This window comes from Antechinus flavipes, chromosome 2 (assembly GCF_016432865.1).
Source record: "Antechinus flavipes isolate AdamAnt ecotype Samford, QLD, Australia chromosome 2, AdamAnt_v2, whole genome shotgun sequence".
In the NCBI taxonomy this organism is placed as follows: domain Eukaryota; kingdom Metazoa; phylum Chordata; class Mammalia; order Dasyuromorphia; family Dasyuridae; genus Antechinus; species Antechinus flavipes.
Window position 1 is genome coordinate 184,612,852 of NC_067399.1, and position 144,179 is coordinate 184,757,030.

The following is a 144,179-nucleotide window of genomic DNA, read 5'->3' on the forward strand; positions in this document are numbered from 1 at the left end:
TCATACATGATAATGGAACTCTTTATTATCATGATGTTGGTAAAGATTAGTAAGGGACCCAGCAACAATTGGATTCTGTCCTTTAATCTGCCACTAAGTAAATTGTGAAACTGAGTAAGTCACTTCTTCTGTCTTTTCTTCAGTTTTCATTTTGAACAAATTAATGGATTTGAATTCAGCTCAAATGTTCTAGGAGAAAGATCATAATATCTTCTTCAAAATTTTCTATAAAGAAAATGGTATCTTAAAGTATTTATTAATAACAAAAAGAAGTATTAGCATAAGTTTTATCACTACAAACTCAAAACCATAAGAACTTTCCAGCTAATTTACATCTGACATCTTTCAAGTGAACTGTTGTCATTTTTTCTTTGTTCTTCATCACAAAACACAATATTACAAAATAGTAAATATTTAATAAGTACTTTATTCATTTATTCAAATAACTATATGCATTCAAACTAATTTTCTTATAATTTTACAAAATAATTACTCAATTACTTTAAATTTTTACTTTTTACATAAAAACCTTCATTAACAATAACAACAAAACAAGAAGAAAAAATACTTGTCAACTATATTATATATGAAATTCTATTTATGAAACATAACTCTAATTATAAGATATAAATAAAATAAGTTTCTGTTAAGAATGGTTTATGCTTTAATGTAACAACTAAGAATCCCAGTGCAATTCAAAACATACAATTAATTATGAGAAACTCTAGAGGCCTGAAAAACAGCTCAAGGGTTTTTACTAAACATTCAAAGGAAAATTCACCTCTAAGCTGAGACCGGTTTGGAATATTTCAACCCCAAAGGACCATTTTTTAACACAAAAAAGCAAATCTGCAATGAAAATGTTGTTGCTACTATAATTATGGAATTAATAGCTACAACTGTGTGTTTGTAAAGATATCTCATGACTATGTTGTGGTTCATTCATTTGCATTTGCAAAAGAACATCAAATTAGGTAAATATGTGAAATTATACTTAAAAGTTGTAAAAGACAATTTCTCTTTTCCATCTTCTATTAGGGAACAAACAGCTTTTCTCTGATCAGTTGATTATTTTGACAATACAGTTGCAATACCTCTGGGAGACAGTTGAATTGTTTGATACCCTGTGAGACAAAATGGCTTTTAAAAATCACTTGTTTTAAAGACTGCTAGGGGATTTTTTTTAACTCTTGCTAATTAGCAACAGAACAGAAGAAAACTCAGGGGCATTTTTGAATGGCATGTCTATTTTGGCATTCCTAGAAAAAGTGTTAGTTTATGTTCATCTAAGGTTGGGGAGTTAAAAATAAAAGTCAAACTTTATTTGGTCTTTAAATTAATACCCAGCAGTTTCATGATTAATGGTTAATATCTCATAATCAATATCACAAATCAAATGTCCTAAAGAAAAATGCCAATCATATGTTTCAATCATTTTCTGACACTATATCAGTAATAAAATGGCACTAGCCATAAATGGCAGCATCTTTATATGGAAGTTGGGTTCCTTTGTTTAAATCTCCTTTGGAACTGTCTTCCTAATGAGAGCCTGCTAATTGACTGCAGACTCAGAAAGAGATAGTTTCTAAATTGTAAACTAACTACATCATAATTTCAAAAAGATATAGATGGAATCTTAATCACATATGCATATAAATATACTGTCACACATTTTTCATATGTTTTATAAATATTAATTCTTAAAAGCAAAATATGATAATCTTTGACAAAGGACTAATAAGTTGGCATATATATTCATAAAACTGAATAGGTTTTTATCATAACTCTTTTGATATATATATATATATATATATATATATATATATATATATATACATACATATACAAATACAAGCCAAAATGAAAGAATGGCTCAGAGTTGCATCATGAGATAAAAAGTCAATAATATTGGTTTTATCCACGTTTAATTTACTTATGCATCTGTGAAAAATAAGGACCATGATTTAATGGGACATGTTTGGCATTGAAGCATTCATGATGAAAATTACATGGTGATCCCAATAAAAATAATTGTAGTTCATAGTCTAACATTTATTATTAAAGTAGAGAACTTCTATGAACAACATCATGCAATTTCTTTTTCCTTTTTTTTTTTACACAACACACTGTTTCAAATTTAACATATATTAATCTAATGTAAAAATGGGATTAAGGAAAGATGGTAAATAACTACTAAAATATGGTTCAAAAAGAAAATGAAAGGCAGAAGGTCTACAATACTACAGAAGAACCTATTTTTCTGTCCATCTTTTGAGAAAAGTAATGGGAAGTACTAAGTATAGTGGCCATCAGGAGAAAAATAAACTTGGTTATATATATTTCTTTTAACAAGCATTTTTTTTCTATTATTATATGTGAAGGTAATTTTTAGCTTTTATTTTTGCAAGATTTGGGGTTTCAATGTTTTCTCCCTCTCCTTCCTTCTTCTGAAAAGTCATAGTTGCAAAAGAAGAAACAGATCATAAAGAAAAAATGAAAATAAAAAAATGTTTTGATCTGCATCAGTTCTTTATTTGGATATGGATAACATTTTCTTTCATGAGTTCCTTTATATTTGTCTTGGATCATTATATTGTTGTGAAGAGGTATTTGATAATCACATAATGTGGCTGATACTTATACATTTTTTTTTGTTTGTTTGTTTTTGCTTTGCTCAGTTCATTTTGTATCACTGTGTATACATCTTTCCAGGTTTTTCTGAAATCTCTGTTCATCATTTCTAGAATTTCTCCAGTGTTTCCCCATTTGTATCTCTGTCTGTACCCTTGTGTTCTGCCATTTGGTTTTAGACAGGTTCCATTTCTGATCAGTGTTGGGTAGGTATGGCCTCTTCATGCTCCTCCCCCTATTCTTCCTTCTTTGTCCCCAGTCTCCATGTGTCTTTGAATTATGTGCCTATCTCCTCCCCACACTGGAACAGCTTATCTATTCACCTTCTTTCTTCCATCCCTTCCCCAAGTCCATAGCCAAATTTGCATTGTGGAAAAATCTTTACTTAAAAGGGAAGGGACCCATATATTCAAAAATGTTTATAGGACTTTTTTTTTTTTTTTTTGTAATGGCAAGGACCTGGAAACTGAATATATATCCATCAGCTGGGGAATGGCTCAATAAGTTATAGAATATTATTGTTGTATAAGAAACAATTAGCAGGATGAATTCAGAAAATTCTGAAGAGAAAATATGAACTAATGTGAGTAGAATCAAGAAAACATATTTAGTGGCAACAAGATAATGTGATGATCAACTCTGGTGGACTTGGCTATTTTCAACAATGAGATGATTCAAGCTGATTCCAATGGACTCATGATTAGCAAGAGCCATATCCATCCAGAAAAAAAGAATGTGGGGACTGAATGTGGATCATAACGTGATATTTCCCCCTTTTTTATTGTTGTTTGCTTTTTTGTTTCTCATTTTTTTCCTTTTGTGATCTGATTTTTCTTGTGCAGCATGATAAATGTGGAAATATTTATAGAAGAATTGCACATTTAACATTTATTGGATTGCTTGCTGTCTAGGGAAAGGATATGTAGGGAAAGTAGGGACAAAAACTTGGAACACAGGATTTTGCAAGCATAAATGCTGAAAAATATCTTTGCATGTGTTTTTTTTTTTTTTTTTTTTTTTTTTTTTTTTTTTTTTTTTTTTTTTTTAGCAAAAAGCTATTATTTAAAAATAATCTTTATTTAGAGGTCTATGGAACAGTCCATTTAAATAAAATGAGAATTTTCTGTTCACCTAAATATAGTTAAATAAAGGGAGCACACACACACACACATACATTCATATAGGGATTAATAATTGTATGGAGATTACACAGAGATATATCTATTGTAATGTCTGGACTAGCTTTCTGGAGGGCCATGGGACCAGCCTTGGTCTCAGCAGAATAATCACTATGAGAACAGTCAGGAATAAAGTCCAAAGCCTTTATTGTCTCCTTCAGGCTCCCAGTCTGAACCACTCTCCCCCATAGTGCAGGAAGAAAGGAGAGCCACCACGAAGCTGATCAAAGATAGGATGTCTGTGACTGACTTTATCCTCAGTTTAATTAACTTATTACAATTAAATCAATTGTAGAACTATTACATCACCATGCTAAGTACTAAGTATATGTAAAATATATACCCACTGCCATGCTGTAATGATGGAATTACAGAAAAGTATATAAGGGCCAACAAGGACTTGGAATGCAGCCAAGAATAAACTACCCAGCTAAGCTGAGTATTTTTTTCCACAGAATAAGATGGACATTTAATGAAATAGAGGAATTCCATCTGTTTCTAAGGAAAAAAACCAGACTTAAACAAAAAATTTGATCTCCAACAACAGGAATCAAGAGAAGTAGAAAAAAGTAAAAGGAACTCTTGAGAACTGTATTTCTGTTGTGGATATACATAAAAACCATATGTATAATTTGATTTTACCAATATAACATAAAAAAGGGAAATAGAAATGGAAAGGGGATAGTGTCAGAAAAAGGGAAGAGGGGAGATAAAAAGAGGGAAACTACATGTGACAGTGAGGCAAAGGAAACCTATCACATATGAGGGAACTTAGAGAGGGGGAGGAACATTGTGTGAATCCTACTCTCATCAGAGTTGGCTCAAAGAGGAAACAATTTACATTTTGTTTTACAGAGATTCTTCTCTCACTTCATTAAAAAGCGGGAGAAGAAAAGGGAGAAGGAAAAAGAGTAATAAGGGAAAAGTACAAGAAAGGGGAAGGGATTCAAAGGGAGGAGGCAGAGATACTAAAGAGGGAGAGCTGCATGACATTAGTGGGACCAATAAGTTTAATACTAGGGAAGAAGGGAAGGAGGGCAAGAAAAAGAAAAGTATAATCTGGGGATATTAGGATGGCAGGAAATACAGAATTGGTTATTTTAACAGTAAATGTGAATGGGATGAACTCTCCCATAAAGAGAAGGTGGATAGCAGACTGGAGCAAAAGTCAGAACCCTACAATCTGTTGTTTACAGGAAACACATTTAAAACAGAGAGATACATACAGAGTAAAGGTAAAAGCCTATAGTAGAATTTATTATGCTTCAGGTGAAGTTAAAAAAGCAGGGGTAGCCATCCTTATCTCAGATCAAGCAAAAGCAAAGATTGAACTAATTAAAAGAAATAAGGAAGGAAACTATATCTTACTTAAGGGTACTATAGACAATGAAGCAATATCAGTATTAAACATATATGCACCAAGTGGTATAGCATCTAACTTCCTTAAAGAGAAGTTAAGAGAGTTGCGAGAAGACATAGACAGCAAAAGTATAATAGTGGGAGATCTCAACCTTGCACTCTCAGATTTAGATAAATCAAATCACAAAACAAATAAGAAATAAATTAGAGAGGTAAATAGAATATTAGAAAAATTAGGTATGATAAATCTCTGGAGAAAACTGAAAGGTGACAGAAAGGAGTATATTTTCGTCTCAGCAGTTCAGGGAACCTACACAAAAACTGAACATATATTAGGACATAAAGACCTCAAAATTAAATGCAGGAAGGCAGAAATAGTAAATGCTTTCTTTTCAGATCACAATGCAATAAAAACTACATTCAACAAAAAGTTAGGTGTAAATAGACCAAAAAGTAATTGGAAACAAAATAATCTCATCTTAAAGAATGATTGGGTGAAACAGCAAATTATAGACACTGTGGTGATCTTTTTCTTCTCAAAAACGCGGCCAGGTGATAAAAGTTCAGATCTTTTATTATCTCCAATATAGCCCGGTTAGCTTAGAGGCCTATCTCTCTGCTTGGTTCCAAGAGCTCTTGCCACTTTGTCCTTTGCTTCTGCCTCTGCTTTCTTCAGCCTCCAGAGCCAGTACCAAGTTGAATCTGTCTTGCCTTGAAGAGAGGGCTTCTGGCGTAATTCTGCTGAAATCCCGACTTGTAGCGTCTTCACTCTGAAGCCCTTCTTCGACTGACCCATTGGCCTATTTATGCTCCTTCCAGAGAGAGGGATTATGGGTTTTCTCCCATAGTGCTCTCTGGCCCAAAGAGCTTGAACACAAGCCTTGTCTTGATTAGTTCTACTTAGTACCTTGTTTCAGGTTCTGGCCAAAACAACTTCTTGTAAGATTAGATCAACTCTAATTACTTAGCAGTTAGTAAGGATTCCAACATCTCCCCCTTTCTTTTGTTTTAAAACATAGGGGGTTTCTGAGGGGGTACACATAAATCCATCAATATGGGCCAGAACTTTGTAACAGATATACATGGTATACATAAATCCATCAATATGGGAGGCATTATACATAATTTACATGAGCACATAGCAATATAACACAGGCTAGTAGTAATGTAACAAATAAAATGAATCATCCTGAAAATTTACACATGTCCATAAGTCCTAGAAACAGTCCAATAGGATTCCATTGTCCATTAGTTCATGTGCCAGGAATCTAATAATTCCTGTAAGCTCTGAAGTACTGCAAAAAGTCTCATCAACAATTTTTCATCTCAGGGAACCCAATGATTCTTGCTGGTTTTTCAGGAACTGAAAGCTGAAGATTTTAAAGTTCTTTTGACAGTCTCATTGTTAGCCTTTTCCACCTGTGGAAATATAAGCAGATCCTCTTCCCCAAGCAATTAACCTAATTCCCTTCTATTTACCAAATTTGGGATTTCTCCTCATCATCTGGTAATTACATTGGAGCCATTTGCACTGGATATTGTCTTGTTGTCTTAAAAGGCCTGTATTCTTCCCAACTGTAATCCTGATTGCTTTTCTGTTGGTTGATGACATCAGAGTTCTGAATTTCTAAAGTCTCTCTGGGTGTAACCTCAGCTGCTATCATGCCCCACCTGTCCTTTGATTGATACTTTAGAGCTGGGCCTTGCCTCTCCTTCTTCTGGGTCAATATACATTTAGAGGCCCAGTGAAAGCCTCGGTTACATTTTGGACATGGGGTTTTAGGTTTTCTCTCACCCTGTCTTCTCACTCTATCTCCATATCTACAATGAGCTCTCAAATGTCCAACTTTTCCGCAATGAAAACATCGACGAGTTTTTCTAGAATTCCTCTGCCAAGAAGGACCTTGTCTTTCCATGTTCATCATAGTCTGGGCATAATAAGCATTTGTGCCCACTGTGGCACAGCGTCTAATGATCTCCTCTAAAGAAGCATTTTTGTCTAGTCCCCATATAATTCTCTTGCAAATCTCATTGGCATTTTACTCAAGATAATGACAACAGTGAGACATCATATCAAAATATGGGATGGAGCCAAAGCAGTAACAAAGGGAAATTTTATATCCTTAGAGGCTTACTTGAATAAAGTAGAAAAAGAAAAGATCGATGAAATAGGTCTGCAACTTAAAAAGTTAGAAAAAGACCAAATTAAAAACTCCCAATCAATTACTAAACTTGAAATTCTAAAATTAAAAGGAGAAATTAATAATATAGAAAGTAAAAATACTATTGAACTAATAAATAAAACTAAGAGTTGGTTTTATGAAAAAACCAATAAAATCGATAAACCTTTGGTAAATCTGCTTAGAAAAAGGAGAGAGGGAAATCAAATTAGCAGTCTTAAAAATGAAAAAGGAGAACTTTCCACTGATGAAGAGGAAATTAAAGAAATAATAAGGGGTTACTTTGCCCAATTTTATGCCAATAAATTTGATAACCTAAGCGAAATGGATGACTACCTCCAAAAATATAGGTTTCCCAGATTAGCAGAGGAGGAAGTAAATTGCTTAAATAGTCCCATTTCAAAAAAAGAAATAGAACAAGCTATTAATCAACTCCCTAAAAAAAAATCCCTGGGACCAGATGGATTTACATGTGAATTCTACCAAACATTCAAAGAACAATTAGCCCCAGTGCTTTATAAACTATTTGAAAAAATAGGGAATGAAGGAGTCTACCAAATTCCTTTTATGACACAGACATGGTACTGATACCTAAACCAGGTAGGTAAACCAAGAATGCAGGGCTGGTTCAACATTAGGAAAACTGTCAGTATAATTGGCCATATTAATAATCAAATTATCAAAAAACATATGATCATCTCAATAGATGCAGAAAAAACATTTGATAAAATCCAACATCCATTCCTATTAAAAACTCTTGAGAATATAGGAAAAAATGGACTTTTCCTTAAAATAATCAGTAGTATCTATTTAAAACCAACAGTAAGCATCATATGTAATGGGGTCAAACTACAACCATTCCCAATAAGATCAGGAGTGAAACAAGGTTGCCCACTATCACAGTTACTATTTAATATTGTATTAGAAATGCTAGCTTTGGCAATAAGAGTTGAGAAAGAGATTAAAGGAATAAGAATAGGCAATGAGGAAACCAAATTATCACTCTTTGCTGATGATATGATGGTATACTTAGAGAACCTCAGAGACTCTACTAAAAAGTTATTAGAAACAATCCACACCTTCAGCAAAGTTACAGTGTGTAAAATAAACCCACATAAGTCATCAGCATTCTTATATATTACTAACAAAACCCAACAGTTAGAGATACAAAAAGAAATTCCATTTAAAGTAACTACTGATTGTATAAAATATTTAGGAATCTATCTGCCAAGGGAAAATCAGAAACTTTATGAGCAAAACTACAAAACACTTTCCACACAAATTAAGTCTGATCTAATCAACTGGAAAAATATTAAGTGCTCTTAGATTGGGCGAGCAAATATAATAAAGATGACAATACTACCTAAATTAATGTACTTATTTAGTGCTATACCAATCAGACTCCCAAAAAACTACTTTGATGAACTAGAAAAAATAACAACAAAGTTCATATGGAAAGAAAAAAGGTCAAGAATTTCAAGGGAATTAATGAAAAAAAAATCAAATGAAGGTGGCCTAGCTGTACCAGATCTAAAATTATATTATAAAGCAGCAGTTATTAAAACCATTTGGTATTGGCTAAGAAATAGACTAGTTGATCAATGGAATAGGTTAGGTTCAAAGGACAAAACAGCCAATAATTTTAATAATCTAGTGTTTGACAAACTCAAAGACCCCAGTTTCTGGGATAAGAATGCACTATTTGACAAAAAATTGTGGGAAAATTGGAAATTAGTATGGCAGAAACTAGGCATTGGCCCACATTTAACACCGTACAGCAAGATAAGGTCAAAATGGGTTCATGACCTAGGAATAAAGAATGAGATTATAAATAAATTGGAAGAGCATAGGATAGTTTACCTCGTAGACCTGTGGAAGAGGGAGGAATTTATGACCAAAGAAGAACTAGAGATCACTATTGACCACAAAATAGAAAATTTTGATTATATCAAATTGAAAAGTTTTTGTACAAACAAAACAAATGCAGACAAGATTAGAAGGGAAATAATAAACTGGCAAAACATTTTTACAATCAAAGGTTCTGATAAAGGCCTCATTTCCAAAATATATAGAGAATTGACTCTAATTTATAAGAAATCAAACCATTCTCCAATTGATAAATGGTCAAAGGAGATGAACAGACAATTCTCAGATGAAGAAATTGAAACTATTTATAGACATATGAAAATATGCTCCAAATCATTATTAATCAGAGAAATGCAAATTAAGATAACTCTAAGATACCACTACACACCTGTTGGATTGGCTAGAATGACAGGGAAAGGTAATGCAGAATGTGGAGGGGATGTGGGAAAAAAGGGACACTGATACATTGTTGGTGGAATTGTGAACACATCCAGCCATTCTGGAGAGCAATTTGGAATTATGCTCAAAAAGTTATCAAACTGTGCATACCCTTTGATCCAGCAGTGCTACTACTGGGCTTATATCCCAAAGAGATACTAAAGAAGACAAAGGGACCTATATGTGCCAAAATGTTTGTGGCAGCCCTGTTTGTAGTGGCTAGAAGCTGGAAAATGAATGGATGCCCATCAATTGGAGAATGGTTGAGTAAATTGTGGTATATGAACGTTATGGAATATTATTGTTCTGTAAGGAATGACCAGCAGCATGAATACAGAGAGGACTGGCGAGACTTACATGAACTGATGCTAAGTAAAATGAGCAGAACCAGGAGATCATTATATACCTCAACAATGACACTGTTTGAGGCTGTATTCTGATGGAAGTGGATCTCTTCAATAAAGAGAGCTAATTCAGTTTCAATTGATCAAAGATGGGCAGAAGCAGCTACACTCAAAGAAAGAACACTGGGAAATGAATATAAACTGCTTGCATTTTTGTTTTTCTTCCTGGATTATTTATACCTTCTGAATTCAATTCTCCCTGTGCAACAAGAAAACTGTTCGGTTCTGCACAGATATGTTGTATCCAGGATATACTGTAACCTATTCAACATATAAAGGATTGCTTGCCATCTGGGGGAGGGGGATGGAGGGAGGGAGGGGAAAAATCGGAACAGAAATGAATGCAAGGGATAATGTTGTAAAAAATTATCCTGGCATGAGTTCTATCAATAAAAAGTTATTAAAAAAGAAAAGAAAAGAAAAGAAAAGGTGTACTTGAATCAGAAAACCAAGTACTTAAGGTTAATTACCTATTTGATATGAGACAATGACTCTATTAACATATGTTTGGATAAATGACTCTTCACATAGTTGATCCTGGCTCAATGTTTGGTGTTAAGATAATCGTAGGCAAGGATTAGAGGTTGGGATGAGACAGGCCAGAGTCACTTGGAGACAGGATGAGTAGGAGAAAGGTGAAGATTCTGGACTCCAGAATTGAGAAGAGATCTTTGGTAAAACTCCTGGATGTTTGTCTGCTTCTTTCACTTCTCCCCCTAAAGACCAAGGACTTTTACTTTTCCTTACTCTGGCTGATCCTGCAGCCTCCAGGGAGCTTGGACTTAGCTCTCTCTCTCTCTCTCTCTCTCTCTCTCTCTCTCTCTCTCTCTCTCTCTCTCCCTCTCTCTGTGTGTGTGTGTGTGTGTGTGTGTGTCTGTGTCTCTCTGTGTCTCTCACCTCTCACACAAACACAGAGTTTCACTTATTTCAATAAAAACACAATCATACACATACAAACCACACTCTCCATGTAGACAGTATCCTTTTTATTCATCCCTAGGGAGGCCAAGAAATGATAAAATACTGAAGTACTCAGAAATGAAGAATGGATTTAATACAAATATTTTTGTAAACAAAATATTATAATCAATTTTTGGCAATAATTTCTGAAAAACAAAGAGTCCATGGATAGTGATGACTTCACCTAGATTTAAGCACCACATGATGTCCAACTTGAAACCAATATCCAGATACTTTGGACATTTCAATTATGTCATTTTACAGAAGGACTATAACTGCGAAACACATACACACACACACACACACACACACACACACACACACACACACACACACACACACACACACACACACATTATATATATATGTGTATATATATATATATATATATATATATATATACATATATATATATATATATGTATATATATATTATATAAATCTCACACTTGAATGTCTCTCCATTGTCTACAGAAGAACCCTGAACTTAAAATAATTCAATTTGGTTTCAAATCTCATTTCTTCTATTTCCTAGCTATTTGGCCGAGAGTAGGATACAGCACATTGAAAAGAACCCTGAATGTAAAGTGATTGAATCTAGGATCAAATCTCACTTTTTTCTACTTAACATATATTTGTCTACTGGAAAACTACTTCCCTTCTTTTCTAGTATTTTCATACAAATAGTTAGCTAAATGGTGTAGTGACTAGCACTTTGGTACTGAAGGAAGAAGGAATTGAGTTCAAATGCAGTTTTTTGTAGTTTCATTTTCACTTTTAACATTCTCCCTACCTAGAATATCCTTCTCTTTCCATGTTCTAAGGCCCATATCTAATGCTTCTTTCTTGATCCGCAAAGTCTATTCTTATCCATACCCCAACTCCTTCCTGAAATGTATTTTTCCTATAAACTCCTGAAATACTGTCTATATAATTACTTTGTCAACTAAAAATGTATTGCTTTTCTATATTATTTATACCATTAGTTCCAACTTTTATATAAGGTAGTGCTAGTTATCTTTCCAACTTTGTGTGCCTATTCTGACAAGATATGTTCCTTTGGGGTACGAGAGGAGTAATATGTCCTACTTTTTTGTATTCTTGACAACAATGAATATTATGTTGTTCACATTTAGCAATTTGGGAAATTTCAGACTCATGGTCCTTCTAGTATTTTTATGTGACAAATAGGCAAGGTAAGTGAGTGAATCATAGAATCATAGACTTTAGAGTTGAAATATTTTAGACTATCTAATTTAACTCCCTTACTTTACATTTAAGAGTGGAGTCACAAGGGTTAGGATGCAACCTACAGTGTTACAGCTCCAATCCAAATTCAGTATCTTTCTTTTGTCTTATACTGTCTATAGTATTCCATAAATATGTGGGACTTCAAAGCATCACAATATTCATTCTTTGATTTACTATTATGCCCACTTATGCATCCTTCCTGAAGGTGTGTGTATATGTGTGTGTGTGTGTGTTTGTGTACGCGTGTGTATATGTGTGTAATATATGCTTAAAATGGCTTAAGTATGGGTGGAAAATAAAGAGTAGTAGAACTCTGTTCATGTTTAGCTCTTCATGCATCAGGAAAGTCTGAAGACAGGATAGTTAATGCACAAATTAGATATGAGAATCTGGAAGATATGGGAGAATCCCAATGTCTTGGGCTTCTACGTTTTATGTGAATGAGGAAAAAAATCTATTAGCCCACACTTTGAGGATTTCACTGTAAATGTAACAGAAAATCTCTAATAAATAGTACTTGCATCATCCATTTCAGTGTATTTAACAATAAAAACAAAAAGGAGACAGGCTGGCCAAAAAAATGCATTTAAAATATATAATATTTCAGACTATGTATCATGTTTCTTAATCTTATTTATTTCTTTTCCAAAGAAATTAAACTTTATATATTACAAAATTTCTACTTAGCATTCTACTTTTTCCTTCTTTCTCTTCTTTTATGACTATACACATTCGATTGGTAAGCAAATAACAAAAAGACTGCCCAGTGAATAAATCAAGTTTTGGAGAGTTCTCATAAGAAACATGATATTTTTCTTTTCCAGCTCATTTTGCTATACAAATTTCTTTTGAAGTTTTCTTTTCCTTGGTACTTCTACTCATGTGCTTTCCAAAAGAAAGCAGATCAATAAAGATAAAATGTCCAATCCAATGAATGGGGAAGTTTTCATTAATAGAAATAAAACACTTTGAAATTATTTCCTTTTATTTAAAAATTACTTAGAGAAATGTAGATTGTAGTATTCTTTTGCACAGAAGAATTTTTTTTCTTTATGACAGAGTTTTAAAGGCTGTCATCTTATTAAATATTAAAAAAACATATAAACAATCCATCTAGCAATAAACTAAATGAGATTAATTTATAGATCCCATAACTAATCACCTGATATGAAACTCATTCTATAGATTCCACAGGGCAAAAAGTATTCAACATTTAGGTGTAGCAAGCTTGCCATCTACTGATCATCAGAACACCATTTTCCTGTGCGAAAGAAAAGTTCCAACCATGTAGGAAATGTTTTATAGATTGTTTTCTTAGTTGCTAGATCAAAAATAGCAGCATGAACATTGTCAAAAACATTCAGCACTTTGCATATGAAATATAGAATCACATAAAATTCCTGCCCCAGTGAGTGGGCATATGCTCTAGTTAAATTAAATGAAAGACAGGAGAAGGGCATGGACATTTTTGGGGGGGTCTAAACTACACATAGCATCAGAAATGAAGTAGGAAAATTTGCCCAGGATGTGGTGGGGCAGGGAGGACAGGAGAGGAGGGCAGTGACAAGTTGTCAGTTAACAAATATTTCAAAGTAGCTTGGGGCTACAAAAGTAACAATAATTGTTTTGTATTTGTACAATCCCTTCTGCATGTGAGTGTGTAATCCCATTCTGTCCTCTAATTTACCTTCTGAGGATGGACAGCAAAGTAATTGGAGGAGATGAAAGAGTAATGGATTAAATGTCACAGGAACTGGTTCCAGTGTAAACTCATCTGCTGATCCACTATGTGACTAGATGTAAGCCACCAAACCTCATAAAGGGAATTGGCTAAATAATTTCTATGGTGCCTTCTAGTACATTTCTCTCAAATTATAGAGAATAATGAAATGTGAAAAATGAATATTAAACAAATTCAAACAGTGTATCAAGAATTATTCTCTTGCCCTCAATCTACTAAATATTCTACTATCATTGGATGGTTATAAACATACACACACAAGGCAGTGAATACATACATACATATGCATGTACATTTATGTGTGTATGTGTATGCATATATACATGCACATACAAACACATATATCCAGATTCACTAAATATTCATTGACTTCTCAGGTGACTGTTCTATGGAAGATCTTAATCACAGATTAAAAGTTATTTCCTTTTTATTAAATAAAGTTTTTTTTTTTCAAAATATATGCATGGATGATTTGACAACATTGATCCTTGCATAGCCTTTTGTTTCAGATTTTCTCCTTGTCACCACCCCTCCCCAGATGGCAAGAAATTCAATATATGTTAAACATGTTAAAATATATGTGAAATCCAATATGTATAAACGTATTTATACTCTTGTTGCACAAGAGAAATCAGATTTTAAAAAAGAAAGTAGATGAGTGAGAAAACAAACTGCTTTGTTGTTTGCAACAAAGAATGAGAACATAATGTTGTAATTCACCTTCAGTTCCTACAGTGTAGCTGAGGTTTGAGTTGATGCACTGAGGTCCCAACCACGTGAAGCTAAATAGCAATTGGACCATACTCTATTAATATATATGACGTTTTTGATGGGTGGAGATAGGGGAGTGGAGAGGGAATGGAAAGAGAGACTGCTGGCTGGTGTCTTGTCACAGCTGCTTGTATTGCTATCGCAACTGCCCTTCACCTCCAACCCTCCTCTGCTAGCTGGCTTCCTGTGGCAGCTGCCCATATTGCTATAACAATCCTTCTTCACCTCTACTAAGAATAAAGATTGAAGATTTTTGCTTAACCTGAATTCCTGACTCTGGTTGATTTTAAATACACATTCATCACATTTGGCACCTAAGCATGGGAACCAAGGACCCTACTTTCACTGAAGAAGTCTCCAGTGACCAGGAACTTAGGTGAGTATTGTAATAGACAAACAGGGAACTTATTTTCTTAAAGACTAAACTAGTAACCTTTTTTGGCTGAAATGGGACAGATGCTAGCTAAAGATTCTCCATCCCTCACCCTCACCCCCCCCCCCATCCCCACCCAAGAGTGGAGCTAGAGAAAGCATGCTTAATCTGATAGAAGATCAAGGGCTACTTATAACTTGGGAACAGACAGCTAGACTTCCTGGTACATTAAAACGCACCTCCTCTTGGTTCTTAGAGGAAGAGCAAATCTCTCCAGATAATTGGGCATTAATTGGGCAACAGCTCTCCGCATGTTACAACAAAAACAGTCCTCATTCAATTTCTATTGAGGCATTTTATTTATACAATATAATACAGTTGGCCTTAAGAAACCCTATGAGTTATAGAAGAAAAGGAAAAAACTCTAGGAATAGCCAAAAGGGGAAGCCTGAGATAAAGGAGGAAGATAATGAACAGATTAATGACCATATCCCCAAAGGGCATGGAGACTTAAATGAGACTCAAGGGTGTGGTGAATCTGAGGCAGCTTCAGCCCCACCTAAGGAGCAGGTAATTGACTCCCCTCCATCAACTCCACCCTCTGGGATAGAGGGAAGAGGAATAGTGGGGGGGGGGAAAGGGGGCAGTGACAGCACCAGCACCTCCCCCCCCAGCATCCAGGTGCTTCTATGACTAGATTGCAAAAGGGACTAATTAAGGCCAAAGCAGAAGGGAGAAATGTATTGGAATTTCAACACCACATTTTTCTTGTAATTCAATAGTTTAATGCTTCAGATCAAGAAAGTAGAAAATACACTTCTTTTTATATAGAAATCCTCAAAGACCTGAAAAAGGCTTGCACTCTTTATGGGACTACATCACCTTATGTTAAGATGTTATTACAGGATTTGGCTTTTGAAATCTTGACCCCTAATGCCTGGAAATCTATAGCAAGGATATGTCTAGATCCTGGACAAAACTACTTGTGACTTTCTGAATATAGTGAGCTCTGTAGGCTACAAGCCCAACAAAATAGTCAAAGTGGAGTTCATGCTGCAATCACCTGTGACCTACTAACAGGTGTAGGTTCCTATGTAGACATCACAGTACAGATTAATTATTCCATAGCAGCATATGAGTAAATTGCTGCTAATGCTATCAAAGTGTGGGCTTCTCTCCACAATAAAGACAACAAGGGTGAAGCCTTCACAATAATAACACAAGGGCAAAATGAACTCTTTGCTGACTTTGTGGGAAGTTTGCAGACAGCTATTGTAATGCCGGAGAAACTGAGGCAGGAGAGAGATTAGAGAGTTTTAATATTTTTATTAATGGGAGAGTAAGATTGACTGGACAGGACTCTTGTCTCAGATTATCCAGTCAGACAGAGATAAGTATACTGGGACCAAGGAATCCATATTGGTCCCAGGGCTGGAGGACCCAAAGAATCCAGTGTCCAGCACACAGCTGCCAGACGCCATTCTCCAGCCCTGAATGGAAGAACCCCAACTTCCTAAATACCTTTTTGGAGACAAAGAAGAGAAAGGGAGGGAAAGTTTTTTTATCAGGGAGGGGAAGCCATAAAACCTAAAAATTCCAGAGACAAAGAAGTAAAGATATCATGGGTTAATCTTGGAATATTCTAAAGGAATATTGTAAATCCATAAAAGAATCAGGAGATCTACTCTTTTATCTTGCTAATTTATAACCCGAGAGCGAATAATCCTTAGTTTTACTGGGTCAGAGACAGAACAGTTAAGGAAACTGAGACAGGGAAACTGAGTCAAGACAGTTAAAGAAAACTGTGGCATAACACTATCACAAGAACAAATGGGGAAAATGCAGTAACAGACATTTTGATAAGGCAACTTGCTAAGGAAAATGCTAAGGAGGTTTGCAGAAGAATTATACTAGGACTGCACAAGGATGCTCCTTTAGAGGAGATCATAAGGTGCTGTGCCACAGTGGGCACAAATGCTTATTATACCCAAATTATGTTGAATATGGAAAGACAGGGTCCTTCTTGGCAAAGGAATTATAGAGAAACTCGTAGATGCTTTCAGTGTGGAAAAGTTGGACATTTGAGAGTTCATTGTAGATATGGAGATAGAATGAGAAGACAGGGTGAGAGAATAAAACCCAAAACCCCATGTCCAAAATGTAACCAAGGCTTTCACTGAGCCTCTGAATGTAGATTGACCCAGAGAAATGAGAGGTATCAATCAAAAGATAGGTGGGGCATGATAGCAACTGAGGTTACACCCAGAGAGTCTTTAGAAATTCAGGACTCTAATGTCATCAACCAACAAAAAAACAATCAGGATTACAGTTGGGGAGGTTACAAGCCTTTTTAACACAACAGGGCAGTGTCCAGTGCAAAACAGCTCCACTGTCTTTAGATAATTGCCAGATGATGTGGAGAGATCCAGAAAGTGGCAAATAGAAGGGAATTAGATAGGTTAACTACTTGGGGAAGAGGATTTGCTTATATTTTTACAGGAAGAGAAGGAAGCAGATGGGTGCCAATGAGCCATATTTGCCTCGCCTATCACAGAGAGACAGAGCAGATCCTTGAAATGAAGGAGAAGACCCAAGAAATATCGGGTAGTTCTGTTACTGATTGTGTTCACCATTGAAAGAATGTGGCAGTTATGGCGTATAACTCTTAGACGTAGAAAATTCTTGGACTTCAAAACCCTCAGGAATCATTGGATTCTCTGAGACATGAGAAGATTGTTGTAAGACTTGAAAACCCTAAACAATCATTGGATTCTCTGAGACATAAAATTGTTGTAGGATTTGAAAACCCTCAGGAATCATTGGATTCTCTGGGACATAAGATTGTTGTAAGACTTGAAAACCCTCAGGAATCATTGGATTCTCTGAGACATAAGATTATTGTAGGACTTAAAAGCCCTCAGGAATCATTGGATTTTCTGAGAAATGATAAGACTATTATAGGACTTCAAAATCTGCTGGAATCATTGGATTCCCTAACACATAAAAAGACTTTTGCAGGATTTCAAAAACTTGGGGGGATCATTGGATTCCCTGATGTGTGAAGCAATGGACAACAGATTGGTTTTAGACTATCTCTTGGCTGCTGAAGAAGGCGTATGTGTGACTGCTATTTACATACCCTCCTTCTAGGACTTCTGGAAATCTTTTATAACATCTTGTTGATTTATATTGTTTGTTATACCATTACTTGCGTGAACAATTCATGTTTGTTATACCACATCAAGCCTGCACTGACTGTGGGGAGAGTCATCACTAATAGCCTCTGTGTTATTGCTATGTGCTTGTGTAATACCTCCCATGCTGATGGGTTTGTGCAGACCTGTTTCTAATAAGAGCCTTCAGCCCAGAAATCCATTAGCAACCCCTACTTCTCTTTGGTGCTTTTCATCTCCCTTCCTGAGATGTCAGGAAGGGCATGATTATCTCCTTTTTAGTGTTTTCACTAGGAATATAGTGGCCAAATGCCAGAACCCTCAGATGAAGGAAAAAATACTGCAAGCGGCTAGAAAAACCCAATTCAAATATAGAGGAGCCACAATAAGGATTAACCAGGATCTAGTAGCATCCACATTAAAAGATCAAAGGGCTGGAATATGGTATTCCGAAAGGCTAAGGAATTTGGTATGCAACCAAAAATAACTTACCCAGCCAGAATGAGCATCTTTTTCCAGGGAAGAAGATGGACATTCAACGAAATAAGTGAATTTCACTTATTTTTGATGAAAAATACAGAATTTAACAAAAAGTTTGATCTACAAATATAGAACTCAAGAGAAACCTAAAAAGGTAAAAAGAAATCTTGGGAACTATATTTATGCTATAAAGATATATAAAGAATACATGTATACCTTGTTCTAGAAACTAGATGTGGAAAGGACATTGTATCAGAAAAAGGGTAAAGTGGGGATATTACATTTCATGAAGAGGCAAAGGAAATCTATTATATCTGAGAGAAAGAATGGAGGGAGATGAATACAAATGGGTATCTTACTGCCATCAGAATTGGCTTTAAGAGAAAAATTTTAGACATATTCAATTTATGGCAAAACTTCTCCCACTTCATCGAAAAGTGAGAAGGTAAAAGTGAAAAGGGAAGGAATAAGCTAAGCAGAGGGGAATACAGAAACTGTGAGGGAAAGGAGTAAGATAGGGAGAGGAACTCTAAGGCGGGGGGGGGGGGAAGGGGGGGGAAGGGAAGGGGAAGAAGAGGGGGGAGGGATACTAAAAAGGGAGGGCTGTGAAAAGCCAGTGGTGCTCACAAGCTTAATCCTGGGAAGGGAAGTAAGGGAGAAAGAAGGGAGAAAAGCATAAACAGGAGTTAACAAGGTGGCAAGTAATACAGAATTGATAATTTTAACCATAAATGTGAACAGGTTAAACTCCCCCCTTAAAGAGGAAGCGGTTAGCAGAATGAATTAAAAGCCAGAATCCTACAATATGTTGTTTACAGGAAACACACCTGAAACAGGGAGATACATGCAGGTTAAAGGTAAAAGGTTGGAGCAAAATCTACTATGCTTCTGGTGAAGTCAAAAAAGCAAAGTAGCCATCCTGATCTCAGATCAAGCTAAAGCAAAAATTGATCTAATAAAAAGAGATAAGGAAGGGCACTATATCTTGCGAAAGAGTAGCATGGATAACAAAGCAATATCAATACTAAGCATATATGCACCAAGTGGTGTAGCATCTAAATTCTTAAAAGAGAAATTAAGAGAGCTGCAAGAAGAAATAGACAGCAAAACTATAATAGAGGGAGATCTCCACCTTGCACTCTCAGAATTAGATAAATCAAACCACAAAATAAATAAGAAGTCAAAGAGGTAAATAGGATACTAGAAAAGTTAGATATGATAGATCTCTGGAGAAAACGAAATGGAGACAGAAAGGTGTATACTTTCTTTTCAGCAGTTCATGGAACCTATACAAAAATTGACCATATATTAGGACATAAAAACCTCAAACTCAAATGCAGTAAGGCAGAAATAGTAAATGCATCCTTTTCAGACCACGATGCAATGAAAATTACATTCAACAAAAAGCCAGGGGAAAGTAGACCAAAAAATAATTGGAAACTAAATAATCTCATACTAAAGAATGATTGGGTGAAACAGCAAATCATAGACATAATTAATAACTTCACCTAAGAAAATGACAGTGATGAGACATCATACCAAAATGTATGGGATGCAGCCAAAGCGGTTATAAAGGGAAATTTCATATCTCTAGAGGCATAAAATAGAGAAAGAGAAGGTCGATGAATTGGGCTTGCAACTAAAAATGCTAGAAAAGGAACAAATTCAAAACCCCCAGTCAAACACTAAACTTGAAATTCTAAAAATAAAAGGAGAGATCAATAAAATTAAAAGTAAAAAAAAAAAAACAAACAAACAAAAAAAAACTATTGAATTAATTAACAAAACTAAGAATTGGTTCTATGAAAAAACCAACAAAATAGACAAACCCTTAGTAAATCTGATTTAAAAAAAGGAAAGAGGAAAATCAAATTGTTAGTCTTAAAAATGAAAAGGGAGAACTCCCCACTAACGAAGAGGAAATTAGAGCAATAACTAGGAGTTACTTTGCCCAACTTTATGCCATTAAATTCAACAACTTAAATGAAATAAAAGAATACTTTCAAAAATATAGCTTGCCCAAACTAACAAAGGAAGAAGTAAATATCCTAAACAGTCCCATCTCAGAAAAATAAATAGAACAAGATATTAACCAACTTCCTAAGAAAAAATGCCCAGGACCAGATGGATTTACATGTGAATTCTTCCAAACATTTAAAGAACAATTAATTCCAATGCTAAATAAACTATTTGAAAAAATAGGGATTGAAGGAATCCTACCAAGCTACTTTTATGACACTGACATGGTACTGATACCTAAACCAGGTAGGTTGAAAACAGAGAAAGAAAATTATAGACCGATCTCCCTAATGAATATTGATGCTAAAATCTTAAATAAAATATTAGCAAAAAGATTACAGAAAACCATCCCCAGGATAATACACTATGAACAAGTAGGATTTATACCAGGAATGCAAGACTGGTTCAATATTAGGAAAATTATTAGGATAATCAATTATATCAATAACCAACCAAACCAAAATCATATGATCATCTCAATAGATGCAGAAAAAGCATTTGATAAAATCCAACAGCCATTCCTAATAAAAACACTTGAGAGCATAGGAATAAAAGGACTTTTCCTTAAAATAGTCAGGAGCATATATTTAAAACCTTCAGTAAGCGTTATATGCAATGGGAAAAAATTGGAACCTTTCCCAGTAAGATCTGGAGTGAAGCAAGTTTGCCCACTATCACCATTATTATTCAATATTATATTAGAAACACTAGCCTCTGCAATAAGAGTCAAGAAAGAGATTAAAGGAATTAGAGTAGGCAATGAGGAAACCAAACTATCACTCTTTGCAAATGATAAGATGGTATACCTAGAGAACCCAAGAGATTCTACTAAAAAGCTATTAGAAATAATTCATAACTTTAGCAAAGTAGCTGGCTACAAAATAAATCCCCATAAATCCTCAGCATTTTTATACATCACCAACAAAATCCAACAGCAAGAGATACAAAGAGAAATTCCATTCAAAATAACTGTCGACAGCATAAAATATTTTTGAATCTGTCTACCAAAGGAAAGTCAGGAATTATATGAGCAAAACTGCAAAAAACTTTCCAGACAAATAAAATCAGACTTAAATAATTGGAAAAATATTAAGTGCTCTTGGATAGACCGAGTGAATATAATATAGATGACAATACTCCCTAAATTAATCTATTTATTTAGTGCTATACCAATCAGACTTCCAAGAAAATATTTTAATGATCTAGAAAAAATAACAACAAAATTCATGTGGAAGAAGAAAAGGTCGAGAATCTCAAGGGAATTAATGAAAAAAAAAATCAAATGAAGGTGGCCTAGCTATACCTGACCTAAAACTATATTATAAAGCAGCAGTCACCAAAATCATTTGGTATTGGCTAAGAAATAGATTAGTTGATCAGTGGAATAGGTTGGGTTCACAAGACAGAATAGTCAACTATAGCAATCTAGTGTTTGACAAATCCAAAGATCTTAACTTTTGGGATAAGAATTCATTATTTGATAAAAACTGCTGGGATAACTGGAAATTAGTAAGGCAGAAATTAGGCATGGACCCACACTTTACACCATATACCAAGATGAGATCAAAATGGGTCCATGATCTAGGCGTAAAGAACGAGATTATAAATAAATTAGAGAAACATAGAATAGTTTATCTCTCAGACTTGTGGAGGAGAAAGAAATTTGTGACCAAAGTTGAACTAGAGACCATTACTGACCACAACATAGAAAATTTTGATTATATCAAATTAAAATGCCTTTGTACAAACAAAACTAATGCAGACAAGATTAGAAGGGAAGCAACAAACTAGGAAAACATTTTCACAGTTTAAGGTTCTGATAAAGGCCTCAATTCCAAAATATATACAGAATTGACTCAAATTTATAAGAAATCAAGCCATTCTCCAATTGATAAATGATCAAAGGATATGAACAGACAATTCTCAGAGGATGAAATTGAAACTATTACCACTCATATGAAAGTGTTCCAAATCACTATTGATCAGAGAAATGCAAATTAAGACAACTCTGAGATACCACTACACACCTGTCAGATTGGCTAAGATGACAGAAAAAAATAATGATGAATGTTGGAGGGGGTGTGGGAAAACTGGTACACTGATACATTGTTAGTGGAGTTGTGAACAGATCCAGCCATTCTGGAGAGCAATCTGGAATTATGCCCAAAATGTTATCAAACTGTGCATACCCTTTGATCCAGAAGTGCTACTACTGGGCTTATACCCCAAAGAGATACTAAAGAAGGCAAAGAAACCTGTATGTGCCAAAATGTTTGTGGCAGCCCTGTTTGTAGTGGCTAGAAACTGGAAATTGAATCAATGCCCATCAATTGGAGAATGGCTGGGTAAATTGTGGTATATGAATGTGGTGGAATATTATTGTTCTATAAGAAATGACAAGCAGGATGAATACAGAGATGCTTGGAGAGACTTTCATGAACTGATGCTAAGTGAAATGAGCAGAGCCAGGAGATCATTATATACTTCAACAATGATACTGTAAAAATGTATTCTGATGGAAGTGGATTTCTTAGACAAAGAGCCCAACTCAGTTTCAATTGATCAATGCTGGACAGAAGCAGCTACACTCAAAGAAAGAACAGTGGGAAATGAATGTAAAGTATTTGCATTTTTGTTTTTCTTCCCAGGTTATTTTCACCTTCTGAATCCAATTCTCCTTCTGAAACAAGAGAACTTTTCAGTTCTGCATACATATATTGTATCTAGGATATACTGCAACATATTTAACATATATAGGACTGCTTGCCATCTAGGGGAGAGGTGGAGAGGGGGAGGGGAAAAATCAGAACAGAAGTGAGTGCAAGGGATAATGTTGTAAAAAATTTACCCTGGCATGGGTCCTGTCAATAAAAAAGTTATTATAAAAAAAAATCTGATTACTTTTTTCGTACTTTTCATGCATAACTTTTCATTTCTTTCTCCAAGTTTTTTTTTCTCTCTCTCTTGATTTTTAAAATTTAAAATTTTAATTAAATTTAATTAAATTAAAATTTTAAATTTTAAATTTTAAAATAAAAAAAAAATTGTGTTCTTCCTGAGTATGGGTTCAGGAGGGTTTTTTGGGCTTAAGACCAATTCATATTTCCCATTGAGGTTTCACATGTAGGCATTTTGACAGTATTGTCTTTTATTGAGTTTATGTTTTGATCTTTCTTTTCTACATTATAGCTTTCTATGGTCAGGGTTCTTTTATATTTCCTACTCATTTTTGCACCTGTTATGTGACTTTTAAAATTGAGCCTCCCTCCTTGGGTATAGCATTAACTGAAACTGTGTCTTTTAAATTGTGTTTTGTAAAAATTTCAGTTTTAATCCATTCTGCTATCTTCTTTCATTTTGTGGAATAGTTTATTCCTTTCTTGCTCTCAGTTATGATTATCAACTGTATATTTCCCTCCATCCTGTTTACCCCATCTATATTTCTTTCTCTTTTTTCATCCTGTCTTTCCTCCCCACAATTTTACTTCTGAACACTATCACCTTCAATCTATGCTCCCTTCTGTCAGTCCCCTCTTTTCTTTTCCCCTTCTCTCCTACTTCTGTCCTCCCTTCTATCAGCCACATATTTTTCTTTTCTTTCTTTTTCTGCTACTGTTTCTTAACAGGGTAAAATAATTTGCTATATTTATATGAGTCCATATGGTATATACAACTCTTATAAGCGAAAGGTTCAATCAATCCTTACTCTTTTTCTTCTTGCCCTCTTCTGTAATAGGTCTTTTTTCTCTTCATGTGCTGTAATTTATAACCTTTTGCCTCCTCATTTCTTTTTATCCCAGTACAATCATTTTCATCCTTTACTTTTTACACCATCACATTAAAGTCATCTTATACCCACACTCTCTACATATACTCTTTCAAACTGCCTTAACAGAAACACAGTTTTCAAGACTCACAAGTGTCATTTTAATATGTAGCAATGTAAACAGTTTACATGTATTAAATAATTTTTTTTCATTTTTTTTACCTTTTCATGCTTCGTTTGAATTTGCCATTTGGAGATCAAATTTTCTGTTTGGTCTTTTCATTAGGATTGTTTGAACATTTGCTATTTTATTGAATGCTCATCTTTTCCTTTGAAAGATTATTTTCAAATTTTCTGAGTTGTTGATTCTTTGTTGTAATCCAAGCTCCTTTGCCTTCCAGAATATTATATTCCCAGCCTACCAATCCATTAATGTGGAAGTTGTTAGCTCCTGAGAAATCCTAATTGTGGTCACTTGATATTTGAATTGTTTTTGTCTGGTTGCTTGAAGTATTTTTCCTTTACTTGATAATTCTAGTATTTGTATACAATCTTCCTTCAAGTTTTCATTTTAGGACCCTCTTTAGGAGGTCCTTTAGGATGGAGTCTTTTAGGGATTATTATACTACCTAATTCTATAATATAAGGACAGTTTTCCCTGATAATTTCTTGAAAGCTGTTTTCCAATTTCTCTCTTTCTCTCTCTGTATATATACATATGTGTATATATATATATATGTATATATATATATACATAAATACAAATATACATATGTATGTATATATACATAAATATTATCATAGCTTTCAGGTAGTCCAATAATTCTTAAATTTTGTTTTGGGGATCTATTTTCCAGATTTCTTGTTTTTTCATTATGGTATTTTACATTTCTCCTAACTTTTCAGTCTTTTGATTTTGGTTGACTGAGTCATTAGCATCTCCTTATCCAATTCAAATTTTTAATAAATTATTTTCTTTAATTAGCTTTTGTAAGTCTTCTTCCATGTGGCCAATTCTTATTTTAATTTTTTTTCCTCAATGGATTCCCCTCACCCCCCAATTCAGTCAAAACTTATTCTATTTTTGATGAGTTGTTTCTTTAGTCAATATTTATACCTTTTTTCCAATTTTTTATTCCTTTTTTCATAATTTTGCTGCATGACTTTTCATTTCTTTTCCCAATTTTTCTTCTCTCTTATTTGATTTTTAAATTTTTTGTGCTCTTCCAAGAGGACTTTTGGGTATTGAGAGCAATACATATTCCCTATTGAGGCTTCACATTTACCCATTTTGGCAATATTATTCTTTACTGAGTTTATGTTTTGATCTTCCCTCACTTCATTATAGCTTTCTACAGTTAGGGTTCTTTTATATTTCCTAATCATTTCTACACCTTCTATATGATTTTTAAAATTGAAGAGAGAGATGCTGGATGGTGCAATGGAGAAATCATCTCCCAAGAGTCACATTCATCACAAGACTTAGTTTCAAATCTAGCCTCATAAACATAATAGGCAACTTAACTGAATTGTTTCAAAAAAAAATGCAAGAAAATAACTTGATTGGGAAGTTGAAGTAGAAGTCTGAAGGAAAACAAAAATGGATGTAATAAGCAGAAGATTTATCCATCAGTTTCTATAGGACTTCATAACAGTCCTGTAAAGGAGGTGCTATTATTATTCTCATCTTAAAGCTGAAAAAATAGTAGGAAATTAATCTTAAAAGACAAGCCCAGGATCAAGCAAGCTCAAAGTGTCTGAATCAGGTTTCAAACTTGGATCTTTTTACTCCAAAACTAGCACTCTATCCATAGCTACCACCTAAAAAGAAGGAATGATTTTTCAATGGAACAAAACAAAACAATAAAACAAGATAAAAACTAGGTATGAACCCTAACTTTCATAAATACCAGCCATGACCAAGGTTTTTTATTTTACTAGGCTTTATTCTGTCACCTATAAAGTGAGAATAATAATTTCAGCACAACCTACTTCATGCAATCATTCTTAGTATCATGCTTTGTAGGAAATCAAGTGTTTTAGAAATGTTAAGTATGTAGCCCTGAAGAGGCTGCAAGTCCACTGTAGTTCATATTTAAATATTTCTAAAAGAAAGAAAATGCAGGATTTTTTTCCTACATCATTTCTATGTGATAGAATGAGAAAACACTTAAGTGTTTTCAATTGTTCATCTAGTAGTTTTTCAGTAGACATATTCTGAGAGATAAAATAACTTAAATGGGTTCTTATACTACTGATATTAAATAGGACTTCTCAGAGAGGAGTCTGAATCTATAGATTGTTAAGGAAAGTTGGTACTCTCATTATCATAAATATCAAACACAAATCTCCTTGCCTTTTCATTTTTTCTTTCTAAAATAGAACAATTACACATTCATTGGTGACTGAAAAAAGCAATAACATGAAAATTAATAAATATAAGAAATTTTTCTTCCTCTCAAAAAAAAATCAACAAATATGAATTTTTTTTTAACATAAGGAATAAGGGAGAAAAACTGGCTTAAGCAAATTTCAGTTAAGTTTTCTCTTCTCTGAACTCCTTCTACCCTTCATGTAGTAACCAAACCATTTAACACCCTAATACGTTCAATTATCTACAGCAAGAATACACAAACTCTGTGTGCTATGATGACAATTATCAATTGCAAATTCTATACATATTCTCTGTATCTTAAAGCAGAATCATAAGATAAATGTAACTGTTTTGTAATTGGAAGTTGATCCTCTAATATATATAATGGGGGTATTTCCTTTGGTAAATCAGATTGAAACTCATTCAAACTTTAATCTTTTGTATTCTTTGTTACATGTTTTAGTGGGTTATCCCTTATGGTATATGGAATAATCCAGGGAATGTCTTTCATTTTTCTGAAACTGCAAATAATGCCCATGAACACACACACAAACACACACATCGTTTATCATTCAATTATGTTATTTAATTAAGGTTTCTTCTTCTTCCTCCTCTTTTCTTCTTCCTTCTTTCTCTTCATTCTTTTACTTTATATATGTATGTTTGCATGTAGTTTACGTGTCTGTGTATATTTGTATAAATATATACATATAAATATGTAACGTGTATCTTTCTATCGATATATCTATTTCTTTGCTGATATCAGTTGACTATTCTAGATTAATTTCTTGTTTGTGATATGTTGCAGCTTATTCATGACAACTGTGTACTTATTCAATTCCCTTTAGGAGATACTCAATGTCAATAATTTGGGTGCATGTCTCATAGTCATAAGTGAAGAATATTGCTACTATATATACCTTTTTGGGAAGCCTCCATTCTTTATGTCACCCTAATTTGCAAGTCTTCTTGTTATTTTAATATTCAGCATTCGAATAAAAAGTGTTAGGCTACATGCAGTTCCGAAAAAGCCCAAACATCATCAGCCTCATGGCCTTCTGCAACCATTTGCCAACGCAGTGAACCTATTTACCAAAGAGCCCCTTCAAAATCCCAGTGCAGCATCTGTGTTGGTAATATGTTATTATATTTCATATTTCAGTGATATATTTCCTTCATAATATGTATTCACTTCTATTTTCATGTGAAAGTCATCCCTGACCACATGATATGCTTGTTTCTATCATTGTTCATCTCCCCATCATCATTTAGGCCATCTGTATATTATTTTTTTTCTAAGATCATGGGATTTTATGACTCATGGCAATGTTTCATTACTGGGAGAATATTGATGTTAAAGATAGAGGCTTTGGCAGCAGGGAGTCCCTTATGATCATTGAAAGTAATATATAATTTCTGAAATGCACTTTAGCCTGATCTTCTTTTCCTATTAAATTCTATTCAGGATAAAGCACTACAAAGATGTTAAATAGCATGAAGATTGAAGTGTTTTGTTTTGTTTTGTTTACCAGAATAAGGTACATAATTTAGCAGTGCATGAAAAAGCTGAGAGATGATAAGTAAAATAAGGCAAACTCTAGTGCATATCTTCATAATATTGTAAATATTTGCATTATTTTATGTTGATATGAGAAAGATATTAGAGGGAAAATTATAGTTTTATAATATATAAGTATAAAACAAGCATTATGACAAGATGAAAATGAGTTTTAGGAAAAAAATAAAGGCGGAACAATGAGAGAATATAGACAAATAACAATAATAATAAGTAAAATAATAAGAAAAGGTTTCTATGAAAACAAAATATGGAGAGTTTCTAAAAAAGGACAAGAGAAATAAGATAAGAAATCAGATAATCTTTTAAATAGATGAATAGGACTTCAGGGGGCAGAGCCAAGATGGTGAAGAAGGCACACACAACTCTCTAAGCTCCTCTCATTCCCCTCATAACCAACTATTTAATTCAGCCTCAAAAATAGCTCTTCACTGCTTAAATTCGTGAAGATTAGAAGCACTACAACTTACCAACATAAGTCAATCTGGAAGATCACCAGGAAAGGTTTGTCCTGAGAGGCCAGAAACAGACTAGCATAGGCAGTGAGAGGCTAGCGTCCTGAGCAGACCAGGGGTGGGGATGATCTCTGTGGCTAACTCTGTGGATGACTCTGCTATAGGCTAACTGCTCTGCCTTGACTACAAAGTAGTAAGCTGGCAGAGAAATTAAAGCCTAAAACAGAGGGTACTCTAAAAAATGCCAGAACCTAACGAGATCTGGCTGTAACCACTCAAAACTGGAAGTGACTCAGGCAGATTTTAATGGAGCCCTGCAGCCATATCCTGCAGTTTGGGGATTTTGCAGGGTCAGTTACAAATCTGCAAGGCAGGGGGGCACAGCCTGGGCAGCCTCTAATCAGTACAGTGGGGGGCTCAGCCTGGGACAATAGAACTTCCCAAGCAGACTGTGCTTCCCGGGCAGATACTTCCAGTCCCTGCAAATCCATTCACTGCTCAACTGCTAATACCCACAGCCCAGGGAGAGCTTTGGCTGGGGTAGTGAAACTCTCACTGCTCAGCATCTAGTCCCAGGGCAGTCGTTATCTCACACGGCAGGGATTCTTTGCAGGGCACTTTCTGAGCTTGGCCCTGCAGGCCTGAGTTACTTCTGAGTGGGGAACTCTTTCCCAGAGCACTCCACTGCCTCACTGCTTTTTGTAGCCAGCTGGCAGGACAGCTACCAATCCATTCACCTTTCACTGCTCTGCAGAGGAAACTGGTAACCTCCTGGCCCTGAAGGCAGACCCTACAGGCTTTAACCAAATGAGTAAAAAAATCAAAAGAACGATTGATAGTTTCTATACAGAAAGAGAACAGCTTTTCAACCCTGAAGAAACTAATAGCAGACAGTCTCCAGAAAATTATTGGTACCCAATACAAAAGGCTCTCCTAGAGGAGACTATTAAAAACCTTAAAAAAGAACTAGAAGAGAAATGGAGAAAGGAAAAAGAAATGATGCAAGAGAGTACAGAAAAGGCATATAACTTACTAAAAGAAAAAATTGATAAAGTGGAAAAAGAACTGAAATGTGAATTGGAAAAGGTAAAAAACTTGCAACAAGTGCAGGGAAACAGAATTTGTGAATTGGAAAAAGAAAATAATTCACTAAAAAAAATTAGTGAAATGGAAAATAATTTCATAGAGCAAAACAACTCAATTGGACATATACAAAAAGAAGTAAAAAAAAGCTAATGAAGAAAATAACTCACTAAAAATCAGAACTGAACAATAGAAATGACTGATTCATTGAGACATCAAGAATCAGTCAACAAACCCAAAAAAATGAAAGCTTGGGGAAAATGTCAAATATTTACTTGGAAAAACAACAGACCTGGAAAATAGATCTAGGAGAGATAACCTGAGGATCATTGGACTACCTGAAAATTGTGATGAAAAAAGAGCCTAGATACTATTTTACAGGAAATCATCAAAGAGAACTGCCCAGAAGTAACAGAACTGGAAGGTAAAATAGGCATTGAAAGAATTCATCGAATACCTTCTGAAAAAGACCCTAAAATAAAGACTCCGAGGAATATTGTGGCCAAACTTCAGAATTTTCAGACTAAAGAAAAAAATTTATAAGCAGCCTGGAAAAAAACAGTTCAAATACCGAGATGCCACAAGAAGGGTCACGCAAGATCTGACTGCCTCAACATTAAAGGGTCAAAGGACCTAGAATCAGATATTCCAAAAGGCAAAAGAGCTTGAAATGCAGCCAAGAATAAACTACCCAGCTAAGCTGAGTATTTTTTTTCCAAGGAAGAAGATGGACATTTAATGAAATAGAGGAATACCATTTGTTTCTAAGGAAAAAACCAGACTTAAACAAAAAAATTTGATCTCCAACCACAGGACTCAAGAGAAGTAGAAAAAGGTAACAGGAACTCTTGAGAACTGTATTTCTGTTGTGTATATACATAAAAACCATGTGTATAATTTGATTTTACCGATATAACATAAAAATGGGAAGGAGAAATGGAAAGGGGATATTATCAGAAAAAAAAGAAAAGAGGAGATAAAAAGAAGGAAACTACATGCGACGATGAGGCAAAGGAAACCTATCATATATGAGGGAACTTAGGGGGAGGAACATTGTGTGAATCTTACTCTCATCAGAGTTGGCTCAAAGAGGAAATAATTGACATATTTGTTTTACAGAGATTCTTCTCTCACTTCATTAAAAAGTGGGAGAGGAAAAGGGAAAAAGGAAAAGAATAATAAGGGAAGGGTACAAGAAAGGGGAAGGAATTCAAAGGGAGGAAGAAGGGATAGTAAAGAGGGAGAGCTGCGTGATGCAAATGGGACCAATAAGTTTAATACTAGGGAAGAAGGGAAGGAGGGCAAGAAAAAGAAAAGTATAATCTGGGGATATTAGTATGGCAGGAAATACAGAATTGGTCATTTTAACAGTAAATGTGAATGGTATGAACTCTCCCATAAAGAGGAGGCAGATAGCAGACTGGGTCAAAAGTCAGAACCCTACTATATGTTGTTTGCAGGAAACACATTTAAAACGGGGAAATATATACAGAGTAAAGGTAAAAGGCTGAAGCAGAATCTATTATGCTTCAGGTGAAGTCAAAAAAGCAGGGGTAGCCATCCTTATCTCAGATCAAGCAAAAGCAAAAATTGAACTAATTAAAAGAGAAAAGGAAGGAAACTATATCTTGCTAAAGGGTACTCTAGACAATGAAGCAATATCAGTATTAAACATATATGCACCAAGTGGTATAGGATCTAACTTCCTAAAGGAGAAGTTAAGAGACTTGCAAGAAGAAATAGACAGCAAAACTATAATAGTGGGAGATCTCAATCTTGCACTCTCAGACTTAGATAAATCAAATCCCAAAACAAATAAGAAAGAAATTAAAGAGGTAAGTACAATATTAGAAAAATTAGGTATGATAGATCTCTGGAGAAAATTGAATGGTGGCAGAAAGGAGTATACTTTCTTCTCAGCAGTTCAGGGAACCTACACAAAAATTGACCATATATTAGGACATAAAGACCTCAAAATTAAATGCAGGAAGGCAGAAATAGTAAATGCTTTCTTTTCAGATCACAATGCAATAAAAACTACATTCAACAAAAAGTTAGATGTAAATAGACCAAAAAGTAATTGGAAACTAAATAATCTCATCTTAAAGAATGATTGGGTGAAACAGCAAATTATAGACACAATTAATAATTTCACTCAAGATAATGACAACGATGAGACATCATATCAAAATTTATGGGATGCAGCCAAAGCAGTAATAAGGGGAAATTTTATATCCTTAGAGGCTTACTTGAATAAAGTAGAGAAAGAAAAGATCAATGAATTGGGCCTACAACTCAGAAAGCTAGAAAAAGATCAAATTAAAAACCCCCAATCAATTACTAAACTTGAAATTCTAAAATTAAAAGGATAAAATAATAATATAGAAAGTAAAAAAAAAAAAAACTATTGAACTAATAAATAAAACTAAGAGTTGGTTTTATGAAAAAACCAATAAAATCGATAAACCTTTCGTAAATCTGATTAGAAAGAGGAGACAGGGAAATCAAATTAGTAGTCTTAAAAATGAAAAGAGAGAACTTTCCACCAATGAAGAGGAAATTAAAGAAATAATAAGGGGTTACTTTACTCAACTTTATGCCAATAAATTTGATAACCTAAGTGAAATGGATGACTACCTCCAAAAATATAGGCTTCCCAGATTATCAGAGGAGGAAGTAAATTGCTTAAATAGTCCCATTTCAGAAAAAGAAATAAAACAAGCTATTAATCAACTCCCTAAAAAAAAATCCCCGGGACCAGATGGATTTACATGTGAATTCTACCAAACATTCAAAGAACAATTAGCCCCAATGCTTTATAAACTATTTGAAAAAATAGGGAATGAAGGAGTTTTACCAAATTCCTTTTATGACACAGACATGGTACTGATACCTAAACCAGGTAGGTTGAAAAGAGAGAAAGAAAATTATAGACCAATCTCCCTAATGAATATTGATGCTAAAATCTTAAATAAGATATTAGCAAAAAGACTACAGAAAATCAACCCCAGGATAATACACCATGATCAAGTAGGATTTATACCAGGAATGCAGGGCTGGTTCAATATTAGGAAAACTATCAGTATAATTGGCCACATTAATAATCAAATTAACAAAAACCATATGATCATCTCAATAGATGCAGAAAAAGCATTTGATAAAATCCAACATCCATTCCTATTAAAAACACTTGAGAGTATAGGAATAAATGGACTTTTCCTTAAAATAATCAGGAGCATCTATTTAAAATCAGCAGTAAGCATCATATGTAATGGAGACAAACTGCAACCATTCCCAATAAGATCAGGAGTGAAACAAGGTTGCCCACTATCACTGTTACTATTTAACATTGTATTAGAAATGCTAGCTTTGGCAACATGACTTGAGAAAGAAATTAAAGGAATAAGAATAGGCAATGAGGAAATCAAATTATCACTCTTTGCTGAAGGTATGATGGTATACTTAAAGAACCCCAGAGATTCTACTAAAAAGTTATTAGAAACAATCCATACCTTTAGCAAAGTTGCATGATACAAATTAAACCCACATAAGTCATCAGCATTCTTATATATCACTAACAAAACCCAGCAGTTAGAGTTACAAAGAAAAATTCCATTTAAAGTAACTACTGATTGTATAAAATATTTAGGAATCTATCTGCCAAGGGAAAATCAGAAACTTTATGAGCAAAACTACAAAACACTTTCCACACAAATTCAGTCTAATCTAACCAACTGGAAAAATATTAAGTGCTCTTAGGTTGGGCGAGCAAATAGAATAAAGATAACAATACTACCTAAACTAATCTATTTATTTAGTGCTATACCAATCAGACTCCCAAAAAACTATTTTGATGACATAGAAAAAATAACAACAAAGTTCATGTAGAAAAACAAAAGGTCAAGGATTTCAAGGGAATTAATGAAAAAAAAAATCAAATGAAGGTGGCCTAGCTGTACCAGATCTAAAATTATATTATAAAGCGCAGTTACTAAAACCATCTGGCATTGGCTAAAAAATAGACTAGTTGATCAATGGAATAGGTTAGGTTCAAAGGACAAACCAGCGGATAACTTTAATAATCTAGTGTTTGACAAACCCAAAGATCCCAGTTTTTGGGATAAGAACGCATTATTTGACAAAAATTGCTGGGAAAATTGGAAATTACTATGGCAGAAACTAGGCATTGACCCACACTTAACACTATACACCAAGATAAGGTCAAAATGGGTTCATGACCTAGGAATAAAGAATGAGATTATAAATAAATTGGAAGAGCATAGGATAGTTTACCTCTCAGATCTGTGCAAGAGGAAGGAATTTATGACCAAAGAAGAACTAGAGATCACTATTGACCACAAAATAGAAAATTTTGATTATATCAAATTGAAAGGTTTTTGTACAAACAAAAAAATGCAGACAAGATTAGAAGGGAAACAATAAACTGGGAAAACATTTTTACAGTCAAAGGTTCTGATAAAGGCCTCGTTTCCAAAATATATAGAGAATTAACTCTAATCTATAAGAAATCAAGCCATTCTCCAATTGATAAATGGTCAAAGGATATGAACAGACAATTCTCATATGAAGAAATTGAAACTATTTATAGACATATAAAAATATGCTCCAAATCATTATTAACCAGAGAAATGCAAATTAAGACAACTCTGAGATACCACTACACACCTGTCAGATTGGCTAGAATGACAGGGAAAAATAATGTGCAATGTTGGAGGGGATGTGGGAAAATAGAGACACTGATACATTGTTAGTGGAATTGTGAACACATCCAGTCATTCTGGAGAGCAATTTGGAACTATGCTTAAAAAGTTATCAAACTGTGTATACCCTTTGATCCAGCAGTGCTACTAGTGGGCTTATATCCCAAAGAGACACTAAAAAAGCGAAAGGGACCTGTATGTGCACTGATGTTTGTGGCAGCCCTCTTTGTAGTGACTAGAAGCTGGAAAATGAATGGATGCCCATCAATTGGAGAATGGTTGTGTAAATTGTGGTATATGAATGTTATAGAATATTATTGTTCTGTAAGAAATGACCAGCAGGATGAATACAGAGAGGACTGGTGAGACTTACATGAACTGATGCTAAGTGAAATGGGCAGAACAAGGAGATCATTATATACCTCAACTACGATACTGTTTGAGGATGTATTCTGATGGAAGTGGATCTCTTCAATAAAGAGAGCTAATTCAGTTTCAATTGACCAAGGATGGACAGAAACAGCTACACTCAAAGAAAGAACACTGGGAAATGAATATAATCTGCTTGCATTTTTGTTTTTCTTCCTGGGTTATTAATACCTTCTGAATCCAATTCTCCCTGTGCAACAAGAGAACTGTTTGGTTCTGCACACATATATTGAATCTAGGATATACTATAATCTATTTAACAGGTAAAGGACTGCTTGCCATCTGGGGGAGGGGGTGGAGGGAGGAAAGGAGGGGGAAAATTGGAACAGAAGTGTGTGCAAGGGATAATGTTGTAAAAAAATTACCCTGTCAATAAAAAGTTATTCAAAATAAATAAATAAATGAATAAATAAATAAATGGATGAATAAAGCAACAGTTTTCCCCCAATTCTTTCATTAGCAAAGATAAAAAAAAAAATCACAAAAAATCATCATTTAAGGAAATCAGAAACAGAAATTAGCATAAAATTGCTAGAGTTTGCTATGCCCAACAAAATAACCCCTGGATAAAAATAGGTGCTAAACACCTATTTCTGCTAAACAGAAATGGGGAATCATAAAGAGATGTGTGGAGAGCAATAATATACTAGAAATACCAATAATGTGTCTCTTGATGAGGCAGCAAAAGGCAACTAAGGGAAATATATCTTTGAAGGGGAAAGAGAGAGTACTCAGCAAGTGGATATTGGAAAAAAAAAAATGATATGGTATAGCAGCAAAACACAAACTTTGTTGACTTGAGGATTTGGATCAGGATTCAAACTACTTACCTTCACCTATTCCCAGAAAATGAAATATATTTTGTTTATAATTATTTTATTTTCTTAATATTGTATTCCAACAATAGTGATTACAACCTAACAGCAAAACTTTATCAATGTTCTATCATCTTCATAGCAACTATCTCCCTTGTTACTTCTTTCCTTCCTTCCTTCCTTCTTTCTTTTTTCCTTCTTTCCTTCCTTCTATCTTCCTTCCTTCCCTCCCTCCATCATTCCCTTCTTTCTTCCTTTCTTCTTCCTTCCTTGAAAATAAACTTAAAATTAATTAACAGAGATATAAGGACATTAGAAAAAATAATGTAATCTGCAAATGAAGTAATGGAAACAGCTTCCAGTACTAAGAAAGTAACAGATGTATTTTCCATACTTGGAGTTCCACTCATCATAATTTAAGATAGATATGGGTAAGCTGGTCGAAAAAGTAGACATACAAAAGAAGGCAACTAGAATGATAAAATGTATCGTGCACACCATATAAATATCGTTTGGAAGATCTAGAACTTAACTGAATTAGAAATAGCTCAGGAGAAACAGAAGACTTCAAGTATTTGAAACACTGTCAGATGAAAAATGGATTCAATTATTTTATTTGCCTCCAGAAGGCTAGGTAGTATAGTGAGTATAATACCTGACCTGGAATCAAGAAGTATCATCTTTCTAGTTATGTACCTCTGGTCAAATCACTTTTTCCTCTCAGTTTTCTGCATCTTTAAAATGAGGTGCATAAGGAAATGAAAAATCAATACTTTTGCCAAGAAAACCACAAATGGCGTCATAAAGATTCAGAAACAATTGAAACAACTGAAGGACAACAAGACTTAAGTGAGGAAAAATAGGTAGAAGTTGAAAAATGCAAATTTATTCTTAATGTGCAATGAAAAACAATTCTGATACTTTTCTATGCAAAAATTAGACAAATGGCACTAGGAAATAATAGGCTTTTCTTCACTGAGGAACTTCCAACAAAATTTGCATGATGAGCTATTATGTGCATTATAGGTGGAATTATTTTTCAACTATGACTTGGATTGGATAGGCTCTGAAGTTCCTTCCATTTTTGAAGAACTGGAATATTCTTAATATATGAATAGTTCATTTATAACATTTGTGATTTAATATTTCAACAAACCTAGAGTCTCACTGATGTGGCTATAACATACAGTTAATTGTACAAATAGTGTATTCTCTACAACTTCTTAAGCAGTGATAGATATTTTTGTCTATTGTCTTTCCACAAAGCCTCTTAAAGGACTTATGGACATCCTGGACATTTTTTTTCAACATTCTACAAACAATAACCAATTAATAATATTATTTCAATTCTTCCAGGACCAATTGATAAAATGACTTTTCAGTTTACAGAGTATTTCCTTATGACTTTTAGTAGAGTGATAAATTTTCTAATTGGATTAGCCAAAATGCAAAGGAAAATCTCACTTGTCTTGGAGGATGTAGACCTGAGTTCAAATCTTCACTTCCACATTTGCTAGCTAATAAATACTGAATAATTTCCTTTCTATTTATCTTATTCATTATCATATTCTTTAAAATAAGGTCCATAATAATTATGTTAATAGTCACCTAATTTTTTTAAAAGTAGTTTTTAAGGGGCAGAGCTCAAGTGGCAGAGAGAAGACTTATCTTTTTTTTTTTTTTTTTCTGAGCTCTCCCCATGACCCTCATACTAACAGTAAATCCAGCCTCTGAACTTTTGGAGTGATAGAACCCACAAATATTGGCAGTATAACAAACTACCAGCAGAAGATAATTTTGAAGATCTCCAGAAAAGATCTGTTTTAATCAGGCATGGAGGGAGGTGGGCCATGTGCAAGCAGGCAGAGCACAGATGCTGAGTGCAGGTAGATCAATCACAGGGAGGCATGGTCTCCACATGCCAGAGAATTTACCAGGGGGAATCTACAGCAGGATAGGCTACTCTGCACTGGTGGCAAAGTAGTTGGTCAGTAGTACTTCCAACACAAATGCAAACGTCAAATAGTGGACCCTCAAAGACCAGAATTTCATGAGACCTGGCCATACTCACCCAGCACCAGAAATCTGTCAGCATTGAGCCAGAGAAGCCACTGCCTCTTGTAAAGAAAGTTTGGACAATTCCCTCCCTTGTCCTAAAAGCAGACCTGAACTTTAAAAAATGAGCAAAAAAGCAAAGAGAACTCTGACTATAGAAAGCTTTTATAACGAAAGAGAAGACAGATTTCAAATACTGAGATCATCTCCAGATGAAGCCCCCAAAAGTAATATAAATTGGTACCCAACTCACAAGGCTCTCTTGGAAGAAATAAAAATAGTATAAAAGTATAAAAAAGAGTTAGAACAAAAATGAGGAAAGAAAATAATAACTTTGCAAGAGGATTTGGAAAAGGAAACAAATTATCTGAAGAAATCTCTTTACAAAATAGATGTAATGAAATGGATAAAGCATATAACTTCTTACAAAATAGATTTGACAAAATGGAAAAAGAAAACCACTCCCTAAATTAGTTTTTTTTTTAATTAACCAATGAAGATGTGTGTCTGTGTGTGTGTAAGTATGATTCAACACCCCCTAAATTTATGTTGCCTAGGCAAATTATTGCCACTTTCTCCTTCATACTCTCAAATCACCTAGTAAAATTAAAAAGTCTATAAATAATAGTCTGTTAAAGATAGAATCATAACAAAAATGATTTGATAATTGCATGTGATATTTCATAAAACATCATGAAGTCCTACTCTAGTAACTCATCTTGGGTTAGAAATTAATCTAAGTTCACAAAATTTATGACAAGAACACATATTTTGACAGATTTTTCTATAGAAAGACTTAAAATAATTATAAAAAACACTGTTTTCTTCCCTCTAATTAGCTTAGCTAACTACAGAGAACCTTAATTACTTGTAGTTTCCTTACCTGATGAGGAATTAGTTAGGTATGACAATGCACAGGAATAGAATAAACAAACAACAGAAAAGCCCAAAGTTATGAAAATGTCATAAGTCCTGTGAAATCTACCTCTGTTTCTTCAGTTATGATGATGACAGACTGACAGAAGAATGATACAAGGGTGCAAGGAATCACATAGTTTTAGAATATAATTTATACTGTTATTAAACAGTTTTAAAATGTAATTTAACCATGAGTTTTCTATATATATCACATTCTTATACCATTAATCATATGGCAGTTCTGATTTTAGAAAAACTAAAGTCAAGCTTAGAATCTTGCTAGATATGTCACCTGGTGAAGTCCAAGTTATTTGACCCCTATCTGCCTCAGTTTAGTCAGTTGTAAAGTGGGGCAAATAATTTCTTCTTGTTCAGTAATATATAATTCTTGAATACATTTGAGATCTCCTTGGCAAAGATACTAAATGGATTTGATATTTCTTTTTCATTTTACAAGTGGAAAAATTGAGAGAAATGGTATATAGTGACTTGCCCACAAGTCAATTTGTAATGTCTGAGGCCAAATTTGAGCCCAGGAAGATAAGTCTTCTTGATTCTACACTCAGTGCTTTAATACTGAGCCAACTTTCTGCCTTTGGGGAAAATAATAGTGCCTATATAAAATGTCTGTTATTAAGATCCAGTGACATAATATTTATAAAGTTCATTATTTTAGTTTTTGCTTTTTATTTTTCAAGTAACAGCTTTATTCTTTGTTTGACTTCATTCAAATCCTAAAGGATATGGGTTCTTTTGTGGTACTCATAATCTGAGAGAGGAAAAATAGTTTAGACTAGGCAAAATTCTTTGTGACATTCTTCCCACTCTTTTATTTTATTGTAGTAAGTATATTTATTTTGAATACACATAGTTTTATGAATCATATTGAGAAAGAAAAATGAGAACAAAAGGGTAAAATCATGGACAAGATAAAAACAGATAAAAGAAGTAAACCTAGCATGTGTTGATTTAAATTCTGTCTCCTTAGTTCTTTTTCTGGATTCAGATGGTATTTTCTCTTTAAAAATCTATTGTAATTGCATTAGCTCAATGAACCCCTGAAAATAACCTAGCCTTTCATAGTTGAACATAGCACATCCTTGTTATTATTGTGTACAATGTGTTCCCAGTTCTGCTTGTTTGGCTCAGCATCAGTTCATGTAAACCTTTACAAGCCTTTCTATAATCAGCTTGTTCATCGCTTTTTATAGAACAATAAATTGCATTAACTTCATGTATCACAACTTATTCAGCCATTCCCCAAATGATGGGCAACTCATTTTCCAATTCTTTACTACCACAAAAACAACTGCTACAAACGTTTTTACATATGTGAGTCCTATTCTGTTTTTTATGATTTCTTTGTGATACAGATCCAGGAATGGCACTGGTGAGTCAAAGGATATGGACAATTTTATAGCCCTTTGGGCATAATTCCAGATCGCTATCCAGAAATGTTAGATCATTTTACAACTCCACCAGCATTGTATTAGGGTCCCAAAATTCCCATGCCCCCCCAACATTTTTCATTACCTTTTCCTGTTATCTCAACCAATCCAAGAAGTATGAAGTGGTACCTTAAAGTTGCTTTAGTTTGCTTTTTTCTAATCAATAGTGATTTAAAACACTATTTCATATAACTATAAATGGTGGCTTTAACTTCATCATCTGATAATTGTCTATTCATATCAGTTGACCATTTATCATTTGGGGAATGATTTCTAGTCTTATAAATTTGACATAGTTTCTTATGTATTTTAGAAATGAGACCTTATCAGAAATACTGGCTGTAAAAAAAAAAAAAAATCCCAGATTTGTATTTACCTTTTAATTTAGTTTCTGTTGGTTCTGTAAGGTGCAAAAACTTTTTAAAAACTATTTTGTCTTTCATAATGTTCGCTGGTTCTCCTTTGGTTATAGAATCCTCCCTTCTCCAAATATCTGATACATAGATTATCCCTTGCTCTTCTAATTTGTTTATGCTGTTATTCTTTTTGCCCAAATCATGTATGCATTTTGATCTTATTTTAGGATGGGCGTGAGATGTAAGTCTATGCAAGGTTTCTGAGATATTATTTTCCAGTTTTCCCAACAAATTTTGTCAAATAGTGAAATCTTATCCCAGAAGTTGGAGTTTGGGGGTTTATCAAATACTAGATTGCTAAAGGCTTTAATTATTGTGTTGTGTGTATTTAATCTATTACATTTATCCATCACTCTATTCCTTAGCAGTATCAAATGGTTTTGATTACAGCTGCTTTTTAATACAATTGTACTTTTGATACTGCTAAGGAACCATTTTTTTCCCCACTAATTCCCTTGATATTCTTGATGTTTTGTTCTTCCAGATAATTTTTTTTATTATTTTTTTCCTAGTTTTATAAAAATAAGGATTGGGTGGTATGATTGGTATGGCACTGAACAAATAGACCAATTTAGGCAGAATAATAATTTTTATTATATTAGGTTGGCCTAGGCATGAACTATTGATATTTCCCCAATTGGTTAAATCTGATTTTATTTCTGTGAGATGTGTTTTGTAACTTTGTTCATATAATTCTTGGTTTTGTCTTGGCAGATAGACCCCCAAGTACTTCATTGTGTCTACATTAATTTTGAATGGATTTTCTATTTCTATATGTTCCTGATGTGTTTTGTAAGTAATAAATAGAAATGCTGATGATGTGTTTGGGGTTATTTTATATCCTGCAACATTCCTAAGGCTGAAATTGTTTCCATTAGGCTTTTAGATGATTTTCTAGGATTCTCTAAGTATATCATCATATTATCTGCAAAGCATGATAGTTTTACCTCCTCATTGCCTATTCTAGTTCCTTCAATTTCTTTTTTTTTTCCTTTTTTAAATTGCTATAGTCAACATTTCTAGTAAAATGTTGAATAACAGTGGTGATAATGGGTATCCTTGTTTTACTCCTGATTTTAATGGGGATGCATCTAGTTTATCTCCATGTCAAATATTGCTTTTGATTTTAGATTGATACTGTTTATCATTTTAAAGAAAATTCCCTTTGCCCCTATATTCCCCAGTATTTTTAATAGGCATATGTGCTGTATTTTGTGAAAAGATTTTTCTGCATCTCTTTGGATTATCATTTGATTTCTGCTGGTTTTGTTATTGATATGGTTGATTATGATCAATAGTTTTTCTGATACTGAAGCAGCCAAGCATTTCTGGTGTAAATTCCACTTGGTCATAGTGTATTATCCTGCTAATAAGTTGCTCTAATCTCTTTGCTAGCATTTTATTTAAAAATTTTGCATTAATACTCATTAGGGAGATTGGTCTTTCTCTGTTTTGGCCTTTCCTGGTTTAGGTATCAGTGCCATATTTGTATCATAGAAGGAATTTGACAGTACTACCTGACTTTATTTACCTTATTTTCCAAATAGTTTACATAGTAATGGATTGTTCTTTAAATGTGTGGTAGAATTTACTTGTGAATTCATATGGTAGAGATTTTTTCTTAAGGAGTTTATTAATGACTTGTTCAATTCCTTTTTCTAAAATTGGACTATTTAAGTATGTTATTTCCTCTTCTGTTAACCTGGGCAATTTATATTTTTGTAAATATTCATCTACCTAGATTAGATCATGAGACTCGCTGCCATAGACTTGAGTGAAGTATTTCCTAATTATTGCTTTAATTCTTTTTCATTGGTTGTAAATTCATCTCTTTTATTTTTGATGCTGGTGATTTTTTTTTCCTTTTTCTGATAAAATTAACCAATTGTTTATCTATTTTTTAGTTTTTTTCATAAGTCCACTCTTATTTATTAGTTCAATAATTTTCCTAGTTTTATGTTATTAATCTTACTTTTAGTTTCAAACTTTATAATTTGGCATTTAAATGGAGGGGGTTTAATTTCTTTCCTTTTTTTTTTTTTTAACTTTTTTCATTGTAAGCCTAATTGATTGATCTCCTGCTTCTCTATTTTATTTATGTAGCTATTTAGAGATATAAAATTTCCCCTGAGAACTGCTTTGATTATATCCCATAGGTTTTGGTATATTGTATCATTATTGTCATTCTCTTGGATGAAATTATTGATTTTTTTGTTATTTATTGTTTGACCCACACATTTTAAAAATAGACTATTTAGTATCAAATTGGTTTTTAATCTATCTTTTCCTGGCCCTGTATTGAGTATACTTTTTATTGTATTGTAGTCTGAAAAGGAAGCATTTACCATTTCTGCCTTTTTGCATATGATTTTGAGGTTTGTATGCCCTAATACATGGTCAATTTTTGTGTAGGTGCTATGTACTACTAAGAAAATGTTCTATTCTTTTCTGTCCTTATGCAATTTTCTCCAGAGGTCTATCATATCTAGGTTTTCTAGGATTATATTAAACTCTCTAGGTCCTTTTTTGTGTATGTTGTGATTTTATTTGTCTTATTCTGAGAGGGGAAGGTTAAGATGTTCCATTAGAGTACTTTTCCTCTTTCTTCCTGTAGCTGGCTTAAATTCTTTTTTTTTTTTTTTTATTTAATGATTACTTTATATTGACAACATTATTCCTTGCACTCGTTTCTTTTCCGATTTTTTCCCCCCTCCCTCCCTCCACCCCCTCCCCTAGATGGCAAGCAGTCCTTTATATGTTGGATATGTTGCAGTATATCCTAGATACAATATATGTTTGCAGAACCGAACAGTTCTCTTGTTGCATAGGGAGAATTGGATTCAGAAGGTATAAATAACCCGGGAAGAAAAACTAAAATGCAGATAGTTCACATTCGTTTCCCAGTGTTCGTTCTTTGGGTGTAGCTGCTTATGTCCGTCATTTATCAATTGAAACTCAGTTAGGTCTCTTTGTCAAAGAAATTCACTTCCATCAAAATATGTCCTCATACAATATCGTTGTCGAAGTGTATAATGATCTCCTGGTTCTGCTCATTTCACTTAGCATCAGTTCATGTAAGTCTCGCCAGTCCTCTGTATTCATCCTGCTGGTCATTTCTTACAGAACAATAATATTCCATAACATTCATATACCACAATTTACCCAGCCATTCTCCAATTGATGGGCATCCATTCATTTTCCAGTTTCTAGCCACTACAAATAGGGCTGCTACAAACATTTTGGCACATACAGGTCCCTTTCCCTTTTTTAGTATTTCTTTGGGATATAAGCCCAATAGAAACACTGCTGGATCAAAGGGTATGCACAATTTGATAATTTTTTGGGCATAATTCCAGATTGCTCTCCAGAATGGTTGGATTCGTTCACAACTCCACCAACAATGCATTAGTGTCCCAGTTTTCCCGCATCCCCTCCAACATTCATCATTATTTTTTCCTGTCATCTTAGCCAATCTGACAGGTGTGTAGTGGTACCCCAGAGTTGTCTTAATTTGCATTTCTCTGATCAATAATGATTTGGAACACTCTTTCATATGAGTGGTAATAGTTTCAATTTCATCCTCTGAAAATTATCTGTTCATATCCTTTGACCATTTTTCAATTGGAGAATGGCTTGATTTCTTATAAATTTGAGTCAGTTCTCTATATATTTTAGAAATGAGGCCTTTATCAGAACCTTTAACTGTGAAGATGTTTTCCCAGTTTGTTGCTTCCCTTCTAATCTTGTTTGCATTAGTTTTATTTGTACAAAGGCTTTTTAATTTGATGTAATCAAAATTTTCTATTTTGTGATCAGTAATGGTCTCTAGTTCATCTTTGGTCACAAATTTCTTTCTCCTCCACAAGTCTGAGAGATAAACTATTCTATGTTCCTCTAATTTATTTATAATCTCGTTCTTTATGCCTAGGTCATGGACCCATTTTGATCTTATCTTGGTATATGGTGTTAAGTGTGGGTCCATGCCTAATTTCTGCCATACTAATTTCCAATTATCCCAGCAGTTTTTATCAAATAATGAATTATTTTCCCAGAAGTTAGGGACTTTGGGTTTGTCAAACACTAGATTGCTATAGTTGACTATTCTGTCTTGTGAACCTAGCCTTTTCCACTGATCCACTAATCTATTTCTTAGCCAATACCAAATGGTTTTGGTGACTGCTGCTTTATAATATAATTTTAGATCAGGTACAGCTAGGCCACCTTCATTTGATTTTTTTTTTAATTAATTCCCTTGAGATTCTCGACTTTTTATTGTTCCATATGAATTTTGTTGTTATTTTTTCTAGATCATTAAAATATTTTCTTGGAAGTCTGATTGGTATAGCACTAAATAAATAGATTAGTTTAGGGAGTATTGTCGTCTTTATTATGTTCGCTCGGCCGATCCAAGAGCACTTAATATTTTTTCAATTATTTAAGTCTGACTTTATTTGTGTGGAGACTTTTTTATAATTTTGCTCATATAATTCCTGACTTTCCTTTGGTAGATAGATTCCCAAATATTTTATGGTATCAACAGTTATTCTGAATGGAATTTCTCTTTGTATCTCTTGCTGTTGAATTTTGTTGGAGATGTATAAAAATGCTGAGGATTTATGGGGATTTATTTTGTAGCCAGCTACTTTGCTAAAATTATGAATTATTTCTAATAGCTTTTTAGTAGAATCTCTGGGGTTCTCTAGGTATACCATCATATCATCTGCAAAGAGTGATAGTTTGGTTTCTTCATTGCCTACTCTAATTCCTTTAATATCTTTCTCGACTCTTATTGCCGAGGCTAGTGTTTCTAATACGATATTAAATAATAATGGTGATAGAGGGCAACCTTGCTTCATTCCAGATCTTACTGGGAAAGGTTCCAGTTTTTCTCCATTGCATATGATGCTTACTGATGGTTTTAAATATATGCTCCTGACTATTTTAAGGAAAAGTCCATTTATTCCTATGCTCTCAAGTGTTTTTATTAGGAATGGATGTTGGATTTTATCAAATGTTTTTTCTGCATCTATTGAGATGATCATGTGGTTTTTGTTTGTTTGGTTATTGATATAGTCAATTATGCTAATAGTTTTCCTAATATTGAACCAGCCCTGCATTCCTGGTATAAATCCTACTTGGTCATAGTGTATTATCCTGGTGACAATTTTCTGTAGTGTTTTTGCTAATATTTTATTTAAGATTTTAGCATCAATATTCATTAGGGAGATTGGTCTATAATTTTCTTTCTCTGTTTTCAGCCTACCTGGTTTAGGTATCAGTACCATGTCTGTGTCATAAAAGGAGTTTGGTAGGACTCCTTCAATCCCTAGTTTTTCAAATAGTTTATTTAGCATTGGAGTTAATTGTTCTTTAAATGTTTGGTAGAATTCACATGTAAATCCATCTGGTCCTTTAAATTCTTTTCTAAGAATTTAACTGCTCTACCATTTGGTACATAGACATTTAATATAACCACTACTTCAGTATTTTTGGTACCCTTTATCAAGATTCATTTTACATTCTTACCTTCTTTCATAAGATCTATATTTTTACTTTTGCTTTGAGATCAGAATTACTATCCCGGCTTTTTTTTTTTTTTTTTTTTTTTTTTTTTTTTTTTTAACTTCAGCTGAAGCATAATAAGTTATGTTACAGGCTTTTTGCTTTACTCTGTATGTGTCTTTCTGAGTCAAATATGTTTCTTGTAAACAACTTTTATAGTATTCTATTTTTTAATTCACTCTTCTGTTCACTTTCCTTTTCTGGGAGAGTTCATCCCATTCACATTCACAGTTACAGTTACCAGCTCTGTATTTCCCTTAATTCTATTTACTCCTCTTTATATACTTTTGTTCTCTCTTTCAACTCTATCTTCAGTTATGGATTTTTAATCCACTCCACTCACTACCTTATCTCCTATCATCCCTCTCCCTTCTATTACCAGTGTTTTTTTCCTACCACATCCAATATTGTAGCTCCTATCACTCCTTCCCCTTTTGTTAGCAATGGTTTTTTTAAACTTATTCCACCTTATCTTTTATCAATCCTTCCCCCCTCCTCTTAGTTTTACCTTTCTGTTTCTGCCCTCCCTTCTATCCTGTTCCTCCCTTTTCTTTTCCACTTTCTCCTCCTACTTCTTTATACTATTAAATTTATAGGCCTAAATGAATGATTGAATTATTCCTTCTTAAGCCAAAACTGATGAGATCAAGCTTCAGACAATGTTCAACACTCTGACTTCTTCCTTTGGATTGTAATAAGTCCCATTATACTTCCCCTTTCCTTTTTCTTTTCTAGAACAGATTTTTTTCCATGACCTATTTTTTTTTTTCTTTGATGTCTTTATATCAGACTCCATTCCCAATAATATCCTCTGTCCATGTGGGGCTCCCTTTGCCCCAGTAACAGATACAGTTCTCAAGACTTAAAAATATTCTTTTTCCATCTAGTGATATAAAGTTTAACCTTTAAACATATTTTCCAAGGTTCTCTTGAGTCCTGTGTTTATAGATTAAATTTTCTGTTTAGTTCTAGTTTTTTCAATAGAAACAATTGAAAGTCTTTTACTTTAGTGAAGCTTCATCTCCTTCTCTGAACGATGATGCTGAGTTTCTCTGGGTAGTTAATTCTTGGTTGTAACCCCAGATCCTTTGCCTTGTGGAATATAGTATTCCAGGTTCTCCAATCCTTTATTGTAGAAGCTGCCACATCTTGGGTAATCCTTGCTTCTTGATATTTAAATTATTTTTGTCTGGCAGCTTATAATATTTTTTCTTTGAGATTAAAGTTTTAGGGTTTCACAACAATGCTCCTTGAGGTTTACCTCATAGAATCTCTTTCCAGAGATGATCACTAAATTCTTTCCATGCACATTCTCCTTTCTTTTTCTAGAATATTGGTGTAGTTTTCCATAATGACATTTTTAAAGAATACTATCCATTCTCTTTTTTGCTACCTGAGCCCTCAGGTAGGCTAATAACTTTTAAACTGTATCTTCAGGATCTATTTTCCAGGTCAACTGTTTTGCCAATGAAATATTTCACATTTTCTTCCATTTTTTTCATTCTTTTTAGTTTGTTTGATTTATTCTTGCTGTCTCAGAAAGTCATTAGTTTCCATTTGCCCTATTCTAGTTTTTAATGTGTGATCTTCTTTAGTCAGTTTTTGTATCTCTTTTTTCATTTGGCTTATTCTTCTTTTTAAGTAGTTGTTTTCTTCAGGCAATTTTTTACTTTCCCTTTCCAAACTGTTAATTTTCTCATGCCTACCTCTCATTTCCTTTCTCATGTTTGCTTCCATTTTTCTTATTTACCTTTTAAAATTCTTTTATAAGCATTTCCAAGAAGCTTCTTTGAACTTGAAATGATTTATATCACTCTTTGAGATTTCTTTTGGGGACTTTCTGAGCTCATCTGAGTTTGTATTTTGGTCTGCCCTGTCACCATAGTAGCTTTCTATGGTCAAGGTTCCTTTCTGGTTCTTGCTCATTTTATTTCCTTTTCTTTTAGTATTTTCTCTCTCTCTCTTTTTTTTTTTTTTTTTTTTTTTACTTTTAAGGTCAAGCTCTCCTCCTGGGGTAAAGGAGCTATTCAAAGCTTCCTGGGCAGCTTTGAGGCTTGACTTTGAGCACAGAAATCCCTTGTATTTGTAGGGGGTAATTTTTCCTGTTCTGCTCAGGAAACATTCTGATTTCCCAGATTTTGCCTTCTGAGACTTGAAATTACCCTACTGATTTTCTCCTCTACTGAACCATGATTGAAGGTCTTAGTTGCTGTTTTACTGCGATTAAGACCTTGCAGCTCTCTTAATTTCTCTTTTAAGAATTTACATGCTACACCACTTGGTGCATATATGTTTAATATTGATATTGCTTCATTATTTATGCTACCCTTTAGCAAGATATAGTGCCTTTCCTTATCTCTTTTAATTAGATCAATTTTTGCTTTAGCTTGATCTGAGATAGGATGACTACCCCTGCTTTTTTGACTTCACCTGAAGCATAGTAGATTTTGCTCCAACCTTTTACCTTTAGCCTGCATGTATCTCACTGCTTCAAGTGTGTTTCCTGTAAACAACATATTGTAGGATTCTGGCTTTTAATCCATTTTGCTAACCACTTCCTCTTTATCGGGGAGTTTACCCCATTCACATTTATGGTTAAAATTACCAATTCTATATTACTTGCCATCTTGTTAACCCCTGTTTATGCTTTTCTCCCTTTTTTCTCCCTTACTCCCTTTCCCAGTATTAAGCTTGTGAGTACCACTTGCTTCTCACAGCCATCCCTTTTTAGTATCCCTCCCCCCACCTTAGAGTTCCTCCCCCTATCTTACCCCTTTCCCACACAGTTTCCGTCTTCCCTCCCGCTTAGCTTATTCCTTCTCTTTTCACTTTTCCCCTCTCACTTTTCAATGAGGTGGGAGAAGTTTCACCATAAATTGAATATGTCTAAAATTTTTCTCTTAAAAGCCAATTCTGATGGCAGTATGATAAACACTATATTCATCCCCCTCCATTCTTTCTCTCAGATATAATAGGTTTCCTTTGCCTCTTCGTGAGATGTAGTACCCCCACTTTACCCTTTTTCTGGTACAATGTCCTTCCTACATCTAGTTTCTAGAACAAAGTACACATGTATTCTTTATACATCTTTATAGCATAAATATAGTTCCCAAGATTTCTTTTTACCTTTTTAGGTTTCTCTTGAGTTCTATATTTGTAGATCAAACTTTTTGTTAAGTTCTGTTTTTTTTTTCATCAAAAATAGGTGAAATTCACTTATTTCATTGAATGTCCATCTTCTTCCCTGGAAAAAAGATGCTCATTCTGGCTGGGTAAATTATTTTTGGTTGCATACCCAGTTCCTTAGCCTTTCGCAATACTATATTCCAGGCCCTTCTATCTTTTAATGTGGATGCTGCTAGGTTCTGGGTGATCCTTATTGTGGCTCCTCTATATTTGAATTGGGTTTTTCTAGGTGCTTGCAGTATTTTTTCCTTCATCTGAGGGTTCTGGCATTTGGCCACTATATTCCCTGGTGTTTTGATTTTAGGATCCCTTTCAGTAGGTGATCGATGAATTCTTTCAATGTCTATTTTACCCTCTGTTTCTATGACTTCTGGGCAGTTCTCTTTGATAATTTCCTGGAAAATAGTGTCCAGGCTCTTTTTTTCATCATACTTTTCTGGGAGTCCAATAATTCTCAAATTGTCTCTCCTGGATCTATTTTCCAGGTCTGTTGTTTTCCCAAGAAGGTATTTCATATTCTTTTCCATTGTTTGATTTTTTTGGATTTGCTTGACTGATTCTTCTTGTCTCCTTGGGTCATTCAATTCCATTTGTTCAATTCTGATTTTCAATGAAGTATTTTCTTCACTCACTTTTTTAATATCTTTTTCTAATTGTCCAATTGAGTTGTTTTGTTCTATGGAATTTTTTTCCATTTCGCTAATTTTATTTTTTAGAGAGCTATTTTCTGTTTCCAGTTCACTGATCCTATTTTTCAAGGATTTTATTTCTTTATCCACTCTGTCTTTAAATGAGTGGGATGACTTCTCCAGACTCTCTTGCCAAGCCTCCCTCTCCTTTTCCCATTTTTCTTCTAGCTCTTTTAATTTCTTCTATGAGATTCATCTGTGCTGAGGAACAGATGATCTCCTCCTCTGGGGATTCACCTGGAGATGGTCTGTTTTTAATCTCCTCAGGGTTTAGAGTCTGCTCTCTATCCATATAGAAGCTGTCAAGAATTAAGGTCCTTTTCAATTTTTTTGCTCATTTTGTCAGAGAAGAATCAAAGACAAACAAGCAAAGAAAAAAAAGAAAAAAAAATCCTAAATGCAGTCTGCTTTTTTTTTTGGGGGGGGGGGGCTGGGTGGTGTTACCAAGCTTCCTCTACAGACTGCGGGGGCAGCATCTAGGCACTAGCAGGACAGAGATGGCTGTGCTGCACCTGTACTCTGAGACTCCAAGAGCATGCTGAGACACTGTGGGATGGGGTCGCCAGGTCCCTAGAAATTCCAGCTGTTTGGGATTGTATTCTTCACCCCCCCCCAATGTTTTTACCTTCTCTGCTGGGCTACTGACTTGCTGCTGGGGCAAAATATCCAAAGCTCTCCCCACAGAGACAGAGAGATCACACCCCACCCCGCTTGGGTCTGCTCGGCTGTGAGCTGCCTGCTATACTCTTGCTGCCACTGCTGGCCCTCAGCCTACACCTGATCTAAAACCGTCCATGCCCTCGAGCAAAAACAGACCTTTCCAGGCAAATGTCAAGGATGTCTTCTCTTTGTAACTATTTGTGGGGTTTTTTCAATCAAACATTATTTCAGAGGCTTGTATTGAAATGGATTCTGAGAGAAAACGCGGAGATTACACATCTGTATGCCTCCTCTCCGCCATCTTTGCCAGAAGTCCTGAAGGGAAACTTTCACTCAGAGCACTCCCATACCTCAGAGCCAGAGCTGCTTTACATCTCTCCCTGCTCTGCAGAGGAAGCTGGTAATCCCCTTGCCCCCCCCCCCCCAAAGGCTTTAAAAAATGAAAAAAAAAAAAAAAAAAAAAAAAAAGAACATGAAAAGGGTGATCAATAGCTTCTATACAGAAAAAGAACAGGTCTGCAATCCCGAAGAGACTAATAGCAAACAGCCACCAGACAATATCCCAAAGGGGAAAGTTACTTGTCCTCTCTGACATAAGGCTCTCATAGAAGAGACCATTAAAAGTCTCAAAAAAGAGTTAGAAGAAAAATGGGGAAAGGAAAGAGAAGCTTTGCAAAAAAGTAACAACTTGCTGAAATATGAATTGGAAAAGGTAAAAAATTCCCAGGAAGTGCAGGGAAACAAAATTTGTGAATTGGAAAAAGTAAAAAAAATCTCTGGAAAGTAAGATTTGTGGATTGGAAAAGACAAAGAATTTGCAAAAAAGTAGGATCTGTGAATTGTAAAAAGAAAATAATTCACTAAAAAAAAAATAGTGAAATGAAAAAAAAAAATTCCATAGAGCAAAACAATTCATTTAAAAACTCAATTGGACATATACAGAAAGAAGTAAAAAAAGCCAATGAAGAAAATAATTCATTAAAAATCAGAACTGAACAAATAGAAACTAATGATTCATTGAGACAGCAAAACTCAGTCAAGCAAAACCAAAAAAAAAAAAAAAATGATAAATTGGGGGGGGAAATGAAATCTCTACTTGGAAAAATGACAGATCTGAAAAATAGATCTAGGAGAGATAATCTGAGGATTATTGGACTTTCTGAAAATTATGATGAAAAAAAGAGCCTAGATACTATTTTACATGAAATCATCAAAGAGAACTGTCCAGAGGTATTAGAATCAGAAGGTAAAATAGGCATTGAAAGAATTCACCGAATACCTTCTGAAAAAGACCCTAAAATAAAAACTCCAAGAAATATTGTGGCCAAATTTCAGAACTATCAGATTAAGGAAAAATCAGTAGGTTAAGGCATAAAATAAAGGTCCTACAGCACAAAGTAAGAAATACTAATAAAACAATGAACAACTTCAAAAAACAGGAAACAACTGAAAATTTCTAGGATGTAGACAGAAACATTAAATCAAAGTCAGGAGATGTAAATTATTTATTACCAAGAATCATTAATGAAAACAGAAAGTAGAGAGATACAGTAAGAATAATTGAATTCAGGGCAGCTAGGTGGCACAATAGATAGAGCACCAGCCCTGATGTCAGGAGAACCTGAATTCAAATCTGACCTCAGACACTTAACACTTCCTAGCTCTGTGACCCTGAGCAAGTCACTTAACCCCAACTGCTTCAGAAATAAATAAATAAATAAATAACATAATATAATTGGATTTCCCAAAAGATATTATGAAAAAAGACTTATATGCTATATTTCAAGAAATATTAAAAGAAAATTATCCACAAGCATTGGGACAATTGAAACAAAGTACTGATTGATAAAATACAGGTAACTCCCAGTGAAAAAGAATAGATACAAGTCATTAAGCAATACGATTGTCATGTTGGAGAGTTGGTCAATGGTGATATATTATTTAAAGTATCAAGCAAAAGCTAAATCAAGTTGCAAAATACTCCAAAATGAAATTTTAAAGAATATACAGGAGGTAAGAGAGGCAAGGAAGGATAGAAGGAAGGAAGAGAGGAGGGGAAGGAGATGGTAGATTAAAAAAGGCTGAAGGAAGGAAGGAAGAAAAGAATTAAAAAATATTTTAATAGTTCTACACAAATCCATAAAAGACACTATTATTTGAATAAAGGTTTGGGGGAAGGTACTTCACATGAATATCATTCTAATTTAAACTGGGAGAGAGAAGAGTTAAAAACAAACAGTGCTATAGCAGTAGAAGCAAAATTAAGTAAAATTTTTGAGTCACAAGTCTGTGAAAAGAAAAAAAACAAAAGAAATTTTAAAGAAAGGCTAAGAAATGAGAGTATTTTGTTTTTGTTATCATCTTAAGCTAAACAAATCAGTAATAAAGAACTAAATATAAAAAGAAATGAAAAAGAAATACATAAAGCAATGAGAGATAAAAATATATATCACTAGAGTGAAAAAAATTAACCATAATAACTGTAAATATGTAAAAAATATAATAAAACCTAAAGATATTGCAAAGAAAACTCTATAAAATTTAAAATCTTTAGAGAGTATTATTCTGCAAACAATTTTAAAAAAATACAAATGAAAAATCATTATTTCAGAAGATGTGATTCCTATTGTTTAATTTCAATTATGAAGAAAAACAAAGGAACTATATTAAACTTTTTAAAAAATTGTTGAATGTACAGCACCAAATGAAATAGTAGGCACATAATTAAAGGTAAAGCTAGAGAATAGTAAAATCTAGATAGGAAGGAAAAAATTGCTTGAGACTTCAATATGACATTTTAGATTTAAAAATAAAAGAAAATAATGAAGAAAAAACCTAATGAAAATATTAGGAAACCATATACAATTGACCTTTAGAAATAAATTAATTGGAATAGGCTTACACATATTTTTAATGTTGCATGAATTTTCTTCCCTCTCCCAGAGACAAATCAGTACAACATAAATAATCTAGAAGTAACTACATAAAGGGATACTAATAAATCTCGTATAGAAACTTACCAATTAAAACAATTAGTAGCAAAGTATATATGGTCAAAGAAATAAGGGAGAATAAATAAGATAATCATGAATAATGAATAAGTAAATGAAAAAAGTAATAAAATAATATTTGTAGAAAATACTAAACGAGGTAGCATCTGATTTTTTTAAAAGTCACCTATGCAAGTGTTAGAGAAAAATGTCAAAATATCTAGTGTTTAACAAAAAGAAAAGAAAAAAAAAAGACAAGAATTGAACAGATTCTTAGAAACATAAATAAATGACTTACAATAAGCACAATTGGAGGAATTCTATGCATCAGACTTTAACAAATTTGAAAACAAAATGATTGTTGATGTCATAAAATGTGATTTGATTTTAAAAAATAAAGAATTTTGATATAAATTAACTTTATCTATTTAAAAATATAGATTAGCTTTATGAAAAGCAAATTTATCTTTTTTTAAATGAGAGAAGGCATTTAACATGAAAAAATATAAAAAAGCAAATTGTTCAGAAATAATTTTACTTAATTATATTTGAACAAAATTTTAAGAAAATGGAAAATTATTGACAAAAATATTTTTAAAAAAACCTCTTTTAGCTAATGAAAGAGCTTAGATTCTAAATAGGAGGAAGCTATGTTTAATTGTTGTCGTTCATTGTCAGAGGACCAAAGAGGACTTTGTTATGTCTGTGAGTTACAGTGTGTCTGACCATGGTTGATAAAACCAGTATAAACTCAGAATGCTCTGCAACAAGTTGGATGAAGAAAGTTTCTATGAACATTTGGTTCCTTGTATGATGCTGTCTTTTGATTCCTGAGTAAATTGTATTTAAATGAGGTAGAGTTGCATGAAGTTGTAAGCCTCACTCTCTCCCATAGTCATCACTGTCTAGTGGCAGGACAGAGTCATGACAACTGGTGAAAACTTGGGATGCAATGGATAACCTTAGTGTCTTCCATGTCTAACTATGTTCCAAACACTTCACAGTACCTGTTTCATCTGCCTTCCTGGCCATTGGAATAAAATAGAGAAAGTCTTTTCTTGCTTGGAGTAGAAAATTCCTAACTCATTGGAAAGCCCCTTTAGGTATCCTCAATCTGCTAGCATGTGTTCTTGTCAGACTAGTATCTTGAGGTGAAAGTTGCTGAGCTTTTTACAGGGTTTCTTTCCAACTTATTATACACTTGATCTACCTAACTATTCCTTGTGACTCCAAGGAGCTATAGCATGTACAGCAGACACATCCTGATAAAACAATTATTGAGATAATATATGTAAAATTTGTTTTTGCTTTTTAAAATATAAAACATTATACAAATTTAAGCAACCAAATATTAGGTCTATTATGACTCTAAATTCTATCATCTTATATAATGCCAACACAGAGATAGAGAGGGACGGAAGGACAAAGAAGGGAAAGGAAAGAGAGAAAAAGAGAGAAAGAGAGAGAGAGAGAGAGAGAGAGAGAGAGAGAGAAAGACAATATGCCTATTGTCTCTCCCATTTATTTATGAGTTCTTTAGAAGCAGGACCTGTTTTTTAAAATTATTTTTATTGTTTGCAGTGCTTAATATAATGCTTGAAACTTAATAGGTGCTTGATATATATTGATTGAGCTAGAGATGAGAAGAGACAGACAGTGAAAATATTCAGAATCATGAAATGGAATGTCTTGGACAAGGAATAGCAAGAAAGTCAGAGTCACTGGACTGCAGAATATGTGGAATAAGATATAAAACTAGAATGTCAGGAAGGAAGCATGGGTATAAAGTTCTTTAAAAGTAAAATCTATGATTTTATATTTGATTCTGGATGTAATAGCCATTGGAGTTCAAGATGTGGAATGTAATAGCCTGAATTATTGTTTAAAAAGATTATAATTACTATCTCTGACTTTTTTGAATTGATTGAAGTATAATAAATTCTACTCACACTCTCCATTTTAAGTCTGTGTGTTTCTCTCATTTTTTAATATGTTTCTTTTAAACAATTTATCATTAGATTCCATTTAATTCATTCAGCTATCCATTTATGGTTTTTGAATGAGTTCATCCTATTCACTTTCCAAGCTATAATTATTATTTGTGAATTTTCCCCCATGTTTATTTTCTTTCTCAGTCTCTTTTTACCTAATCTCCATGACCTTATCTTCTCTATTTATTTCCCTTTTCCTTATTTTACCCATCACTCTAAGAATGCCTCCTTTTTCTTCTTTGCCCACCCTCTTAATATATGAATAGAGGGTAGCTTGAAAATGGAAGAGACTTTAGGCAGGGAGGCCATTCAATAGGCTATTATATGAAATAATGAGATCTTCCATCAAAATTGTAGCAGTTTCAAAGCAGGAGTCATATAGGAAAGTTCTTATAGCATTGCTCCCTTTCACATGTTACAATGCAGTCATACTGGCCTACTGCATATTTCTTAGAGAAAGTGAACCATTTTTATCTGTTTCTTTAAACTATCTATAATCCATGTTGTAGAGTCTCTCCCTCTTTACTTTGGAAATTCTGATTAACTTTAATTTATAGTGCAAAACAATACAAAAAGGGAGAAATTTTATATATTCAAGGGTGAAAGAAAATTAAAAGAAAACACAATTAAAACTATATAGACATATAGGGCAATTTCCAGTTTACTTGGATATATGTTTTTATTAGAGTTTGGTCTCTAAAGCCTGATCAGTGCCAAAAGGATCGTCCTAGATTATTCTTTCAAATTTATCCCTTGGAATGATTTAATTTTTAAATTAATTAATTAATTAATTAAGGTTATACATTTTTACATTTTTAATAAATCATGTCAAGAGAGAAAAGTCAGAACAAAAGGGAAAAATCATGAGAGAAAAAAGAACAAAAAAAGGAAAAAAGTGGATATAGCATATGTTGATTTATATTTAGTCTCCATAGTTTGTTGGATGCAAGATGGATAACATGTTAATACCTCTTTCATCTATTGATCAAGTGAGTTTATCAAATTAATTCCTGTCATATAACAAAACCAAGTAGAAATGCCAAAGTATAAAAAGGAATAGTTCATTTTGTTTGGATTTGGAAATTAGGAAAGGAAATGAAAATAAAGGAAATCATCAGGGGACAGGTGTTGATCTATCAGTTAAGCAAGTATTAAGTGCCTACTAAACACAAAAGTGATACAATCCTTCCCTTCAAGGACTTTGTACTATAATACTGGAAGCAGTATCAACCATATAGATTAACTATAAGGGAAAGGGAAATTTCTGCTCTTCTCTTTTATCCTCCATAGTTGATATATTCATAAAAGGCAGAGACTAAAAAATGGAGATAATGTGGTAACAAGATGTCAATATTGCATGGCCTTTTTATGAAGACTCAACCCTGTTCTCTAATGGAATTAAAAGTAACAACTTCATGGATGATTGGTTATATATTTTCACATATATTTTAAAGTTACAAATCTCTAGATGAATTTTGTGATTCAGGTAAGTATATGCCGGAAGTGAACAGTGGAGAAAAACCCTGTAGGATGTAAGTTAGAGGAAGAAAAGAGAGCTTAGGACAGAATCTTAAGGTTTATACATAGTTAATGATTTAACATGAATAAAGACACATCAACAATACCTGAGAAAGAGTAATTAAATTGGCAGGCAGAAAACAAAGACAGAATAGAATTATGAAAATCCAGTGATTATTTATTCAGTGAGAATGTTCAAGAGTTTCAAATACTGCAGAGAGATTATATGAAGCACTATTACATAGTAAACAGCATGAGAGCAGAATAGTAAGAGATGAAAATAAGAATTTAAAAGAAAGGAGAATATATAACCAAGAGAAATGGAGAGGTATATATCTTCTGCACAAGTTATCTTTCCTTTAAGGATATGGAAGAGTAAACATCCACTGTTTAATATGCAATAATGCATCCATCATGTTTTTTTGACCAGCTATCTGTATGTATGTCACTCTCAGTGTTTTCATAGCTAATCACTAAGGAAATTAGAAGCTTAAAGTATTTCAGAGAGGTATTTTTACTTTATTATCTAAATTCAGGAGAGATCTGTGATTACCTTGCAGAGGGCAGAAAAAAAATCCAGAAATCTAAATGGGATAACAAATGTGTCCAGTGCAAATTTTATCCCATGTGGTACTGCAAGGTGATGAGGGAGGAGGAAAAAAGTTTATTTTTTTTAAAGTCATGGATGGCAGTAGAGCAAAGCCAAATTGGCATATGTGTAGAGGGCTAGAACTGTGGAGAAGTATACTTGAAACAAGGTGTTAACTCAGTGGAATTGATACAATAATGGTTCTCTAGTTTACATATATCTAGTATGATATAATGATATAATCACTCTAATTTGATATAGTCATATAATCACTCTAGATTGGCTTACACCCAGTATACTGTAATGATGTAATTGTAGTAGGGTATTTAAGAGTTGGGAGAACTGGAGACAAAGTGAGACTCAGATTGAGACTGTTTGAGATTGGCAGATTGGCAGACTGTTGAAGGTGACTGAATCAAACTGAGACTGCGTCAGACTGTGACAGACACAGACTGTGAAGGAGACAACAAAAACTTTGGACTCTATTCTTGTCCATCCTCATGGTGACTATCTTGCTGAGACCAAGGCACTTCCAGAGGACCTCCAGAAAACTAGCCCAAACATTACATTTTAGCATTCAATGTGGGGCATAAGGACCTACACTTAGCAGCTTGACTGCCGAGATTGTAAATTCAGTGGAGAAATCTCTGTGACCAGATAATAGGGTGAGTAAACTAGTCACTTTCATTTTTTAACTAAGATGGGGAACATATGGGCCCAAAATCTGGCCAGGAATGAGGAGGATTGCAACACAATGAGATTCTGTGCAGCAGAGGCATAAGAAGATCTCAGCCCTATTCTCAGGTACCATAACTTCTTGCAGGATGAACAAATAAGTGCAAACTTTGGGGATTTTTACTCCCTATCCAATTCCTTTGTCAGTTATCCAAGGCAGACTGAGAGGCCCTGTACCTAAGGTTGAATTTCTGGAGTAAGGAGAGATCAGAGATCTTAGGCTGTGGACCCAGAAAAAAAGCAATTTCTGAAACAAACAGCAGAGGCATGAGTATGTTTTAGATCTCCAAGAACAAAGAATAATATCAGTTCCTATTTATGTGTGTAGAAGAATAAACAAGACAGAAATCCCATGCAAAAGGAAATTTTACAGGACTGTTAGTTTGAACATGCAGGACTAGTGGGTTCATAATAGCTAAACAGAAAATTAGTTTACTCTTATTTAAAAACAAAGCTAAGTCAGAAAATTGTAGAGATTTGCAAGGGTGAGGGGAACTTAAATTAGACTTTGCTCTAAAGAATTTTGGGATATGTAAGATACCAACCTAGATGAAAACGTCTTCAAAATACTTGTAAGAAAGCCCTGAAGTTTCCCAAATGTAATCACTTTCACTTTTGCTAAGTTGTAAGCAAAACTTCTAGCCCATATGACATATTTTATTAGTGTACACACATACTTAGTATACATACACACACACACACCACCACCACCACCACCACCACCATCACCACCATCACCACCAACACTACCAACACTATCAGATAGAATACTAGTAGACTATAGTAATGGGATAGGAGTAAAAGAAACCTTACCAGAGAGCATCAAGTTATTGGAAGGGAGAGAATAAGTATTTATTAGGCACTTACTATGTACCAGGCATGCTGATAAGTATTTTGCAAATTTCTCATGTGAGCTTCTCAACAACTCTGTGTATTACACACTATTATAAAGCCCTCTATACAGATGAGAAAATTGTAGTATACAGATATTAAGTGATTTCCTTAGTGTCACACAGCTAATAAGTGTGTGAGACTAGCTTTGATCACTCAGTTCATTGAACCATCAGCTACCTCAACAGTGTTTGGAAGGAAGTTTGAAAGAAAGGAAGTACTAGGATATGAGAAGAGAATGCAGTGAATTGTAATATGTGAAGTGACTGAGGAAGAAGGTAAGTAGATTGTATTTATAAATTTGGTGAAATGATTTTTTTTAATTGATCATTAAAATGGAGGTCATATCCCACCTGGAATTTATATTATAGTTTAACTACCAAAGCTCTTAATCTCAGCCTATTTTCAACACCTCCAAAAATGAAAAAAAAAAGTAAAAAAATAAAAAGATCTCATTTCCTGACATATTCCACTAGAGAAGTTGGACAATGAGCATTCTGATTGTATGGCCTATGAAGATGGCAAAACAATGACTTCTTTCACATTTTTTCACTTCATATGAGGAAAGCATGTTATTAGGAAGATTTATAGATATGTCTGCTTTTACATATTTATCTCACCTAGTTCACATCAATCTTATCTAAGTATCTCTCAGAATAAGTTATTCATTTTCAGGTTTTATTAGCATATTAGACATGGATAAGATATCCTTTCTTTGACTAAAATATATCATCTATGACTTTGTCATATATTTAAATGTTCTTTTACTTTTTAAAAAAAATTGAGGTTCACTTTGTTATACTTGAAATAGTCTAAGATCTGTCCAAATAATTCCAAATTTAGCAATGTTGATGAATTCTTTAAGAAAATGGATTGGTTCATTGAAATGAATGTTCAGAATTACTCTCTCTATAACTTTGGACAAAGCAATTCACTTACCTGAGTCATAGTTTCTTCATTTAGAAGATGAGAGGATTGGACTAGACATTAAAGTTCCTTGGAATCCTCAATCTACAAACTTATAATTATATGTACATATAATATGCATGTGAATATATAGGTAATAGATAAACAGGTAGTTTATTTATTATACAAATGATTAATTTTCTGATTATTTGATCAATCTGTATTATTAACTTATGTTCAGGCTGAATATTTTATCTATTTAATACTTTTTTTTTCCCAAGACTTTAGAGGAAAATCAGACTACAAGGTGAACATGGGTATTATTGCTCTTATCCATTAGTTCACAAATATGGTGAAATTTAAAAACCTAGAGACATAATTTATGGTAATCGTTTTATTAATAATGCAAATATTACAAAATATGTTAGTAACACTCTCAAATACAAAAGGTAAAACATGATGGTGGGCTTACAATTTATATGCCCTGGAAGAATAGGTGTTCCTAAAGGTGGCAACGCATTCTGCTTTATTAAAAATTAATGAGAATTGAATATTACAATGAGAGACAGAACTGTTTTAATGAGGGAAGCAGGTATGAAGGGTGGGAATGTGACTTTGATCATGTGATTTAATTTTATATTCCCCTGCCATAGATAATTTCAGCAAATAATTTACCATCAGCCAAAACTGTAGAGTACAATGAGCTTTCCCATCTGAGTAAATCTGAGCAAAATTGAGAAGAAAGATAATTTGATCTCATTATCAGTAATGTCCTTCAGAAACTGAAAAATTCCTTTCTGAAAGAAATATAGACTTCTGAAAAAATCCTGGTCTTAAGTCAATAATTGATTATCAATATGAAAGATAAATAATTATTTAAAAACAATTAATGATTTTCACAAAAATTTCTCTTACTGTTAAGTCCCAGATAGTATTCAGTTCTTCAATAATTCTTTATTTTTTTTTGTTTGATTGTTTGTTGCAACCTAGGCCTTTGATTTCCCTTATGTAGAGAACAGCATGATTATACACACATACATTCATTTATTTCTTCATATAAATGTGCAAAAATGCATATATTCATGTGTTGCATACATAGGTGCATAGCAACACAAATATATAGGCATAAATGTACATACATGTACACGCATGTATCTATATACATATACATATATATTTATCTATATCTCTATATATATCCTTACTTACAAGGAGTTTTCTATATCAATGAAATCATCGGTTCAGTCATATTCCTATATGGGCATACAAATATGAGAGGGACGTATGTCTATGTTTCTGTGTGTATATATGTATGTGCTCATGCATGGTATATGTAGTATACATACAGACATATATGCTTTTGTTAAACATTTGCACCTTTTGATTTTATTAGTATTTTATTTTTCCAAATACATGTAAAAATAGTTTTAACATTCAAAAACTTTGTTTTGTAAAACCTTTTGTTCCAAATTTGACTCCCTCTTCTTCTCCCTTTCCCCAAGACCAAACACAATCTAATATAGGTTATATATCATGCACATGATAATCATGTGAAATTCTTATAAACATATTTCTATATTTAAGTTGTACAAGGAAAAAAAAAGATCAAAAGGGAAAAAATACAAAAAAGGAAAAGAAACCTACAAGCCAACAAATTATAACAACAAAAAAGTGAAGCTGCTATGCTTTCATCCATATTCAGTCTCCATAGTTCTCTTTCTGCATGTGGATGAAACTTTCCTACACAAATCTATATGAATTTCCCTGAATGATTTTACTGTTGAAAAGAACCAAGTACATCACAGTTGATCATCACATAATCTTTTTGTTACTGTGTACAATTTTTCTTGGTTTTGCTCACTTCACTTAACATCCGTTTCTGTTAAGTCTTTCCAGGCTTTTCTGAAATCAGCCTAATCATAATTTCTTATGAAACAATAATGTCATTACATTCATATACCAAAACTTATTCAGCCATTCCACAACTGATGGTTACTCAATTTCCAGTTCCTTGCCCGCTACAAAAAAGCCTGCTACAAACATTTTTGTATATGTGGTTCCTTTCCCCTCTCTTATGATCTCTTTAGGTTACAAACCCAGTAGAGACACTGCTGGATCAAAGACATGCATAGTTTTATAGCCCTTTGGCTTATAATAATAATAATTATTATAATTATTATAAATATTATTATTAGCACCTACTTTTTTACCATTATAATCTAATAATTAGTACTGTGTTCTTATTCATTTTATGTCAGAGTTCAAAAATATTTATAAAGAAACAAAGCAACTCTCTTTAATGTTGTCTACCATTCACTTTTCTTTCCTTTATGAAGTCTTAGTTGTGCTAATCTTTCCCATAGACTTCAATACTAATTTGAGCCTTTTTATTTGCATCTTTTATAACATTTTTTATGCTTGTCAATTATATCATTTTACTAATGTTCAGATTGGGATTTGATCATTCATTGTGTTCCTGGGTCAAGAGTATGGAAACAAACCAGACTATAGGGTATTAGAGACTATAAATTCATGGCTATCTTCCTTAACTGTTAAAAACAGATGCAATGATTTTTTTTTTGTTTATTAACTTTCCTTACTCATAAACCACTTCTTGTATTCAGTAATATTCTTAAACCTCTCTTATTCTCACTCTTCCTTTAGCCCTTACTTCCCTTTCCTTCCCCTATTCTCTATTTCTCATCTATCTGTGTCACTCTTGGTCATTCTCCTGTTATTTCATTGGTATAGAAAACCCTAATGAATGCTATTTCAATCTGACTTCTGCAAATAGGGTCTAAAAATGTGTCTACTGACCTTAGGGATTACTTGATTTGCCCAGGAAAACATAGTCATTATGGACAGAACATGAATTTAGGTATTGACTCCAAAACCAGCTCTTTATCTCTTAAGCTTTAATGGCACTCTTTAGTCCCTTAAGTACTAACCTTATCCTTCAATAGAAAGATTAAATTTGGATTAGTGATGTACTGGGCATTTTTTTGGATTTGGAATTAAGAGAGCTGGGTTATAGTCTCCACAATATTTGCCATAATTTCAACAATAGGAAGCTAATAATAATAATAGAGTAGATATTGATAAAATGCATTAAAGATTGACAAGCAGTTAATATTTATATGTAAACACAGACTATATATATATATATATATATATATATATATATACTGAAATGTGCATGTGTGTATGTATGACAATATGTATGTATAGCCATTTTAGCTTCATCACACACCTATGAGATTGTTATAATAGTTATTCCTATCTGCATATTTATAAATTAGAAACTAGAGATTTTAAATGATCTATTCACGGTCATACAACTTTGTATATATAAAACAATTTAAGTACATTAAAAATAATATTAAGCAAATGCTAAATTAAGTGGGCATACAGAATAGAGTAAAACAAATATAGATCAAATTGTGGATATTCACTGTGTAAAGCTTGCTTTTCTTTATGAATGCTACATTAATTCAACATGAAACTTTCAAAGCTACTCTGCTTTTGTGATTCTTTCTGATATTTCTTCTGTGCATTTTTAATGCTTTAATTATTCTACTCTCTTTTCTTTTCATTTATTCATTTTGTTCCCTTACTTTTTAATCTATGCCTATTCTTTCTGTCCCATATCTTCATTGAGAGAAAGAATAAATTTTAATAAATATGTGTAATCAATAAATATAAGTTCTTAGTTTTGTCTTGCCCAAAATCATATTTTAAAAAAATTAAGTACCTTCTACCAATTATTTCTCTGCCAGCAGGTTGTTAGCATGCTTCAGTTTTGTGGAATTATAATTGGTTATTGAATAGATTAGAAATTTTAAAAGTATTTCAAAATTGCTTTTCTTTACTCTTTTTTCCTTATTATTGTGTAAATTGTTTTCCTGGTTCTCACTTCATTTCATATAAATTTCCTTGGTTATCTAAAAAGTTGCCTCTTTTATTATTTATAACTATACATTAATATTAAACACATTCATATGCAATAATTTCTTCAACTATTGAGTAACTGATGTTGGTCAAAATAAAGTTGGTCACTTTACTTTTTCTTTGCTACAATAAAAAGAACTGATAAATAGATACACACACACACACACACACACATATATATATATATATATACATATATATATATGGAGAGAGAGAGAGAGAGAGAGAGAGAGAGAGAGAGAGAGAAATAGATATAGACAGACAGGTAGAAATAGATAAATAAACAGATAGATGGATGGATAAAGATATACATATATATATGTGTGTGTGTATGTATATATAATATATATTTATATGTATATACATATATATACACACATATATGTATGTTTATATATACATATACATGTATACATATATAGAAAAGATAGAAATAGTGATAGAAACAGATAAATAGAAATAGATTGAAATAGATAAACAGAGAAAAAGATAAATATATAAATGTAACTAGATAGATTACACAAATGGGTTCTTTTCCTTTTCCTCTAATTTATTTGAAGTATAATCTTGGTAACGGTAACACTGGTTCAAAGGTTATACAGTTATTGACTTTTAGGGTAGTTCCAAATTGCTTTAGCAGAAAGGCTAAACAAATACATTAACCCCAAAGAAACAAACACTTACTACATTATTATATATCTACTATATGCCAGGCATTTTCTCAAACTGCTAATATTTAATTTGTTCCTCATAACAACTCTTGCAAGCAAGTGTACTAGTGTTTTAAATTTGAGAAAACTGTGACTAACAAATGTAAAGGGCTACAAAAAAAAGTAGGAAAATGTGGGTAAGCATAAGACCCTTCAGCCTAGAGGGAACCGGCTGAAGATGTCTGGTTTGGCTCCCCACCTCCCTTTGGTGTTCTCATTCTTCCTGAGGAGTCAAGAAGAGTATGACCATCTCTGTTCTACTTGAAGCAAGTGATACAGCAAGAGGCATTTACATAGTTAGCACTTGCTCATTGTGATTAATGATATAATGGTTCTCTAATTAGCTCTTGTTTAGGGTGCTGTAATGATGTAATCATACTGAGGTATTTAAGGGCTGAGAGGACTGGAAATAAGATTCCATGATTGACCATCCTGGTGTCTCTCCTGCCTACTTCATTCCTCCACTAAGACCAAGACTGATTTAAGATCCTTCAGAGAGCTAGTGCCAGATTGGCACCCCAATTTGGGGGCTCTAGAAAGCATGCTAAGTGTTGTTGCTCAAACAGGGACATCCAGAAGAACAATACAATTTTGTCCTTTTAACCTAACCTGTTCCATTGATTGACTACTCTTTCTTAGTCAGTACCAAATTGTTTTAATGACAACTTCTTTATAATATAGTTTTAGGTCTGGCACAGCTAGGAAACAGTTTCATTGACATTTTTTCATTAATTTCATTTGAAATTCTTGATCTTTTATTATTCCAGATGAACTTTGTTATTATTTTTTGCACATCTGCAAAATAATTTATTGGGAATTCGATTGGCATAGTACTAAATAAGTAGATTAATTTAGGTAGTATTGTCATTTTCATTATGTTCACTCAGTTTAATTCCCTTGAAATTCTTGACTTTTTGTTCTTCCAAATGAATTTTGTTGTTATTTTGTCTAGGTCAGGAAAATAGTTTCTTGGATGTTTGATTGATATAGTACTAAATAAATAGATTACATTAGGTAGCATTGTTATCTTTATTATATTCACTCAACCTATCCAAGAGCTCTATCCAAGAGCACTTAATATTTTTACAATTATTTAGATCTGACTTTATTTGTGTGGAAATTGTTTTGTTTTTTTTTTTTCTTAAGTTTTGCTCATATAGTTCCTGACTTGCCCTTGACATATAGATTCCCCAATATTTTTTTTTTCTATCAAGTTATTTTTCAAGGAATTTCTTTTTGTATCTCTTGCTGCTGGACTTTGTGGGAATATATAAACGTGCTAATGAGATGATTTATATGGATTTATTTTGTATCCTACAACTTTGCTAAAGTTGTGAATTGTTTATAATAGTTTTTAGTTGCTTCTCTAGGGTTCTCTAAGTGTATTATCATATCATCAGCAAAGAGTGATAAACTGGTTTTCTCATGACTTACTCTACTCCTTTAATCTCTTTTTCTTCTCTTATTGACAAAGCTAACATTTCTAATACAACATTGAATAGTGATGGTGATAGTGGGCAGCCTTGTTTCAATTCTGATCTTGTTGGGAATGGTTCTAGCTTGTCCCCATTACATATGATGCTTGCTGATGGTTTTAAATAGATGCTACTGATCATTATAAGGAAAAGTCCATTTATTCCTATACTTTCTAGTGTTTTTTATAAGAATGGGTGTTGCATTTAATCAAAAGCTTTTTATGCATCTTTTGAGATAATCATATGATTTTGATTCGTTTGGTTATTGATATAATTGATTGTGATAATAGTTTTCCTAAAATTGAACCATCCCTGCATTCCAAGTATAAATTATATTTGGTCATAGTGTATTGTCCTGGGGATGACTTTCAATAATGTCATTGCTGATATTTTATTTATGATTTTTGCATCAATATTCCTTAGAGGATTTGGTCTATAATGTTCTTTCTCTGTTTTCAACTTACCTGGTTTAGCTATCAGCACCTTATCTGTGCCATAAAAGGAATTTGGTAAAACTCCTTCTTTTCCTATTTTTTCAAATAGTTTATGTAGTATTGGAATTAATTGTTCGTTGAATGTAGAAGACTTGGAAATTTTTATTAGGATATTGATTAATAGCTTGTTCTATTTTCTTTTCTAAGATGGAACTATTTAAATAGCTTATTTCCTCTTTTGCTAACCTGGGCAATCTTTATTTTTGTACATATTCTTCGATTTCATTTATATTATCAAATTTACCAAATTTGATATATTTGATATGTTATCATTTTGATATATTATCAAATATAATTGGGCAAAATAACTCCTAGAGTATTGCCCAATTGCTAATTAGCCTCAAGTGCTAAGAGCTTAGTGCAACAAGAGCTTCAAGAGCTTCAGTCCATTATATCTCCTTCTTTCTTTTGTTAAAAACACAGGTGGTCATGCCATCCCTGACCTCTCAGGGAGGTGAAAGCCCCCAAGGGGAGGTGATCACAACCTCCCTGACTTCTCAGGAAGGAAGGTGAAAGCACTAAAAAGGAGATGATCATGACCTCCCTGACATCTCAGGAAGGGAGATGAAAAGCATCAAAGGAAAGTAGAGATTGCTAGTGGGGTTTCTGGGCTGAAGGGTCTTATTAGAAACAAGTATGCACAAACTCATCAGCATGGGAGGTATTACACAAGCACATAGCAATAACGCAGAGGCTATTAGTGATGACTCTCCCCACAGTCAGTGCAGGCTTGATGTGGTGTAACAAACATGAATTGTACACACAAGTAGTGGTAAAATAAACAATATAAATCAATATGGTGTTGTGAAAGATTGCCAGAAGTCACATATACGCCTTCTTCAGTAGCCAAGAGATAGTTCAAAACCAATCTGTTGTCCATTGCTTCACATGTCAGGGAATCCAATGATCCCCCCAAGTTTTTGAAGTCCTACAACAGTCTTTTTATGTGTTAGGGGATCCAATGATTCCAGCAGATTTTGAAGTCCTGCAACAGTCTTATCATTTTCAGAAAATCTTATGATTCCTGAGGGCTTTCAAATCCTACAACAGTCTTATGTCTCAGAGAATCCAATGATTCCTGAGGGTTTTCAAGTCTTACAACAATATTATCGTGTCTCAGAGAATCCAGTGATTCCTGAGGGTTTTGAAGTCCAATAATTTTCAATGTCCATGAGTCAAATGCCATAACTGCCATGCCCTTTCAGTAGTGAGCACAATCAGTAATGGAAACCACCCGATGTTTCTTGGGTCTTCTCTTTTGTTTCAAGGGTCTGCTCCTTCTCTCTGCTATGGACAAGGCAAATAGGCCCGTTGGCATCCATCTGATTCCTTCTCCACCTGTAGAAATATGAGCAAACCCTCTCCCCCAAGGAGTTAACCTATCTGGTCCCTTCCATTCACCACTTTCTGGGTCTCTCTGCATCACCTGGTGAGTATCTAGTGATAATGGAGTTGCTTGTACTGGACCCTGCCCTTCTGGTGGCTTATAAAACCTGCCTGCCAGAGCCAGTGCATCTTTGCCAAAAATCAAGAAGTTAAAAGTATAAAGGGCTAGATTTAGAAGTTCTCTAGGGTTACCTGTGGCTCCCCCTTTCTTTTCCTTTGGAGGAGTGTCTTAATGTCTCTGTTTTTCCTCTCTACTATTGCCTGTCCTTGGGGATTAAAAGGTATGCCAGTGGTGTATAAAATCTTATACTGTGCACAAAAGTGTGCAAAATGGATAGAAGTATATGCAGGTCCATTATGTGTTTTTATTGCTTGTGGCACACCTATAATTGCAAATGCTTGAATAAGGAACTTAGTGACCACTCGGGCTGTCTCTTTTGCTGTTGGTAGTGCAAAAGTGAATCCCGAAATGTTGTCTACCACAACATGGATAAAAGACAGGCGACTAAAAGATTTATAATGGATCACATCCATTTGCCAAATTTCACTGGGTCTCAAACCACAAGGGTTCTTCCCTGAAGGCAGTGTAGGAACGTGGAAAGGAAGGCAAGTTGTACAGGCTTTTACTATGCTCTTAGCGTCCTCTCTTGTTATTCCAAATTGTAAACATAAAGCTCGAGCAGCCTGATGATATTTAGAATGAGATTCCTGAGCTTCTTGAAATAAGGAGTATTGACCAACATAGTTAGAAGGCTATCTGCCTTTGAATTACCATCAAATGTAGGACCTGGAAGTCCACTATGAGACTGGACATGCAAAATATAAATCTTACCTGGATGCTTTCTCACTTGCTCTTGAAGTTTCTTAAAGATCTGATATATATTAGAGGTTACAAATTTTATTTGGGTCATGGCAACTCTTTGTACAACACCTACAGAATGGGCCAAATCAGATATTATATTTCTATCTCCTGGATAATAAGTAAGAGCTAGAATGATTGCATACAATTCATGCTGCTGAGTGTACTGAAAAGGAGTTCTGACTACTCTCTTTATAGTTAAGTCACGAGAGTATACGACACAAATATTATGTTTGGATGCATCTGTAAAGTTAGTTGGTCCTTTAAGAGGAGCTATAGAAACTTTTTCTTCAAGAATCCATTGCCAATTATGTAATAGTCTAGTTATTGTTAATGGAGACCCGTGTGTAAAATTTGGAGCCATAGCTAATAAAATTTGCCACTCTGGGATGGTTTCACAGCACACATTAATTTGTGTATTAGTATAAAAGGTGTATATCTTGTCAGGTCTTATCCCAGATAATTCTACTGCTCGCTTAATGACCTTTAATAAAATTTTAGCAACAAGCACTGGGTAAGGCATAAGTCTTTGTTCTGGTTGTGCTGGGAGGTTCACCCACTCTATCACTTTGTCTCCTTGATGAAAGACTGCTATGGGAGCCTCTTGTGTAGCAAAAACTGATATTTCCAAGGGTTTTTGAGTGACTCTTTCAACCACATTGGATAATGCCAGTTCAACTTTTCTCAAAGCCTCTTGAGCTTCTTTTGTAAGCTGATGTGGTGAATTTAAAGCACTGTCTCCCCTTAAAATGTCATGTAATGGTGGTAACTGATAGGTAGTCAAGCCTAACACTAGTCGCATCCATTGGATATCTCCTATCAATTTCTGAAAATCATTTAAGGTGTTTACCTTCTCTGTTCTTAAGGACAGTTTTTGTACTGTAAGCAACTTAAGGTATACTTCATATACTAAATATTGAAAAGGAGCATGTCTTTGAATTTTTTCTGGAGCTATGTACAATTTGTAATTCCTTAGTGTTTCTATACTCTTTTGTAGACATGCTTCTAGCATTTGTTTCTCAGGTGCACATCCCAATATATCATCCATATAATGTAATAACATCACTTTTAGAAATGTTTTTCTTACTGGACAAGAGCAGCAGCAACATACATTTGACACATAGTAGGGCTGTTTTTCATTCCCTGTGGCAAAACTTCCATTCATATCTTCTATAAGGCTCAGCTAAGTTAATGCTGGGCACTGAAAAGATAAATCTTTTCGTATCCTCCTTATCCAGAGGGATAGAATAGAAACAATCCTTAATGTCTATAACCCAAAGAGGCCATTTGCTAGGCAACTGAGTAGGAGTTGGAAGTCTAGGCTGAAGAGTTCCCATAGTTTCCCTCTGTTCATTTACCTTTTTTAAATCAGTCAACATCCTCCATTTTCCAGATTTCTTTTTTGCAACAAATACTTGGTAATTCCAAGGACTTAGAGAAGGTTGTAAGTGTCATTGGCAAAATTGCTCCTGTATTATATCTAATAAGATCTGCTAGCTGAGGGCCACTGTTCTATCCACACTGGGGTTTCAGTTTTCCATTGGATAAGAACAGGTGAAAGTATTGATAGGCCTTCAACAGCAGCCCTGCCTAGAAAACGAAACTACTCATTTGTAATTCTAATTGTTGTAAAATGTCTCTTCCCCACAGATTGATGGGGATTTTTCAACTATAAAAGGAGTAAAAACTCCTGTTTTGCCTTCAGAAGTCCATCTCATAGGGGCAGCACTAATTTAGCTATGTCTCCTGTGCTAGACATGTAAGTGTCTGCTTGACTCTTTGGCCAGTGACTGGGCCAGTTGGCACCTCTAATTAGTGTAAGATCTGCACCTGTGTCTATCAATCCTTCCAATAGTAGGCCATTTATATAGATCATGAGCATAGGTCGGTCAGCTGCCACAGCTTCTGTCTAGAATATTCCTGGATTCTGTTGCTTGGAGTCAGAATCTGGGCAACTATCACCAGATTGCTTATTAGGAGTCTGTATCAGTAAACCTGATGATACTACTTCTCCTGGGTGATAAGTCACACATAGTCTACCTGTATTAGTGACTAGGATATTATCTACACATTCCCCATCATCACTGTGTGGATGGACGCTGTTTTGTATGTACTCTCAGGAGGTGAAAAGGTCAAACCTACTGTGCCTGGAGCTAAGGGATCCATAGGCTGGAGAAGAACAGATTTCACTTCTCCAGGGAGTATCTCAGTTGTCCCAGCTGCATACAACTCTATTCTCCCCAATTGTAATCCCTTTCTCCCATCAGGTTGCTTCCTTGCTGATTGATTGTGTAATCACTTTCTCCTATCAGATGGCTTCCTGGCTGATTTGTCATGTGTGGGTACTGGACTTCTAGGCATTCTCTGGGTATAGCTTTGGCTGCCAGCATGCCCCAAGTATTTTTTGCCTTGGGCCCTGGGGCTGGGCCCCTCATCCCATTTCCCTGAATAAGTCTACATTCTGAGGCCCAATGGAAGCCTCTGTTGCATTTTGGGCATGGGGTATTGGGTCTTGTTCTCTCACCCTGTTTTCTCATTCTGTCTCTATACCAACATTGAGCTTTCAGATGCCTTACTTTACTTCACTGAAAGCATTGACGAGTCTCTCTGGAAGTCCCTTGCCAAGAGGGACTCTGTCTTCCCATGTTTGGATTTTGGGAAGTCTGCAGCATAGCCTGGCTATACAAGGCACCTGTGCCCACTGTGGCACAGTGTCTTATGATCTCCTCTAAAGGAGCATCCTTGTGCAGTCCTAGTATAATTCTTCTACAAATCTCATTAGCATTTTCCTTAGCAAGTTGCCTTATCAAAATGTCTGTTATTGCATTTTCTCCATTTTTCTTGTGATAGCTGTCTGCAAATGTCTCACAAAGTCAGAAAAGGGTTCATTTGGCCCTTGTGTTTTTTTTTTTTTTTTTTTTTTTTTTTTGTGAAGGCCTCACTCTTATTGTCTTTATTATGGAGAGAAGCCCACGCTTTGATAGCATTAGCAGTAATTTGCTCATATGCTGCTGTGGACATCTGCATAAGAACCTACACCTGTTAGTTGGTCACAGGTGATTGCAGCATGAACTCCACTTTGACTATTTTGTTGGGCTTGTATTCTACAGAGCTCACTATATTCAGGAAGCCACAACAAGTTTTGTCCAGGTTCTAAGCATACCCTTGCTATAGATTTCCAATCATTAGGGGTTAAGATTTCAAAAGCCAAATTCTGTAATAACATCTTAACATAAGCTGATGTAGCCCCATAAAGAGTGCAAGCCTTTTTCAGTTCTTTGAGGATTTCTATATCAAAAGGAGCGTATTTTCTACTTTCTTGACCTGAAGAATTAAAATGTTGAATTACAGGAAAAATGTGGTGCTGAAATTCCAATACATCTCTCCCTTCTGCTTTGGCCTTAATTAGTCCCTTTTGCAATCTAGTCATAGGAGCAGCTTGATGCTGGGGGGGAGGTGCTGGTGCTGTCACTGCTCCCACCACCACCACTACCACTATCCCTCCTCTCTTCATCCCTGAAGGTGGAGTTGATGGAGGAGAATCAATTAACTGCTCCTTAGGCACAGTTGAAGCTACTTAGTGGAATGGAAAGTCACCATACTCTTGAGCCTCCCTTAAATCTCTGTGCCCTGTGGAGATAAGGTCATTAATCTGTTCATTGTCTTCCTCCTTTTCTTCAGGCTTCCTCATCTACCTATTCCTAGGACTTTTCCTTTTTCTATAACTTATGGGATTTTTTAAGGCCAACTGTATTATATTGTATACATAGAATGTTTTGATAGAAATTGAATGAGGACCTTTTTTGTTGTAATATTTAGAGAACTGGTGCCCTATTAATGTCCAATTATCTGTAGAGATTTGCTCTTCCTCTAAGAACCAAGGGGAGGTGTGCTTTAATGTACCCAGGAATCTAGCTATCTGTTTCCAAGTGATAAGTAGCTCTTGTCTTTCTATCAGCTTAAGCATGCTTTCTATAGCGCCAGTTCAGGGCGGGGGTGGGGGTGGGGATGGAGGAGAATCTTTTCCTAATATCTGTCCCATTTTAGCCAGAAAAAGTTACTAGTTTAGTCCTTAAGAAAGTAAGTTCCCTGTTTGTCTATTAAAATGCTCACCTATTTTCCTGGTCACCAGAGACTTCTTCAGTGAAAGTAGGGTATTTGGTTCCCACATTGGGTGCCAAATGTGAGGACCACGTATTTTAAAATCAGCCAAAGTCAGGAATTCAGGTTAAGAGAAAATCCTTGATCTTTATTCTTTGTGGAGGTGAAGGGGGAATGGTGATAGGAAATGAGAGCCATCGTGACTTGAACCCAATCAGCAGTCTCTCTGCCTCTCTCTCTACACCCACCAAAATCATCTCTATGTCATTTCCTATAAAACAAAGCAAAACTTGCACAGAGAGTGAGTGGGGCCATTCTTTCTTCAAGCATATATTAATAGAGTATCATCCAATTGCTATTTAGCCTCACGTGCTTGGGATATCAGTGCATCAACCCGAGCTTCAGCCCATTACAAAGTTGAGTGTTTGATTGGGGATTTTTAATTTGTTCTTTTTCTAGCTTTTTTAGTTGCAACCCTAATTCATTGATTTATGATTGATTCTCTATTTTATGCAAGTAGCTCTCTAGAGTTATAAAATTTCTTTTTATTACCACTTTGGCTGCATCCCACACATTTTGGTATATTGTCTCATTATTGGAATTCTCTTGGGTGAAATTATTGTTTCTATGATTTGCTGTTTCACCCATTCATTCTTTAGGATAAGATTGTTTAGTTTCCAATTACTTTTTAGTGTATTTTCCTCTGGCTTTTTATTGAATGTAATTTTCATTGCATCATGATTTGAAAGGGATGCACTTATTATTTCTGCCTTTCTGCATTTGAATGTGAGGTCTTTATGTCCTAATATAAGGTCATTTTCGTATAAGTTCCATGAACTGCTGAGAAGAAATTGTACTTTCTCTTTCCAATTAGTTTTCTCCACGATTTTCTCTAACTTTTCTAATGTTCTATTTACCTCTTTAACTTCTTTTTTATTTATATTGTGGTTTGATTTATCTAGTTCTGACAGTGAAAACTTGAGATCTCCCACTATTATTGTTTTGCTGTTCATTCTTCTTGTAATTTGCTTAACTTCTCCTTTAGTAATTTAGATGCTATACTACTTGGTGCATATATGGTTAGTATTGATATTGCTTCATTAGCTATGGTATCCTTTAGCAAGTTATAGCGCCCTTTCTTATCTCTTTTAATTAGATCAGTTTTTGCTTTTGCTTGGTCTGAGATCAGGATGGCTGCCCTTTCTTTTCTGAATTCACTTGAAGCATAGTAAATTCTGACCCAGCCCTTTACCTTTACTCTGTATGCATCACCCTGCTAGAAGTGTGTTTCTTGTAAACAACATATTGTAGGATTCTGGCTTTTAATCCAGTCTGCTATCTGCCTCTGTTTTATGGGGGAGTGTACCCCATTCACATTTATGGTTAAAATTACTCATTCTGTATTTCATGCCACCTTGTTAATGCCAGAATACCATTTTCTTTTTCCTTTTCTCCTTATCCCCCTCCCCAGTATTAAACTTATGAGTACCACTTGCCTCACATAGCCTTTCCTCTATAGGATCCCTCCCTTACCCTTAGAGTCTCTCCCCTTTTCTCAAACATTTCCCTTTCAGTTTCTTTATTCCTTTTTATTTATTACTCTTTCCTTTTTATCCCTTGCACGCACTTCTGTTCCGATTTTTCCCCTCCCTCCCTCTATCCCTTCCTCCAGATAACAAGCAGTTCTATACATGTTAAATATGTTACCGTATATCCTAGATACAGAAGGTAGAAATAACCCAGGAAGAAAAACAAAAATGCAAATCATTTACATTTATTTTGCAGTGTTCTTTCTTTGGGTGTAGCTGCTTCTGTCCATCCTTGATCAATTGAAACTGAGTTAGATCTCTTAGTTAAAGAAATTCACTTCCATCAGAATACATCCTCATACAGTATCGTTGTTGTGATATATAATGATCTCCTGGTTCTGCTCATTTCACTTAGTATCAGTTCATGTAACTCTCTCCAAGCCTATCTGTATTCATCCTGCTGGTCATTTCATAACATTCATATACCACAATTTACCCAACCATTCTCCAATTGATGGGCATCCATTCATTTTCCAGTTTCTAGCCACTACAAACAGGGCTGCCACAAAAATTTTGGCACATACAGGTCCCTTTCCCTTCTTTCATATTTCTTTGGGATATAAGCCCAGTAGTAGCACTGCTGGATCAAAGAGTATGCTCAGTTTGATAACTTTTGGGGCATAATTCCAGATTGTTCTCCACAATGGTGGGATTTGTTCACAACTCCACCAACAATGCATCAGTGTCCCAGTTTTCCCGCATCCCCTCCAACATTCATCATTGTTTTTTCCTGTCATCTTAGCCAATCTGACAGGTATGTAGTGATATCTCAGAGTTGTCTTAATTTGCATTTCTCTGGTCAATAGTGATTTGGAACACTCTTTCATATGAGTGGTAATAGTTTCAATTTCATCATCTGAAAATTGTGTGTTCATATGCTTTGACCATTTAATAGTTGGAGAATGGCTTGATTTCTTATGAATTAGAGTCAATTCTCTATATATTTTGGAAATAAGGCCTTTATCAGAACCTTTAATTGTGAAGATGTTTTCCCAGTTTGTTGCTTCCCCTCTAATCTTGTTTGCATTAGTTTTGTTTGTACAAAGGTTTTTTTAATTTGATGTGATCTCTAGTAATGATCTCTAGTTCATCTTTGGTCACAAATATTTTTCTCCTCCACAAGTCTGAGAGATAAACTATCCTATGTTCTTTATGCCTAAATCATGGACCCATTTTGAGTATGATATACTTAAAAGTGATTATGACTTTAGAGGTTATTCAGTTATTTCAGGGGCATATTGGTGGTGTAATGGATAAAGAACTGGTCTTTGAGTAAAAAAAGACTCATTTTCTTGAGTCCAAATCTGACCTACTATATTTACTAGCAACATGATCCTGGACAAGTTGGTCAATGCTGTTTGCGTCATTTTATGATCTATAAAATGATCTGAAGGGGAAGCTAGGTGGAACATTAGATAGAGCGCTGATCCTGGTTTTAGGAGGACCTGAGTTGAAATCTAGCTGCAGATGCTTACCATCTGTGAGACTCTGGACAACTCATTTAATTTGCAGCATCTTGAAAAAAGAGTTAAAGTAGGAAATGACAAATAACTCCAACATCTTTGCCAAGAAAAAAACTAAATGGACAAATAACTGAAAAATTACATTAAAATTATTTAAAGGTATTTAATAAAATGCATGAACAGATGAAGAAGCCTAAACCTATGGCTCCCCTACACTGTACTAATGGTCTTTCCTCAGTTTACAAGATTTCCTCATCCTATACCCATAGAAAAATAGTCACTTTGAAGGAAATGATCACGAAATTTTGATATTCTGCCAAATGTTAAAAAGTATGTCCTAAATTTTGCTCCTTTGACCTTGTACTTATATGATGCTATTTTGCAAGTATCCTGTATAATGCTCCCCTATCATATTAAGGACATTACTTCCAGTTCATCTCCTCTTTTCAAGGACAAGTGTACTTCTAAGATAAATGGTTGTTGTACATCCTTCCCTATTAAAGGAAGATTTACCAAATTATTTGTCTTCTTATTGCAAATAACTCTCTAAAATGGCTATGAAATCTCTCGGTAGCACTTTTTTTCAGTTATATCATTATCCAAGGACAAAGATAGATAACAGGATTTTAATTGTATTTATCATATGAAGTACCAAAAAATGCTTTGGAACCACTGTCAGCTTCCTTCCATCAAGTTTACCAATATGTATTTTATCATACTCTTTTATAATCCTAAATAATCATCACTTATTTCTGACTGTCTTGAAGTTTAAATTAAATATTCTGAAATGCCAATGTTTACTCAGTATAATTACACAGATTCATAATATAATATAAAGTATGTATTTTTGTTATTATCTTGACAATCCAACAATTCTAGAAAATGGATCCTGGATTTATGCATATACTTATTTCTTTCTCTTTCCCTCTCTTGTTCTGTTAAGTGATTAAATAGCCTCAAAAAGCACAGCTCAGGATTTTTTTTTTTGCTTCAGGATTTCTATTTTAAGAGGTTTTGATGTAATTTGTTTTAGTATTCTTGCCAAAGATGCAATTGTAGCTCCTCTCTGCTACATATTATGTTATACTAATATTATAATCCTCAAGTTTTTTTTTTCTTTTTTTATTATTATAACTTTTTATTGACAGAACATATGCATGGGTAATTTTTATAACATTATCCCTTACATTCACTTCTGTTACGACTTTTCCCTTCGCTTCCTCCACCCCCTCCCCTAGATGACAGGCAATCTTATATATGTTAAATATGTTATAGCATATCCTAGATACAATGTATATGTGGAGAACCATACAGTTCTTATTGCACAAAAGAATTGGATTCAGAAGGTAAAAATAACCTGGGAAGAAAAACAAAAATGTAAACAGTTCACACTCATTTCCCAGTATTCCTTCTCTGGGTGTAGCTGATTCTGACCATCACTGATCAATTAGAATTGAATTAGATCTTCTCTTTATCAAAGATATCCACTATATCAGAATACATCCTCATTGTTGTTGTTGAAGTGTATAATGATCTCCTGGTCCTGTTCGTTTCACTTAGCATCAGTTCATGTAAGTGTCTCCAGGACTTTCTGAAATCATCCTGCTAGTCATTTCTTACAGAACAATAATATTCTATAACATTCATCTACCACAACTTATTCAGCCATTCTCCAATTGATAGCCATCCATTCATTTTCCTGTTTCTAGCCACTACAAAAATGGCTGCCACAAATATTCTTGAACATAGAGGTCCCCTTCCCTTCTTTAATATTTCTTCAAGATATGAGCCTAGTAGTAACACTGCAGGATCAAAGGGTATGCACAGCTTGATAATTTTTTCTGTATAATTCCAGATTGCTCTCCAGAATGGCTGGATGTGTTCACAACTCCACCAACAATGCATCAGTGTCCCAGTTTTCCCACATCCTCTCCAACATTCATCATTATTTTTTCTGTCATCTTAGCCAATCTGACAGGTATGTAGTAGTATCTCAGAGTTGTCTTAATTTACATTTCTCTGATCAATAATGATTTGGAACACTCTTTCATATGAGTGGTAATAGTTTCAATTTCATCATCTGAAAATTGTCTGTTCATATCCTTTGATCATTTATCAATTGGAGAATGGTTTGATTTCTTATAAATTAGAGTCAATTCTCTATATGTTTTGGAAATTAGGCCTTTATCAGAACCTTTAACTGTAAAAATGTTTAACAACAAAATTCATATGGAAGAATAAAATCAAGAATCTCAAGGGAATGAATGAAAAAAAAAAATCAAATGAAGTGGCCTAGCTGTACCTGATATAAAACTATATTATAAAGCAGCAGTCACCAAAATCATTTGCTATTGGCTAAGAAATAGATTAGTTGACCAGTGGAATAGGTTAGGTTCACAATACAGAATAGTCGATTATAACAATCTAGTGTTTGACAAACCCAAAGATCCTAACTTTTGGGATAAGAATTCATTATCTGACAAAAACTGCTGGGATAACTGGAAACTAGTAAGGCAGAAATTAAGCATGGACCCATACTTAACACTGTATACCAAGATAAAATCAAAATGGTCCATGATTTAGGCATAAAGAATGAGATTATAAATAAATTAGAGGAACATAGGATAGTTTATCTCTCAGACTTGTGGAGGAGGAAGAAATTTGTGACCAAAGATGGACTAGAGACCATTACTGTTCACAAAATAGAAAATTTTGATTATATCAAATTAAAAAGCCTTTATACAAACAAAACTAATGCAAACAAGATTAGAAGGGAAGCAACAAACTGGGAAAATATCTTCACAGTTAAGTGTTCTGGTAAAGGCCTCATTTCCAAAATATATAGAGAATTGACTCTAATTCATAAGAAATCAAGCCATTCTCCAATTGATAAATGGTCAAAAGATATAAACAGACAATTTTCAGATGATGAAATTGAAACTATTACCACTCATATGAAAGTGTTCCAAATCACTATTGATCAGAGAAATGCAAATTAAGACAATTCTGAGATACCACTACACACCTGTCAGATTGACTAAGATGACAGAAAAAAACAATGATGAATGTTGGAGGGGATGCGGGAAAACTGGGACACTGATGAATTGTTGGTGGAGTTGTGAACAAATCCAACCATTCTGGAGAGCAATTGGGAATTATGTCCAAAAAGTTATCAAACTGTGCATACTCTTTGATCCAGCAGTGCTACTACTACGCTTATACCCCAAAGAGATACTAAAGAAGGCAAAGGGACCTGTATGTGCCAAAATGTTTGTAGCAGCCCTGTTTGTAGTGGCTAGAAACTGGAAAATGAATGGATACCCATCAATTGGAGAATGCTTGGGTAAATTGTGGTATATGAATGTTTACAGAATATTATTTTTCTGTAAGAAACGGCCAGCAGGATGAATACAGATAGGCTTGGAGAGACTTACATGAACTGAAGCTAAGTGAAATGAGCCGAACCAGTAGATTATTAGATACTTCAACAATGATACTGTATAAGGATGTATTCTAATGGAAGTGAATTTCTTCAATAAAGAGATCTAACTCAGTTTCAATTGATCGAGGATGTATCAGTGTCCCTGTTTTCCCACATCCTCTCCAACATTCTGCATTACCTTTCCCTGTCATTCTAGCCAATCTGACAGGTGTGTAGTGGTATCTCAGAGTTGTCTTAATTTGCATTCTTCTGATTAATAATGATCTGGAGCACATTTTCATATGGCTAGAAATAATTTCAATTTCTTCATCTGATAATTGTCTGTTCATATCCTTTGAAGTGATCTCATATTCTTAAAAATAAAAATGATTTTGTTTTTATTTTATACATCAAATAGTTAAATATATATATATATATATATATATATATATATATATATATATATATAGAGAGAGAGAGAGAGAGAGAGAGAGAGAGAGAGAGAGAGAGAAGGAAAATCAAAATCAAATCTGAATTATAGAACATCTATCAAGACAAAATCAAAGGAATTAAGTAAAAGAAAATAACAATCATCCACTCGGCAACATACACTCACATACACACAGGCATATGTTTTTGGTCCCCTGCCTAAACTTTTATCTTTTTGTTGTTTTCTCTTTTATTCCCTCTTTTATTGTGAAGATGTTACTCTATAATGGTTTCTGTCATTCAGTGCCTTGTAAAGTCCTCAAGATTTTTTTTCTTGGTATATAATTTGTACTTCTGTGTCTCTAGAGCAACTTTCAATGCAAATACTACTACATGTCCCTGGTGATCTGGAAATTATATGGTATCTAGCCCACAAAACTAACTTTGTCAGTGGGAACTCCAGGACTTCCAATTTTTCAAAGTTCACAAGGTACTTTAAATATCTTGAATTTCAAACCTTATTATCTCAAATGGATATATCAGCCTTGATTTAAAAGTTTCTTTAACAACCCAAGTCACTAGGCATCCATGTCAGCACATCTTCTTTCATTCTTTTCAAGGTTCTCCCATAAATTCACTAAAATTACTTCAGTAGCTTTTATTTACAGCTCCCACTGGCCTCTTAATAAAGCAGTTGTGCTGTGAAAAACCCCAAATATTTTCCAACCAGAACTTCATGCCAGAACTTCATAGAGATGACCTTTAATCATTCAAGATATTTGCCCTGAATATCTATACAGGAAAGATTAAATAGATGAAAAAAATTTTTATACATATTACAATATGCATTTGGAGAGATACTATATAGAGCTTGTCTGTTACCATAAGAATAACATTATTTTTTTTTAAAAAATTTGCAAGGTTTGTAAACATCTCACATTGACTTGACTTAAAAAAACCATTCCCAAAGAATGTGAGGTAGAGGAATTTAAAAAAAAATTGTGAAGAGATACAATTAAACTAATCTCAAGGGCATTTTGAACAATAAAGAAACAAACAAAGAGAAAGAAATGCTCTTTCAGATTTAACAACTCTTGTTAAGAAGAGCAGTACTGCAAATCATTATTAATCATAGAAATGCAAATTAAGACAACTCTGAGATACCACTACACACCTGTCAGATTGGCTAGAATGACAGGGAAAGATAATGTGGAATGTTGAAGGGGATGTGGGAAAACAGGGACACTGGTACATTGTTGGTGGAATTGTGAACATATCCAGCCATTCTGGAGAGCAATTTGGAACTATGATCAAAAAGTTATCAAACTGTGCATACCCTTTGATCCAGCAGTGTTTCTACTGGGCTCATACCCCAAAGAGATACTAAAGAAGGGAAAGGGACTTGTATGTGCCAAAATGTTTGTGGCAGCCCTGTTTGTAGTGGCTAGAAGCTGGAAAATGAATGGATGCTCATCAATTGGAGAATGGTTGAGTAAATTGTGGTATATGAACGTTATGGAATGTTATTGTTCTGTAAGGAATGACCAGCAGAATGAATACAGAGAGGACTGATGAGACTTACATGAACTAAGTGAAATGAGCAGAACCAGGAGATCATTATATACCTCAACAACAATACTGTTTGAGGGTATATTCTGATGGAAGTGGATCTCTTCGATAAAGAGTGCTAATTCAGTTTCAATTTATCAAGGATGAACAGAAGCAGCTACACCCAAAGAAAGAACACTTGGAAATTAATATAAACTGCTTGCATTTTTGTTTTTCTTCCCGGGTTATTTATATCTTCTGAATCCAATTCTCCCTGTGCAATAAGAAAACTGTTCAGTTCTGCACACATATATTGTATCTAGGATATAGTGTAACCTATTCAACATGTAAAGGACTAATTGCCATCTGGGGGATGGGGTAGAGAGAGGGAGGGGAAAAATCGGAACAGAAGTGAGTGCAAGGGATAATGCTGTAAAAAATTACCCTGGCATGGGTTCTATCAATAAAAAGTTATTAAAACAAAAATAAAAGAAGAGCAGTACTGGGGCAGCTAGGTGGCATAGTGGATAGAGCTCCAGCCCTAAGGTCAGGATGATCCAAATCTTATCTCAGACACTTAACACTTCCTAAATGTGTGATCCTGGGGAAGTCACTTAACCTGAATTGCCTCAGCAAAAAAGAAAAAAAAAAAAAGCAGTACCCACCATATTTTGATACTAGCATCACTTTTTTCCAGATTTGTCTTTGTAAAAGATGACATGGTGGTGTAGAAATGTTGGAAAAGTCAATTAGTTTTAAACAAATACATAATGAAGTCATTTGGTTTTGACAAAATTTTGATAGACGTAGAGTGCTGATTTTCAAGATATCTGGAAAATGGAAAGATAAATTCTGTGAGAGACCATAGATAATAAATATGGCATAGAACACAAGAGTTTTCAAAGTATAAAGTCAAAGATAATCCTGACAATAATAAAGAGATGCATGGTTCATTTGATCTCATTGAAATAACACAGAAGAACAATATAAAGCATGTCAACAAAGAAATGTATGATGAGTTTTTTTTTAAGTAGCTAGTAATATTTTTAGAGAAGGAATAACTGACAGTTCATGTGTTCCTTTGAATTCATATAATGTCAGTTAGATATAAAGAAGGCACCCAGACACAGATGTCCTATAATGGTTTTACAAGAGAATTTGAATAAGAATAACAAAGGAGGAATCAAGAGGCATGGGTTACCATCATCATCCTTGGAGAGAGTGCCCATATTAATGAAATAATATGAAAATACATAAAATAAATACTTTTCATTTACCATTCATGAAGATCAAATAAGAGGGAAAGCTTAAAGTATTTCAATATTAAAATTTCAGTTTCTTGAAGATTATCAATTTACTTTGGATCCACTTTCACTCAAGGATAATTATTTGAAATATGTAAATAGGTTTTCTGAATTTTAATAAGTAAATGTATTTACACACATTTTGTAGCATATAATTGTTTAATAAATTTATTATCATTACTTATATAAATGTTTATTGTATCCCTTAATAGAATGAAGCTTTTTGAAGGCAAGTGTGGTTTCCTTTTTATTCTTTTATCCCAAACACTTAACATAGTATTTAAAATATAGTAAGATCTTAATCAATGCTTGTTAATTGGTTGAGTCAAATCAACCATTTCTTATTGATGACAGTCTTTACTGTTCTTTTAATCCATGGTATACCATACAATTTTATCCATTCTTGTCCTAATTAACGTTTTGTTTGAGGTGTCTAATACCTGAAAAAACTAACTTGTAATAGAATACATTCATTGAATAATATTGTGACTTTTCCCCTAGCACCAAGAAAGTTAAACAACTGATCACAGTCAGCACCATTTTGTGGCATGATACTGTTTGTCAGCAGGATTTGCAGAAAGTTATAAAATGCTTCTTCTGCATAACCTTTTGCAAATCAGGTTCCATTATGTTTCTTATGATAAATGTGTCCAAGAAAATCATTTCATTTAATGAAGGCACAGATTCAATTTCAGAGGTGAGCTTAGGTGGCAGATGAATCCGTAAGAATGTAGAGATGCCACATAATTTCTTTTTCCTCATGGAAATAGCAGGTCCAAATGATAACATGATAGCATGTTAACATTTTAATGTAATTTTATTTTTAATCATTTTAATGAGTGATTATTTAATGATCAAAATGACTCCAAATTGAGTAGCTCCCTCACAAGAAAGCTTGCCTAATGTCTTAACAGAGTATTTCCTAATAAATACAATGTAAATTAAAGAATCAGATTTGTATGTTTTAAAACAAATTACCCCTGAAAAATATTATCGCAACACTTTATAGCTTCCATCATCTTCTAAATTTATACAATGCATATAAAAATACACCTCTCAAATCAGAATCCATGCAGAATTGTTTAGTAAGCTTGGAAATATATCCACCATTTTAGAGTGTGAAATCAAGGAGAAATTTTGGAGATAATTTTGTCTAATCATTTTATTTTGCAGCTGATGAAATTGAGGTTTCAACTAGTAAAATGATTTTCTGAAAGTCTTTGTAAATTACCATTATGTGACAAGCAGAGATGGCATATGATTTTGCCTTTGTATCCTGAAAGGAAAGCAAAGTCCCTGGCGAACAGTAGGAATTTATTTGCTTGTTAAATTGGAAAGTTGCTTTGTTTCCACCCTAGTGATTCATTGGAGGAAATTTTGTTGTTATGACTATTTTTTTTTCAATTGAATTTGGGAGCAGAGAGGTCAACAAAAAGTTAATCAGCCCCAAAATGACCTTTATTAAAAGAGAAGCTTTTAATAACCCCCAGTTTTCTATTGTTAAAGCTAGTCTCCTTAACTATAAATAAACAAAAAAACAGACAAAAACATAATTAGAGAGAAGTCACTCATTGATCTACTCTTTTGTTAACCACATATACCTTTCTTGTTAACCTTTTATGTGCTCACTTGTCTCTGACTGATTTTCATTAGATTATATGACATTTGGGAAAGTAGAAAAAGAGGCACCAACATACAAACTTTGGTGACCAAAGTAATACCACTAATTGCACTAGGGACTGCTTTATGAGGTAATAATCTACTTCCACTGTAGGAATAAAGTGCTGGGCCTTCAGCCTCATAGTTTATCCACATAGGAACTGGATTATTGCCTCATAAAATAGTGCAAGGGTACTATTATCACTTAATTAGAAAATAGGACATTTACTGCTCATTTTTAGTGCTATTTTATTGAACTGCTCCTAGTTCTACCTCTCTCTGTATCAAAAATGGTATCTGTTTGGCTCAATCAGCATTCATGAAGTGTGTCCCATTTTTTTATATATGATCTTGCAAAGGTACTCTGATTTTCAATACACGATAGTAAGAAGTGACTTCACTAATTAATTGTGATACTTAACAATAGTTACCAGAGGATATTCTTTCATATTTACAAAAAAAATAGCCAGATACATTTTTAGGACTTTCTTATATTTTCTAAGGAATGTTCAAAATACTTCATGATTCAAAATAAGATAAGAGAAGACTAAGGGGTACTCATTGTTATTGTTTCAACATGTGATGGACTTGTGGCTAATTTGTTTCAAACTCAGGATCATCATTTGTAAATTGGGAGTAATTATGGTTCTTAACAAGGACAATGAGGGAGAAATGAGATAGAATATATAAACCCCGATGTAAATATTATGATGATATATAAATGTTAGTGACTTTATTATCATCATCATCAAGATCAAAACTCCTGTGGGGGGAAAAAAAAACTTATGATATCATGCACATTGCAAATATGTCTAGTCCCCACAATATTAGAGAAATTATATTGTTCACAGTTAGTACATATAATTAATATGATTTGATATTGTGTCATTCTGAATTTCTAAGGATAGATCACTGATTACTGAACCTAATTGATATGGTCATCATCATTCATGGAGTCAATTGTACTTTTTGTACTGTTGTTGTGCCACAGTTCCCTTTAATTGTCCTGCCTCTGTTTTCCTAATGGCCCTGCTTCAGTTTCTCTAATTTGTTGTGTCTCAGTTCGTTGAATTATTCTGCTTCAATCCCCCTGGTTACAAGCCTCTTCCTCCTCCCCTCACTCCCTGATCATTAGGATTGATTTAACTTAGGGTTGGTTACTCTCTAAGGTTATTAATTGTAAACATTTATTCCGGATAAGAAGAAAGACTTTCTGTCTTAGACATCATGACTCCAGACCTTCCCAACTTATCAGAATGACTGGTGCCTCCTCCCATTCTGTCATTGTACTTTTTAATCACTAAAACCCTATAAAGAATCTCTGGAAGACCACATTCGATGCTTAATTCTTTGAGATGAAAGTGATTCAGCCCTGGGATCAAAAATGGATACTTTTGGTCCCAGAAAATCTCTACCTCTCAAAAATCCAAATAAAATATTAAAAACTCTCTAATCTCTATCTCATCTCTGGCATTACACTGTAAGGTATCATAAAGGCTCTAGTCCAACCTCTTCATTTTGCAGATGAGAAAAAGGTAGAGTAGAAATAAAGTAAGATGGCCATTGTCATGCAAGTCATACATAAAAAAGTAACCCCAAGTCTAATCCAAAATACTGTATTCTTTGAGTATACCACATGATAATTATCATTATTACTCACTATAAATGAATTTATATGTAGATTCACAAAACTTTGGAGCCTTCTGATATACTTGCCAACACATTACCAATCTATTCTTTTCTAACTTTATTGCATCACCTCAAAAATTCTCATTCTACTTAACACAGATTCATACCACTCATCTTGTTAACTGAAAGGAAAAATTAATATAATACATTTTATGTCTATAAAATAATGCATCTAATTCTTCCACAAAACTATCAAGTACATTGTTGGTGAAACTGAATGGCTCCAACCATTCTGGAGAGCAGTTTGGAACTATGCTCAAAAAATTATTAAACGTTCATACCTGTAAAGTGCAGGATAATTCCCTTGAGGTCTCAGGAACAGCTAGAGTCAGGATAAATAAAAATCCTGGTCTTTAAGGGGAGAAGTGAAAGAGACAGATAAATTGCCACAAGCTTGCCACCAAACTTTCTCCTCCTCCTGCCAAAAAGTGAGTCTGCTTGTCTCACCCCATCTGCAAATCCCTGCCTACGATTATCTGTATACACTAAACATCCAGCCAGCAACAGTGAACAGTGAGAAGGGCCATTTTTCCAAACATATACTAATAGAGTCATTGTCAAATAGGTAATTAGCCTTAAGTGCTCAGTTGTCTGATTCAAGCACACCTTTTAAGCGTTTAGCTCTTTACATTTCCCACTTTCTTTTGTTTCAGAACACAGGTACTCACGCCATTCCTGACTTCTCAGGGAGGTGAGAACCCCCAAAATGAGGTGATCATGACCTCCTTGACTTCTCAGAAAAGGAAGTAAAAACACCAAAAAGGAGGTGATCACCACCCCCATACACATACACATTTCTCAGGAAGGGAGATGAAAACACTAAAAAGGAGATGATCATGCTCTCCTTAACCTCTTAGGAAATGAGATGAAAAACACCAAAAAGAAGTGGGGAATCAAGCCAGATATTGTTAGCAGGTTTTGGGACTGAAGAGTCTTACTAGAAACAGGTATGCACAAACCCATCAGCATAGGAGAAATTACACAAGCACATAGCAATAAAGCACAGGCTAGCAGTGATGACTCTTCACACAGTCAGTGCAGGCTCGATGTGGTGTAACAAACATGAATTGTACATGCAAGTACTGGTATAACAAACAATATGAATCGAGATGGTATTGTAAAAGATTTCCAGAAGTCCTAGAAAGAGGATATGTAAATAAGAATCACACATATGCCTCCTTCAGCAGTCAAGAGAGTGTCTAAAACCAATCTATTGTCCATTACTTCATGTGTCAGGGAATCCAGTGATCCCCATAAGTTTTTGAAGTCCTTCAACAGTCTTTTTATGTATTAGGGATTCCAATGATTCCTGCAGATTTTGAAGTCCTGCAACAGTCTTAGCATGTCTCAGAGAATTCAATGATTCCTGAAGATTTTGAAGTCCTAGATCAGCCTTATTAACAATTTTTAATGTCCATGAGTCAATTGCCATAATTGCTATGCTCTTTCAGTGGTGGGCATAGTCAGCAACGGAACCACCTGATGTTTCTTGGGTCTTCTCCTTTGTTTCAAGGGTCTTCTCTGTCTCTCTCCAATCGCCAAGGTGAATACAGCTTGTTGTCACCCATCTGATTCCTTCTCCGCCTGTAGAGATACAAGTAAACCCTCTCCCCCAAGCAGTTAACCGAGCTGGTCCCTTCCATTCACCACTTTCTGGATCTCTTCACATCACCTGGTGATTATCTAAAGATAGTAGAGCTGCTTGCACTGGACACTGCCCTTCTTATGGGTTATAAAACCTATCTGCTGGAGCCAGTGCATCTTTGTCAAGAAATCAAGAAACTAATTGTATAAATAGCTAAATTTAAAAGTTCTCTAGGGTTGCCTGTGGCTCTCCCTTTCTTTTCTTTTTGGAGAAGCATCTTAATGTCTCTGTTTCTCCTCTCTACTATCGCCTGTCCTTGAGGATTAAAAAGTATGCCAATGTTGTGTGAAATAGAAGGATTAGCAGATCCATTATATATTTTTATTGCTTGTGGCACTCCCATAATTTCAAATGTTTGTATAAGGAATTCAGTGACTATTCAGGCTGTCTCTTGTTTCTGGTGTTGCAAAGGTGACCTGAATAGGGGTCTACTACAACATGGATAAAAGACAGATGACCAAAAGATTTATAATGTGTCGCACACATTTGCCAAATTTCATTGGGTCTCAAACCACAAGGGTTCTTCGCTGGAGGGAGTGTAGGAGCGTGGAAAGGAAGCCAAGTTGTACAGGCTTTTCCTATACTAGCTTCCTCTTTTCTTATTACAAATTGTAAACATAAAGCTCAAGCAGCCTAATGACATTTAGAATGAGATTCTTGGGCTTCTTGAAATAAAGGAGTATTGGATAACATTATTAGAAGGCAATCTACCTTTGAAACACCATTAAAAAAGGACCTGGAAGTCCACTATGAGAGTGGACATGCAAGATATAAATCTTACCTGGATGCTTTCTCACTTGCTCTTGAAGTTCCTCAAAGAGCTGATATATACATATATACACACACACATATGTGTGTGTGTGTGTGTGTGTGTGTGTGTGTGTGTGTGTGTGTAGAGAGAGCTACAACTTTTATTTGGGCTGTGGCAATTCTTTGTACCACACCTACAGAATAGGCCAAATCCTATATTATATTTATATCTCCTGGATAATGAGTAAGAACTAGAATGATTGCTTACAATTTATTCTGCTGAGTGGACTGAAAAGGAGTTCTGACTACTCTCTTTATAGTTAAGTCACAAGAGTATACAGCACAACTATTATGGATGCATCTGTAAAGATAGTTGGTCATTTAAGAGGAACTTTAGAAACCTTTTCTTCAGGAATCCATTGTCAATTATATAATAGTCTGGTTATCTGTACTAGATATCCTTGAATAAAATTTGGAGCCACGACCAATAAAATTTACCACTCTGAGATGGTTTCACAGCATAGATTAATTTGTGCATTAGTATAAAAGGTATATATCTTGTCAGGTCTTATCCCAGATAATTGTACTGCTCACTTAATGGTCTTTAATAAAATTCTAGCCACAAGCACTGGGTAAGGAGTAAAGCTTTGTTCTCATTGTGCTGGGAGTTTCATCCACTCTATCACAGTGTCTTCTTGATGAAAAACTGCTGTGAGTGCCTCTTGTGTGACAAAAACTGATCTATCCAAGGGTTTTTGAGTGACTTTTTTAACCACCTTGGATAAATCCAGTTCATCTTCTCTCAAAGCCTCTTGAGCTTCTTTTGGAAGCTGGAATGGTGAGTTTAAAGCACTGTATCCCCTAAAAAAATGTCATATAATGGTTGTGATTGATAGGTACCCAAGCCTAACCCTGGACACATCCATTGGATATCTCCTATCAATTTCTGAAAGTTATTTAAGGTGTTTAGCTTCTCTGTTCTTAAGGAAAGTTTTTATACTAAGCACCTTAGGGTATATTTCATATCCTAAATATTGAAAAGGAGCATGTCTTTGAAATTTTCTGGAGCTATATGCAATTTGTAGTTCCTTAGTACTTCTATGGACTTTTGTAGACATGCTTCTAACATTTATTCCTCAGGTGCACAGCCCAATATATTATCTATGTAATGTAATAACATTACTTTTGGAAATGCTGTTCTTACTGGCGTAATAGCAGCAGCCACATACATTTGCCATATAGTAGGACTACTTTTCATTCCCTGTGGCAAAACTATCCATTTATATATTTTATAAGGCTCAGCTAAGTTGATACTGGGCACTGAAAAGGCAAACCTTTTCATATCCTCCTTATCTAGAGGAATAGTATAGAAATAATCTTTAATGTCTATAACCCCAAAAGGCCATTCTCTAGACAATTGAGTAGCAGGTGGAAGTCCAGGCTGAAGAGTTCCCATAGTTTCCATCCGTTCATTAACTTGTCTTAAATCAGTCAACATCTTCCATTTTCCAGATTTCTTTCTTACAACAAATAAAAGGGGAATTTTAAGAACTTAGAGAAGTTTGTAAGTGTCATTGGTCAAGTTGTTCCTGTACTATATCTAATAATATCTGGATTTTATCGCTAGCTAAGGGTCATTATTCTATCCACACTGGTGTATCAGTTTTCTATTGAGCAGGAACAAGTGAGAGTGTTGGCAGCTCTTCAACAGCAGCCCTGCCTAGAAAACTAAAGTACTCATTTATAATCCTAATTATAATTGTTGTAAAATGTCTCTTCCCCAGATTGATGGGGATTTTTTCAACTATAAAAGGAGTTAAAAATTCCTGTTTTGACTTCAAAAGTCCATCTCAAAGGGGTAGCACTAACTTCAGCTGCTACTGATCCTCCTACACCAGACATGTAGGTGTCTGCCTTGCCAGTTGGCACCTCTAATTAGTGTAAGATCTGCACCAGTGTCTATCAATTCTTCTAATGGTATGCCATTTATATAGATAGTGAGCATAGGTCAGTCAGCTGTCACAGCTGTTGTCTAGAATATCCCTGGATTCTGTTGCTTGGAGTCAGAATCTGGGCAACTATCACCAGAATGCTTATTAGGAGTCTGATGCTACTACTTCTCCTGGGTGATAAGTCACACATTGTCTACCTATATTAGTGACTGGGATATTATCTACACATTTTCCCAGTTTCCCACATCAGTGTATGGATGAACACTGTTTTGTAAGTACTTTCAGAAGGTGAAATGGTCAAGTCTACTGTGCCTGGAGGCAAGGGATCCATATGCTGAAGAGGAACAGATTTCACCTTTCCAGGGTTTATCTCAGTTGTCCCAGCTGCATACAACTCCATTCTCCCCAATTGTAATCCCTTTCTTCCATCAGGTTACTTCTTGGCTGATTGATTGTGTAATACCTTTCTCCTATCAGATGGCTTCCTGGCTGATTGATCATGTCTGAGTACTGAACTTCTAAAGGCTCTCTGGTATAGCATCGGCTGCCATCATGCCCCAAGTATTTTTTGTTTTGGGCCCTGGGGCTGGGCTCTCATCCTGTTTCCCTGAATCAGTCTGTTTTTTAATGCCCAGTGGAAGCCTCTGTTGCATTTTGGACATGGAGTATTTGGTCTTGTTCTCCTACCCTGCTTTCTCACTGTGTCTCTATGCCAACATTGAGCTTTAAGATGCCCTACTTTACCCCATTGATAACATTGACAAGTTTCTCTGGAAGTGCCTTGCTAAAAGGACCCTGTCTTCCCATGTTCTAAAAGAGAACTGTGGCATTCTTTTTAAAAACATTCAAGTTCCAAATTTCCTCCCTTACCTTCCCTGCTCTCTCTAAGAAGTTAAGCAATTTGATATTAGGTGTGTGTGTGTGTGTGTGTGTGTGTGTGTGTGTGTGTGTGTGTGTATCATTGTTATTTCTAACTCACTTCCATCCACAACTAAATCTTCATTTGTGGCAATGACAACAAATTGAAGTAAAAATAGCCAATGTGGAGACTGTTTCTGATGAAATATAAAATATCCTATCCTATCCCAACAGTTTTCCATCTATTTGTCATAATTTTCAACTGCCAGAAGAGGATTTAAGGCTAGAACATGGAAACACTGCAGAGTTAAAAGATACCAGAGGCCAACTTATTGAATCAACACCTGAAAAAATTATTTTCACAGCAAGATATTCAGCAAATGATCATCCAATCATTATTCATTTTTATAAATTTCATCCATTTACAATATAGGAGAGAGAATAGAATATATAGTAATTTTGAAGTAAATTTCTCTGATAAAGACTTCATTTTAAACATTAAAGGTGAAATTACATAAACTATAAATTAAAATTAAAAGAATTCTGAGATAATGCTTCATACTTAATACATTTGTTAATAAGACAGAAAAGGGTAATGACAAATGTCATTTTCTCCCCTAGCTAGCAGATAGTCCAATACATGTTAATTATGTTGAAATACATGTTTGATCCAATATATCTATACATATTTAGACAGTTATTTTATTGCACAAGAAAAATCAGATCAAGAAGGAAAAAAAAAAAACAAGAAAAATTGAGAAAAAAACAAAATGCAACCAAATACCAGAGAGAGTGAGAATATTATGTTGTGTTCTACACTCTGTTCCCATGGTTCTCTCTCTGAGTATAGATAGTTCTCTTTATCACTGCACAAGTGTAATTGTTTTGAATCATCTCAGTGTTGAAGAGAGCCACATACATTAGAATTGATCATCATATTGCCACAGTTCTCTTTTATTGTCCTGACTCAGTTTCCCTAATTATCCTGACTCAGCTTCCCTAATTGTTTTGCTTCAGTTTATAATTGTCTGCTCAGTCCTGCAGAACCCTGCCCTCTTAATCAGAATATTTGATAAGAATAAAAGATCTTATGTTTTAGAATATCAGAATATGTCTCCCTATCCCAAGCTATCAAAATATCAAATACCATCTTATCCAGATGTCTTTCCACATCTCCGGGGTACCTCTCTCTATTATATCATCCCCCTCTCCTGTGACTCACCCCACTCTGTCATAGTCCCTTTCCTGCTCTCAGCACTCTGACTCTGCCCTTACCTTAGTTTACCCCCCTGAGTCTGAGCCACGTGTATATATGTCATTGAGAACTCATATTACTGGATTCTTGGAGACAATAGTCTCATTCAGTCCTGGGAACAAACCATGAATCCATTTGGTCCCAGGAAATCTCTTCCTTTTAAATAAATTATTAAATAATCTCTAATCTCAATCTTGCTTCAAGTTTCTCCAGCATTACAATATACTCTTGTTGCTGTATATAATGATCTCCTGGTTCTGCTCATTTCACTTAGCATCAGTTCATGTCGGCATCTGGAAAGCTTCTCTGAAATCATCCTCCTGATCATTTCTTATAAAACAATAATATTCTATAACATTAATATATCATAATGTATTCAGCCATTCTCCAATTAATGGACATTCACTCAGTTTCAAATTTCATGCCAATACAAAGAGGGCTACTACAAACATTTTTGCACATGTGGGTCCCTTTCCCTCCTTTAAGATCTCTTTGGGATATAGGCCCAGTAGAAACACTGTTGGGTCAAAGGGTATGCACAGTTTGATAACTTTTGTGAGCATAGTTCGAAACTGTTCTGCAGAATGGTTGGATCAGTTCACAGTTCCACCAACAATGTATCAGTGTCCCAGTTTTCTCACATCCCCTCGAACTTTGTCATTATCTTTTCCTGTCATCTTAGCCAATCTGAGAGGTATGTAGTGGTATCTCAGAGTTGTCTTGAATTGCATTTCTCTGATCAATAATGATTTGGAACACTTTTTCATATGACTAGAGATAGTTTCAATTTCTTCATCTGAAAATTATCTGTTCATATCTTTTGACCATTTATCAATTGGAGAATAGCTTGAAGTATAAATTTGAGTCAATTCTCTATGTATTTTAGAAATGAGGCCTTTATCAGATCCTTTGTATGTAAACATTTTCCCAGTTTATTGCTTCCCTTCTAATCTTGTCTGTATTAGTTTTGTTTGTACAAAAGCTTTTTAACTTGATATGATCAAAATTATCTATTTTATGATCAATAATGATCTCTAATTCTTCTTTGGTCACAAATTCCTTCCTCCCCTACAAATCTGAGAGATAAACTATACTATGTTCTTCTAATTTGTTTATAATATCATTTTTTTTTTGTCTAGGTTATAAACCCATTTTGACCTTATTTTGGTATACGATGTTAGATGTGGGTCTATGCCTACTTTTTGCCATACTAGTTTCTAATTTTCCCAGCAGTTTTTGTCAAATAGTGAATTCTTATCCCAAAAGGTGGGGCCTTTGGGTTTGTCAAATATTTGATTGTTACAGTCATTGGCAATTTTGTTCTGTGAACCTAACCTATTTCAATGATCAACTTCTCTATTACTTAGCCAGTACCAAATGATTTTGATAACCATTGCTTTATATTATAGTGTTAGATTTCACACAGTTAGGCCATCTTCATTTGATTTTTTTTCATTAGTTCCCTTGAAATTCTTGACCATTTGTTCTTTCACATGAATTTTATTATTGTTTCCTCTCAGTCAGTAAAATAGTTTCTTATGAGTTTGATTGGTATAGCATTAAATAAATAGATTAGTTTAGATAATATTGTCATCTTTATTATATTTGTTCAAACTATTCATGAATACTTGATATTTTTCCAATTGCTTAGATCTGACTTTATTTGTGTGGAAAGTGTTTTGTAGTTTTGCTTGTATAGTTCCTGATGTTCCCTTGGCAAATAAATTCCCAAATATTTTATATTATCAACAGTTATTTCAATTGGAATTTCTCTTCGTATCTCTTGCTGTTGGATTTTGTTAGTGATGTATATGATGTATAAGAATGCTGATGATTTATGTATCCTGCAAATTTACTAAAGTTGCATATTATTTCTAATAGCTTTTTAGTTTATTCTCTGGGTTTGTCTAAGTATATCATCATATCATAAGCAAAGAGTGATAATTTGGTTTCCTCATTACCTACTCTAATTCTTTTAATCTCTTTTTCTTCTCTAATTGCCAAAGCTACCATTTCTAATACAACATTGAATAATAATGTTTATAGTGGGCACCCTTCTTTCACCCCTGATTTTATTGGGAATGGTTCTAGTTTATCCCCATTACATATGATGCATACTTTAAGTAAAAGTCCATTTAATCCTATACTATCTAGTGTTTTTAATAGGAATGGGTGTTGGATTTTATTAAATACTTTTTATGCATCTATTGAGATGATCATATGGTTTTTCTTAGTTTGGTTATTGATATAGCAAATTATAATGTTGAACCAGTGCTGCATTTCTATTATAAATCTTACTTGGTCATAGTTTATTATCCTGGGGATGACTTTCTGTAATCTCTTTGCTAATTTTTTATTTATGATTTCTGCATGAATATTCATTAGGAAAATATATATTTGGTCTATAATTTTCTTCCTCTGTTTTCACCCTACCTGGTTTGAGTATCAGCACCAAATTTGTGTCATCAAAGGAATTTGGTAGGACTCCTTCTTTCCCTATTTTTTCAAGTAGTTTGCATAGTATATTAATTAATTGTTCTTTGAACATTTGGTAGAATTCTAGGGATTTTTTTCCTTAGAGAATTGATTAATAGCTTGTTCTATTTGTTTTTCCAAGATGGGACTATTTAAAAAAAAATTATTTCCTCTTCTGTTAACCTGGGCAGACTATATTTTTGTAGACATTCCTTCATTTCACTGAAAATATCAAATTTATTGATATATAGTTGGGCAAAATAACTCCTAATTGTAATGTTCAGACAAGCTTTCTGGAGAAACTCAAAATCAGCCCAAGTGCTTGGTCTGAGTAGAGAAGTGATGAAGTCAGGACAGCTACCACAAGGCTGGTCATTATGGAATGTCCCATTTTCAGTCCTCCTCAGCCCTTAAATACTCTGTTTTAATTATATTATTACATCAAACTAATTATGTATGAATTAGAGAACCATTATATCACCATTCTAAATATTAAGTATATATATATATATATATATATATATCACTAATTATCACTGTATATTGTTCTTTATTGGTGGAAAATTCTCCCTTTTTATTTAGGAGACTAACAATTTGATTTTTTTCTTTCCTTTTTCCAATCAAATTAACTAAAAGTTGATCTATTTTGTTGTTTTTTTTCATAAAATCAACTTTTAGTTTTATTTATTAATTCAATAGTTTTATAACTTTCAATTTTATTTATCTCCCATTTTATTTTCAGAATTTCAAATTTGTTATTTATTTGGGAATTTTTAATTTATCATTTTTTCAGCCTTTTTAGTTGTAAGGCCAATTCATTGGTCTGCTCTTTTTTTTTTTTTTTTTTTTTTTTTTTATGCAAGTAAGCTTCTAGGAACTTAAAAGTTCTCCTAAAAGCTGCTTTGGCTGCATTACAAAAATTTTTGTATATTGTCTCATTATTGTCATTCTTGCAGATTAAGTTATTGATTGTATCTATTATTTGTTGTTTCACCAATTCAGTTTTTAGGATTAAATTATTTAATTTCCAATTAATTTTTGAAATATTTTCCTCTGTCCCTTTATTCCATGTGATTTTTATTGCATCATAATCTGAAACAAAATGCATTTTCTTTTTCTGCTTTTCTGTACTTGCTTTTGAAGTTTTTGTGCACTAATATATGTTCAGTCTTTGTATCAGTTCCATGATCTGCCAAGAACAAAGTATACGCCTTTCTGTCTTCATACAATTGTGTCCAAAGATCTTTCATACCTAACTTGTCTAACATTCTGTTTATCTCCTTAATTTCCTTTTTATATATTTTGTGGTTTGATTTATCTAATGCTGAGAGAGCAAGGTTGAGATCTCTCACTACTATTGTTTTGCTGTCTATTTCTTTTTGCATCTCTCTTAACTTCTCCTATAGGAATTTGGATGCTATACTACTTGGTACATATATGTTCAGTTCATGCTTCATTATTTATGGTACCTTTTAGCAAAATATAGTTTCCTTCCTTTTCTTTTTTGAAGTAAATCTCTCTTTGCTTTTGCTTGATCTGAGATCAAGATTGCTAACCTTCCTTTTTTTTTTTTAACATCACCCCAAGCGTAACAGATTCTGCTGCAGCCTTTTACCTTTACTCTATATGTCTCTCTCTGCTTTAAATGTGTTTCTTATAAACAATATATTGTAGGATTCTGGCTTTTAATCCAGCTTTCTATCTGCTGGATAGGAATTTCCCATTCACATTTACAGTGAAAATAACTAATTCTGTATTTCCTACCATCTTATTTACCCCAAATTATGCTTTTCTCTTTCCTTTCCTCCTTCCTTCCTCTCCAATATTTTGCTTCTGTCCACCACTTCCCTCAAATAGTCCTCCCCTTTGGAAGCCTTTCCCCCTTCTAACAATTTCCCCTACTACTTCTGTTTTCCCTTCTATTAGCTTTCTTCTTTCTTTTTCCCTTTCCCCTCCCACTGTTCTGTAAAGTGAGACAAGTTTCTCTGTGAAAGCATATATGTTGATATGATCTGATGAGAGTAAGATTCACATGATGTTCATCTCCTTCCCTTCTTTCCCTCAATTATAATAGGTCTTCTTTGCCTCTTTATGATATGTAATTTCCCTCATTTTGTCTGCATTTTCCTCTTTTTAGCAGTAAATCACTTTTCCAACTTTGTTTCCTTTTTCATATTATCACAATAAAATTAAATTATATCTACACTCTGTAATTACACCTATAACAGAAATATAGTTCTCAAGATTTCTTTCTTTTTTACCTTTTTATGCTTCTCTTAAGTTGTGTATTTGGACATCAATTTTTTTTTTGTTTAGCTCTGTTCTTTTCATCAGAAATAAATGAAATTCACCTGTTTTGTTGAATGTCCATCTGCCCTGAATGATAATGCTGAATTTAGCTAGATAGTTTATTTTTAGTTATAATCCAAGTTTTGGTATTTTTTGCAGTATTAGATTCCAGGCCCTTTGATCCTTTAAGGTGAAAGCTGGTACGTCCTGGGTAATCCTGATTGTACTTCCTTGGTATTTAAATTGTTTCTTTCTGGTTGCCTGCAATATTTTTTTTTCCTTAGTCCAATAGTTCTAAAATTTAGCTACTATATTCCTTGGAGTTTTGCTTTTGGGGTCTCTTTTATGAGGTGATCAGTGTATGCCTTCAATGGCTAGTTTACTTTCTGGTTCTCAAACATCAGGGCAGTTTTCTTTGATAATGACCTAAAAGATGAGGTTTAAGCTCTTTTTTTTTTTTTCATCATGGCTTTCATGAATTTCAACAATCCTTAGATTGTCTCATCTACATCTATTTTCTAGGTCAGTTGTTTTTCCTAACAGGTATTTCATATTTTCTCCTATTTTTTTCTTTTTTTTTTTTTTTGTTTTGTTTGACTGATTCTTGAAATCTTATTGAATCATTCACTTCCACTTGTTCAATTCTGATTTTTGGTGTATTATTTTTTTTTCAGTTACCTTTTTTAGCTCCTTTTTTATTTGGCCAATTGAATTGTTTTGTTCATGGCATTTATTTTCCATTTCACAAATTCTGTTTTTGAACAAATTGTTATCTTTTTCATATCTATCTTTGTAAAGAGTTATATGCTTTTTTCCATTTCATTGAATCTATTTTGTATGCAGTTCTATGTTTTTCCCATTTCATCAAATCTATTTTTTAGGAGCTTTCTTCAGACAATTTCTGTTTTTTCCTTTTCCATATCCACTTGCAAAGATTTCATTTCCTTTCCCCATTTTCTTCTAACTCTGTTTTAAGATCCTTTATGAAATCTTCCAAGAAAATCTTCTGAAATGGGGACCAGCTTATATTTCTCTTTGGGGCTTCATCTAAAGTTGATTTGCCTTTAGGAAGCTTAGGATTTGAGGTCTCTTCTCTCTCTTCATAAAAGCTGTTTATAATAAGAGTTCTTTTTGCTTTTATTTGCTCATTTTTTAAGGGTTAAGGTCTGCTCAAGGTAAAGGAGTGACAGATGCTTTAGTTTGCCCTGGGGCAGTTCTGATGACTGACTTTCAGTGCTGAGTAATCATGGCCAGGTCCCATGGTCTTCAGGGGCTCAGAGGCGTACAATTCGCCTTTTGTAGCAAATCTGCTAACTCACTGGCTTATAACCAGTACAGAATTGTTTAAGAGCCTAACAGAAGATTTACTAGTGTATGGATGCCACAACACTCTTGCTCCCTGCCCCAACTCCTTGACCTAGGCTCCCTGCACTATGGTTTGGCCTTGGCAGACTGTCCCTCTGTCTCAATGAAACATATCTATTCTGAACTTCTTCCAAATTACCTTCCTCTGGATATGTGATGTACACCAAATATTTGTGGTTTCTTTGACTCCAAAATCATTTCAGAGGCCTAAACTGCTGTTGGTTTGAGAGAAAGTCAGGGAAGTTCACAGAAAGCTGTTATCTGCTCTCCACAATCTTGCCCCCCCCCTTATTTATATTTTTTTACTGAACTTCAAAAATTAGCTAACATTTTATTAAAGTAGTTTAGCTTTTTAATATTCCTTAGATTATAATACTTTGTTTTTTACAATTAATGTATACTTGTTAGGAGCCCCTGAGCTTCATAATATATCTATGAATAAAGAATTTGGAATATCTGTACAATCATGTTTAATCACTATTGCCTTCACTATAACTTAAGATAGAGCTTATTCTATTGTCTAACAAATCAATAACAACTATTGTAATATTAAGGATATGTTTCTCATTATGTCCAATGTGAAATTCTTTTTCTTTTCTCATAGTCTTCCTTGAAAATTTCTTACTTTTTAAGCTTAATAAAATGTGAAGTTATTGGTTTCTAAACTGTGAATACAATGTCCATTTTCTCAGTCAAGATTTTTTAAAAATCATCTTTAAAATTAAAATTAAAAAAATTCTGAAGTATAGAAAATTATTTCTCATCATTAAATATTAAGATGAATAACCTAATCAATAGAGAAAAAGTCTGAACTGGATGCACTGAAGCAACTAACAACTCCACTAAAATCAATCAAGGGCAAAGCTAATTCAATTTAGCACAGTCTGGAAAATAATACAACCTAATAATATATGAAGCATGGAAGAAAGGAAGCTCTATAATAACCTGCATAAGGGACAAAAAAGCAAAATTTTATTGGATCAAAGATACTGGAATTTGCCATCACTGGTATTAACTCAATCTGGAGAATCACAATAGAAATATCATTTTCTTCATATACATACACACCAAGTAAAAGTAAACTGCATTTTTATTGATATAATTGGAAGAATACTAGACTAGATTGAATTGAGAAGCCTAGATCCACTTTCCAACTCTGCTACATTTTAGCCATATATAATGAGAAAATCACAAACCCTTTAAGCCTCTGTTTTCTCAATTCTAAATTGATGGAATGTTGATGATCTCTAAAGTTCCCTTCCAAATATAACATCTTATGATCAAAAGATTAAAATAGAGTTTCTTCAAAACTTGCTGCTGAAGTCTACAATCAACCCAGTTTATGTGTCTGAGTTTCAGTTTCCTCACTTATAAAATGGGAAAAGTTAAATACTTGCATGAACAACTTTATCAGGTTATTAAGAATATACTTTTAAAATGATAAAATGATATGAAATGCAAATTGTTATTTTATTGATATCCAGAATACTTTTAATGTAGGTATTTAAAAGCCTTTATGTCGTTCTTTGACACTGTGGTAACCTTGATTCCTTCCATAATTCAATCTTAATCTTCTACCTATGATACATAGCCTTCCAGTAATCTAAACCTTTTCAGAGTTTTTACTTGGCTATCACATAAATTGTCAGCTGTTATTATTAGTCATTTTTGGTTATGTTTTAAAACAATATATTGAATGGATATTTCAATGACTCTGAAATAAGTAGATTTCAGGCTTTCCTTTCTTGTAGTAAAGATGGGAGAATTAGAGTATACACAGCATAGACTTATTTTTGCCAAACACAGATAATGAAGAAGTCAAACTTCAATTTAAAATGCCTGAAGGTTTTTCTCTCCTTGGAAAGTACCATAATTAACACACAATTCTTCAATATCACCTAAATTACAGTTATTCCTCTAAACCATCTCTTTAGAAAACACTGTGGTTTTTAATCAATCTGAAAGAAAATGTTATTACTCTACTACAATCTGTAAAATAATGTTGGACTTCATTGCTACATAAGACTTAGAACTATTTAACTAAATTAAAGTTATGGAATTGTATAAATGATCTGGGAATTTCTAATAATCTGTCAAAATTTCCAAACTAATTGAATTTAGAAACTAAGGCAGGATTCTGACATTTTGCCATAGGTTGAATATATAGTGCATATAATTGGGGTCAGGGGAGGCGTTGTTGTAGAAAGAAGTCTTCTCCATATTGACTCTCATTTCTGTTCTACAGGGATGAGTATTCAAAAGAGTGACACTATTGGCTTTTCTCTTTTAGCCTGCTGATAATAGAGGTCTTCTGTTTCTTTATGTCTTCCAGTGAAATGGTGTCAGCTATAGGCTATTATCCTGTTTCTCTCTTTTCTTTCCTTGTCTAGATTATTTTAGATTGATTGATTCCATTTCATTACACAATTGCTCTTCTATTAACTTTATTCAGAATACCATCCTTATTACTACTGAAACCACCATCTCCAAGGTCACTAGTAATTCACTGTAAAAATCTAATAACATTATGTTGCAAAGTATTTATCATACTGTTTGGCATACAATAGGTATTTTATAAATACTAACTATAATCATCATAAAGAGGGAAAAAAAGGAAAGATTTTTCGTTTTCCCACTGTCCCATTTTCTGGAGCAAATAATCAACTTTGTTTACCATTAATAGTTGCTACATATTTTCCATGATACTTCTATGTCATTTGCTTAGAGCAATGTAGGCTGCCAGTTGTGTTAGAGAAAACATGTTGCAGCCAAGGGTTTGCAATATAGACTTATACTTTAAGAAAATCCCGGGTATATAAGATATATAGGGCTTAGTAGCTTAAGCTAAAATGATTCTAGGCATAGAGTGTTTCAAATGTGATTTAAGATTTTCAGGCTAATATTGACACAGATGTTGCTTTTTTTCTTGTCAACCACACAAATCCATAATGCCCACATTGAAAGGATAACATATCTTTTGAAGGGTTTTTAGTTAATTAATACTTTTTAAATATTCATGAACTAGAGTCCCTCTGTGCACAGTGGCCAAAATTCATTCTAAACCCTAAAATTATGACAGTTTTCATTAGCAAATAGAGTTTCCTATGCCTGTAGTTACAAATAATTATATAAGACTAACCCGCAGGATATAGAGCTCAATCCTCTCCTTAATGATGTATAGAATAGTTGACTTGACAATATATGCTAATATCTCAAAAATGTGCATACTAAAACTTTTTAATATCATACCTAACTCTTGCCTCCTGTAAGTTAAATAGTCTTTTTATATTTTTTAACTTTTTTGAAAGAGGATAATATATGTTCAAGTGAGGTTCAAAATAGTCCAAATAATTACTATCATCAATTCCAGGGATGCTGTAATGCCTTACTTAGTCTCTTGCTATTCACGTCTTGCCAAACCCAAACCTAAATTATTCCCATGATCTATTTATTTTTCCCTTTTCTACAATTTCTGGGTGTTGAACACTGGAGGATGTCATGTTATCATGCTGACTGAGACCACTCTAAATTGGACCCCTGTCATTGAATGACAATTCTTTTATTTTTCCCCAATAATCTTTCATTCTGTTTAATAGCTAGTCAAAATATTTGTTCTTTCCTCTATCTCAAGTTTCTCTCTTTCAACTAATGACCCCATTTTATAATGTATTTGTTAAGAAATCAACAGCATGTCTCTAAAACTTCATTTTCTCCAACTGATCCTTCCCATCAAGGCCACCTGTTATTCTTTTTTAAATCCTTATTTCACTTTTTTCCATTTTTTTTCATTTTTTGGTTTTTATTTTACTACATTTTTATTTCTCATAAAGTCATTAGCTTCCATTTGCTCAATTCTTTTTTTTTAAGGAATTATTTTTCTCTGTGAGTTTTCTCTACCTCCTTTTCTAATTGGCCAATTCTGATTTTTAAGGCATTCTTCTCCTCATTAGCTTTTGAAAAATTCATTCCTCTAATCAGTTTCATTAGCAAAAAAAAAAAAAGAAGAAGAAGAAGAAGAAGAAAGAAAGAAAACAAAAACAATAACAGATCAATGAATTGGGCTTGCATCTAAAAAATTTTAATTCCCAATTTTAAAAAATGGAAATCAAAGGAGATATTCATAAAGTTTAAAGGTAAAATTGAGCTAATAAATAAATCTAGGAGCTGATTTTATGAAAAAAAGCAGTAAAATAGGTAACCATTGATGCATTTAATGTAAAAATAAGAAAGCAAAAACTAAATCATCAGCATAAAAATAAAATGACTGAATTTGCCACAAAATCAAGAAGAAAATAAAACAATTATTAGGAGTTATTTTGCTCAGTTATATGCCAATAAAATTTACAATCTAAATTAAATGGATGAGGATTTCCAAAAAATATAAATTTTCCAGATGAATAGAAGAGGAAATAATTTTAATAACTTTTCTGCAGAGGAAAAAGCAAGGAAACATAAAGTGAACTTAAAGAAACATCCCCAGGAAAGATAAACGTACCAGCAAAATCTATTAAACTTTTAGGGAAAATTAATTCCAATAAAATATAAATGATGTTAATCAAGAATTCCATCCATATGGTTTTGTTATATAAAGCAGGGACAGTAAAAGCAAAGAAAAATACAGACTAATTTCCCTAATGAATATTAATGCAAAAAAATAAATAAAACACTGGCAAGGCGATTATATCAATATAGAACAAAGATCATATATTATGACCAGATGGGATTCACACCAGGAATACAGGGCAGGTTCAATATTATAAGATTAATTGGCAAAAAAAAAAAAAAAGAACTGACAATATCAATAAGGAAAATATTATGTTATTATTGCAGTATTTGTAGAAAAAGCATTTGACAAAACAGTACACCATGTCCTAAAGCACTAGAATATAAGGAAGAAATGGAGCTTTTCTTAACATTTATCTAAAGATAAACATTAACTATAATGTGCATAAACTAGAAGTTTTTTTCCAATAATGTCAGTAATTAAGCAGATGTTTATTATCACTATTATTGTTCAACATTGTATTAGAAATTCTAAATATAGCTATGAGACAAAAAAAAAGAAATCAAAGGAATAAATATAAGCAATGAGGAAAAACTATCACTATTTGCAGATAATATGATGGTATACTTAAAGAACTCTAGAGAATCAATTAAAATGAGTTGAAATGATGAATAACTTTAATAAAGTTGCTGGATATAAAATAAATCAATGTAAATTGTTAGTATTCCTATATGTTATTAAATAGAGGTACCTATCCTTGAAACTTAAAAGACTTTTATCAAGTCCTACTTTTTATCATATATTGCCTTTGTGACCCTGGGCAAGACACTTAATTTCAATGTTCTAGTAAATTTCTGAGATTATAAATTAAAACAATTCATACCTTCATTTTTAGAGAGTTCCTAGACTTGAGATTTCACTTTGCCAATGAAATCACAAGTCCAATCTAATTCATATATTCATTAATTATGCATCTTTATTTAAATACTATACATTCTCTATTTAAATACACTAATTTATGAAAAAATAACATTGTTATTTTATATGCATTAATGTTTTAATACTGATTATATGGATAGACACATATCCATATGATATATACATGCACTTGCCTAAACATAATTAAAATGAACTTATGAAAATTTCTAATTCGTTTTTCTTTGCTTAAAGTCAGGTAACATTTTTCAGTCAGGATTTTGAGACTTTCTTGCCTAACCTACTGTATTCAAGAAAGAACTATTAAAACTTTGTCAGAGATATGTATTGTAATCTGTAATAGCTCATGGTGAGTGCTCATAAAAAAAGAGCCTTCAATCACAACATATCTAGTCTTCTCTGGGAAGTTTTCCTAATCTACATGTTCCTTACATCACAAGTCCCTTTGCTTTTTTTTCAGCAATAATGGATAATAGATTGTTCATAGATTCTCAATAACAGACATCTTCCCCTCATGAAAGTGGTTATTCAGTTGTCCTTCAGTTTTCTCTTTCCAAGACTAACTATGCCCTGTGCCTTGAAACATTGCTCATGCATCTTATTCTCAGAATTCTTCAATCATCTTTCCTTCTCACTTTTGACTGGTTTCCGTTAATGCTGTTATTAGTTATGTAAACATGAAAACAAATCAGTAGATAAATGCCAGCATCTTCTTTAAAGAAATGAAATTCTCCAAAAAGAAATGTGTTTACTTTCATTTTACCTAGACCAATGCAGTAAGAAATGTTAAATTGGAAAAACTCAATAGTAATTATATTAGCAGATTCTTTAAGTTAATAAAATGTCAAAAAGTGAGAATGAAAATGTGCTCTCTTGAGGAAAAAGAATATGATTAAAGGGGTATAATTTAAAATTTTCAAAAAGTATTATTTTATTAATCAGTGGAATTTTAAAAAACAATCAATGAAGGTAATTGGATTACGAACCTCCCAAATTACAAGGGCATGCCAGTGAAAAGTTTCCAGAAATAATGAGTTCAATAACTGAGTAGGTGTTCTTAGAAGAATGAATTTTAAAATTAAAAGGGAGCCTTGTCCTTCGTGCTTCTTTAAAATTCATACAGGTTTAATTTTCCTCTGGAAGCAAAACACAAAGTCCTTTCCATGTTAGCTAGTTAGAAAAACAAGCTGCATGATCCATTGTTGTAATGAAATCTTGTCAAGTTAGTACGATAGAGAGAATGCCTTTAACCATATTAAATTTAGTACAATTCTTAAATTTTCTGCTTAATTACTGTTTCATATTATTCACATAGAAAACACCTGGCCTAACTGCTTGTGTGACCTTAAACTCTGCACACTCTCTGTATTTAATATTGAGAATTTAGAATTCTTAAGACAGTTTGTTCTTGCTGTTCAGTGTTTTTTCAGTAATGTATGACATTATTCCCATTTGGGATTTCTTTGCAAAAATAACAGAGTAATTTGTCCTTTCTTCTTACAGCTCATTTTATAGATGAGGAAAATAAGATAAACAGGGATATGTGACTTACCTACAATCACAAAGCTAGTAAATATCTGAGGTCAGATTTGACGAAGGAAGATGAATCTTTCTGACTTTGGGCTAATAATCTATCCACTTTAATACCTATTTGCCCTATAACACAGCTTATAGATCTCATCTTCCAGTCTTTGTGGAAATAATAAAATTAAGGTCAATGAAGAGAAAGAAACTTTTTTCATCTCACACTGATAATGCAGACAAAAAGGAAAATTCAAAATATCATATCCATTGAACCTATTACTATACCATAATAGATTCACAGAGATCTCAGCAGAAAAACTACCAAAATAACTCCTTTACTTGAGTATAATAACATATAGAATTAAAGCACTATTCCCTTATAGTCACCTCAAAGTTGTGATTAAACATAAAGATCATTCAATCATGTCATATCCTCCTTCTACTTATTATCACCATTTTCTTACAAATATAACAAGAGAACCAATTAGCAATATGAAATACTATTCAGAAATATTGTAACATCAAATGCTTGTGGAAGGAGCATTATGGAAAAAAAAATCTTTGAGGAGGTAACAAAGTTTACTTCTGCAGCTCACAAAGGTCCCAGAGATGATGAGCTCTCAAAAATTTTATTTTTTACAGAAGTGAATGCAAGGGATAATGCTGTAAAAAATTACCCTGGCGTGGGTTCTATCAATAAAAAGTTATTTAAAAAATTTATTTTTTTAGCTAAAAGTTCATTAGGGCAGAACTTAAAAGCCCTAGATTCTAGTCTTTATTCTTTTCTTGCATTAGAAATGACTGTAAGGTGTGCAAAAGAATACTACATACAACATTGGGGTTTTTTGTTTGTTTTGTGTTTATCAGTAGAGAGAAGACAAAGAAGGATGACATGAGGATCAAAAGTGATCCAAAGCTCTCTGGCACCTTGTAGGTCACAGAGTAATGCTGAAAAAGCCAGACCATAGTTAACTAAAATAGTAATCCAGAGAAGACATGAGCAAGATCTGAAGCCAGTTAGTGTCCAAAAAAAGAGAGGCATAATGCAAAAAGTAAAAACAATAATACACATTCACAAAAAAACCATAAGATAGTCTATTTCTGGTTAGTACTAATAATTACATTTAAAATTGTGCTAGGTAAGAAGAAAACACAAAGCCTGTCAAGGTAAATTAATAGAAAGTCGCATGATAATAGCTATTTATTGTTTAGAACAAAGCTATGCTGTTCAAATCAGGTGAGTTGTTTGAATGGCATTCCTGAAAAAAGAGAAATAAATGCATGAGTTGTACAGGTAGACTTAACAAGACTTGCCCACTAATTGTCTATACGTGATGACTCCCTAGGCTTTCTAATCATGTATTACCTCCCTTCTCATTCAGTAAGATTTCTCTATCCTTTCCCCCATTTGTCAGTTTCTCCAAGATTTTCTACTTAAAAAAAGCATCTAGGGGCAGAGCCAAGATAGTGGAGAAGACAGACACAACATTCTAAGTTCTCTTACCCTCACTACTAATGACCAAATTCAGCCTCAAAATCAGTGGTTGGCTGGTAAAATCTACAAATATTGAAAATACAATAACTTACCAGCAGGAGATAATCTGGAAGATCTCCAGAAAAGGTTTCTCCTGATGGAGGGAGCAGGCTAGCACAGGCAAAGAGATAGAACCAGAGGCTAGTATACGGATAGAGGCTATCTCCATGCCAGTGGAGACTGTACAGGGAGGACTCTACCACAGGTTGGCTGCTCCGCTTTGGTTGCAAAGCAGTAGATCAGCAGAGAAGTTACAAAAAGGCCAAAGGTAGAGTATACTCCAAAAAACACCAGAAATTAACAGGATCTGGCTACACCCATAAAGCACTGGAACTGAGTGACTCAGCACAGACCTCAGCACATCTGTACAGCCCCATTCTGCAGCAGGGAGAAAATGGGCAATCACACTTCTGCAAAGCAGGGGGCTCAGCCTGGGCAGTCACTAATCTGCACAGTGGGAGGCTCTGCCCAGAGCAATCATCAATCTGCATAGCAAGAGGGCTCTGCCCAGGGCAGTAGAACTTCAGCAGCACAGCTGTGCTTCCCAGGGCAGAAACACTTCCAGGGCGGGCTCTTTTCAGGGCACTTCCACAGCTTGGCTGTTCTTAGCAGCCTGTTTGTTTGCAGGATAGCTACTGACCACTACTCCCTGCTCTGCAGAGGAAGCTGGTAATCTCCTCACCCCAAAGGCATACCCTAAGAGCTTTTTAACAAATGAATAAAAAAGCCAAGGGAACCATCTGATAGCTTTTATATGGAAAGAGCAATTTTAAACCCCTAGAAGACTATTGGCAGACAGCCTCCAGACAAAACCTCAAAGGGGGATGTAACCTGTTCCCCATCACACAAGGCTCTTCTAGAAGAAATTATAAAAAAAAATTTTTTTTTTTTTAAGGAAAGGAAAGAAAAGCTATGCAAGGGAGTACAAAAAAGTCTTATAACTCGCTTAAAGAAAAAAAATTGATACAGTGGGAAAAGAAAACAACTTCCTGAAATGTAAATTGGAAAAGGTAAAGAACTCCCAGGGAAACAGAATTTGTGAATTGGAAAACATAAAGAACTCCCAGGAAAGTAGGACTGGTGAATTGGAAAAAGAAAATAACTCAGTAAAAAAAAAAAAAAAAAAAATAGTGAAATGGAAAAAAAAAAATTCCATAGAGCAAAACAACTCACTTAAAAACTCAATTGGACATATACAAAAAGAAATATAAAAAGCTAATGAAGAAAATAACTCATTAAAAATAAGAATTGAACAAATAGAAATGAATAATTTGTTGAGACTTTAAGAATCAGTCAAGCAAAACCAAAAAAAAGAAAAAAAGAAAAAATACAAAAAATGTTAAATATCTACTGGAAAAACAACAGACTTGGAAAATAGATCTAGGAGAGATAATCTAAGGATTATTGGACTTCCTGAAAATTATAATGAAAAAAGAGCCAACATCCTAATTTATAGGAAATCATCAAAGAGAACTGCCCAGAGGTAATAGAATCAGAAGATTGAAAAAAAAAGCATTGAAAGAATTCATTGAGCACCTTCTGAAAAGGACCTTAAAATAAAAACCCCAAGAAATATTGTGGCTAAATTTCAGAACTATCAAATTAAGAAAAAATATTAAAAGCAGCTAGAAAAAAAAAAAAAACACTTTAAATACTGAAGAGCCACAATAAGGATCCCTCAAGACCTAGTTGCTTCCACATTAAAGGATCAAAGGGTCTTGAATCTAATATTCTGAAATGCAAAAGAATTTGGAATGCAGCCAAGAATTAATGACCCTGCTAAACTGAACATTTTCTTCCAGGGAAGAAGATGGACATTTAATGAAACAGATGAATTCCACTTATTTCTAATGAAAAAAACCAGAACTAAACAAAACATTTGACTTCCAAATATAGGATTCAAAAGAAACAGAAAAAGTTAAAAAAAAAAAAAAAAAAAAAAAAGCTCTTGAGAACTGTATTTCTGTTATGGACATACCTAAAGAGTGCATGTATAATTTGATTTTATTGATATCATATAAAAAAGGGGAAGTAGAAATGGAAAGGGGATAGTATCAGAAAAAGGAAAAAGGGGAGATAAAAAGAGGAAAACTATATCCCTACATCCGAGGAAGAGGCAAAGGAAACCTATCATATCTGAGCAAATTGGGAGAGGAAGGAAAATTATGTGAATCTTACTCTCATCAGATTTGGCTCAAAGAGAAAATAACTTACATATTTGGTTTACAGAGAAATTTCTTTCACATTGTTAAAAAGTGGAAGAGGAAAATGGAAAAGGAAAACAGTAACAAGGGAAAGATATAAGAAAAGGGAAGAGATTCAAAGGGAGCGGGAGGAATTATAAAGAGGGAAAGTTGCATGAGGCAAGTGATGCACATAAGTTTAATACTGGGGAGTGGGGGAAGGGGGATAAGAAAAAGAAAACCATAATCTTGGAATAATAAGATGGCAGGAAATACAGATTTAGTAATTTTAACTGTAAATGTGAATGGGATGAACTCTCCCATGAAGCGAAGGCAGATAGCATACTGGATCAAAAGTCAGAACTATACAATATGTTGTTTACAGGAAACACATATAAATCAGGGAGATATATACAGAGTAAAGATAAAAGGCTGGAGCAGAATCCATTATGCTTCATTTGAAATCAAAAAAGCAGGGGAGGCCATCCTTATCTCATATCAAGCAAAATCAAAATTGATGTAATTAAAAGAGATAAGGAAGGAAATGATATCTTGCAAAAGGGTAGCATAGGCAATGAAGAAATATCAACAATAAACATATATGCACCAAGTGGTATAGCATCTTACTTCCTAAAAAAAGGAGTTAAGAGAGTTGCAAGAAGAAACAGACAGCAAAACTATAACAATGGAAGATCTCAACCTTGCACTCTCAGAAATAGATAATCAAACCACAAATTAAATAATAAAGAAGTTAAAGAGGTAAAATTTAGAGAAGTTAAAGAGATAAAATATTAGAATCAATTGACTTGCTTTCTACTTTTATAAGAAAATCAAAAGAGTAGAGTCAATTCTCTGTGTAATTTGGAAATGAGGCCTTTATCAGAACCTTTGAATGTAAAAATATTTCCCAGTTTATTATTTCCCTTCTAATCTTGTCTACATTAGTTTTGTTTGTACAAAAACATTTTAATTTAATATTTTATATTAATTTTGATTAAATTGATTTTATTATTATTAAATTAATACTAAGTTAATTTTGATTAAAATTTTCTATTTTGTGATCAATAATGATCTCTAGTTCTTTTTGGTCACAAATTCCTTCCTCCTCCACACATTTGAGAAGTAAACTATCCTATGTTCTTTTAATTTATCTATAATATTATTCTTTATGGCTAGATCACAACCTATTTTGACCTTATCTTTGTATACAGTGTTAAGTGCAGGTCAATGTCTAGTTTCTGCTGTACTAGTTTCCAATTTTCCCAGCAGTTTTTGTCAAATAGTGAATTCTTATCCCAAATGCTGGGGACTTTAAGTTTGTCAAACACTAGATTGGTATATTTATTGACTATTTTGTCCTGTGAACCTAATCTACTGATTACTGATCAACTGTTGTGATCTAGTTCAGACGGATCTGAATCAGTCCCTGTTCGGGTGCCAAAATGTTGTGATCTAGTTCAGACGGATCTGAATCAGTCCCTGTTCAGGCGCCAAATTGTGGTGAGCTTTTTCTTCTCAAAACGCTGCCAGGTGATAAAAGTTCAGATCTTTTATTATCTCCAATATAGCCCGGTTAGCTTAGAGGCCTAGCTCTCTGCTTGGTTCCAAGAGCTCTCTCCGAATGTCTTTAAATCCAAAGGTCTGGTCCTTCAGCCTCTGCCTCTGCTTTCTTCAGCCTCCAGCCAGCTCCAACTCTTCATGTCATTCCGGTGAAATCTCGACTTGTAGCTTCTTACTCTGAAGAACTTCTTCGACTGGCCCATTGGCCTATTTATGCTCCTTCCAGAGAGAGGGATTATGGGTTTTCTCCCATAGTGCTCTCTGGCCCAAAGAGCTTCAAGGGAGGTATGAACTCATTGAACTCCAATGAGTAAAGGTGTGAACACAAGCCTTGTATTAATTAGTTCTACTTAGTACCTTGTTTCAGGTTCTGCCCAAAACATCTTCTTGTAAGATTAGATCAACTCTAATTAGTTAGCAGTTAGTAAGGATTCCAACATCTCCCCCTTTCTTTTGTTTTAAAACATAGGGGGTTTCTGAGGGAGTACACATAAATCCATCAATATGGGCCAGAACTTTGTAACAGATATACATGGTATACATAAATCCATCAATATGGGAGGCATTATACATAATTTACATAAGCACATAGCAATATAACACAGGCTAGTAGTAATGTAACAAATAACAAGAATCAATCTGAAAATTTACACATGTCCATAAGTCCTAGAAACAGTCCAATAGGATTCTATTGTCCATTAGTTCATATGCCAGGAATCTAATAATTCCTGTAAGCTCTGAAGTACTGCAAAAGGTCTCATCAACAATTTTTCATCTCAGGGAACCCAATGATTCTTGCTGTTTTTTCAAGAACTAAAACAGTTTCATCCTTGTCAGCCATTTGATTCTTTCTCCATCTGTGGAAATATAAGCAGATCCTCTTCCCCAAGCAGTTAATCTAATTCCCTTCTATTTACCAAATTTGGGATTTCTCCTCATCATCTGGTAATTACATTGGAGTTGTTTGCATTGGATATTGTCTTGTTGTCTTAAAAGGCCTGTATTCTTCCCAACTGTAATCCTGATTGCTTTTCTGTTGGTTGATGACATCAGAATCCTGAATTTCTAAAGTCTCTCTGGGTGTAACCTCAGCTGCTATCATGCCCCACCTGTCCTTTGATTGATACTTTGGAGCTGGGCCTTGCCTCTCATTCTTCTGGGTTAATATACATTTAGAGGCCCAGTGAAAGCCTCGGTTACATTTTGGACATGAGGTTTTGGGTTTTCTCTCACCCTGTCTTCTCACTCTATCTCCATATCTACAATGAGCTCTCAAATGTCCAACTTTTCCACATTGAAAACATCGACGATTTTCTCTATAATTCCTTTGCCAAGAAGGACCTTGTCTTTCCATGTTCATCATAGTTTGGGCATAATAAGCATTTATGTCCACTGTGGCACAGCGTCTTATGATCTCTTCTAAAGGAGCATTTTTGTCTAGCCCCCATATAATTCTCTTGCAAATCTCATTGGCATTTTCCTTAGCCAGATGTCTGGTCATTATTTCTGTTGCTGCATTATCTCCAATGGTTCTTATTACAGCTGTTTGTAAACGTCCCACAAAATCTGCAAAAGGTTCATTGGGACCTTGCTCTATTTTTGTGAAAGCATTATTTCCATCTTTCTGTCCAGGGAGAGAATTCCAAGCTTTTATTGCAGCCTTAGAAATTTGCTCATACACTGTTATGGGATAATAAATCTGTTCTGAACTCTCTGCATACTGACCTTCTCCAGTTAGTTGGTCAAAAGCAACTTGTACAATAGCTCCTGTTTGCCTATTGCGTTGGGCTTGAATCCTACATAATTCATGAAACTCTGAAAGCCACAATAAATTTTGTCCTGGTTCAAGACATGTTTTAGCGATGGATTTCCAGTCATTCGGGGTTAAGATTTCATAAGACAAATTATCCAGTAACATCTTCACATAAGATGATGCAGCCCCATAAAGAGTGCAACCCTTTTTCAAATCTTTAATTTTTCCCAAATTAAAAGGAGTGTATTTTCTCTCTTTTTGACCTGAAGAGTCAATCCTTTCAATCACAGGATATGCGTTTATAAAATCAGACATATCTTCTCCTTCATTTTTTGCTTTAATTAATGCTTTTTCTAATCTTGTCAAATTCTGCTTTACAGGAGAAGCTGACTGTGTTTCTGTCTCTCTCCCTCCCCCTTGTTCCACCCATGAAGGGTTCATTGTGGGGGGAGGGTCATGAGATGTGGAATCACCTAATTCCTCCTGCTGTGAAGTATCATACTCAGAATTGTAATTAACTCCATTCTCATCTGATTCGTCCTGCTTTTCACCTAGTAAAGTTGGCACTTCTTCCTCCTGTACTTTCCTTTTCATCATTCTATCACTTAAATAACTTCTTATAGCCAATTGTATTACATTATATGTATTAATTATTGAGTTAGGCCCATTTTTATCATAGAATTGACAAAGATCCTCTCCAACCAATTTCCATTCATTTAGATCTAATTCCTTATCAAGAGAGAAACAAGGACATATGTCCTTTACAGTTTGTAAAAGTTCAGTGATTTGCTGTAAACTTATAATTAAACCTTGGCTTTCCATAACTTTGACAATGCTCTCTAAACATTTTCCTTGAACAGAAACAGGCTGTTTTCTAAATATCTGTCCCATCTTAGATAAAATTCTACTTTAACTCTTCTAACAAAATTTCTTTGTTGCACTCACCCTAATTTCTGGGTTGAAGAGTCTTTTCCACTGGATCAGGATCAGAGGCTTTTCCACTTGAATCAGGATCGGAGCTTTTCCACTGAAATCCACTGAGGGGGTCTGTTAGCCCCACATTCAGGGCGCCAAAATGTTGTGATCTAGTTCAGACGGATCTGAATCAGTCCCTGTTCGGGCGCCAAATTGTGGTGAGCTTTTTCTTCTCAAAACGCTGCCAGGTGATAAAAGTTCAGATCTTTTATTATCTCCAATATAGCCCGGTTAGCTTAGAGGCCTAGCTCTCTGCTTGGTTCCAAGAGCTCTCTCCGAATGTCTTTAAATCCAAAGGTCTGGTCCTTCAGCCTCTGCCTCTGCTTTCTTCAGCCTCCAGCCAGCTCCAACTCTTCATGTCATTCCGGTGAAATCTCGACTTGTAGCTTCTTACTCTGAAGAACTTCTTCGACTGGCCCATTGGCCTATTTATGCTCCTTCCAGAGAGAGGGATTATGGGTTTTCTCCCATAGTGCTCTCTGGCCTAAAGAGCTTCAAGGGAGGTATGAACTCATTGAACTCCAATGAGTAAAGGTGTGAACACAAGCCTTGTATTAATTAGTTCTACTTAGTACCTTGTTTCAGGTTCTGCCCAAAACATCTTCTTGTAAGATTAGATCAACTCTAATTAGTTAGCAGTTAGTAAGGATTCCAACAATCAACTAATCTATTTCCTAGCCAGTACCAAATGATTTTGATAACCATTGCTTTATAATATATTGTTAGATATGGTACAGCTAGGCCACCTTCGTTTGATTTTTTTTTTCATTAGTTCTTTTGAAATTCTTGACCTTTTTTTCTTCCACATGAATTTTGTTGTTGTTGTTTTTTTCTAGGACAGCAAAATAGTTTCTTGGAAGTTTAATTGGTATAGCACTAAATAAATAGATTAGTTAAGGTAGTATTGTCATATTTATTTTATTTGCTCAACCTATCCAAGAGCACTTAATATTTTTCCAATTGTTTAGATCTGACTTTATTTGTGTGGAAAGTGTTTTGTAGTTTTGCTCATATAGTTTCTGACTTTGCCTTGGCAGATAGATTCCCAAATATTTTATACTATTGACAGATATTTTAAATGGAATTACTCTTTGTATCTCTTGCAGATTAATTTTTTTATTGATGTTTAAAAATGTTGATGATTTGTGTAGATTTATTTTGTATCCTGCCACTTTGCTAAAGTTATAGATTATTTCTAATAGCTTTTTAGTTGATTCTTTGGGGTTCTCCAAGTATTCCTGTAGACAACTTCAGATACTGGGGAACTCTGAGAAAAGTATACTTGAAGCAAATTACTTATAGCAGGATGCTATATCCTGTGTGATTAATGAGATGATGGTTCTCTAGTTCAAACATACTTAGTGTGCTGTAACACTGTAAGCATACTGAGGTATTCAAGGGCTGAGGGTACTAGAAATACAGACATTCCATCTTTGACTATCCTCCTGGTGGCTTTCCTGCCTGCTGCACCCCTCCACTAAGATCAAGGCTGGTCTCAATATCCTTCAGAGACTAGTCCAAACATTACATATACCATCATATCATCTGCAAAGAGTGAAATTTGGTTTCCTCATTACCTACTCTAATTCCTTTAATCTCTTTTTCATCTCTTATTGCCAAAGCTAGCATTTCTAATATAATACTGAATAATAATGGTGATAGTAGGCAACCTTGTTTCATTCCTGATCTTATTGGGAATGGTTCCAGTTTATTCCTATTACATATGATGCTTACTGACGGTTTTAATTAGATGTTACTGAGTATTTTAAGGAAGAGTCCATTGATTCCTAGGTTCTCTCATGTTTTTAATGAGAATTAGTGTTAAATTTTATCAAGTATTTTTTCTGCATCTATTGAGATGATCACATTGTTTTTGTTAATTTTGTTATTGATATAGTCAATTATGCTAATAGTTTTCCTAAAACTGAACCAGCCCTGCATTCCTGGTATAAATCCTCTTTAGTCATGGTATAATACTCTGGGTATGATATTTTGTAATCTCTTTGCTAATATTTTATTTAAGATTTTTGCATCGATATTCATTAAGGAGATTGGTCTATTGATTGTCTTTCTCTGTTTTTGTCCTACCTGGTTTAGGTATCAATAAAATGTCTGTGTTATAAAAGGAATTTGGTAGGAGACCTTCATTCCCTATTTTTTCAAATAGTTTATATAATATTGGAGTTAATTGCTCTTTAAATATTTGACAAAATTCACACATGAATCTATCTGGTCTTGGGGATTTTTTTTTTCCTCAGGGAGTTGTTTAATAGCTTGTTCTATTTCCTTTTTTTTTTTCTAAAATGGGACTATTTAAGCAATTTACTTCCTCCTCTGTTAATCTGGACAATCTATATTTTTGTAAATATTACTCCATTTCATTTAGGTTCTTAAATTTATTGGCTTAAAGTTGGGCAAAGTAACTTCTAATTATTGCTCTAATTTCCTCTTCATTTGTGGAAAGTTTTCTTTTTTATTTTTTAGACTAACAATTTGATTTTCCTATTTCCTTTTTCTAATCAATTTTACCAAAGGTTTATCTCTTTTGTTGGTTTTTTCATAAAACCAATTCTAAGTTTTATTTATTAATTCAATAGTTTTTTTTTTTTACTTTCAATTTTATTAATTTCTCCTTTTACTTTTAGACTTCCAAGTTTAGTGTTTGATTTGGGGTTTTTAATTTGTTCTCTTTCTAGCTTTTTTAGTTGTAAGTCTAGTTCATTGATCTTCTCTTTCTCTATGTTATGCAAGTAAGCATCAAGAGATATAAAATTTCCCCTTATTACTACTTTGGCTGCAGTCCACAAATTTTGGTATGTTGTCTCATTATTGTCATTCTCTTGGATTATATTATTCATTGTCTTTATGATTTGCTGCTTCACCCATTCATTCTTTAGGATGAGTTTTTTTAGTTTCAATTACTTTTTGGTATATTTTCTCCTGACTTTTTACTGAATGTAATTTTTATTGCATTGTGATCTGAAAAGAACACATTTACTATTTCTGCCTTTCTGAATTTGATTTTGAGGTCTTTATGTCCTGGTATATGGTCAATTTTTGTATAGGTTCCATGAACTGTCAAGAAGAAAGTGTATTCCTTTGTGTCTCCATTCATATTTCTCCAATGATCTATCATACCTAACTTTTCTAGTATTCTATTTATCTCTTTAACTTTTCTTATTTATTTTGTGCTTTGACTTATCTGGTTCTGAGAGTGAAAGGTTGAGATCTCCCACTATTTTAGTTTTCTGTCTATTTCTTCTTGCATCTCTCTTAACTTTTCCTTTAGGAATTTAGATGCTATACTACTTGGTGCATATATGTTTAGCATTTATATTGCTTAATTATCTATGGTACCCTTTACCAAGATACAGTTTCCTTCCTTACCTCTTTTAATTAGATAAATTTTTACTTTTGCTTGATCTGAGATCAGGATGGCTATCCCTGCTTTTTTTTAAACTTCATCTGAAGTATAATAGATTCTTCTCCAGGCTTTTTACCTTTTCTCCATATGTATCACCCTGCTTTAAATGTGTTTCCTGTAAATAACATATTGTTGCATTCTGGCTTTAAGTCTAATATGCTAGTTGCCTCCACTTTATGGAAGAGTTCATCCCATTCAGATTTACAGTTAAAACTACTCATTTTGTATTACCTGCCATTTTATTATCCCCATTTTATAATTTTCTCTTTCTTTTTCCCCTTACACACCTTCCCAGTTTTTACCTTATGGGCACCACTTGCATCAAGCAGCCCTCGCCCTTTAAAAACCCTCCCCCTTTAGAGTATCTCCACCTTTCTAATATCTTTTTTCCTAATATTTCTGTATTTTTTCTATTTAGCCTATCCCTTTCCTTTTTCCCTTTCCCCTCACACTTTTCAATAAGGGGAGAGAAATTGCTGTGTAAATGAAATATGTCTAATGTTTTTTTTTTTCCAGCCAAATCTGAGGAGAATAAGATTCACACAATGTTCATCCCCCTTCCTTCTTTCCCTCAAATATAATATGTTTCCTTTACTTCTTTGTGAGATGTAATTTACCTCTTTTTACCTCCACTTTTCCCTTTTTTGGTACACTCCCATTTCTACTTCTAGTTTCTTTTTTATTTTACAACAGTAAAATCAAATTACACATGTACTCTCTGTCTAAACTCATAACAGAAATACAGTTCTCAAGAGTTCTTTTTACCTTTTTATGCTTCTCTTGAGTCCTATATTTGGAGGTCTTTTTTTTGTTTGTTTGTTTGTTTGTTTGTTTGTTTGTTTGTTTGTTTGTTTGTTTGTTTGTTTGTTTGTTTGTTTTTGTCCTTAATAATAGCTTTTTAGTTGATTCTTTGGGGTTCTCCAAGTATTCCTGTAGACAACTTCAGATACTGGGGAACTCTGAGAAAAGTATACTTGAAGCAAATTACTTATAGCAGGATGCTATATCCTGTGTGATTAATGAGATGATGGTTCTCTAGTTCAAACATACTTAGTGTGCTGTAACACTGTAAGCATACTGAGGTATTCAAGGGCTGAGGGTACTAGAAATACAGACATTCCATCTTTGACTATCCTCCTGGTGGCTTTCCTGCCTGCTGCACCCCTCCACTAAGATCAAGGCTGGTCTCAATATCCTTCAGAGACTAGTCCAAACATTACATATACCATCATATCATCTGCAAAGAGTGAAATTTGGTTTCCTCATTACCTACTCTAATTCCTTTAATCTCTTTTTCATCTCTTATTGCCAAAGCTAGCATTTCTAATATAATACTGAATAATAATGGTGATAGTAGGCAACCTTGTTTCATTCCTGATCTTATTGGGAATGGTTCCAGTTTATTCCTATTACATATGATGCTTACTGACGGTTTTAATTAGATGTTACTGAGTATTTTAAGGAAGAGTCCATTGATTCCTAGGTTCTCTCATGTTTTTAATGAGAATTAGTGTTAAATTTTATCAAGTATTTTTTCTGCATCTATTGAGATGATCACATTGTTTTTGTTAATTTTGTTATTGATATAGTCAATTATGCTAATAGTTTTCCTAAAACTGAACCAGCCCTGCATTCCTGGTATAAATCCTCTTTAGTCATGGTATAATACTCTGGGTATGATATTTTGTAATCTCTTTGCTAATATTTTATTTAAGATTTTTGCATCGATATTCATTAAGGAGATTGGTCTATTGATTGTCTTTCTCTGTTTTTGTCCTACCTGGTTTAGGTATCAATAAAATGTCTGTGTTATAAAAGGAATTTGGTAGGAGACCTTCATTCCCTATTTTTTCAAATAGTTTATATAATATTGGAGTTAATTGTTCTTTAAATATTTGACAAAATTCACACATGAATCTATCTGGTCTTGGGGATTTTTTTTTCCTCAGGGAGTTGTTTAATAGCTGGTTCTATTTCCTTTTTTTTTTCTAAAATGGGACTATTTAAGCAATTTACTTCCTCCTCTGTTAATCTGGGCAATCTATATTTTTGTAAATATTACTCCATTTCATTTAGGTTCTTAAATTTATTGGCTTAAAGTTGGGCAAAGTAACTCCTAATTATTGCTCTAATTTCCTCTTCATTTGTGGAAAGTTTTCTTTTTTATTTTTTAGACTAACAATTTGATTTTCCTATTTCCTTTTTCTAATCAATTTTACCAAAGGTTTATCTCTTTTGTTGGTTTTTTCATAAAACCAATTCTAAGTTTTATTTATTAATTCAATAGTTTTTTTTTTTTACTTTCAATTTTATTAATTTCTCCTTTTACTTTTAGACTTCCAAGTTTAGTGTTTGATTTGGGGTTTTAATTTGTTCTCTTTCTAGTTTTTTTAGTTGTAAGTCTAGTTCATTGATCTTCTCTTTCTCTATGTTATGCAAGTAAGCATCAAGAGATATAAAATTTCCCCTTATTACTACTTTGGCTGCAGTCCACAAATTTTGGTATGTTGTCTCATTATTGTCATTCTCTTGGATTATATTATTCATTGTCTTTATGATTTGCTGCTTCACCCATTCATTCTTTAGGATGAGTTTTTTTAGTTTCAATTACTTTTTGGTATATTTTCTCCTGACTTTTTACTGAATGTAATTTTTATTGCATTGTGATCTGAAAAGAACACATTTACTATTTCTGCCTTTCTGAATTTGATTTTGAGGTCTTTATGTCCTGGTATATGGTCAATTTTTGTATAGGTTCCATGAACTGTCAAGAAGAAAGTGTATTCCTTTGTGTCTCCATTCATATTTCTCCAATGATCTATCATACCTAACTTTTCTAGTATTCTATTTATCTCTTTAACTTTTCTTATTTATTTTGTGCTTTGACTTATCTGGTTCTGAGAGTGAAAGGTTGAGATCTCCCACTATTTTAGTTTTCTGTCTATTTCTTCTTGCATCTCTCTTAACTTTTCCTTTAGGAATTTAGATGCTATACTACTTGGTGCATATATGTTTAGCATTTATATTGCTTAATTATCTATGGTACCCTTTACCAAGATACAGTTTCCTTCCTTACCTCTTTTAATTAGATAAATTTTTACTTTTGCTTGATCTGAGATCAGGATGGCTATCCCTGCTTTTTTTAAAACTTCATCTGAAGTATAATAGATTCTTCTCCAGGCTTTTTACCTTTTCTCCATATGTATCACCCTGCTTTAAATGTGTTTCCTGTAAATAACATATTGTTGCATTCTGGCTTTAAGTCTAATATGCTAGTTGCCTCCACTTTATGGAAGAGTTCATCCCATTCAGATTTACAGTTAAAACTACTCATTTTGTATTACCTGCCATTTTATTATCCCCATTTTATAATTTTCTCTTTCTTTTTCCCCTTACACACCTTCCCAGTTTTTACCTTATGGGCACCACTTGCATCAAGCAGCCCTCGCCCTTTAAAAACCCTCCCCCTTTAGAGTATCTCCACCTTTCTAATATCTTTTTTCCTAATATTTCTGTATTTTTTCTATTTAGCCTATCCCTTTCCTTTTTCCCTTTCCCCTCACACTTTTCAATAAGGGGAGAGAAATTGCTGTGTAAATGAAATATGTCTAATGTTTTTTTTTTTTTTTCAGCCAAATCTGAGGAGAATAAGATTCACACAATGTTCATCCCCCTTCCTTCTTTCCCTCAAATATAATATGTTTCCTTTACTTCTTTGTGAGATGTAATTTACCTCTTTTTACCTCCACTTTTCCCTTTTTTGGTACACTCCCATTTCTACTTCTAGTTTCTTTTTTATTTTACAACAGTAAAATCAAATTACACATGTACTCTCTGTCTAAACTCATAACAGAAATACAGTTCTCAAGAGTTCTTTTTACCTTTTTATGCTTCTCTTGAGTCCTATATTTGGAGGTCTTTTTTTTGTTTGTTTGTTTGTTTAGCTCTGGTCTTTTCATCAAAAATAAATGGAATTCACCTGTTTCACTGAGTGTCTATCTTCTTCCCTTGATGAAATTGCTCAATTTAGAGGGGCAGTTTATTTTTGAAGTTCCTTTGCCTTACAGAATATCAGATTCCAGGCCCTTCAATCCTTTAAGGTGGAAGCTGCTAGATCCTGAGTAATTCTTATTGTGGCTCTTCTGTATTTGAATTGTTGTTGTTGTTGTTGTTGTTGTTGTTGTTGTTTTTTCCCCTGAGGCATGTAATATTTTTTCCTTGGTCCAATAGTTCTGAAATTTAGCCTCAATATTCCTTGGTGTTTTTATTTTGAGATCTATTTCAGGAAGTGTTCAGTGAATTCTTTCAATGGCTATTTTACCTTTTGATTCTGTGACATCTGGACAGTTCTCTTTGCTGATTTTCTGAAAAACAGTGTCTAGGTTCTTTTTTTTCCTCATGGTTTCCAGGGAGTCCAATAATCCTTAGATTATCTCTCCTAGATATGTTTTCCAGGTCTATTGTTTTCCCCAGTAGGTATTTTTTTTTGGAAATTTTTTTTTTGATTTTGCTTGACTGATTCTTGTTGTCTCATTAAGTCAATTATTTCCAATAGTTTAGTTCTGATTTTTAATGAATCATTTTCTTCATTTACTTTTTGTATTTGTTCAATTGAGTTTTTCAATGAGTTGTTTTGTTTTATGGAATTTTTTTTTCCATTTCACAATTTTTTTTATTGAGTAGTTATTTTCTTTTTTCAATTCACAAATTCTGTTTTCCTGGTAGTTCTTTACCTTTTCCAATTCACAAATTCTGTTTTCCTTGGAATTCTTTATCGTTTCCATTTCACATATTCTGTTTTTCAGGGTGAAAGGAGAGAATAGAATAATAGGTGGGCTATAAAGTTAGCAATAGTATTTGGGAAAATAATTTTGAAGCAATTTTTTCTAGAGAAGGCTTCATTGTCAAATGTATAGGAAATTGAGTCAAACTTACATAATAAAAAGCCATTTCCCAAATTATCAAAAGATATGACCTATGCCCAAAACATTATAAAATTATCCATATCATTTCACCTCACAATACCACTTCTAGCCATGAACACCAAAAGAGATTTTGTTTGTTTGTTTTTGTCCTTAATAATAGCTTTTTATTTTCAAAATATATGCAAAGATAGTATTTAACATTCACCCTTACAAAACCTTGTATTCCAATTTTTTATTCCTCTCTTCCCCACCCCTTTCCTTATGTTGAACATATACAGTTATTCAACACATATTTCCATATTTATCATGCTATGCAAGAAAAATCAGATCAAAAAGGAGAAAAAATGAGAAAAAAATAAAAAGCAAGCAAACAACTACAAAAAAGGTGAAAATATTATGTTGTGATCTACAGTCAGTCCCCACAATTTTCCTTCTAGGTGCATATTACTATCTCCATCAGAAGTCTCTTGGAATTAGCCTGACTTATCTCTTGGTGAAAAGAGTCACATCCATCAGTGTTGGAATCCTTACTAACTGCTAACTAATTAGAGTTGATCTAATCTTACAAGAAGATGTTTTGGCCAGAACCTGAAACAAGGTACTAAGTAGAACTAATCAATACAAGGCTTGTGTTCACACCTTTACTCATTGGAGTCCACAAGTATGCTAGCTTCACAAAGTACACTTTCTAACTTCAAGGGAGTCCATACCTCCCTTAAAAGCTCATTGGGCCAGAGAGCACTATGGGAGAAAACCCATAATCCCATTCTCTCAGAAGAGGCAGATAAAAGGCCAGCGACGAGGGATCTATGGCAGAATACATTTTTTCCTCTTGGCTGGCTGATCGCGCTGGACTCGAGAGGAACGACTCTGGTGCAGAGAACACTTTGACGGATTTCAGTGGAGCTGCGCCAGAAGCCCTCTCTCCGTGGCAAGTTGGTGGCTGGGCTCCCAAGAAGGAGATAAGAGAGACCTTCCATCTCTATCTTGGTTGGAGGCAGAAGAAAGCAGAGGCAGAGGCTGAAGGACAGAACCTTTGGATTTGGAGACATCTGAAGGGCTCCAAGCCTCTAAACCGGCTTTGCCTTGAGAAGAACAGGAACTCCAACATTTGAACTCATATCACATCAGAAGTTATCATTGCATAATCTTGTTGCTGTTCTGTACAATGTTTTCATGGTTCTGATCATTTAGCATCAGTTCAAGCAAGTCTCTCCAGGTCCTTCTGAAATCATCCTGCTTCTATTATATTATAGAACAATAATATTACATAAGATTCACATACTATAACTTATTCACCCATTCTCCAACGATAGGCTTACACTTAGTTTTCTGTTTTCTGCCACTACAAAAAGGGTTGCTATATACATTTTTGCATATGTAAGTCCTTTTCTCTCTTTTGTGGTCTAAAAGAGATTTTTTTTTTTTAAAGAGAAAGGTCCTCCATGTACAAAAATATTTACAGAAGCTCTCTTCTCATATCAAAGAATTGGACACTGAGGCTATACCCATCATTTGGGGAAATGGGTGTATAGATTGTGATGTTTGATTATTGTTCTTTGGGAAATAATGTGCACATAATCTCATAAAAACTTAGAAAGTCCTCATGAACTCAAGCAAATTGAAATGTGATGTGTATAAAATAATAGCAATGTTGTAGTGTTGGAATCCTTACTAACTGCTAACTAATTAGAGTTGATCTAATCTTACAAGAAGATGTTTTGGGCAGAACCTGAAACAAGGTACTAAGTAGAACTACCCATAATCCCTCTCTCTGGAAGGAGCATAAATAGGCCAATGGGCCAGTCGGAGAGTTCTTGAGAGAGTGAAGACGCTACAAGTCGAGATTTCAGCGGAATGACATGAAGAGTTGGAGCTGGCTGGAGGCTGAAGAAAGCAGAGGCAGAGGCTGAAGGACAGAACCTTTGGATTTGGAGACATCCGAAGGGCTCTAAGCCTCTAAACCGGCTGTGCCCTGAGAAGAACAAACTCCAACATTTGAACTCTAACATTTGGCGCCCAAGCGTGGGAACCAAGGACCCTACTTTCACTGAAGAAGTCTCCAGTGACCAGGAACTGAGTGAGTACAACCTTTTTTGGCTGAAATGGGACAGATCCTAGGTAAAGATTCTCCATCCCCCACCCCAACCCCCCCCAACCCCAGACCCACCCAAGAGTGGTGCTATAGAAAGCCTGCTTAAGCTGATAGAAGATCAAGGGCTACTTGTAACTTGGGGACAGACAGCTAGACTTCTGGCTACATTAAAACGCACCTCCCTTGGTTCTTAGAGGAAAAGCAAATCTCTCTAAAAAACTGGGCATTGGTTGGTCAACAGATGTCTGCATATAACAATGAAAACGGTCCTCGTTCAGTTTCCATTGCAGTGTTCTATTTATACAATACAATACAGATGGCCTTAAAATACCGGGATATCCAAAGGGGGAAGCCTGAGATAAAGGAGGAAGACAAAGAACAGATTAATGGCCATATCCCCACAGGGCAGGGAGACTTAAGTGAGGCTCAAGGGTGGGGTGAATCTGAGGCAGCCTCAGCCCCACCTGAGGAGCAGGTAATTGACTCTCCTTCATCAATTCCACCCTCCGGGATGGAGGGAGGAGGGGTAGTGGGGGGGTCAGTGACAGCACCAGCACCTCCCCCCCAGCATCCAGCACCTCCCCCCCAGTATCCAGCACCTCCCCCCCAGCATCCAGCACCTCCCCCCGGCATCCAGCACCTCCCCCCCAGCATCCAGCTGCTCCTTTGAGTAGATTACAAAAGGGACTAATTAAGGCCAGAGAAGAAGGGAAAAATGTATCAGAATTTCAACACCACATTTTTCCTGTAATTCAACAGTTTAATTCTTCAGGTCAAGAAAGTAGAAGATACTCACCTTTTGATATAGAAATCCTCAAAGACCTGAAAAAAGCTTGCACTCTTTATGGGGCTACATCAGCTTATGTTAAGATGCTATTACAAAATTTGTCTTTTGAAATCTTGACCCCTAATGACTGGAAATCGATAGCAAAAATATGCCTAGAACCTGGACAGAACTATTTGTGGTTTTCTGAATATAGTGAGCTCTGTAGGATACAAGCCCAACAAAATATTCAAAGTGGAGTTCATACTGCAATCACCTGTGACCTACTAACAGGTACAGGTCCTTATGCAGATGTCGCAGCACAAATTGGTTATTCTGTAGCAGCATATCAGCAAATTGCTGATAATGCTATCAAAGCGTGGGCTTCTCTTCACAATAAAGACGACAAAGGGGGGGCCTTCACAAAAATAACACAAGGGCCAAATGAACCCTTCGCTGACTTTGTGGGACGCTTGCAGACAGCTATCATAAGAACAAATGGAGAAAATGCAATAACAGACATTTTGATAAGGCAACTTGCTAAGGAAAATGCTAATGAGGTTTGCAGAAGAATTATACTAGGACTGCGCAAGGATGCTCCTTTAGAGGAACTCATAAGACGCTGTGCCATAGTGGACACAGGTGCCTTTTATAGCCAGGCTATGATGCAGACTTCCCAAAATCCAAACATGAGAAGACAGAATCCCTCTTGGCAAGGGACTTCCAGAGAGACTCGTAGATGCTTTCAGTGTGGAAAAGTAGGACATCTGAAAGCTCAATGTTGGTATAGAGATAGAATGGGAAGACAAGGTGGGAGAACAAGACCCCAAACCCCATGTCCAAAATGCAACAGAGGCTTCCATTGGGCCTCAGAATGCAGACAGATTCAGGGAAACGGGATGAGGGGCCCAGCCCCAGGGCCCAAGTCAAAAAACACTTGGGGCATGATGGCAGCCAATGGTGCACCCAGAGAGTGCCTAGAAGTCCAGTACCCAGACATGACCAATCAACCAGAAAGCCATATGATGGGAGAAGGGGATTACACAGTCAACCAGCCAGGAAGCAACCTGATGGCAGAAGGGAATTACAATTGGGGAGAATAGAGCTGTACGCAGCTGGGACAACTGAGATACCCCCTGGAGAGGTGAAATCTGTTCCTCTCCAGCCTATGGATCCCTTACCTCCAGGCACAGTAGGCTTGACCATTTCACCTTCTTGTATGAACAAAACAGTGTCCATCCACACACTGATGTGGGAAACTGGGGAATGTGTAGATAATATCCCAGTCACTAATACAGGTAGTCAATGTGTGACTTATCACCCAGGAGACGTAGTAGCATCAGGGTTACTCATACAGAATCCTAATAAGCAGCCTCGTGATAGTCACCCAGGTTCTGACTCCAGACCACAAAAACCAGAAATATACTGGACAGCAGCAGTAACGGCTGACCGACCTATGCTCACTATCTATATAAATGGCCTACCATTGGAAGGATTGGTAGACACAGGTGCGGATCGTACAGTTATTAGAGGTGCCAGTTGGCCCAGTCACTGGCCAAAGATTAAAGCAGATACCTATATGTCTGGAGTAGGAGGATCAATAGCAGCTGAAGTTAGTGCTGCCCCTATGAGATGGACTTTTGAAGGCAAAACAGGAGTTTTTACTCCTTTTATAGTTGAAAAAATCCCCATCAATCTGTGGGGAAGAGACGTTTTACAACAATTGGGGTTAAAAATGAGTACTTCGGTTTTTTAAGCAGGGCTGCTGTTGAAGGCCTGCCAACACTTTCACCTATTCCTATCCAATGGAAAACTGATACACCAGTGTGGATAGAACAGTGGCCCTTAAGTAGCGATAAAATTCAGGCCTTATTAGATATAGTACAGGAGCAGCTTGAACAAGGGCATTTACAACCTTCTCTAAGTCCTTGGAATTCACCAGTGTTCGTTGTAAAAAAGAAATCAGGAAAATGGAGGATGCTCACTGATTTAAGAAAAGTGAACGAACAGATGGAAACTATGGGAACTCTTCAGCCTGAACTTCCATCTCCTACTCAGCTTCCTAGAGAATGGCCTCTTTGGGTTATAGACATCAAGGATTGTTTCTATTCCATTCCTCTGGATAAGGAGGATATGAAGAGATTTGCCTTTTCGGTGCCCAGTGTCAATTTAGCTGAGCCTTATAAAAGATATGAATGGACGGTTTTGCCACAGGGAATGAAGAACAGCCCCACTATGTGTCAAATGTATGTTGCTGCTGCTCTTGCTCCAATAAGAAAAGCATTCCCAAAAGTTATGCTATTAGATATGTTAACTGCTTGGGGAAGAGGATCTGCTTATATTTCCACAGATGAAGAAAGAATCAGATGGCTGACAATGAGACTGTCCAAAGGATCTTAAAAATCTTCAGAAATCATTGGATTTCCTAAACACAAGATGAAACTATTTCAGTTCCTGAAAAACCAGCAAGAATCACTGGATTCCCTGAGATGAAAAATTGTTGATGAGACTTTTTGCAGTACTTCAGAGCTTACAGGAATTATTAGATTCCTGGCGCATGAACTAATGGACAATGGATTTCTTATGGACTATTTCTAGGACTTATGGACATGTGTAAATTTTTAGGTTGATTCATGTTGTTACATTACTACTAGCCTGTGTTATATTGCTATGTACTTATGTAAATTATGTATAATGCCTCCCATATTGATGGATTTATGTATACCATGTATATCTGTTACAAAGTTCTGGCCCATATTGATGGACCCCCTCAGAAACCCCCTATGTTTTAAAACAAAAGAAAGGGGGAGATGTTGGAATCCTTACTAACTGCTAAGTAATTAGAGTTGATCTAATCTTACAAGAAGATGTTTTGGCCAGAACCTGAAACAAGGTACTAAGTAGAACTAATCAATACAAGGCTTGTGTTCACACCTTTACTCATTGGAGTCCACAAGTATGCTAGCTTCACAAAGTACACTTTCTAACTTCAAGGGAGTCCACACCTCCCTTAAAAGCTCATTGGGCCAGAGAGCACTATGGGAGAAAACCCATAATCCCATTCTCTCAGAAGAGGCAGATAAAAGGCCAGCGACGAGGGATCTATGGCAGAATACATTTTTTCCTATTGGCTGGCTGATCGCGCTGGACTCGAGAGGAACGACTCTGGTGCAGAGAACACTTTGACGGATTTCAGTGGAGCTGCGCCAGAAGCCCTCTCTCCGTGGCAAGTTGGTGGCTGGGCTCCCAAGAAGGAGATAAGAGAGACCTTCCATCTCTATCTTGGTTGGAGGCAGAAGAAAGCAGAGGCAGAGGCTGAAGGACAGAACCTTTGGATTTGGAGACATCTGAAGGGCTCCAAGCCTCTAAACCGGCTTTGCCTTGAGAAGAACAGGAACTCCAACATTTGAACTCATATCACATCAGAAGTTATCATTGCATAATCTTGTTGCTGTTCCGTACAATGTTTTCATGGTTCTGATCATTTAGCATCAGTTCAAGCAAGTCTCTCCAGGTCCTTCTGAAATCATCCTGCTTCTATTATATTATAGAACAATAATATTACATAAGATTCACATACTATAACTTATTCACCCATTCTCCAACGATAGGCTTACACTTAGTTTTCTGTTTTCTGCCACTACAAAAAGGGTTGCTATATACATTTTTGCATATGTAAGTCCTTTTCTCTCTTTTGTGGTCTAAAAGAGATTTTTTTTTTTAAAGAGAAAGGTCCTCCATGTACAAAAATATTTACAGAAGCTCTCTTCTCATATCAAAGAATTGGACACTGAGGCTATACCCATCATTTGGGGAAATGGGTGTATAGATTGTGATGTTTGATTATTGTTCTTTGGGAAATAATGTGCACATAATCTCATAAAAACTTAGAAAGTCCTCATGAACTCAAGCAAATTGAAATGTGATGTGTATAAAATAATAGCAATGTTGTAGGATGATCAGCTGTGAATGACTGATATTCTCAACAATAGCACTTTAGGATCTCTTTCGTAAGAATGCATGGATTCCTTCTTTTTCTGTTTTACACAATGGTTCTAGGATATCAGGGAAGTTTTCTTGAAAATTTCTGGAAATAAGATATCTAGTCTGGTTTTTGATTATGGCTTTCAGGTAATCCAGCAATCTTTAAATGATTGCATTTAAAATGGTTGCTAGTTTAGTTTTTTTTTTTTTTTTTAATGAGATATTTCACATTTTCCTCTATTTTATTTTACCCTCATGACTCTGTTCTATTGTTTTTTTAGTTCTCCTGCAGTCATAAATTCCCATTTGTCCAACTTAATTTTAAAGACTTATTTTCTTCAGTGAGTTTTTTAAACTTCTTTTTCTTTTGGCCATTTCTGCTTTTTTTATGGTTTTACATTCTTCAGTATTTTTTGGTACTTTTAGGCTGTTTATTGTCTTTTTGTCATTTTCTTTCTTCATCTTTCATTTCTTTACCTACTTTTTTCTCTTCTACATTTATTCTTTTTTAACCTTTTCTAAGAATTCTTTTGTCTTTTATCCAAATCTGTTCTTTATTTGAGGCTTTGCCTGTAGAAGTTTTTCCTTGTCTTTTTTAATCTGTGTCTTGATCTTTCCTATCATCATAGTAGATTTTTAGGGTTAGATTCATTTTGTTGTCATTTTAAAATTATTTTTCTATTTAATTTTTGATTTTGAAATGTATGTTCTTTTGGACTCTTTTCTGGTTTGGGGAGTAAATAAAAGTACACGATAAGCACTATTTCAAGTCAGGTTTTTTGGTTTTTGGGGTTTTATTTTTTTTGTTTTTTTTTTGTTTTTTTACCACCTCTGTTTTCAGATCTAGTTCTGAGAATCTGAAGGTTTTCAGTGTTTCTAAGGTGATTTAATCTAGGGAGAATTGTGTTCTCTTGGTCTACACTATGATCCATATACAGGATGGACCCCAGATCCCTTCTAAGTGCCATCTATATGTCTGCTTAGGATCCCTATTCAATTTGTGCTGCCTCAAAGCTCCCAATTCCTCTTGATTGAAATTTGTTTATTCTGTCCTTGGAGTATGACTTAGAAATAGGTACAAAAAAGGTATATAAAGTTGCCAAATATCTGATCCACATGCAGTGCTGCCATAGGGATATCTCATGATATTTTTCTGAATATTTAGCAGATCTTTTTACTTTGCCTGTCTTGAGAGCTCCTAAAACTGAATTTGCTTTTTTCACTACTTTGCAAGCCTAGCAATAGGGTTTCATCAATGTTGATTCTAGGACAGTTTTTAACCCCCCATGTCATAATGGCCTCTTTTTGGCCTCTTGTGTTGTCTTAAGTTGGAAGAATGTCTCATTCTGTCCTTTTGGGGATTTGCCACTCAAGAATTGGATTTAAGGTATTATTTTTAAGTTTTTTTGTTGGGAAATTAGAACAGAATCCAGCTGAGAGCTTGCTCTGTGATGTCATTTAGCTCTGATGCCAAAAGTGAAATTTTCTGTCTTTTAAATGTAGACAATGTGATTTCATTCCAAGCTATTTGGTGTTCACTATATCTGCCATATCTTTATTCAATGATATTCATGACAGTTTAGCACAATGTATAAAATTTTGGTTTCTCTTGTTTCTCATACCTGTTTTCCTAATATATGGCTACTTTTTCATTGAACTCACCAAATATGAATATACATCTTTATTTAATTTATACAACAAATACAAACTTATTCCTCAAATTTTAAGTTCTTATTATTTTATATATTTATTTTGGTTTTGTACCCTCATATGCTTACAGAAATAAATTTGAAGCAAGAAGCAAAGTTAAGGCAGATACAAAACAAAGTATCCAAGAAAAAAAAAATAGACCAAAACCAAGTAAAAATAAACTAACAAAATGAATATTAGTAGGACTTGTTTTATATGGGATATAAATTTATTTTTAATGTATAAAAGAAAATATAAGGGGAAAGTTGCATTTATTCTTGTTAAATTATAGTTGTATCAAATATTATGCTTTCAAAAATATGAATCAATTAGGAAAATTCAAAATTAAATTTTACAAGAAAAATATATACATAGGAATGTACACAAATATATGTTTATGAATATGCATTACATATATATGTATGTGCAAACACATGTTTATGAATATATAAAAGCGTTTACACATTGAGGGAAAATAGTGCTGTTATTCAAATTTCCATACAAATATATAAATCATAATTTATATATATTTTTGTTAATGACACTTGAAATTTCCTGCCAAGAGACATAGTAGATTTAAGCAGCTTTCAGTATAATAAACTGGTGACCTGAAGGCAAGAAGTATTATAACAAATAGTGTACAAAAAATCCATGATTGACTAGATCATCTAGACAGGGGAAGACATGGACAATCAATCTGAGTGCTGCATTGATACTTTTGCAAGATTAACATATCTAGCAGAAAGTCTTGAGCATATTAAATAGATCTTATATGAGGGATTTAAGGGATAATATAGTAAAGAATCTCACAAAGATGATTTAGTAAGAATATTTTTGATAGACATCAGCAAAGATAGTATGCCAATATCACTAATCTAAGTAGCACTGATGCACTCAAAAACACAGTCTGCTTCTTTGCTTAAAATACAAACTAAACTCACATTTACTTCTTGGATATTAGGTCCAGAATTTAATTGAGTTAATCTTATTTTAAGGCTTAACTGAATAAAGTCTCTTAAGGTTTGCTAATACCTCAGGTTTTTAGTGCTGTCTTCTATTGTTGTTTGTTTATTTTGTGTATAATGTTTCCATTTTGAAGTCAATGATTATTTGCAAATGTTTTTCTTTTTTCTTTTTATTTCTAGTATCTTTCAAGTTTAAGTAATTAAATAAATGTTTGGTAAGTAAATTGAATTATTTTTATTCTGAAATTTACCAAATCAAATTAAATTGATTAATTTTTATGTTGTATTGATTGTAGGGATAAAGATATGACCTAGACTTATAATTTCATTGGTATGAGATCTCTGCATATTGATTTTTCTGTATTTTTTTCAGTATTTTATTGCCATGAAGAATTTTGTAGGATACTGATAAATTGCCCAGTATCACACAATCAATATGAGTCACAGGCAAAGCTTAAAGTTCAATCTTGTTGATTTTGAGGTCAGCTTTTTATTCACTATGGAACTATTTTCCTAAGTTATTTATTGATGTAAATTTAATTGATCCTACTATTAAAAACCATTAGATCCAATTCATTGCTTGTGTTATATTTTCACTCTTAACTGAATATTCTTTCTCAGAGAACTGCCATCATCTTGCCTTTTATCTTATAATTCCAACTCTACAGGGACAGGCAGTATAATACAATAGATAGGTCTTCATTTGAAGTCAAAGGATGTTTTCTGCTTCCATTGTTTACTAGATATTTTAATTTAAGTAACAATCATGCAGAGTCTCATTTTCTTTAGTTTTGAACAAAGAAGTTTTGACTAGAAGGCCTCAGGGTACCTTCCATCTATAATCCTACAACTCCTGCAAAACCCATTATTTATTTTCCTAATTTCAATTTGATTGATGTATTCCTGTCTTCATATTAATTATAGCTAATGACCTCTTTTCTCTTATTTTTCCTATAAAAAGAGTATATGAAAAGTCAATGGCATGAAATGCATCTGAATTCCAATGCAAAGTTCACATAGCTTGTTTTTCTTTAGGATTTTTTTTTTTTTTTGAGCAATGAAGTTATTAGAGCATAACTTCTCTCTTTGCTGATTTGAGTTAAGGGTATAAAGGAAAACTGATAGCTGTGAATAATGAACATGAAAGGAGATAACATCTATCTATTATGGAAATATGCTTATTTCCCATCCTTGTTCACACTTGTAAATTTAATGGAACTTTGCTAAGGGCTCTCAAGGAATGTTACTTTATGTAAAGAAGGTTTTCTACCTTTTTTTTTTTTTTTCAGTGATTGTGTGCTTGTGTGTGTCTGTTATTTCATTAGGGTGGGGAATTCTTCCTTTGGTAATCCTCTCTATGAAATCATATCTCCAACTCCTCTAGACTTAAGAGCATTAGGAAATTGTTTGGGGCACTGAGAGGTTAAGTGGTTTTACCTCTTTACAAATATGGCTTTCTGTATGTATCTTTTCCCCAATCTTCTCAATCATCTTTAACTAGTTGGCACATTCTACCTTGCTCTAAAAGACACAAGCAAAATTGATCAAGAGAGAGGTATACAATCCTTTAATCTTCTTAATTAGTCATTGCTGCTAATTAATTGATACTTCTCATTTTATTTATTTATTTATTTATTTTTGCCTTCACCCATTTTCTTGTCCTTTATTCCTATTTTCTTTTTTTTTAAATAACTTTTTATTGACAGAACCCGTGCCAGGGTAATTTTTTACAACATTATCCCTTGCACTCACTTCTGTTCCAATTTTTCCCCTCCCTCCCTCCACTCCCTTCCCCAGATGGCAAGCAGTCCTATACATGTTAAATATGTCACAGTATATCTTAGATACAGAAGGTAGAAATAACCAGGGAAGAGAAACAAAAATGCAGACAGTTTATATTCATTTCCCAGTGTTCTTTCTTTGGGTGTAGCTGCTTCTGTCCATCCTTGATCAATTGAAACTGCCATAGATCTCTTTGTCAAAGATATCCACTTCCATCAGAATACATCCTCATACAGTATCATTGTTGAAGTATATAATGATCTCCTGGTTCTGCTCATTTCACTTAACATCAGTTCATGTAAGTCTCTCCAAGCCTCTCTGTATTCATCCTGCTGGTCATTTCTTACAGAACAATAATATTCTATAACATTCATATACCACAATTTACCCAACCATTCTCCAATTGATGGGCATCCATTCATTTTCCAGTTTCTAGCCACTACAAACAGGGCTGCCACAAACATTTTGGCACATACAAGTCCCTTTCCCTTCTTTAGTATCTCTTTGGGATATAAGCCCAGAAATAACACTGCTAGGTCAAAGGATATGCACAGTTTGATAACTTTTTGAGCATAATTCCAGATTGCTCTCCAGAATGGTTGGATTCGTTCACAACTCCACCAACAATGCATCAGTGTCCCAGTTTTCCCGCATCCCCTCCAATATTCATCATTATTTTTTCTGGTCATCTTAGCCAATCTGACAGGTGTGTAGTGGTATCTCAGAGTTGTCTTAATTTGCATTTCTCTGATTAATAGTGATTTGGAACACTCTTTATATGAGTGGTAATAGTTTCAATTTCATCATTTGAAAATTGTCTGTTCATCTGTTTTGACCATTTATTGGTTGGAGAATGGCTTGATTTCTTATAAATTAGAGTCAATGCTCTATATATTTTAGAAATGAGGCCTTTATCAGAACCTTTAACTGTAAAGATGTTTTCCCAATTTGTTGCTTCCCTTCTAGTCTTGTTTGCATTAGTTTTGTTTGTACAAAGGCTTTTTAATTTGATGTAATCAAAATTTTCTATTTTGTGATCAGTAATGGTCTTTAGTAAATCTTTGGTGGCAAATTTCTTCCTCCTCCACAAGTCTGAGAGATAAACTATCCTATGTTCCTCTAATTTATTTATAATCTCATTCTTTATGCCTAAATAATGGACCCATTTTGATCTTATCTTGGTATATGGTGTTAAGTATGGGTCCTCACTTCTCATTTTATCTTAAGAACTTGGAATGACTTCTTGGTTCTGATTAATTCTTCAGTATGCCTGTTTAAGCCACTGATATCCTTCTATATTGTTTAACTGTGACATTAAAAAGACCAACACTTGTCAAATGGATACAAACTCTAGCAGATCTTATCAAGCTGGAAACATATTATACATAGGGGAGTGATAAATGTCATGTATGTTTTCCAAGTACAAGCCTTCTGAAGTTCAGAGACCCTCATCAAGAAGTTTTCAGAGAAATATAATTTTTTTTTACTTTAATAAATCTCAGAAACTATTTACATATTTCTTCTGCAAAAGAGTGATTGTATATGCTGATAGATAAAGTATCCATATGAACAGAATATAATTTCTTTATTTTAATCTTTTATTTTTTTTAATTTTAGTTTTAATTTTTTAATTTTAATTTTAATATAGTATTGTAGGGAAGTATGTACAATACCTGGCATACAACTGTAAATACTGATTTGTCTCTGATAAAATCAGAATTCCTTTAGACACTGAAACAAAACATGTTTGTGTGACAGAACAGGTTTTGTTTTCCCTATTTCTAGATCTGACTACAAAGCATCTTTTTTATCTACATGCCTAATGTAGCAAATGAAATCAAAATACATGGTGGTATAAAATAAATATACAAAGCAAAATAATTTATTATATTTATAGTTATATATAAATAATTCTAAGAAAGATTCTATTTCACACAAATTTTATCATGTTTTCTTATGCCATAATAGTGTCCTTTTGCATTTAGATACTGTAATTTCTGCAGCCATTATCCAAATTATGCCTCCTCAATTAGTTTTATAAAAATGTATCCAAAATTAAAATGTAAATAGGAAAACATATTGCATATTAAACTAACTACTTAATAAAAAACCCAAGATGAATACTGAAACAAATGTTTCATTTTTAAAAATGACAAAAAATAGAAAATCTTAAACAACTACCTCTGTACAGAAATAATAGAAAACAAACATAACATTCTCTAAGAAATATTATGTCAATATCTTGATTTTATATTTTGGGTCATTTGTACTCAATATGTTTTTTATGCCACTGGCAGTTGAAAAATTTTATTTTGCTTTCTCCTTTTCGTTCTCTGTCAAAAAAAAAAAAATTTCTACCATGCTGCTATTCATAGCAAGTCTTTAAATTTCTAATGTAAGTATTGAACAACATCACTCTTAGAAATGATTTTTTGGGTATAAACTTTTAGTCATACATGATTAATTCATCTCAAATTTATCTGCATCCATATAAATTTTTCTATATATTCATATAAAAGGTAACAAAAAAGTGACACAACTTTATGTTTTATATTGTACTTATGAAGATATCTTCATCATTTCTTAGGATTTTTTTCTGTTTTTATTGTGTTTTACTTTTATGGAAATCCCTTTGAAAGTCAAAATTATCTACTCATGTTTCTCAGTGACATCATTTCAATAATGTACATTCTTAGCATCTGGGTTTCCACTCTTTTTGAATGTTAATTTGAGCCAAGCTATTTGATTTTAAAAATTAATGATATTTTCATAAGAGTCGTGAGCTTATGCCATTTTAATCACATACCTCTACTCAGTTTGCATGGACAGTCAGCATCAATCTGTTCTACTCCTCTCACTCATCTCTTCATTGATGCCTTATTATTTTCCATTTAAAACAAAGACATTTGACTTCTCTTTTCATATTCAGAATAATGTTTTTCCCCTGATTCCCATAAAATAATAGCACCCTGACACAATACTTTCTGATCACATTATGAGAGACTCAGAAATAAAATGAACCTTAGATATCATCAGTTGCAATATATTCAACAGAGAAGACAACTGCAGTATAGGAGTTTGTTATTTGCCAAAGATCACACAGGTAGTAGGGAGATTTGAAATTATTTTCTTGATTATTAGTTTGAAACTGTATATATGAGTGGTATCAAACCCAAATAAAATTGTTTCCTTTTGGGAAACCATTTAACTTGGAAAACCTCAAATTAATAATATAAATAGTATTGTATATTTATTTAATTAAAAACATTTCCACAATTTGGACTGGTCAGGCATATTAGAAAGTTTTGCATTCTTTTGGGGAATGAGAACTATACTTTACTGTAGGGTACTACTTTGCTGGCTTTGAGTGTGATGTGAGAAGAATTTTTGCCTTAAAAAGATAGTTAAAAGTTTGAAAACTCAGAAGCAGAAGAAATCTCAAGGGAATAGTCCAGGACTTAACATGGTCTTAGAATTTTACAGTAGGAAAGAGTCTTAGAGATCATGAAGTTTAATTCTTAATTTTATGAATGTAAATGAAAGCAACAACAAGAAGAAATGAGGACAAGAGGTTGACTTTATTGAATTGATTTGTTTGAGCTACAAAATAGCAGAGCTAGAAATAAAATCCCGGTATCTGATTACTATAGACTTCATTGATTTAAGAAATACAAACTGATGAAGTAAATATGACAGATTAGAGGCAACACTCAGCTAGCCTCTTCCAACATTGTCTTCCAAATATTAAAATAACAACTAAAATCAAAGTGTGTATCAGCAAAGCCAAAAAAAGATCAGTATAAGATGTTTTCCCACCCTAAGACAACTTAGGAGGTTAATAGGAAAAGTCTGTAACAATGGCATGAGAAATAAGAAAAAATGTACATCAGCAGTACCATGGGTAGGTCTTGGTGGCATCCCCTATAACAACAATTTCCAGAGTTCACAGATCAGAGATGGCAAGGTGGTTCAATAACTGGTCAGGAAGAGTTTACAAGGGAAACATTGCTGCCATTGAGAATAGCTAGAGTCATTGACAACCTTAATGTTCTCTGTGGAGAGGAACATTTGTGATCGACTACAAGGAACAAGGGACTCCAGACAGGGTTGCAAGCCAAAGAGAAAGTTGACAAATAGAGGAGAACAGGAGAAATGGTCATAGTTGCACAGAAAATAGGAACACTAATACTTGTAGCTAGAGGGTCCAGTGTCCCTTCTTAGGTAAAGATCAAAACACTAACCAGGAGAGCAGTGAACACATATGTTCTGGATTATACAACCTTGGAAACACTGAAAATTTGCAAACCTTTGGAAACAGTAGTATGGAAAAGCTTAAAATTGTGACAATACCGTTCCATTCTTCAGTGACTAGAGCCCAAATTTAACATAAAGCTCAAAGGCAAGAAATAGGCTCCAGAAAATAAGAAACAAACAAAACTTTACCATAAAAAGCTAATGTCAGGGAACATCAAGACATTAATTCAGAAGACAAAAACAAGAAAGAAAGAGTAGAAGAAGAAAAATTAAAGAAAAAAAGAAATTTATGTGATGAAAGAAAATTACAGAAAGAGAATTAACAACTTGGTAAAAGAGACTCTAAAATATACTGGAAAAAATCTTAGAATACAAAATTTATCATATAGAAAAAGAAAGACCAAAGCTCACTGAAGAAAATAAATCATCTAAAAATAGAATTGGGCATTTGAAAGCTAATGTCTTCACAACATATAGAGAACTGAAGCCAAGAGATTAAAAAATACAAGAAAATATGAACTATCATCAGAAAAATAGCTAATCTAAAAAAGAGGAGGACAGGAATTTTTTTTAATTTTGAATTACTTGAAAGTCATGTTAAAAGGGGATCTAGACATCACATTTCTCCCAATTTTAGATCTAAAGTATAGGATAAAAATTTAAAGAAGTCACCAATCACTTTAAAAGAGACACCAGGGGGTGGAGCCAAAGTGGTGGAGAGTAGACAGGTTTTTGTCTGAACTCTTCCTAGCTTTCCTCAGATCAATACCAGTTCAAACTTCTGAACTGGTTGTGTAGTGACAGAACACCCAAGTATTTGGAATGCCACAAATTTCCAAAAGAAGACATTTTGGAAGAACTTCAGAAAAGGTTTATTTCAATCAGGTATGTGGGGAGATGGCCCAGAGCAGTAAAAGGATAGGGACTCAGGATAGTGTGGTATCCACATCCTGGCAGTAACTACTAGGAGGTTCTCAACCAAAATACAGAAGCATTGGTTACTCTGTAGTGGTTCAGAAGCCAGGGGATCACCAGACTATTTCTGAGACATTTGAAACAACTACAAAAGGCAAATAATGAGCCCCTGAACCCAAGAATAATAAGGAATTTGGCCACACCCACCCAGCACCAAAGTCAGCACTACCAGTGCGAGGGCAGCATGAAGTTGTTGTCATCTGTAGAGGAAGCTTGTGAAAATGTCCCCTTTGTCCTAAGAGCAAACTTAAACATTTAAAAATGGGCAAAAATGCAAAAAGAATCCTGACCATGGATTGCTTTTATGAAGAACAGACCTCAAACCTTAAAGACACTAAAGGCTAATGAATATTGATGCTAAAATCTTAAATAAAATATTAGCAAAAAGATTATAGAAAATCATCCCCAGAATAATACAACATGACCAAGTAGGATTTATACCAGGAATGAAGGGCTGGTTCAATATTAGAAAAATTGTTAGCATAATTGAATATGTCAATAACCAAATAACAAAAACCATATGATGATCTCAATAGATGCAGAAAAAGCATTTGATAAAATCCAACATCCATTTTTATTAAACCACTCGAGAGTATAGGAATAAATGGATTTTTCCTTAAAGTAGTCAGTAGCATCTATTTAAAACCACCAGTAAGCATCATACGTAATAGGGATAATTTGGAACCATTCCCAATAAGATTAGGAGTGAAACAAGGTTGCCTACTATCAGCATTACTATTCAATATTGTATTAGAAATGTTAGCTTCGGCAATAAGAGTTGAGGAAGAGATTAAAGGAATTAGAGTAGGTAATGAGAAAACCAAATTATCACTCTTTGCAGATGATATAATGGTACACTTAGAGAACCCCAGAGATTCTACTAAAAAGCTATAAGAAATAATCTACAACTTTAGCTAAGTTGCAGGATACAAAATAAATCCACATAAATCATCAGCATTTTTATACATCACTAACAATCCAAAAGCAAGAGACACAAAGAAAAATTCCATTCAAAATAAGTATCTATCGTATAAAATATTTGGGAACCTATCCGCCAAGGGAAAGTCAGGAACTATATGAGTAAAACTATAAAACACTTTCCACACAAATAAAGTCAGATCTAAACAATTAGAAAAAAATATTAAATCCTCTTGGATTGGCCGAGCAAATATAATAAAGATGATAATACTCCCTAAAATAATCTATTCATTTAGTGCTATACCAATGAGACTCCCAAAAAACTATTTTAATGACCTAGAAAAAAATAACAACAAAATTCATATGGAAGAACAAAAGGTCAAGAATTTCAAGGGAATTAATGAAAAAATTTGCAAATGAAGGTGGTCTAGCTATACCAGATTTAACACTATATTATAAAGGAGCATTCATCAAAACCATTTGGTATTGACTAAGAAATAGACTAATTGATGAGTGGAATAGGTTAGGTTCACAGCACAAAATAGTCAATAACTATAGCAATGTATTATTTGACAAATCCAAAGACCCCAGCTTTTGGGATAAAAATTCATTATTTGACAAAAAACTGCTGAAAATTGGAAACTAGTATGACGGAAACTAGGCGTTGATCTACACATAACACTATATACCAAGAGAAGGTCAAAATGGGTTCATGATCTAGAAATAAGAATGATATTATAAATAAATTCAAAGAAAATAACATAGTTTACCTCTGAAACCTGTGGAGGAGGAAGGAATTTGTGACCAAAGAAGAAGTAGGGATTATTATTGATCACAAAATAGATAATTTTGATTATATTAACTTAAAAAGTTTTTGTACAAACAAAACTAATGCAGACAAGATCAAAAGGGAAGCAATAAATTGGGAAAACATTTTACATTCAAAGGTTCTGATAGTGGCCTCATTTCCAAATTATACAGAGAATTAACTCAAATTTATAAGAAATCAAGCCCTTCTCCAATTGATAAATGGTCAAAAGATATAAGTAGACAATTTTCAGATGAAGAAATTGAAATTATTTCTAGTCATATGAAAAGGTGCTCCAAATCACTATTGATCAGAGAAATGCAAAGTAAGACAATTCTGAGATACCACTACACATTTATTAGATTGGCTAAGAAGCCAGGAAAAGATAATGATGAATGTTGGAGAAGATGTGGGAAAACTCAGACACCAATGCATTCTTGGTGAAATTGTGAATGAATACAACCATTCTGGAAAGCAGTTTGGAATTATACTCAAAAAGTTATGAAACTTTGCATACCTTTTGATCCAGCAGTGTTTCTACTGGGCTTATGTTCCAAAGAGATCTTAAAGAATGGAAAGGGACACACATGTGCAAAAATGTTTGTGGCAGCCCTTTTTGTAGTGGCTAGAATCTGGAAACCAAATTGATGCCCATCAATTGGAGAATGGCAGAATAAATTGTAATATATGGATGTTATGGAATATTATTGTTCTGTAAGTGCTAATAATATGATTTCAGAGAGGCTTGGAGAGACTTACATGAATTGGTGCTGAGTTCTGAAATAAGCAGAACCAGGAGATCATTATACACAGAGACAAAATTATATGATGATCAACACTGATGAATGTGGCTCTCTTCAACAATGAGAAGATTCAAACCAGTTCCAATTGTTCAGTAATGAAGAGAATCAGCTACATCCAAAGAACTATGGGAAATGAGTATGGACCAGAACATATCATTTTCACTCTTTATTATTTTTTGCTTCCATTTTTGTTTTCCTTCTCTGGTTTCTTTCTTTCTTTCTAGATAACCATATATATATATATGATTTAACATATACTTTAACATATTTAACATTTATTGGAGTACCTGCCATCTTGGGGAGGGAGTTGAGGGAAGCTAGGGAAATTTCAGGACAGAAGAATTTGCAAGGATCCATGTTGAAAAATTACCCATGGATATGTTTTGTAACTAAAAAGCTATAACAATAAAAAATAAAAATAAACAAATTTTAAAAAAAGAAAGTAATGGCCAATATTGAACAATGTTTCAACTCTATTCACAGTTCCAGCATGACACATGAATAGGCCCTGCCAATACATGCCACTGTCCTTCCACAATCAACCCTGGATCCAAACACATTTTAGATGGATAATGGGGGTTTCCAAAATACATCTCATGTTCCTTGCAGCACTGTTATGTGCTTTTTCAACATAGCAAGTGATTCTTTTTAGAATGTAGGGTAGATTGTAAGAAACAAACTCTTTATATAACAGATTTGTTAAATAACCCTGAATTTATATTGTGTGTATATTTTGTAAAATTGAAACAATATAATGATTTTTCTATTTCCCCATTTTTTTAAAATGGTGAATGTTTGTTAAGATAAAATCATGTTTTGTTAACAAAGTAATATGATAATCCTTAGTCTTGCTATATCCAGAGAACTCATAATACTAATGAAAGAATAATGGAATTAATGTTTAAGTTACATTTGAGATATAGATGCTTCCTAGCTAAGTATGCTTGAGAAAATCACTTAAAGACTTAATTTCTCTTTTTGGCAAACTGAGTATCTTAGACTACATTATCTTTCATGTCCCATTTAATCTATATTCTTTTATTCTATAAACTCATAGCACATTATATTTCTGCTATATAGTATCAGTTTAGCTGCTTTCCATTTGATAATATTTTATAATACTATGTTTTTTTAAAAATTATCCTGTCATTGACTGTAATTGACTGAGATTGTTCATTTATAGCAAGGGAAGAATGCAATAAAGAATTTAAATATTTTTCTTTAAAATGCAATAGAAATCAGTTGCAATGTTGAAAGGATTTTATGGTATAACATGATGGAGTAGGAATATCATTGGGCTAGGAGGAAGTAGTGAGTATTTTGTCCTTAAACTACACATTGTAGATATATGAACTAAGACATATCATTTAGCCTCTCTGAACATCAGTAGTCTCATTTATAAAATGTGAATTCAATTACTTTCCCAGACTATACCCCAGGGTTTCGTAATTCTGGATATTTGGATTTGTTTTTTGTCTGGACTTGTGTTTTCTGAAATGTAGGAGAATTCCAATATAGAATCTCCTTCACCTATATCAATAAACAAGTTGTCTGAAACTTAGATTTTCACAGAATGATCTGAAACAATTGAAGCCTAACAGATTTACACTGTCACAAAGAAAAGATGTGTCACATGGAAGGCTAGAACCTAGTTATTTCTTTCTCCAAAAGTCATCTTTTATGCATTGGGATATAACAAGTCTTCAGTAATTATTATAGAGATCATCACATATGAAGACATGTTATAAAAATCTAATTTATGGTTTCTTTCACTTCTAAACATTCTGTTTGCTAAATGGAGTAGATTATCACATTGAGATAGTTCTACAGATATGGGAGGAAACTGTCCCTTAGGGAAATGTACTAAAATAATGTTTGAAAAAACTTCAAAATTATAAGTATCCCTTAGATTTAGGGATGGTTGTAAGGCACTATTTTAACCAAAATTCATTTACATGAAAGTGTTTTCAGGACTTTGAAAGATTAAATGAAGAATTGTAAATAAAACAATTATTTGTAGATGTTAGGAAGGTGTATATTATTTATAATAAACTTCAAAGATTATAGACATTAAATTTAGAGCCTGAATAAAAGATGAGTCAGTATTCATGAAGAAGATCCAATTTAAGGAATTAGGGGCTAAGGCAGAATAGAGAAGTTGAGAAGTCAGGTACCAAAAAGATGAAAAATTATTGCAATTGCTTGAAGATACATGATAGTAAAGAAGAAAGAAAAGACTAGAATTAGGTCAAGACATTTATGCAAAGTAAATCAATTGATATTTAATGAAGCATGTTCAGAAATAACTTAAAGATGACAGCTGTTTTATAAATGACCAAAAATGAAGATGTCCATAAGTAAATAATGCAAGAAAGTTGCCTATAACTATTAGATACAAAAAATAAAGCACTAATCAAAAGATTCTATGAATGGCTTTGGTAAAGTAGTGAAACTACTAATACCTTACATTCCAATATATACAATAACTAAATCAAATAATGAGAATAAAAAAAATTCTACAATTGATCAAGAACTTTAAATATAAAATAAAATACATTTAAATA